The sequence below is a fragment of the Nerophis lumbriciformis genome, linkage group LG10 (genome assembly GCF_033978685.3).
Source record: "Nerophis lumbriciformis linkage group LG10, RoL_Nlum_v2.1, whole genome shotgun sequence".
Taxonomy (NCBI): domain Eukaryota; kingdom Metazoa; phylum Chordata; class Actinopteri; order Syngnathiformes; family Syngnathidae; genus Nerophis; species Nerophis lumbriciformis.
Genome location: NC_084557.2, coordinates 21,027,037 through 21,171,215, shown reverse-complemented (window position 1 = coordinate 21,171,215; position 144,179 = coordinate 21,027,037). Strand labels below are relative to the sequence as shown.

Below are 144,179 nucleotides of genomic sequence, written 5' to 3'. Positions count from 1 at the left end.
CACATGTAGACCGGTTGGGCAAACTCCCATGCACCCTCAAGGACCCGGCCGAGAGTATAGAGCTGGTCCACAGTTCCACGACCAGGACGAAAACCACACTGTTCCTCCTGAATCCGAGGTTCGACTATCCGGCGTAGCCTCCTCTCCAGTACACCTGAATAGACCTTACCAGGAAGGCTGAGGAGTGTGATCCCACGATAGTTAGAACACACCCTCCGGTTCCCCTTCTTAAAGAGAGGAACCACCACCCCGGTCTGCCAATCCAGAGGTACCGCCCCCGATGTCCACGCGATGCTGCAGAGTCTTGTCAACCAAGACAGCCCCACAGCATCCAGAGCCTTAAGGAACTCCGGGGCAGATCTCATCCACCCCCGGGGCCTTGCCACCGAGGAGCTTTTTAACTACCTCAGCAACCTCAGCCCCAGAAATAGAAGAGCCCACCACAGATTCCCCAGGCACTGCTTCCTTATAGGAAGACGTGTTGGTGGGATTGAGGAGGTCTTCGAAGTATTCCCTCCACCGATCCACAACATCCGCAGTCGAGGTCAGCAGAACACCATCCTCACCATACACGGTGTTGATAGTGCACTGCTTCCCCTTCCTGAGGCGGCGGATGGTGGTCCAGAATCGCTTCGAAGCCATTCGGAAGTCGTTTTCCATGGCTTCCCCGAACTCCTCCCATGTCCGAGTTTTTGCCTCCGCAACCGCCGAAACCGCACACCGCTTGGCCTGTCGGTACCTGTCCGCTGCCTCAGGAGTCCTATGAGCCAAAAGAACCCGATAGGACTCCTTCTTCAGCTTGACGGCATCCCTCACCGCCGGTGTCCACCAACGGGTTCTAGGATTACCGCCACGACAGGCACCAACTACCTTGCGGCCACAGCTCCAATCAGCTGCCTCGACAATAGAGGCGCGGAACATGGTCCATTCGGACTCAATGTCCAGCACCCCCCTCGTGACATGTTCAAAGTTCTTCCGGAGGTGGGAATTGAAACTCTCTCTGACAGGAGACTCTGCCAGACGTTCCCAGCAAACCCTCACAATGCGTTTGGGCCTGCCAGGTCTGTCCGGCATCCTCCCCCACCATCGCAGCCAACTCACCACCAGGTGGTGATCGGTTGAAAGCTCCGCCCCTCTCTTCACCCGAGTGTCCAAAACATGAGGCCGCAAATCCGATGACACAACTACAAAGTCGATCATGGAACTGCGGCCTAGGGTATCCTGGTGCCAAGTGCACATATGGACACCCTTATGTTTGAACATGGTGTTCATTATGGACAATCTGTGATGGGCACAAAAGTCCAATAACAAAACACCACTCGGGTTCAGATCCGGGCGGCCATTCTTCCCAATCACGCCTCTCCAGGTTTCACTGTCGCTGCCAACATGAGCATTGAAGTCCCCCAGTAGAACGAGGGAATCACCCGGGGGAGCACTCTCAAGTACTCCCTCGAGCGAATCCAAAAAGGGTGGGTACTCTGAGCTGCCGTTTGGCGCGTAAGCGCAAACCACAGTCAGGACCCGTCCCCCCACCCGAAGGCGGAGGGAGGCTACCCTCTCGTCCACCGGGTTGAACTCCAACGTGCAGGCTCTGAGCCGGGGGGCAACAAGAATTGCCACCCCAGCCCGTCGCCTCTCATTGCCGGCAACGCCAGAGTGGAAGAGAGTCCAGCCCCTCTCGAGAGAAATGGTTCCAGAGCCCTTGCTGTGCGTCGAAGTGAGTCCGACTATATCTAGCCGGAACTTCTCAACCTCGCGCACTAGCTCAGGCTCCTTCCCCCCCAGCGAGGTGACGTTCCACGTCCCAAGAGCTAGCTTCTGTAGCCGAGGATCGGACCGCCAAGTGCCCTGCCTTCGGCTGCCGCCCAGCTCACACTGCACCCGACCTCTATGGCCCCTGCTATGGGTGGTGAGCCCATTGGATATACATATATATATATATATATATATATATATATATATATATACATACATACACACACACACACACACAATAACATATACCCCCATTATTTATAATTTACTTTTTAAATTATATCTCAATTCTGTACACTGCTGCTGGAATTTAAATTTTCCTGAGGGAACTCTCCTGAAGGAATCAATAAAGTACTATCTATCTGTCTACCTTATACACACACCATAATAATACACGTATGTTGAAGCACATCAAGTGTTTGCGGCTTCATAGCTAACCAAAGTTGAACTAAAACATTTTGATAGATTTTTGAGCACCGTGTGTAATGTTTTATATTCTCAATGGAACATTTAAAATGTTGGTGTTGTTTACTTGAGACATATTGCCATCATAGTGGCAATATACACTTATCTCTTATGTCTGTCATCTACTGGTCGCACTTGTCATTACACTATGTACCAAATAAAATAGCTTTGAGGTGGGTAAACTCAACCAAACGTATTCCTTACATTAGGCGCACCGGGTTACAAGGCACACTGTCGAGTTTTGAGGGAAAAAAGGATTTTAAGTGCGCCTTATAGTCCAGAAAATATGGTATACTAATTCACAAAGTCTCCGAGCAAAACATCATATTGCAGTAGAATTGGGTGGAAGACAATCATAGGAAAATGAAGACATCCCTTCAATTAAATGATTCTCCTTTTCAGTTATTTTACACCACAACATAAAAATCGAACCACACGTCCACATGCACTGCAGATCCGTTCCGATTTGATGCTCGTATGAGACCTGAACAATTCGGATATGTTTTCAAATCCAACCCAGGCCTTTTCATATGTGCCTAAGCTAGTAGGGACAATGTTTTCCATCGCTGAAACAAAGACAGCAAGAATGTCAGCACATGTGGTTGCAAAATGTGTCATGGGGCTTGTCAGAGTGTGTAGGTGACGAACCCCAAGATGCAGAGGTGGCGGCAGGCATTGAGCAGGAAAACATGATTTAATTTAACACTATAACCAAAAACAAACAAAAGGGTACAAACAAACGGCGCGCACAAGGCGGAGAACAAACTTGGCAATGAACAAAACTAGCACAAAGGCTAACTATGGACAGGAAACAAAAACACTTACTGTGACACGAAGGAACTATGACATGAGCAGAGTGAACAGAAGTAGACACAGCTACAACGACAAGTATTAAAGGGAACATTATCACAATTTCAGAAGGTTTAAAACCATTAAAAATCAGTTCCCAGTGGCTTATTTTATTTTTCGAAGTTTTTTTCAAAATTTTACCCATCACGCAATATCCCTAAAAAAAGCTTCAAAGTGCCTGATTTTAACCATCGTTATATACACCCGTCCATTTTCCTGTGACGTCACACAGTGATGCCAATACAAACAAACGTGGAGGGTAGAACAGCAAGATATAGCGACATTCAGACTCGGATTTCAGCGGCTTAAGCGATTCAACAGATTACGCATGTATTGAAACGGATGGTTGTAGTGTGGAGGCAGGTAGCGAAAACGAAATTGAAGAAGAAACTGAAGCTATTGAGCCATATCGGTTTGAACCGTATGCAAGCGAAACCGACGAAAACGACACGACAGCCAGCGACACGGGAGAAAGCGAGGACGAATTCGGCGATCGCCTTCTAACCAACGATTGGTATGTGTTTGTTTGGCATTAAAGGAAACTAACAACTATGAACTAGGTTTACAGCATATGAAATACATTTGGCAACAACATGCACTTTGAGAGTGCAGACAGCCCATTTCAGGCGCGCTAAGAACATATATTTTTCCACGATTTCAGCACTCAGGTTAACCATACCTAAATAGACACAAAATACTGCATTACACAAGACTACCCGAATGTACTCGAATGATGGAAAAAAAAAATGTTTTTAAGCTAAATTATTGGTAAACACAGTTTATGTATAATAATTTACGTAAAACCGCGAGTAATGAGTAAAGTTTTCATCAATTAATATATTCTGTAGACATACCCTCATCCGCTCTCTTTTCCTGAAAGCTGATCTGTCCAGTTTTGGAGTTGATGTCAGCAGGCCAGGGAAGCTAGGGTCTTTATCGTTGGAAATGCATCTGCTTTGAGTGTCGCAGGATATCCACACATTCTTGCCATCTCTGTCGTAGCATAGCTTTCGTCGGTAAAGTGTGCGGAACAAACGACTGACCATTTCGTCGGCTTTCCCCACACCCTCGTATTTTGCACAAATTTCGTCCAATTTTTTGCCACTTTCGCATCTTTGGGCCACTGGTGCAACTTGAATCCGTCCCTGTTCGTGTTGTTACACCCTCCGACAACACACCGACGAAAGTGAGAAAATGGCGGATTGTAATGATGGGTCCGGCAACACCGATGCATCGGCGCATGCGTCGAGCTCATAGAGCAAAACCCTGTGTCGGTGCGCGTACCGCTTTTAGAAAGTCACGTGACCGATCATGAGCTGTTTTGGTCACGTGACCGATACGCGAACTGTGTCGCACTGACGCCTCATCTGTGCCCTGTGAGCGGGTCTTTTCTACAGCCGGAGAAATAATTAAGAAGAGAAAGCGTCTAAAATTGAATACGTTGGAAAAACTGTTTTTTAAAAAAAATAAAATTGTGTAAAAAAAAATCAATAATCATTTCCCAGTCAACAAGCATCCTCATTCACAACACGTTCTCTTAGATTTCTATGTTATGATACATGTTCACGTTATTTATTGACTGTATCTAAAAAAGATAAAAAATATATTTTTATTTAAATCCATCCATCCATCCATTTTCTACCGCTTATTCCGAAGTTATGAAATAATCCTAAATGAAGTACAATGACTTGGTTTATATTATTGTATATACTAGGTCATAAAATCAGTGTCAGTTGAGTCAGTCCATAGGTTGCCTGTAGGGATTTTTAATGTCCAGCAGATCTCAGTATTTAGTGACACAGTATCGACACAGTATCAATACAGTTTTGCAATGTGTCGAAATGCTTCATGACGCCTCATCAACCCATCACTAGCGGATTGCTTCCCGATGTGACGTCACGTTGTGACGTCATCGCTCCGAGAGCGAATAATAGAAAGGCGTTTAATTCGCCAAAATTCACCCATTTAGAGTTCGGAAATCGGTTAAAAAAATATATGGTCTTTTTTTCTGCAACATCAAGGTATATATTGACGCTTACATAGGTCTGGTGATAATGTTCCCCTTTAATGACAGGTAGTAGCGACAATACTCCAGCGCAGACTGGAGGACAAAGCAGGTCTAAATAGCAGCTGGCTGATTGACACCAGGTGTGGCTCGGTGCCAATCAGCCACAGCTGAGGGGAAAAAGCACTCAGGTAGACAATCAGGAAATAACCAAAATAAGAGTGCTGACAGGAACTAAAGACAGGAAACAAAGACAAACGCCGAGGAAAAACTAAGACATAGCCAGACTGTCAGGGACAAGCCTGACAGGGCTGACACAAGGACACTGCAGTAATATCTCATAGGTAAGATTTTTTTTTTTTCTGCAAAAAAAGTAAACGTGCATCAATAGGACATGTTAATACGCTGTCAGTAAAAGGAACTGCAATATAATCAATTGAGAAAAAAGCAAGTTTTGATTTATTTTGAATATACAGCGCATTGTAACTGCACTTTTTTTTCCACATTCATTTAGTGAGACAAGAACACGTCTTTCCCTTGTCCTTGTATTTTAAATGTTTAAAAAAAACTGCTTGTCAGAGGCAGCTCACAATGCAGGTAATGTGTAAACAGTCTATTCTGCCTGTGAAGCCCGATAATAACTCCAACAAGTATATATGGAATGTAGAAAAGGTGTCCCTCATGAAACAATAAATGAAATATTGAAACAATTAATTGAATGATTAAACGTTTAAATGTACTTTTACATTAGATACATCAATGACACATTTGATTATACATGTAGGTGTTTAACTCCCATTGTTGTGTGTTAAACAAGGCCAAGAAATCTGATTTTAAAAAATTATTTGGAGATTTGTTTATTTAATAAATTATGCTTCATTTGACCCTCTCTGGTCTACAGAGTTGTGGATCTCTGCAGTTTTTTCCAAAAACCCCAAAGTAGTGTTGCTTGCATCTCTGATCAGAGTTCTCTGTGTTCAGTCTGCAAGGAGAAGTTTGTGGACGTGTGTTTGTAGATGTACTCGTGTACTTTCTTCCTATACTTACTTTCCATTCCTGGATGATGGGTTGAACAGAGCTCTGTTTTTTTTTTTTTTTACGACAAAACCCCGCTTGAAACTTCTCCACAACTTAATCCTGACCTTCTCCTTGAGGTTCATGATGCCTGATATTCAGGGCTGGCCCATGGCATAAATACTATGCAGTTGACCATGGGCTTTTGTCAAGATTTTAAGATGTTTTTCTTTCTTTTAAATACATTTATAAAAATGTTGCTGTCAAAGTTCAGTAATAAGGTTGGTTAGTACATGCAATAATAATAATAATAATAATCATAATATTATAATGGAGTATTATTGTTATTTAGTTTTTACCTACAAAATGAAGTGAATTTTATTTTTTATTCCTAATCATTCAAATCAAATCAAACTTAATTCATTAAGCACTTTTTGTACATAAAAGAAATGCAACATATAGTGCTTTATAAATATTGTCCCCGAGTACAGTCGAGTATGAATACAGAGGGGCCAGGTGAAGAAACACTATCACAGGATGTCATCGCAAAGCACCTCCACAGCCATGGCTGATATGATCCCTGATGCAGAGGAACGCTGGAAAGTAAAAAATAATAAAACATATATAAATAAGAACCATGAATGAGTATAAAGGATAAAATATGAGCAAAAATATGATAAAGATACTAATATCCATCCATTTTTATACCACGTGTCCCTCTCGGGACATTCACACATTCTGTCTGTTTAGTAAATACATGAAGTATAAATAGAACTAAATAAACTGTAGCATAAATAATAAGAATAAAAAGTTAAGTATGAATGACTTCAATACAATTTATAAATGTAATTCAATAAAAGCATAAATGGCAAATCATTTTAGCAAACTGGCTAATAAAGTCAAGGAGTTTTGTCATTTCAAGCTGTGACTGCACCACACGGCTAGTGACTGTGTGTGTGTGTGTGTGTGTGTGTGTGTGTGTGTGTGTGTGTGTGTGTGTGTGTGTGTGTGTGTGTGTGTGTGTGTGTGTGTGTGTGTGTGTGTGTGTGTGTGTGTGTGCGTGTGTGTGTGTGTAGTCATATGAGGACACCTCAGCTAGTTGTTGTTTGTTTTGGTTTTGTTATCAAATAAAACATGGACTTTTGTCAAGGCATGGAACCCATTTCTCATATTTACATTGTTTCGTATGGAGAACTTTTGCTTCAATATACAAAACCCAAAACCAGTGAAGTTGGCCCGTTGTGTAAATCGTAAATAAAAACAGAATACAATGATTTGCAAATTATTTTCAACTTATATTCAATCGAATAGACTGCAAAGACAAGATATTTAATGTTCGAACTGAAAACCTTTTTCTTTTCTTTTTTTTGCAAACACTTTTCCACTTTGCATCAGTCCTTCTTAGATGAGCTCAGGCCCAGCGAAGCCGGCGACGTCTCTGGGTGTTGTTGATAAATGGCTTTGGCTTTGCATAGTAGGGTTGTAACTTGGACTTACAGATGTAGCGACAAACTGTAGTTACTGACAGTGGTTTTCTGAAGTGTTTCTGAGCCCATGTGGGGATGTCCTTTACACACTGATGTCGGTTTTTCGATGCAGTACCGCCTGAGGGATCGAAGGTCACGGGCATTCAATGTTGGTTTTCGGCCTTGCCGCTTACGTGCAGTGATTTCTCCAAATTCTCTGAACCTTTTGATGATATTACAGACCATAGATGGTGAAATCCCTGAATTCCTTGCAATAGCTCATTGAGAAATGTTGTTCTTAAACAATTTGGTCACGCATTTGTGCACAAAGTGGTGACCCTCGCCCCATCCTTGTCTGTGAATGACTGAGCATTTCCTGGAAGCGGCTTTTATACCCAATCATGGCACTCACCTGTTCCCAATTAGCCTGCTCACCTGTGGGATGCTCCAAATAAGTGTTTGATGAGCATTCCTCAACTTTATCAGTCTTTTTGAAACATATTGCAGGCATCAATTTCCAAATCAGCTAATATTTGCAAAGAATAACTAAGTTTACCAGTTTAAATGTTAAATATCTTGTCTTTGCAGTCTATTCAATTGAATATAGCTTGAAAAGGATTTGCAAATTATTGTATTCCGTTTTTATTTACGATTTACACAACGTGCCGACTTCACTGGTTTTGGGGTTTGTACAAACGTTTCCATTTATGAACCCTGTTCAAGAACCAATTGAGTTTGTAACTCGGGGTTCCCCTGCACTCTGATGAAGAGGATTAGAAAAGAAGACGAGGAATGGCGACGAACACTGACTCACCATCTTCTTCCTCTTACATTTCACATTTTGGAAGACACCTGACCTTCTTCCTCCTTTACTGCTGACTCAGCGGGAAGTTTTGGTGTTTTCCTCGTGTCATGTGATAGTGCCCCCCCCTTACAGGATGAGACAAAAGGTGTGCCAAAGGGAAGTATTTGTCGGATATGTTGCCACCTTTCAACGAGGGGGTGACAGAAGCAGTTTAGGTTTGATGACGTCATGATGGAACGTCAGCTGACACAATCTAACTTGCAAACAAAGCTTCATGGAGCACAGCAGCTCCTTTACAAAGTTGCTTTCATGACACATTCAGGCGACACGCTGAGGTAATGCATGCTTGTTCCCCCGCAGAGACACACTCTTTATGTGTGTGTGTGCGTGTGTGTGCGTGTGTGTGTGTGTGTGTGTGTGTGTGTGTGTGGGTGGGTGGGTGGGTGTGTGTGTGTGTGTGTGTGTGTGCGTGTGTTTGTGTGTGTGTGTGTGTGTGTGTGTGTGTTGTATTTCTACCCTTCTTGAGACATCAACAAGGAAAAGTACCTTCCATATGAGGACCGGTGAACAAGTTAGGACATAAGTCATGATCCCAATACGGAAAACCATTGCATCTAATAGAGAATGTCTCATAAGCACCCCTGGTGGTGAAATCTATCACAATTAGGGTGGTCCCAAAAAGGAGGGATTTTTCAAATTGACTGCTCCTGATGGCTGCTGGTTAGCGCCTTGCATGGCAGCTCCCGCCATCAGTGTGTGAATGTGTGTGTGAATGGGTGAATGTGGAAGTAGTGTCAAAGTGCTTTGAGTACCTTGAAGGTAGAAAAGCGCTATACAAGTTTAACCCATTTACCATTACTGTGTGTCGATTTTAAAAGTGCTCCCCCTCTGGTCAACATATGAAATAACAAGTATGTGTAAGATGTTGAAATATACCCCCTTTGGCCAAAAATTGATAAAAATAAATATATATATATATATATATATATATATATATATATATATATATATATATATATATATATATATATCCTTGTCACACTATTACACAACCATGCATCACTATAGCTCTTGTCTCAAAGCAGGTGTGCTGTCACGACCTGTCACATCACACCGTGACTTATTTTGAGTTTTTTGCTGTTTTCCTGTGTGTAGTGTTTTAGTCCTTGTCTTGCGCTCCTATTTTGGTGGCTTTTTCTCTTTTTTTTTGTATTTTCCTATAGCAGTTTCATGTCTTCCTTTGTGCGATATTTCCCGCATCTACTTTGTTTTAGCTATCAAGAATATTTTAGTTGTTTTTATCTTCCTTTGTGGGGACATTGTTGATTGTCATGTCATGTTCGGATGTACATTGTGGACACCGTCTTTGCTCCACAGTAAGTCTTTGCTGTCGTCCAGCATTCTGTTTTTGTTGACTTTGTAGCCAGTTCAGTTGTAGTTTCGTTCTGCATAGCCTTTCCCTAAGCTTCAATGCCTTTTCTTAGGGGGCACTCACCTTTTGTTTATTTTTGGTTTAAGCATTAGACACCTTTTTATAGAGTATTACACGGTTACTCTGCCGAGCTCTAGACAGCATTGACACTCAACAACAACACATCATTTGCAGACTATAATTACTGGTTTGCAAAATATATTTTTAACCCAAATAGGTGAAATTAGCTCATCTCCCACGGCACACCAGACTGTATCTCACGCCGCGGCACAGTGGTTGAAAAACACTGTATTAGAGGACATTTATATGTTCACTGGCTCTGCAGATATTTAGATCCCAATGAGTCACGGTAGTGTGCACTAACTCGTTGTGTAACCTTGTTGCACGTGCAATCAACTTGTGTGTAAAGGTCTTCGCTTCCAGCAGCATGCCAGCGTCCATGCAGAGGACAGCTGGTTTCGTGTTCGATTGCCGTGCTCCCGGGCGTGTGCGTGCACGTTTGAATGTCGCCGCTCACATGAGCCGATGATGGCGACCAGACGCGTCCGTGCCGAAGGGGCGGGCCTGACGCCTGATGGCAGCGAGGCCTCCTGGATGGAAACACTTAGCGGGTGTTACGTCAGCAAGGCACCAGCACTTTTCCACTGGCACACATGTGCACTTAGAGGACACGCGCTTCATTCTTTTCACCCACTTTCTCTTCTTCTGGGGCGCGTTCATATATAGGCTCCCAAGTTCCATCAGCACTGCATCACTCGCTCCTTCCCGCGTCACCAAGAAGACTCTCTGTAACCTTTCTGCAGGCCTGTGTCTCTTGTCCTTACATAAACCTGCTGAGTCACGCTGCCTGGAAGTACTTCATGTTTGCCCACCTCACGCGAACCCCCCTTCTCTCCTTTCTCTGTCCCCCCCAGCTTCTCACGCAAAGTGAACACAAAGTTTTATGAAACAAAGCAGAAAGTCCCTGAACTAACTTGCACAAACTATTTTTTTTCCTACTGATCAATCGTGGCTCATTTTTCGTCATTCCTTCTTCTTCTAGGACAGGGGTGTCAAACTCATTTAGCTCAGGGGCCGCATGGAGGAAGATCTGTGCGCACGTGGGCCGGACTATTAAAATCAGGGAGTTAAAACTAAAAAATAAAGACAACTTCAGATTGTTTTCTTTGTCTTACTTTGGCCAAAAATAGAACAAACACATAAAAATATTACAATAAAAATATAGAAAAAAATACCGGCGGCGGTAAAGTTTAGATCCATGAAGGAAAGAAGAAAGTGAATGAATGTTTATAACTGAATGAAGTTATATATGCATAAAAATGTGTTTTCTTTTTTATATATATTTTTAATGTATTAAGTAAAATTTTTGACAACCTTTTTCCAAAACACAATATAGAATGTGAGACATAACAGGATAATGCATACATTCATCATTTGTTTTCAAAACAGTTACAAAAAAGTGGGACCTCAAAAAATGTACTGTGGGACCCCATTTTTATGACTTGATGGGGTCCCTGGTACCCCATTTTGAAAATTCCTTGCGCCAACACTGATGGAGTATTGGTGCGTGCAAAACAGCAGCAGGCGGCTGTGGCCTGCGGGCCGGTTATTATACTAATCAAATATCATCCCTGGGGCCATAGATAATTAATTTGCGGGCCGGATCTGGCCCGCGGGCCTTGACTTTGACACCCCTGTTCTCAGACTTTGAGCAAAAGGCGGGGCACACCCTGCACTGGTCATCAGCCAATCACAGGACAACCTTGCACACTCACATGCACAGCTACAGACAATTTTTAAAGTCTCCAATTAACATGACATGCATCATTTTAGAACGTGGGAGGAAGTTGGAGTACCTGGAGAAAAGTTACACAAGCTCAGGGGTGAACATGCAAATTCCACACATGGAGATCCAAACACTCAATGTGCGTACAGTGAAGCCATCAACTTTTCATTTCATTTTAAATGTAATAATAATGGATTAGATTTATACAGTATAGTATAGTACACATCCTATTTGCTGATGCTGTTCTGTTGTGGTTGTTATTGTTGTGTTCGTTGTTGTTGTTGTTATACCCGCAATTTCCCCCTCTGCCTTCCTTTTTTTCTCTTTCTATCCTCCTCCTGCAAATACAAATACATTTAATAAAGTCAAATACAAATAAGGCAATGGGAGAAGTATCCCACACTTCTCTTTAGTTAAGTAAATCTATACAGCAGATATGGGCATCTACATCAACTATATGCTTTGCCTGAGTAGCTGGACAGGACCATATACACGCACACACACATATATATATATATATATATATATATATATATATATATATATATATATATATATATATATATATATATATATATATATATATATATATATATATATATAAGATTTAGATAGTATTTTTCTTTTTCATGTGACCCCATCATTCAAGGTAGTTGAAGTGTTTAGGAAGCTGCTTTGGTATCAGGAACCCTTAAGTTTCTCGATGGCCACTCTGCCACCTGAGCCATACTGCCAGCAAGTTGTTAACATTTCTTTTCTTTTTTTTAATAGTTGTCATTATTTCTTTTTTATTTATTGTTTTCTTTTTGTCAGTCCATATATTGTATTAATTCATTTTAATCTTAATTCATTAAACAAGCTGTTTACAAACGGCAATCATTTTACTTACTATCTTTATGTTGGTTTTACCATTAAAAATATATTATTATTTATTTTTGTATTTTCATTTGTTGTTTTTTAATCAATCAATCTATTTATTGATTCATTAATTATAATCTTTGTTTACTGAACAATCGGCAATAATTTTACTCATTTTCTTTACGTTTCTTTTACTATAAAAAATATAATTACTGTACTATGTATTTTTCTATATGTATTCCTTGTTTTCTTCTTTCTTTATTAAAAAAACCTATTTACAAAAACCAATAATTTTACACATTTTCTAAACTTTTATTTATTATTTTTTCCTAGTTTTTTTGGTATCTTTTTGCTGAACTATTTTTAAATATGTACTGTATTTCCATTTATCATTACAGTATTGAATTTCAATTTTACTCTTACTTTTTATCCTTTTCATTTACTATTTAAAAAAAGATTGTAAACTGTCATTATTGTTTTTTCTTTTTTGTATTTTTGTCAAAATATACACCATTTGAATTAATATTGTAATTACTGAACAAGCTATCGTCACACTTTAGTTTTTTGTTTTTTTTAAATCCTTGTATTTTGCTATTACAAATTGGTAACCTGTTACAACCCTGAAAACAGAAAGTGAACAAATTATTATCAATTATTGAGATATAGAGAAGGGATAGCCGCTAGTTAGTGTGATTATTTATTTTTGGATATGTTAAATTGTGCAACGTAAGCATGATTTAAGAAGGCATGATCTTTACCAAAGTCACTACATTAGGTACACCTCTGTAAAGAGATCCTACTATACAATCATGATGATTAGGGGAAGCAGCAAATCATGGTATTAATTATAAATAATCATGTAAAAATGTAACAAAACAAGTGTATACAGTACTGTGAGAAGGGAACACTAAAATAGACAATTTTATTTGTGGCCCAGACTGGTTAAAAAAAAAAATAGATACTGTACATTTAATGTGGCGACTTGTCCAGGGTGTACACCGCCTTCCGCCCGATTATAGCTGAGATAGGCTCCAGCGCCCCCCGCGACCCCAAAAGGGAATAAGTGGTAGAAAATGGATGGATGGATGGATGTTTCACAACTGAATCAAACCTACTAAATTAATAAAACAACTGATATTTAAGTGATTTAAATTCTTCATTTTTATGTTTAGGACAGATCCTAGAAATATGTGTAGTTAAAGGGAATTGTCCCTTGTTCAGCAGGCCCCAGGTAAACCATTTTAAGCAGTTAGCGTTGTCATGGCAACCTGTGTGGGTGTGCCCAGCAGACTGGAGGAGGGGTCTAGACTTGCCAATTACAGGAAAACAAAGAAAAGCTCACTCAGGAGTCAAAGAGTTCACAGAACAGCTTTAACCTGACTGAGGGAAATGTAATATGTTTGGATGATGGCACAGGTTTCAATTGTGCTTAGACAAGCACAAAAATATCATTTTGATGAATGGAGGATTTGCATGACTTGCCACTGCTGCCACCTACTGTTGGCTGACAGCAGCAGACAACATACCTGCTTCAAGGTGAAACCGCAACAGATCATCAGGTCATTGTGCACATACACTGCAGCACTATATTAGTCACAGCAGTACATATCCTATATCTCCGCCTGTGCACCTCCAAAACCGCATCCCCGGACCACAGGAGCTCAGTTGAATGCTGATACCGGCCCAGACTGGATAATAATCTGCTTGCTGCATGGTTGCACTTCCAAATACTGTCTACAGTGTTTGCACAGAAACAGGAGATACTGCAGAATCTCCATAAATTCCATCACGCCTCAGCGTGGAACCCATATCCTCTAGTCGAGGTATGTTGTAGAATGACAACATTAAAGAAGTGTGCATTATTACTGTTTTACATGAATTAAACTATGGGTCAAACGTACGGTCCGAGGGCCGGATCAAAGCCGTGAACAGGTTTTATCCCAGTCCATGATGTGGCTATTTATTTTTGCAATGATCTGATATGGCTAGTGTTGTACCAATACCAACATTTTGGTACTGGTAACTGGTACCAAAATTATTTCGATACTTTTCCATACTTTTCTGTACTTTTTTAAATAAAGGGGAACACACAAAATTGCATTATTGGCTTTATTTTAACAAACAAATCTGAGGGTACATTAAACCTCTTAAGGCCCAAACTGTTTGTTTACATGCTTTTTTTTTTTATTTCTGTCTGCTATTTAGGATTATTGGACCCTAATTACAATAAAAACTAAGAATCATTTTTGATATGATGTACTTAGTCCATAAGTACATAAACGTGTACTTCATGTTTAGTGACATGCTAATTCTTATTTTTACACTTTTTTTCCAATTTCCATTGTATGCTATACTCAAGTTAGGACATAAATCATGGTCCCAATACAGAAAAACATTGCATCTAATAGAGAATGTCTCATTAGCACCCCTGGTGGTGAAATCTATCAAAATTAGGGTGGTCCCAAAAAGGAGAGATTTTAAAAGTGCTCCCCTCTGGTCAACATATGAAATAACAAGTATGTGTAAATGTTGAAATATACCCCCTTTGGCCAAAAATTAATAATATATATATATATATATATATATATATATATATATATATATATATATATATATATATATATATATATCCTTGTCACACTATTACACAAACATGCATCACTATAGCTCTTGTCTCAAAGTAGGTGTGCTGTCACGACCTGTCACATCACATCGTGACTTATTTTGAGTTTTTTGCAGTTTTCTTGTGTGTAGTGTTTTAGTCCTTGTCTTGCGCTCCTATTTTGGTGTTTTTTTCTCTTTTTTTTTGTATTTTCCTATAGCAGTTTTATGTCTTCCTTTGTGCGATATTTCCCGCGTCTACTTTGTTTTAGCCATCAAGAATATTTTAATTGTTTTTATCTTTCTTTGTGGGGACATTGTTGATTGTCATGTCATGTTCGGATGTACATTGTGGACACCGTCTTTTCTCCACAGTAGGTCTTTACTGTCGTCCAGCATTCTGTTTTTGTTGATTTTGTAGCCAGTTCAGTTGTTGTTCAGTTGGCCATAAGACCCCAATTCAGTAGTGTACACAATTTTGGAAATATGAGCTAAAAGGTGATGTACACGCATGTGGCCACTAAGCCTTTAGAGGTTTAAACATATGTTTCTTATTGCAAGTTTGTCCTTAAATAAAATAGTTTGTCCTTAAATAAAATAGTGAACATACAAGACAACTTATCTTTTATTAGTAAGTAAGCAAACAAAGCCTCCTAATTTAGCTGCTGACGTATGCAGTAACATATTGTGTCATTTATCATTCTATTATTTTGCCAAAATTATTACGGTAATGACAATTGGTAGAAAATGAATTATAAATCTACTTGTTCATTTACTGTCAATATCTGATTACTTTCTCTTTTAACATGTTCTATCTACACTTCTGTTAAAATGTAATAATCACTTATTCTTCTGTTGTTTGATACTTTACATTAGTTTTGGATGATACCACAAGTTTGGGTATCAATCCGATACCAAGTAGTTACATTGGTCATATTCAAAGTCCTCATGTTTCCAGCGACATATTTCCTGAGTTTATAAACATAATACACATTTAAAAAAGATGAAAGAAGATGTTGTGATGCCAAAAAATATCAACGTAATCATAGTAGGATCGACTAGATACGCTTGTGAACTTGGTATCACTACAGTGGATGTTAGGTGTAGATCCACCAATGGCGTTTGTTTACATTTTGACGCCGGAGAGCTATGGTGTGTAGTGAAGCATGTTTAGCTATTCTTCGTCCTGCAGGGATGATGCTTGTAAGAAACTTACTTTATTTGTCGCCATGGAGACGAGGATTAGTTATTTAGAAGTAGCTAAAACACTGCTGACTGGGGCTGGACTTTTCAGAGGCGGTATAGTACCGAATATGATTCATTACTATCGCGGTACTAAACTAATACCGGTATACCGTACAACCCTAGATATGGCTGATTCAAAGATGTCCTGTTCAGATTTTTCTTTTAGGCTTCTTGTGAATCTTCCATTTGTCTCCTTATCCCATTCTTTCCGATGTTCTTGTTGCTAGGCACACTGAGTGAACACACCTGCTTCCAATCACAGGAATGCCCCTTTTTATACCCGTCTCGCCACATTCAGTATAAGTGTGGGATCAATGTTCGCCTTTGGCGACGGTTAGCATTCTGGTTTGCCTCACGCGACTACTTTATGTTTTTGGTACTTACGCTAAACTAGGTTTTGCCTTGGGCTTCCCGTGTGCCTCTGAACGACATGCTGTTTGTTTTCTATTTTTTGCCCTGCCAATGGAATTAAAAAGTTCTTACCTACATGATGATTGTGCCGCTTCCTGTCCTTCTGCATCCTGGACAACACGACCATCGCAGACATGCGACTCGACTGTGGCAGTTGTTTTCTTTCTTGTGTTGAATATACAGCCTGTTTCTCCGATGTATGTTTTTCTGCATGCCGCGACCCCGAAAGGGACAAGCGGTAGAAAATGGTTGAATGGATTTAACACACACAGGCCGCATGGAGGAAAATCTGTGCACACGTGGGCCGGACTATTAAACTCATGGCATTACAACTAACAAATAAAGACAACTTCAGATTGTTTTCTTTGTCGTACTTTGGCCAAAAATAGAACAAACACATTCTGAAAAAAATTACAATGAAATATAGAAAAAAATACCGGCAGCGGTAAAGTTTAGATCCATGAAGGCAAGAAGAAAGTGGATGAATGTTTATAACTGAATACATTTACATTTGCATAAAAATGTGTTTACTTTTGTATTATTTTTTTAATGAATTAACAACCTTTTTCCAAAACACAATATAGAATGTGAGATATAATAGGATAATGCATACATTTATCATTTGTTTTCAAAACGGTTACAAAAAAGTGGGACCCCAAAAATGTACCGGTACTGTGGGACCCAATATTTATGACTTGATGGGGTCCCTGGGACCCCAGTTTTAAAATCCTAGCGCCAACACTGATGGAGTATTGGTGCGTGCAAAACAGCAGCAGTCGGCTGTGGCCTGCAGGCCGGTTCTAATCCTAATCAAATATCATCCCGGGTGGCCATAGATAATTCATTCGCGGGCCGGATGTACAACTGTCTTGTTTTCGTGTGAGGTTTAACTGCTGTGTTTGTTTTGTGTTTTTTCATGACCTATTCTTTTGGTTCTGTTATTCCCCTCAAGTATGGCAAGGTTATAGCCTCTTTGTTTTTTGTTCAGATGTTTATTGGGATTTTTTCATTGTTCTCGTGTCCTTGTTTTTACTTGTAGTTCCCCTTTCTGGTGGCCCAGATTGGATATTGGCAGTTTTTCAGTGTTTTTGAGGTTTTTCTCTTCTTCAGTGATAATGTTGGCCCGTTCAGTGTCCTCACGAGTAACGACTGATAGTTTGTGTCCAGAGTAGCTATTGGTCGGTGTGTGGTGGTTCTCTGTGTACAGTATTGTTTTGACTGCCGTCATGTTTGCAGTGGATTTTCATGTCCAAAAAAGTATATTTCTTCTTCAGAATATGAATCTGATTTATTGGCCAAGACTGTTGAACACACAAGCAATTTGACTTGGTAGACTGTGCTATTTTTGTTCAATGCAAAAAACTTATTTCAATGTTATTGGATGGGTCTGTAAGATCCTGTGTATGTCCCCTTTTAAATTTTTCCCAGAATGTCTTCCACGTATCTTCTCCAGAAGGTGCGTCTGTAGGTTATGGGTGCTGTGTTGATAACTGTGGTTTCCAGGTCTTCCATGAAGAAACTGCTCATTATTGCTGACAGAGGGTCTCATAGCAAAGCCCTCTTTTTGTTTGTATAGTATTCCTTTGTATTGAATGGATTTTTGAAAATTGAAAATTGAGTAATCTATGTGCAGTTGTGGTCAAAAGTTTACATACACTTGTAAAGAACATAATGTCATGGCTGTCTTGAGTTTCCAATAATTTCTACAACTCTTGTTTTTTGTGATATAGTGATTGGAGCACATGGTGTTCCTGGGATTAAAGGCCTCACCTTTTCTCTTCCAAACATATTGCTGGGTATTGTGGCCAAACAGCTCAATTTTTGTTTCATCTGACATCACATGGACAAAGATAAGACCTTCTAGAGGAAAGTTCTGTGGTCAGATGAAACAAAAATTGAGCTGTTTGGCCACAATACCCAGCAATATGTTTGGAGGAGAAAAGGTGAGGCCTTTAATTCCAGGAACACCATTCTTACCATCAAGCATGGTGGTGGTAGTATTATGCTCTGGGCCTGTTTTGCTGCCAATGGAACTGGTTCTTTCCACTGTGTACTGTATGCTTATGCACACAGCAATGCAAATACAGCTAAATAGTCATTCAGATCTTGGGTTTTGCAGTCAGTTGAGTCCATTTTGGTGTTTTTTTCCTGACTAAAACGTATTTACGTCAAACAGTGTGGAATGTTAAAACAACAGAATCTTGACTGCTAGAGAAGTTCCAATGGCCTGTGAGTGACTTTAGTACAACTCTGCTGGCTCTTCTTCTTCTTCTGCGGCTCCTGCTGTCTTATCGTTGCTGAGCTGCATGCATGCTATTTCTGTACAACTGCTTCTGGCTGGAAGTGACTTCATGTCTAATTTGCTTGGAACACAAACGGAAGCGGGGGGTAGTACCACTGTAGCCAAGGAACACTTACTACATTGAAACAACATGTTTTTACTGTTCCGCTTGTTAGTCGCCATTTGATGCGCTGGCAGATGATTGCCAATTTCTACCCTTCTGAAAAACCCCTAACACTTCCTTCTGCTTTCACATCCTTCTCCCTCTCTGCTTGTCTGTCTGCGTTGCATCAAGCTATTGTCTCTTCCAGCCACCTCTTCATGATTGTGCTGGAGCCAGGTACTGTACAGCATCTGCAGACATGAGTAATGCGGTTGACTCACTCACACACACACACACACAGACATCGGCTGTCAGTGTGGAGCCAGCAATGACACAACAACACAACACTCTGAAAAGAATCGACAAAGTGGTGGACAGACTCGGTGGTGCCGGCGGTGTCAAGCGGAGTCATGCGAAAGACCATTATGATTATCGTGTGTCATGTGATCGTTATTGATAGGCTGTGAACTAATCCATCCCGTATGAGGTCAGGCATGCTGACCGTAAACGACGCACAAAAAGGGATTTTATTTTAACAGAAGAGCATCGGTTTTGTGTTTTAATACATCTTACAAATATAGTATGTTTGCAGACGGACATACTGTACATACATACGTGCAGGGGCGCCGCTCGGGATTTTGGGCCCCATGAAAATAATCTTTACAGGGCCCCCAACACAGTGTCATTATTTTTTCTGTATTATAATTTCATCATCATTAGGGGCCTCTCTGGGCCCCCCTCCATCATGGGCCCCTAGAATCCGTCTCCTTTACCCCCCCTTTTCGGCGCCCCTGCATACATGCATACACACATACTTACAAACGTACATACATACAGAGGTATATTTATACATACATACACATGTACATACCGTACAGGCCAAAAGCTTGGACACAACTTCTCATTCAACACATTTTCTTTATTTTCATGACTATTTACATTGTAGATTGTCACTGAAGGCATCAAAACTATGAATGAACACATGTGGAGTTATGTACTTAACAAAAAAAGGTGAAATAACTGAAAACATGCTTTATATTCTAGTTTCTTCAAAATAGCTACCCATTGCTCTGATTACTGTTTCGCACACTTTTGGCATTCTCTTGATGAGCTTCAAGACCTGAAATGGTTTTCACTTCAAAAGTGTGCTTGAAGCTCATCGAGAGAATGCCAAGAGTGTGCAAAGCAGTAATCAGAGCAAAGGGTGGCACTGTTGGGAGACTGGCCGTGGCAGCAACCTGAGGGTTCCTGGTTTGATCCCCAGCTTCTACCAACCTAGTCACGTCCGTTGTGTCCTTGAGCAAAACACTTCACCCTTGCTCTTGATGGGTCGTGGTTAGCGCCTTGCATGGCAGCTCCCGCCATCAGTGTGTGAATGTGTGTGTGTGTGTGTGAAGGTGTGAGTGAATGGGTGAATGTGGAAATAATGTCAAAGCGCTTTGAGCACCTTGAAGGTAGAAACGCGCCATACAAGTATAACCCATTTAATCCATTTATTTTGAAGAAACTAGAATAGAAAACATGTTTTCAGTTATTTCACCTTTTTTTGTTAAGTACATAACTCTGCATGTGTTCATTCATAGTTTTGATGCCTTCAGTGACAATCTAAAATGTAAATAGTCATGAAAATAAAGAAAACACATTTAATATGGAGAAGGTGTGTCCAAACTTTTGGCCTATACTGTACATACCTACATACTTACATATACTGTATGTAATACATGCGCACGCATATTCACTGTACAACATACATACATAATGTACATACACATGCACCAATTACAATAACAATGTAAAAGGTTATTATAGTCCACTCCTCTTTCTTTCCCCCTTCTTTATCTGCCTTCTTTTGTCATTATGAATTGTTGCATTTGAAGCAATTGTAGTGTTGATAACAGAAGTAATTATTATTATTCACTATCAATATTGTTCTTTCTATTGGTATTTTTGTTATAGTGCAATAATTTGCGTGGTCATTTCTGTGTTATTACTATTGACTTCACTAACTGGTTCTTATTCATATTTTTTTGGTATCATATTTGTATATATCCTATTTGCTGATGTAGTGCAGCTGTTGTTGTTGTTTTTGTTGTTGTCTCTCTGTCTTATCCCCAAATGTCCCCCCCTCTGTCTTCTTTTTTTCCATTTCAATATTTCTATACCCTCCTGCTCCAGTCCGGCTGTGGCAAACATTAAATATATCTAATACATCTAAAATCAAATAAAAATAAGGCAACAAGAGAAGTATCCCACACTTCTCTTCTGTGAAGTGAAAAATGTGAATCTACATCAACAATATGATTTGCCTGAGAGGCTGGACAGGATATGTTAAAATGATAATTAAAAAATATATATACAGTTCACATTACACCAGTGCCTCTCAATTCAATCAATCAATCAATCAATCAATCTTTATTTATATAGCCCTAAATCACAAGTGTCTCAAAGGGCTGCACAAGCCACAACGACATCCTCGGTACAAAGCCCACATACGGGCAAGGAAAAACTCACCCCAGTGGGACGTCGATGTGAATGACTATGAGAAACCTTGGAGAGGACCGCATATGTGGGTATTTTTTCTGTCATGATCTCCCTGGAGGACAACATTCCGCGACCCCCCTCCCTAAATGTAGTTATTTTTGGGAACTTGATCATACTGTATTTCTTCATTTATATAAGGATGTAACAACATGAAATATTATAGCACGATTATTGTGACCAAAATTATCAAAATTATCACGCTATTGTTGAATTTGCTCGAAAAGTACTTATGCACACACAGAAGTATTTCAACCAATTTTTTTTTTTTTTAATACAGCATTAATAATCAAATAAATAAACACTCTCTAAAACAAAATATGTAGATTTTACAGTAAACGCTCAGTTTATTTTACAGTAAAATGTATGTAGGTTTACCCCGAAAGGGACAAGCGGTAGAAAATGGATGGATGGATGACAATTAATACAGTATTCAACTCTGGCAACTTAGGTGTCAATAGCTTACCATAAAATCTACTGACTTTTTAAAAATGTTTACAGCCCACATAGTATACTTTCTTTGGCAGAAGAATAATTTCCCTCTGCGATCAGGCTGATAAATACAAATATGCATGAAAACACTCCCATAGACATCACACATGGGACGGTTTAGAAAGTATGAATTGTTTTAGGTATATTGCAAAACTTACAAACGTTGCTTGGAGTGATGAATGAAGATTTCTTTCCAGCAGAAACGCTATGAACGGTTATACTTCTGGTTCAAGGCACAAAGCGGGAAGGACATTTTCAACCGGCAGCATCTGGAGTTAGCAAACCTGTTCAAAAGATAGCACCATAGCACAAACAATAACACACCTTGTCAGCGTCTCTGGCGTAGTATAAAAACTATTTGTTGAATAATATACATTTTGGCTGTTAGCAAAGAAAAATCCATAAATTAGCCACACTGGGTTCAAAGGGTTCAAAAAGTTGGTACTTATTCTTGTCCATCATATTTTGATGCATTGTATACTCTGTGTTGACTTGTATTTGACAAATGAACTATTATCTGTCCTACCGTTTACTGCAGAACTACGGCTGCGAAGAAACCTGTCATTAAAACAATAAATGTGGAAGTGCACAGTATCATCCGAGCTCACATGCACTTCATCTTTCGAGTCATCCAGCATGCATTATTCATGCAAGGATTATGTTGGTGTCTCCACTTTGAATGCCTGCTGATGGTTTTTTGATTTACTGCTGCCAGCCATTAATAAATCCATTAGTCATGCCACAGTCGATACCTGCAGCTGCACAGCTGATCTCTATCGTTACACGAGCGTGCATGTGGCCGCGTGCATGTGTGCTGTTTATCAGACACAGCCCTCAGGCGGTGTATAATCTATTTTGAAGAAATGATTTTCCTGGCAACAAAACTAAATCCAGAGTGTGTAAATGTGGATTTCACACTGTCCAATTCAGAATGACTAAACACCAAGTTAAATGTCTACAGTTGCTTGCAAAAGTGTTCACTCCACTTTGGACGTTTCAGCCTTTCAAGCGTTTTATAAACTAAATCCTGGTCTATCTGATTTGGCTTTTTTGTTTAAAAAAAAAGTTTTTTCCTGGCAAAAATCTGCAGACAAATTTAGATAAATATAGCAATGCAAATCTTGTTTTAAAATAGCTATCTTCATGAAAGAGAACGATATGTATATATTATGATCAAAATAATAATAAAGCTAAATTAGTTTTGGGGGTTCCTCAGGGTTTTGGGACCCCATTTATTTCTAATCTATATCAATGATTTAAAAAATGTTTGTAAAAATGTACTGCCTCTGATGTTTGCAGATGATACTTTTCTTTTAATATCCCATTCTAACCCTGATTGTTCTGGCAAGAGAAGCAAATAAAGAACTGTCTATTATTTTTGAATGATTTAAAGTTAACAAATTATCACTTAATATTGAAAAAAACTAACTTGATGATTTTTAGTCCGAAAAACAAAAGCTATAATAAAGAAGACGTGGCATCAACATTAGCTTCAAACCTGTCATGTCTGTGTAATCATGTTTTGTTTTAAGTCATGTTTTGTTTAGTTTCTGGCTTTTCACTCCCTTGTCTTGTTTGCATGATTACCCATTAGTTTAACCTGTTCCACGTTTGGACTCATTGTGCACTCTTGATTGTCACCATAGCAACCCATCAGTTTTCACCTGTCACGTCACGCACCTGTTTCACGTCTTGAGTCACGCACCTGTTTTCGTTAATCATGTCTGTAGTATTTAAGTTCAGTGTTTTTCAGTTTGTCTTTCTGACGACCCCCCCACATTTATGCTTGACACATTTCTAACTCCTTTTCATGTCCATCGTTCACGCTGCTCCTTTTTTGTCCATGCCAAGTAAGTTTTCTTTATTCAAGCCATAGTTTGCAAGTTTTGTTTAATTGTTCATAGTTTCTGCCCTTGTGCAAGTTTTGTGTTTATAGTCGAGTTTTGTACTTCCGCCCTTGTGCGCGCTTTTCGTTTATTCCTTTTTTTGATAGTTTAAATAAATCATGTACCTTCATTCCCGTCTCGCCCGTGTCAACTTTCCGTTGCATCCCGGAAAAGCAAACACCCAAGATCAAGTCATGACAGTAGGTCGTCAGCAGACCCGCTTTTCCGCACCTAAGTTGGCCGAGTTGGACATTTTGGACGAGGCTTCTTGGGTGGTCCTGTGCGCGATGGAGGAGGAAACTCTGCGCTACTCCTCCGTGGAGTACAGAGACTCCATTTGGTCCCAGGAATGCGGGGACGCAGCGCAGTGCCGGAAGCGCCGCTCCCGACGAAGGACTTCAGGAAGAACTTCCGCGAGCCAGCAGGACACGCCGCTCCCACAAGCCCCTCCCCCTCCGGGCGGAAGCAAGCAGCAGCCAGCCCGGCTTCGCCCGGATGACGTCAAAGACCAGGATTTATTTTTTCTGAATTCTTTTTCTTTTGTTTCCCCGCTCCCCAGGACTCAAGCCACACCCAAGACACAAAACATTTTTTTTTCACCCACTCAATCCCAGGTACAAAAAAGACAATTTGGACAATTTAATGGGGAGGTTTCTGCCCTCCTCCGCCCACCCCTACAGAGAGTTCCAGACCGCAGGGAGCGCGTCTGGTATCCGCCCCTTGAGGGGGGGCTAGGGCTGGGAATTGTTCAGGTGGGGTGGCTCAGCATCACGATGTCAAGACACAGCCTCCAGCACGGCCGCCACCACCAGTCTTCCGCCATGCCAAGCCGCAACCCCCAGCTAGGCCACCTCCACCTGCACCAGTAGCAGCACCACGGCTAACACCACGGCTAGCTGCTCCAAGGCTAGCACCACGGCTAGCTGCTCCAAGGCTAGCTCCACGGCTAGCACCTGTAGCTGCTCCAAGGCTAGCACCACGGCTAGTTGCTCCAAGGCTAGCACCTGTCGCTGCTCCAAGGCTAGCACCTGTCGCTGCTCCAAGGCTAGCACCTGTCGCTGCTCCAAGGCTAGCACCTGTCGCAGCTCCACGGCTAGCACCTGTCGCCGCACCAAGGCTAGACCAAGACCCTCCACGCCAAGTCCAAGACCAAGACCCTCCACGCCAAGACCAAGACCCTCCACACCAAGTCCAAGACCAAGACCCTCCACGTCAAGACCAAGACCCTCCACGTCAAGACCAAGACCCTCCACGCCAAGACCAAGACTCTCCACGCCAAGTCCAAGACCAAGACCCTCCACGCCAAGTCCCGCCAGTCGCAGCTCAACGACGCCAAGTGCCGCCAGTCGCAGCTCAACGACGCCAAGTGCCGCCAGTCGCAGCTCAACGACGCCAAGTGCCGCCAGTTGCAGCTCAACGACGTCAAGTGCCGCCAGTCGCAGCTCAACGACGCCAAGTGCCGCCAGTCGCAGCTCCACGACGCCAAGTGCCGCCAGTCGCAGCTCCACGACGCCAAGTGCCGCCATGCCAAGACCAAGACCAAGACGCGCCATGCCAAGACCAAGACCAAGACCCGCCATGCCAAGACCAAGACCCGCCATGCCAAGACCAAGACCCGCCATGCCAAGACCAAGACCAAGACCCGCCATGCCAAGACCAAGACCAAGACCCGCCATGCCAAGACCAAGACCCGCCATGCCAAGACCAAGACCCACGCCTAGGCCAAGACCAAGACGCGCCACGCCGAGCTTCGCTGCCTGCATCCTCTGCTGCTTCCACGCCTGCCACGATGACGACGCACCTTCCTCCTCGTCGGCCACGGATATGGCCGCTACCTGGTCGCCCGCCACGCCAAGTTCGCCCACCTCCCAGTCGGCCACGAATGTGGCCATTCCCTGGGCGCCCGCCTCGCCTGCTGCAGCGGCGTTCCACTCGCCGCCGCCACCTAACTCTGCCCCGGTGGATATGGGGACACGTGGTCTGGCGACCCACCGCCATGTCCCCCTCCGGCCCTCCCATGACTCTTGTTAATTTTTTTTTTATGGACATCTGGTATCTGTCCTTAAGGGAGGGGCTCTGTCATGTCTGTGTAATCATGTTTTGTTTTAAGTCATGTTTTGTTTAGTTTCTGGCTTTTCACTCCCTTGTCTTGTTTGCATGATTACCCATTAGTTTAACCTGTTCCACGTTTGGACTCATTGTGCACTCTTGATTGTCACCATAGCAACCCATTAGTTTTCACCTGTCACGTCACGCACCTGTTTCACGTCTTGAGTCACGCACCTGTTTTCATTAATCATGTCTGTAGTATTTAAGTTCAGTGTTTTTCAGTTTGTCTTTCTGACGACCCCCCCACATATATGCTCAACACATTTCTAACTCCTTTTCATGTCCATCGTTCACGCTGCTCCTTTTTTGTCCATGCCAAGTAAGTTTTCTTTATTCAAGCCATAGTTTGCAAGTTTTGTTTAATTGTTCATAGTTTCTTCCCTTGTGCAAGTTTTGTGTTTATAGTCAAGTTTTGTACTTCCGCCCTTGTGCGCGCTTTTCGTTTATTCCTTTTTTTTGATAGTTTAAATAAATCATGTACCTTCATTCCCGTCTCGCCCGTGCCAACTTTCCGTTGCATCCCGGAAAAGCAAACACCCAAGATCAAGTCATGACAAAACCAAATTTTTGGGAGTTATTGTTGATGATAAATAAACTTGGAAGCAACATACTGAACTTTTCTATAGCAAAATGATGAGATTGATGGGTATGTTTAGGAAGGTTTGTTGTTTTATTGAGGATTTTATTGCATGTTGACATTACACTATAGTTTAATATATCCACATAAAATGTATTGCAATAGTATTTGGGGTGCGACTTGTCAATCATACATTTAAAAAAATATTATTATTTCAAAAGAAATTCTTGAGAATAATGTATTTTTCCAATAGGCTGTCTTCACCTGCTCCTCTTTTTTAAAAACACATTTTAACAATATTTAATGTGAACCAATATTGTATATCTATTTTCATACAAATAACAACCACTGATATACCAGTAGTTTTTCATATTTAAAGAAATATGTTCTTCTGATACACATACTCAACAAGACTTTGTGATGACTTGAATGTCTACTCATCAATGTACGCTTGAACACGGAGGACCACATTTTATGATTTAAAAAAAAAATTGAAGATTATGGCGGTCTGGAGGATGTTTCCCATATATGTTGTTTGTATGTGTATTATTGCATCGGACTTGTCTGTTTTTGCTGCTCTGATAATTGGAACGTATTGGAGGAGGTGACTTTACAAGACCCTACAGTCACCCTCAAGGCACGTGTGTGTGTGTGTGTGTGTGTGTGTGCGTGTGTGTGTGTGTGTGTTCTTGTATTTCTACCCTTCTTGAGACATAAACAAGGAAAAATACCTTCCATATGAGGACTGGTGAACATGTTAGGACATAAATCATGGTCCTAATATGGAAAACCATTGCATCTAATAGAGAATGTCTCATTTTCACCCATCCATCCATCCATTTTCTACCGCTTGTCCCTTTCGGGGTCGCAGGGGGTGCTGGAGCCTATCTCAGCTGCATTCGGGCGGAAGGTGGGGTACACCCTGTGGAAGTCGCCACCTCATCACAGCTCATTTGCACCCCTGGTGGTGAAATCTATCAAAATTAGGGTGGTCCCAAAAAGGAGGGATTTTTCAAAGTGTTGGTTTTGTGTTGGTCAACATATGAAATAACAAGTGTGTGTAAACATTTGAAGTGCTCCCCCTCTGGCCAACATATGTAATAACAAGAGTGTGTAAGAAATTGAAATGCGCCCCCTTTGTCAAAATATATTTATATGTATATCGAGACATACTGTAATAACTTGAAGTAAATAATGAAGATTAAAAACCAATTACAAACAAAAAATTCTAAAAAATATAAATTGACAAAAAACAGTCTTTTTCGCACAATGTGTCGACTTTTTTCTTATAAAATTGGGAACAATTTCTCATTTCTCTTTTTGTTTCTGTAATATAGCAATATTTTCTCGTAAAATTGTTACGTTTTATGTAAAATTATTACTTTTTCATGCAAAATATTGACATTTGTCAAGTAAAATTCTGACTTTTATCACAATATTGCCATTTTTTTTGTTGTTCTTGTAAAATGTTGAAATTTTTTGAGTAAAATAGTGACTTTTGTCATCATTTTGCCAAGTAAAAATTCCGCTTATTATTATAATATTGCCAGCATTTTAAAGTTTTCTTTAAAATTGTTGACTTTTGTCGAGAAAAATTATGACCCCTCATAAAATTGCCAACATTTTAAGCTTTTCTTGTAAAATTGCGACTGTTATTGAGTAAAATTCCAACTTGTATCATGATATTGCACACATGCATACTTGCCAACCTTGAGACCTCCGATTTCGGGAGGTGTGGGGGGGGGGGCGTGGTTAAGAGGGGAGGAGTATATTTAAAGCTAGAATTCACTAAGTCAAGTATTTCATATTTATATATATATATATATATATATATATATATAAGAAATACTTGACTTTCAGTGAATTCTAGCTATATATATATATATATATATTTTTTATTATTCATATGTATAAGAGAAATACTTGAATTTCAGTGTTCATTTATTTACACATATACATACACATAACACTCATCTACTCATTGTTGAGTTAAGGGTTGAATTGTCCATCGTTGTTCTATTCTCTGTCACTAATGTTCTAACCATGCTGAACACCCTCTCTGATGATGCATTCTGCTTCGTCTCCTTGTTGGGTGCGCAGTTGTGCACTGCACTCTTTAAAAGCCGTAGATGTTATTGTCACATATCACATATGCATGTACAGTAGATGGCAGTATTGTGCTGTTTAAGAGTGTCACAACATTGCTGTTTATGGCAGACGAACTGCTTTACGGTAGACGAAAACGTGACTGCTGTTGTTGTGTGTTGTTATCGCGCTGGGAGGACGTTAATGAAACTGCCTAACAATAAACCTACATAAGAAACCAAGAACTCGCCCTCGATCATTCTACAGTTATAACGTGATTGGGCAGGCACGCTGTTTATATTGTGGGAAAGCGGACGTTGAAACAGGCTGTCGACACGTCACTCAGGTCCGCCTGAATTTCGGGAGATTTTCGGGAGAAAATTTGTGCCGGAAGGTTTTCTGAATTTCGGGAGTCTCCCGGAAAATCCGGGAGGATTGGCAAGTATGCACACATGTTCAGTTTTTCTTGTAAAATTTTGACTTGTGTTGAGTAAAATTAAGACTTTTATTAAAATACTGCCAAAATTAGTGGCCTAGTGGTTAGAGTGTCCGCCCTGAGATCGGTAGGTTGTGAGTTCAAATCCCGGCCGAGTCATACCAAAGACTATAAAAATGGGACCCATTACCTCCCTGCTTGGCACTCAGCATCAAGGGTTGGAATTGGGGGTTAAATCACCAAAATGATTCCCGGGCGCGGCCACCGCTGCTGCCCACTGCTCCCCTCACCTCCCAGGGGGTGATCAAGGGTGATGGGTCAAATGCAGAGAATAATCTCGCCACACCTAGTGTGTGTGTGACAATCATTGGTACTTTAACTTTAACTTTTTTTAAATTCTAAGATTTTCTTGTGAAATTCCAACTCATTTTTCACAACAAGCTTTTTTATATTTGCGTAGTATGTATATAATATTAATGTTGTAAATACAAATCTTTATATATCTAGAAAAGGTGGACCTAAAGAGGTAGGCATTTTTCAGAGGTCTCAAGAAGGTAACAAATACAAGAGTGTGTGTGTCTGTCTGTCTGTCTGTCTGTCTGTCTGTCTGTCTGTCTGTCTGTGTGTGTGTGTGTGTGTGTGTGTGTGTGTGTGTGTGTGTGTGTGTGTGTGTGCGCGTGCGTGCGTGCGTGCGTGCGTGCGTGCGTGCGTGCGTGCGTGTGTGTGTGTGTGTGTGTGTGTGTGTGCGTGTGTGTGTTAAAATAAATGAATACAAAGTAAATACTTTGGTCTGTAAGTTAAAAATGTATGATATGTCATTGGTTTTCTGTCTTTCATTTGCCATTCTTGTTCATGTCAGAAAGTTCTATATTTAGGGCTTTGGACGGGGAAAAGTCTCAAGAGACTGTAAATCTCAACATGATCTGCGCGACGATGACATCAGCGCAGTCTGCCTGGATGCCTTTTAAGTACTTTGAGGTGATGTCATGACATCATTCCCACATCATTGCTTTCCTGTCCATGAACTCTCAGTGGATCCCATTGCAGGGGAAAGTCCAATATTTCGGCGCCGGTCGAGCCGAACGAGACCCACGTTTCAATCGTAAGAACATTATTAATTTTCTTTTTGTTTTTCTTTAATCGTTTTCTATAGGAGCCCTATTCTCCCATGTGCCTGTGTGAAAAATGATGCATTGATTCTGGCTGCGTGGCATTCCCCCACTCCATGTAAGTCTGTGGAGCAAGCCCAAAATGTTGGTGTCCTCTGTCAAATCTGGTCTTCCGCATATTCTCCCATCAACTTCGGTACTTTTGAGCTTAAGCGCCTTTGAGGCTGGAATAAGTCCAGCAACCCTCGAAGGTGAAACATTATATTGCACTTAAAGTTTGGATGCAGTGTACACCACACCTAATAAAAAATAAAAGTCACTTTCAAAAAACTATCAAATCTATTCTGATCACTTGAAATGAGACACCTGGAAACATCCATTAAGATGAGGATAAAAGGTTTGCAACTCCCTTACAGTTACATTTTTCAAAGCAAAACCTATAACAAGAACACCACCTGCTAGCTTATGTTACCATTAGTGGTTTAACAGAACACATTTATTTGACAATTGTTTATATTTTTCACAATTACAAAGTTTATGTCATACATTTTTTTACACAAAATGATTGGTGTTTACAGCGGTCACTCATTCGGTCTTGTCGAGAAGTATGTAACACACATACAAAAAGCAGTCCAAGAGATGCAACAAACAATTGTTGTTATGATAGAATATACATTCAATAACAGCTAACGCTAGCTATCGAAATTGCTATCATTAGCTAACAACACCTTGAGAGGCATGTGTTACATACATACGTAATTACGGCATTAGCCGTAAGAGCAGAGGTGGGACCAAGTCATTGCTTTGCAAGTCACAAGTAAGTCTCAAGTCTTTGCCCTCAAGTCTCGATTCAAGTCCCGAGTCAAAACAGGGCAAGTCCGAGTCAAGTCCAAAGTCAAGACTGGAAAGTCTCAAGTCAAGTCCCAAGTCCTGCATTTTGAGTTTCGAGTCCTTTCAAGTCGTTTAACCACAGACTAATATATTTACACAGATTGTGTATGCTTTTAATACGCTGTATTTATTTATTAAAACAAGTGCATTTGAAATTGCAGGGAAAAAGATAGTGGTGACATTGCACTTCAAAATAGCACTATTAACCAGTCATTTTAAACATGTAACTCATTCCTTTACAGAATAAACACATTTGAAAAAACAAGTGCAACTGTACTTATTTGCACCAAAGTGTTAACATTGTATTTCCATGGCATATTGCATTGTAACTAGTTCCACAGCAGTTTCTATCCTGTTCTTACCTTATCTCATTGATCTCATCTCATACTGTATGTGTGTTGATGTGTGCGTACACATTAAAAACATAACAAATATATGAACATAACAATGAACAGAGTTGTACTTTTAGATGTCAGGACCCTATGCAATATGTACACATATTCTTAATATAGTATACATTTTTGTAGGTGGCTAAAATACGCGATGCTGCTGACCGCCATCTAACGTTACGTTACTGTGTGTGATACATTGACTAACGTAATGTTACTGTGTGTGATACATTGACTAACGTAATGTTACTGTGTGTGATACATTGACTAACGTAATGTTACTGTGTGTGATACATTGACTAACGTAATGTTACTGTGTGTGATACATTGACTAATGTTACGTTACTGTGTTGGTACCTCATGCAACCCTGCTTAAAAAAAAAATCACTTGACAAAAAGTATGAATAAGGTAGCAAACTGCAGTGGACGCAACAGATTGCCGTGTTTGCAATGACGTTATAACCATTGACATCTTATAAGTAGACGCAGCATTGGTTGCTGTGACGTGAGCAATTTGGCCGCCATCTTGAAGTGCTGATAGGGAGCCGGCGAGCAGCCTAAACTGACAGTTGAAAGGTAGAAAACAAGTTCAGCGTTTTCCTGCTCAAATGAGCGGACTGTTGAAAATAGGAATCGGGGGATTACTTCTCACAAGTAAGATTCAACATTAACGTACTATTGGTTGTATTTTATGAAAATAATATTACCACAGAGTTGAGAAGGAGCAAAGATCTTCAATATTTGTATGTGAAAATCACAAATAAATCTTCTGGGGGAGGATGACGCCCCTACAGGGGTTTGGTTTACAAACTTTCAGCCCCACCTAAAACAAAATTCACCAGCCGCCACTGATTATGATGCATTCTTATTTTAGGCAAAGTATAAGACAATACTTTCTTAACAGTATAATTGTAAACAGGAATAAGTCTTCTAGTAACAATATTCAAACACTAACATTGTTGGGTAAGACAGAATTTGGTTTTGTTCTGAATCCAGTGAAACAGATTGGTGGTTTTAGCTGATATAAAGACTTTCAGGTGTTTATATATGTTTAAGTATTTGGCAGACGCTTTTATCCAAAGCGACTTACATAAAATAATACATATAAAACAATCACTGCAAACATTATCATTTAAGGGAAGAATGTAATAGAAAATATCAATACAAAGTGTCAAGACAGAATAAACTCTCTGCTGCTGCAGCAACAGAGATACAGTCTATAGGTCCTTAAGATATATAGATATCTAATGTATTCATACATTGTTTATGTAGGGTACACGCATATGTATATATAACCTAATCATATTGTTTTTTCAACTTAAAAATAGTTTACCGTTTTTTTCCCCTTCTCTGGGATTATATTCCCAGTTTTGATCTCGGACGTCTGGTCACTTATAGCATATAAGAATATTATATTACTGTTAAGCAAACTATGAATAATAAAACATGTGTCTGTTATCATAGCTACACGTATGACAAAAAAAGGGGGTGAAAATCAGTGGTATTCAGTGTGGTAAAATGAATTAAATGCGCTGACAGTTCATTGCTCCTGCCAAATGAATTGCACTGAGTGGAGCGGATCACCACTCCAAGATGGCGGCCCCGCGCTTCGTCTGCGCCAGTAGGCAGTAGCGCTCCATGCTGCGTCTACTTATAAGATGTCTATGGTTGTAACGTTAGCAGTGAGTTTGCAGCCTCACTGATTTAACTACACAGCAAATAAAAGTCACGTTACTTAGCCAATAAACGTTATCTTACATTCAAAACTTACCCTTCTTTGTGCAACTTCAAATGTCTTCATTGGTTCTCCTGCAATTTGATTGGATGAATGCTGCGTGATGAAAATAACGTAGATCTAATTTGATTGGCTGTTGTACTGACTGCACACCAGCTGACAGGAACAACACGCTGATAGACAGACGAAGAAAATGAAAAATACGGAGCGCTCCCAAATAACTTTTTAAGCTTTGGATTTTGGGGAAAGTGGCAAGTCATGTCAAGTCAAAAGGCTCAAGTCCAAGTGAAGTCACAAGTCATTGATGTTAAAGTCTAAGTCGAGTTGCAAGTCTCTTCACATTTTGTCAAGTCGAGTCTAAAGTCATCAAATTCATGACTCGAGTCTGACTCGAGTCCAAGTCATGTGACTCGAGTCCACACCTCTGCGTAAGAGGGTGGGATATACTGTGTCAAATACTTTGGAATGTTGGCGGCCTCCAGGCATCTGTGTAAATGTTGCAAACAGCCCCTTTAACTATCAAAAATCAAAATGCACACCATTGTCCTCTGAGTGTAACCAAAGCTGAAGAGGACCACGGCTATATCTGCCATGTTTGGACATCCTGGACTGTGATCATTGAACTATGTGACTATGTAACAGCAAATACATATGTAATGTAGTGCCTATTAATTGGATCGATTGATTTTTTTGACAGTTAATATCTTCTGACGCAACACGGCTTCACAAACATTTGTACTAAACAGAACTCTTAACGCCGTAATTAACATCAGGGTGGTTTTAGTAACAAGCAAAAAAAGTTTAATCTACAGATTATTATTCACATCAACCGGGAAGAAGAAGCTGTTCTAGCGTGCATACACACTACATCACCATAACAAGCACTGCCTGCTGGATTGACACGGCCTTTTCAAATTTAAAGTATGATCTTTTTCATTTGTACAGTCCAGGTACAGAACGAGACTCTGTCCCAGGTGAAGGAGTTTAAGCATCTTGGGGTCTTGTTCACAAGTGAGGGAAAAATGGAGAAGGAAATCAGCCGGAGAATCGGAGCAGCTGGGGCAGTATTGCAGTCTCTCTGCCGCACTGTTGTCACGAAATGAGAGCTGAGCCAGAGGGCAAAGCTCTCGGTCTGCCAAGCTATCTACATTCCTACTCTCACCTATTGTCATGAAGTGTGAGTCATGACTGAAAGAATAAGATCGCGGATACAAGCGGCCGAAATGAGTTTCCTCAGAAGGGTGGCTGGCATCTCCCTTAGACATTGGGTGAGAAGTTCAGTCACCCGAGAGAGACTCGAAGTAGAGACGCTGCTCCTTCGCTTGGAAATGAGCCAGCTTAGGTGGTTCGGGCATCTCGTGCAGATGCCTCACGAGCGTCTCCCTAGGGACGTCCTCATTGCACATCCCACTGGGAGGAGACCCCGGGGCAGGCCAAGGACCAGATGGGGGAATTACATGTCTTCTCTGGCCTGGGAACGCTTTGGGGTCCCCCAGGAGGAAGTTGCTAAAGTTGCTCTGGAGAGGGAAGTCTGGGGGTCTCTGCTGGAGCTGTTGTCCCCGCGATCCCAATCCGGATAAGCGGTTGAAGATGGATGGATCTTTTTCATGGATTTCAATGACATTCACAAGTGTTAGTAAAACTCTTAGGTCCACAATTTTCACGCAACTGAAAAAAAAAGTCATGATAGCAAACTCCACCTCATTAGTAATGAGCCCACCTTTATTCCAGACTTAATCAATTTTCTCTGATTTACGCAAGATGGGCGTGTCCACAGGCTGGGCGGGAGAATACGAATAATAGGAACATTGTGACTTCAAGCGCATAAAAACACACTTAGGGGCAAACAGGAGAATATACTGTAGCCCTAACTGAACCCATGGAAAGTTGAATTACACCCACGCACAACTCCACCAGGCAGCATTGGTCCAATCAATACAACAATAGCAGTGAAACAAGAATGAACAACATTTAAATGCAGATTCCCTCATCTTTTTTATGATTATTTTCCATTTGAAAATTGATCTTCAGTTTGCCCCATTGTAAATCAAAATAATTTAGCAAAAAGTGCATCCTTAATGATGAAATAAACAACTCAACTAATTAGTTACTGATCCTCCATTGATCTTGTTTGTAAAAAAATGAAAATTCAAAAGGTCAACTACGAAAATAGAGAAACCTTGTATTAATATTTCTTCTGCTACAGTAGCACGAATCAACAACTTTGATATGCTGATCCTCTCTAACGTCTCTTTTTAGCTACATCAGTGATGTTGTGGAATGGGAAAATATCGACCCCTGGATGGCCCGTTATTGACAAGCGGGTGGATTTCAGGAAGTGACCTTGACTGGCTAAAAGGAGCACCTGACCAACGGCTGGCTCCATTTCCCACAGTCAAGCGTATCTGTGGTGACACCCGTCCCCCTGGAAGCACACTAAAAGACTTGGTAAACATATCTCAGGGGATGCTTCATTTCTTGATACTGCTGCATACATATTTGGGGAGTTGGAGTGGCGTTGATTGTAATTGAAGCAGATAGATGGAATTCATCCGTTACAGACAAGGGACCCTATAAAGACTGGGCACTTTTTTCTCCCAGAAAAAGAATCTGGTCTATGCTTTTCAGTACATAGACGGAAGCACTTATTTATATATTGGAGAAACTAACAGGTGAGCATGCCCATGTCACAGTATACTGATGGGCAAACTCTTCAGGTCAAGACTCGGCTGTCTCCTGGAACCCCAAAGAGAAATAGCACTCTCTTGTGGACAACTATGTAGAGAAGGTTAGAAAGAGAGTGTGGGAGAAGGGAAACCATATCTGAACAGAGGGGTAATATCTCCCAAACCTGTCATTTCAACTCCTCCTAAGCAATTGAATAATTTAGCATCTAACAAATAACATGCAAGTCGTGGGTACTTTTGGTTTCAGGTACGCTCTTGACCATTGATACAACTGAATGGAATACCAACATAGGGAGATCCTAATGACTGTTGTTGTACTGGCAGAGGTCTCTCTTTTTTGTGTCTTAAAAACTATCGTTTTGCAAAACAACAAAGCAAAACGATCATTTTAGAGGATGAATACCATCCTCTCAGACTAAAGCTGTTCTAACTAATAGGGATGTTTTATGTTTTATGCTGCTGATTCCGGTACTGCTCTTCTGTCAGTGAAATTGGCCAATATCGATACCGGTCACATGTATTACTCCAAATGTTTCAATTTATTCATGGCGGGTGCCGATATCAACACAATATTTATACTCGTCCCATATTCCCTTTTATTACATACAATTAGCTATGAGCACATGGACACATTTAATCGGATTAAAAGCCGACTCGGAATAAAAATGCTTCATGTAAGCATGCCACGGTGGACTGCACCCCCCGAGTCGGGAGTGAAGCTCTGCCTCAAGTGGAAGAGATGTAGTTTCTCAGGGTCTCGTTCACGAGTGAGGGAAGAATGGAGCACGATATTGACAGACGAATTGGTGCAGGGTCGGAAGTGATGCAGTCACTCTACCGGTCTGTTGTGGTGAATAACCGGTCAGTCTACGTTCCTACTCTCACCTATGGTCACAAGCTTTGGGTAATGATCAAAGGTCATGAGTACAAGCGGCAGAAATTAGTTTTCTCCGCAAGATGTCTGGGATCACCCTCAGAGACAGGGTGAGAAGCTCCGTCATCCGGGAAAGACTCAGAGTAGAGTTGCTTCTCAACAGAGTGGATCCAATGTTAGACACTAATGTCTCAATTTACAAATACAACTATTTTTCAATTTTGTTTAGAAGTCAGTTTTTTTGTTTTTTTGAAACATCTATTGAAATTAATGTCTTGCGCCTGCTGCGATGAAGGAAAATGTTCACAAATATTTTGTCTTCAGTGGTGACATACAATGTTCTTTCATATTCAAGTACCGGTATACTGTAATGCATGACATAAAATGTACAATAAACACATGTCAACATCATGTACATGTAGGACAGGGGTAGCCAGCTTTATCAACTAGCGCAAACTAAAAAACTCATAGATATGGGCGGCCATTTTAATATTTTTTGTAAACAGCGGCTAAAACCGATTAAATGTTCTAATAAGTTAAGTATATATTTAAAGAAATACAACTACCTGGTTGTCACCTTTGCGTTGTGTAACCTCAACAGTTCAACGCTAGCTTTTTAAATGTTTTTATTTACAATCTGTGTTTTTTAAAACGAGCTGCGAACTGCAAATGGTCTCGGGTCGGAACATTGGACAACCCATTCATCCATTTTCTACCGCTTGTCCTTTTCGCTGGAGCCTATCTCAGCTGCATTCGGGCGGAAGGCGGGGTACACCCTGGACAAGTCGCCACGTCATTGCAGGGCCAAGACAGATAGACAGACAACATTCACACTCACATTCACACACCAGGGCCAATTTGCCAATCAGCCTATCCCCAGGTGCATGTCTTTGGAGGAGGGAGAAAGCCGGAGTACCTGGAGGGAACATGCAAACTTTACACAGAAAGACCCAGAGCCTGGGGATCGAACCTAGGACCTTCGTATTGTGAGGCACATGCACAAACTCCGTGCTGCCTCATTGGACAACCCGAATCTATGAATCTTTCAATACAATACAGAGAACCCAACAAGTGTTTGAACGTAGATTAGATCAAAAGCAAGAATATTGTACTAGCAAAAAAAATACATTCAAACGTTAATTAACAGCACATCATGTTTAGAATATAACTATTGGTTCTCTCATCAAATAGTCTAATAATAATTTGTAACTAAAAGCAGTATTTTGCACAGGTCACCTATTACCGCACACTGTCACCATGCGGCCATACAGCGAACTACTCCAAACTGCAGTCATATCTGTAACCGCGCCTTCTTTTGGAGCTGATTGGACAATACCGGGCGCTAAATAGCCAATCATTAGGCTCTGCCTCCTGTTAACAGGGCTTCCATTCTCAGTGGCCTTTGTGCAGTTGATATTTATAGAAACGCTAGGATGAAGAGGGCACAAGAAGAGCAGGAACAAAAGAAATAAAAAGTGTGAGGAAAGAGAATGACACTTACCTCCATCTTGTTGTTCCAGTTTTTTTCGTCAGTGAAGAATGACACCCAACTATGCACCTAACTACTGTACATTAAGTGTACTTCCTGCACATGCACCCTTGTACTGATGAAAGGAATGAAGTGGCTCAATGTTTTCAAAACTAATTATACACAGGAAACTAGATACCGTATGCAGTTTATTACATCCAATACAGGAAGTGCATGAAAAAATATATAATGCCTAGTTTTTAGAGGCGATAATAATTTCAGTTATTTAGCATTATTTATACAATATATACAGCCTAAAACAGACATTAGACCAGAGGTGTCAAACGTAAGGCCCGCGGGCCGGATCAGACCCGCAAACAGGTTTTATCCGGCCCGCGGGATGAGTTTGCTGAGTATAAAAATGAGCCAAAATTTTGAATGAAAGCAACTGCTGTGCTAAATGTGTCCACTAAATGTCACAGTAGCAAATCTTTGTATCTTTGTAGATTATGCTACATGTGTAAAAAAAATAAAAAAAATAAACCATATGATGTTAGTACACCAGTCAAGGAAAATGAGCAAACTACATAAAAAAACATCCTGTAATTTGACGTTAATATTATTTTTTTATCTTGATAGATTGAAAATTAACATCAATGAGTTGACTGATGAACATTATCACATAATTTATTCAGGAAGTATATATAACGACAAATAAAGATAGGATACTGTTAACTGCAACATGTAAGTGTAAAAAAAAAACAACAACATTATGATTTGTACATTTTCAGAATGTGCTTGTCCTATTTTTAGGCAAAGAAAACAATCTGAAGTTGTCTTTATTTTTAAGTTATCGTGATTTTTCTCCATGTGGCCCCCGATCTAAAGTGAGTTTGACGCCCCTGCATTAGACCAACATCATATCTAAAATACTACTGAATAAAAGTTAAAAAAGGCAACCAAATTAAAAGAAATTATACTCTCAGTAGGCCTATGACGATGAGTAACTGCACACCCGAGGCCAGTGATTCTCAAACTGTGGTAAGCGTACCACAAGTGGTAAGCGGGCGCCATCTAGTGGTACGCCAAGGAAGTCTGCAAATATGTACTATATAAGGAGTATCATTGTTGATGATGTTTGCGCATTGTGTATAATGTTACAGTGGCCGAAAATAATACTCTGGCTTCTTCTTAATGAATACTCAGGCCTACTACACTACTGTATAATAATGTTGGTCATTAAGGTGGTACTTGGAGAGCCAAGTGTTTTTTATTCTTAGGTGGTACTTGGTGAAAAAAGTTAGAGAAAAAAGCTAGAATAACAGGCAGGTTGTTAAATTACATCCAACTTGTGTTGATTCTTCGTTAAATTGTGCACATTGAAAAATAGTGGACAACATGTATTTTGAATGTTCTTACACTGGTACCTTCCTAAAATTGTGAATTCTATGGGAATAGTGTTGAGGATTCCCTGTAAGTGATGCTGTAGGGCGGTTTTAGAGAGGTGTAGCAGGTGCATGCACTGTATTACTTATATGACAAGACATAAAACAGTTTGTTCTTCTTTTGGAGGCCTGCCTGCCTGTATGTGTGCTCATTTATGATCATTTAGCTATACGTTACTGTACAGTAAGTGCCTGCCACCTGCACCGCTGCACAGCGAGAGGTCAGTGCACATGAATGCCTTCCGAATGAAAAATATGGACATTACTGACATTTCACTGCATGGGTCTGCTTTAAATCATGATGAATACCACAGGAGGCTCACTGTCGACACCTGTTGGGTACACTCAGTATAGTTTTACCGTTGTTTAGTTTTTAACTGTTAACACATCCATAAATAACCATGTGAATACTATTTCTATAAACATATGCTCATATTCCCAACTTTGTCATTAAAATTCATTTTTTTATTGTCATATTCAATACTGCAACTAATTCTGCAAACTGATTTTGATTGTTTCTATAACAGCGACAATAAATTTATATTCTATTCTAGCATGAGCTTACTTACCAATGCACCCTTGTACGGTTACATCTCTGCCAATAGTTCTCAAATATGTGTCACCAAGTACCACATCAGAAAACCCTTTGCTTTCCAAGTACCACCATAATGACCAACATTAAAATATAGTAGCTTAGTAGGCCTTAAGGTTTATTAAAAACAAGGCAGAGGTATAATTTAACACATATATTTTAATATAATATTACACATAGTTTGAACAGTAACACTGTGTTTGAATATAGGAAAATAAAACACATATTTTATTCAAAAGACTATTTGGCGTATCAATAGATGAAGCCCACGTGCCACAGGTTGAGAGTCACTGATCTATGCCATTCCCAGCCACTACAGGGCCTTTTTGCATGGTCCCCCCTCATGTGCTCATGTGCAGTGTTATTATAATCCATCAAGCACATATAATTTGATATTACAGTTAAATATATTGTTATTTCTTTACACGCACGTCATTTCACATATCTTAAAAGGTATTTCTTGATTAAGGGGAGTAGTTTTCCGATTTGACAATGCTTTTTTTGTGAACTTTCGTATCTGCCTCGAGGAGCCTTTTGGCCATGGCCATGTTTGCACCGGAGACCAGCTGCTGGCTCTCTATCACACCGGAGTCCGCGTGGAGGTACCGGAGGATATACGGAGCGTTGAGCGTCGAGATAGACGAGCATCACGGACCTGAATGAGCATGTATCGGACACTTCTGTCTCCCTAGACCAGTGGTTCTTAAACTTTTTTCCATCAAATACCACCTCAGAAACACTTGGCTCTCCAAGTACCACCATAATTACACTTAGACTTCCTTTATTGTCATTCAAATTTGAACTTTACAGTACAGATAAGAACGAAATTTTGTTGCAATAGCTTGTTGTAGTGCAGGATAAAAGAGCAATAAGGTGCAGATATATCTGTATATAGATTTACTGTACAGATAAATATATTGCACTTTTGCATATGCATATGTTATATTGTCTTTATATTCCTGCAAATTAATCCGTTTTTGGGGAGAATTGAGGGGATTATTATGATGCGTTCAAGAGTCTTATGGCCTGAAGGAAGAAGCTGTTACAGAACCTGGAGGTTCTGCTACGGAGGCTGCGGAACCTCTTTCCAGAGTCCAACATTAAAATAAAGTAGCATAGTAGGCCCAAGTGTTAATTAAAAACAAGGAGGTTTTATTCAACAAGTACATTTAATATTTTGGCCACTGTAACATTACACATAATTTGAACCGTAACACTGTGTTTGAATATTTAATTAAGTGATACTTTGGCGTACCACTAGACACAGCCCAGTTTGAGAATCAGTAGCTCATCCCCACGGACTGGGCGAGCTGGCAGCCTCAGATGGAGTCGGCTCACTTGGTTGCTTTGTTGGGTCTGCTCCTGTCTCCCCAGCAGAAGATAGCGTGGAGCACTGCAGAGATCACCGCAGTATACCGTATGTGGGTGTTAAAATAATGTTTTTATTTGTGTCTATGCATGGTGCAATAACATGTGCCATTATTTATGTTTATTGGTAAAAACACTATTTCCACATTCACCCATTCACACACACTGATGGCGGGATCTGCCATGCAAGGCCCTCACCACAACCCATCAGGTGCAAGGTTGAAGTGTCTTGCTCAAGGACACAACGGATTTGACTAGGTTGGTAGAAGCTGGGGATCGAACCAGGAACCCTCAGGTTGCTGGCACAGCCACTCCCCCAACCGTGCCACGCCGGCATTGCTAATGTTTTGTTTTTTGTTGCGTTTTACTTTGTAGCTGTATGTAGGAATTGCGCCGCTGAAGTGGTTGCATCAGCTTTGTGCTCTTTTAATGGCTTTAATGTCATTTGATGTTTTCCTCTTCTACCTGCACTGCAACAACCATAATGTTCCCATTGTGGGATGAATAAAGTTTATTCTATCCTATTAGCATTGCGGTGATGACGCCTATAGTGCATGCACGCACTTATAACGTATTTAGTTAGAATACAATAGAATAGAATAGAAAGTACTTTATTGATCCCTGGGGTAAATTCAGCACCACAGTTCGCTCACAATAAACAACAAACACTTTGGTATTTTTTACATGTGAATAATATAAACACAGTCTATTATACAACATTATTAAAAAAGTTAAAGTACCAATGATTGTCACACACACATTGGGTGTGGTGAAATTTGTCCTCTGCATTTGACCCATCCCTTTGATCACCCCCTGGGATGTGAGGGGAGCAGTGGGCAGCAGCGGTGCCGCGCCCGGGAATCATTTTTGGTGATTTAACCCCTAATTCCAACCCTTGATGCTGAGTGCCAAGCAGGGAGGTAATGGGTCCCATTTTATAGTCTTTGGTATGACTCGGCCGGGGTTTGAACTCACAACCTATCGATCTCAGGGCGGACACTCTAACCACTAGGTTCACATGTGAATAATATAAATACAGTCTATTGTACAGCATTATTCACACGTGAATAATATAAATACAGTCGATTATACAGCATTATTGACATGTGAATAATATACAACAGTCTATTATACAGCATTATTGACATGTGAATAATATACAGTCTATTATACAGCAGTATTCACATGTGAATAATATAAATACAGTCTATCATACATTCAAGTACAGTCAAAAAGGAACATATGCATTATACAGTCTGATGGCTGTCGGTATGAAGGACTTCCTGTGTCGTTCCGCGTTAGTTAGTTAGTTACTTAGTGGCCTAGTGGTTAGAGTACTCCGCCCTGTGATCGGTTGGTCGTGAGTTCAAACCCCATTCCCCATACCATCCATCCATCCATTTTCTACCGCTTATTCCCTTCGGGGTCGCGGGGGGCGCTGGAGCCTATCTCAGCTACATTCGGGCGGAAGGCGGTGTACACCCTGGACAAGTCGCCACGTCATCACAGGGCCAACACAGATAGACAGACAACATTCACACTCACATTCACACACTAGGGCCAATTTAGTGTTGCCAATCAACCTATCCCCATACCAAAGACTATAAAATGGGACCCATTGCCTCCCTGCTTGACACTCAGCATCAAGGGTTGGAATTGGGGGTTAAATCACAAAAAGGGATTCCCGGGCGTGGCCACCACTGCTGCTCACTGCTCCCCTCACCTCCCAGGGGGTGATCAAGGGTGATGGGTCAAATGCAGAGAATAATTTCGCCACACCTAGTGTGTGTGTGTGTGTGTGTGTGTGTGTGACAATCATTGGTACTTTTACTTTTTAAAAACATGCATAATAGGCCAAAAATAGAATGTCATCATTTCGTGCTATTGAATGCATCAAAGCATCAAAGGCGTTTACGTTCCAGAGCGGCACGCACAGGAGCGGCAGAGTGGAGCTTGTGTTTACTTCCGGACATCGACGCGAGAGTGCTTGTCTGAGCAGCGGCGGCGGCAGCCTCACTGGAGCTTTCAGGCTGTAGCTGCAAGGTTTCATGACAGAGCTGACCGGCGTCGATCAGCAGCATCCACAGCCGGACCCCCGTGCGCCTCTGCCCGGCTCAAAGACCTTTCACCGTCCCTGTCTTCCAGGCTGCTGCTTCTTCATTCCCCGCGCTAGCCGAGGATCACAACAAGGACAATCACCCCCGAGTGTGTGAGCGCCGTTTGTGCGTGCGTGTGTGGAGGCAACGGACCCCAGGAGCGGGTGCGACGGGGCCCGGGAGAGAAGGCAGCCCCGGCAGCGAAGGGAGTCGACCGGGTTAAAGTAGAGGGGTCGCCTCCGACTCCTGGCGTTATCCCCCCTGCTAGCTAGCATTAGCCCAGCTAGCTCCAGGCGGCACCATGGACTGGTTAATGGGGTGAGTACACACACACACAGCCTCCTCTCATTTGACAGCTCACCTGCGCAGTCATTGTTTTCATACCGCCATGAGCTTGTCACCGCCGTTATTGACATTTCCCCCAGTCCACTGTCGGGTTGAAAGCCCACACGTTCCCCACTTTTAAGTCATTATGTTGCTGTAAGCGGCTAGCGCGTTGCTTAGCTTAGCCTAGCCCGGCGAGGCTAGCTAGCTCGATAGCTAAGCTGGCAGCGGGCTTAACCTGCACTGATAAACGGACTTAATTTTAGCAAGGACCCGCAGTCTTGTTTTTGACATATTCCAGGCGTGTTATTCTCCACCCGAGAATGGCAACACCCACATTGGATTCGGAGAGTGTCATTCTCGGTGACAGTTCTCTGTAAGGGGATGCTTATTTATAGCAATGAATAACCCAGCAAAGTGGCTAACATTAGCTGGCTCCCTGGTTGAGTTTATACCCCAGCGCAAGGTGCTCCTTACCGGGTTGCCTCTTTCTGCTGGCCCAGCTATGAATGGGAGATGTAAAACATCACAGTAATGGATGCTTGTATTGACAGTTTCAAGTAAATCATTGTAAATCCTGCAATTGGAGAGTACTTTGTGCTTCTAAAAGCTGGAGAAAGCTATTATGTTGATGTCAATCAGAAGTTAGAGGCCACCATTTAAGCACCTTCCTGTGAATAATGTCTATTAAGATGTGCCGGAAATAAGTAAGATAGAATGTGGTAGGCACTGTCTGGGCTGTATTTGCTACAGTAGTGTTTTTCAACCTTTTTTGAGCCAAGGCACATTTTTTTAGGCACACCACTATGGAAGTAGAATTGTCTCACATCAACTTATATATGTCAATATGATATTAATACATATGCATGTATTAATAAATATACAAATACAAATGTACTATACAAATAAATAAATCATTTGTATAAGTGTACAGCTCCACTAATGGACATTGGAGTGCTACTTTCAAAGGCAAAATTAAAGTATTGCTGGAAACATAATTTTATATGGGACTTTATTTTGTTATATGTATAGTACATGTTCCAATAAGAAAAAAGCATAAAGCACCACCAGAATTAGATAATACAAGTCAGAGTGATGAAGCTTAGTGTTACGCTCATGACTTGGTGTAACTAAACATTACCCTATAAGATGAAGGCAATTGCATTTTATTGATATGTGAAATGTATTCAATGTTTATAAATGAATATTTAAATATATAAATGTAAAAAAGGGAATAAATATTCAAAAGAAGATCATTAAATGAAATCTAGTTTGGTTACGCCATCATGAGCGCAACACAAGGTTGTAAAAGTTTCAACTACAATTCTAAATAAGATGTCAAAAGCAAACTGAAATCAAATACACACAGCTTAAAGATTGATCAATACCTATTTAAATTTAGTAATACATAAATATGATGATTTATCAAAATATAAAAGAAATATACCTGAACAGAACGCTCATGATGGTTACACCAAAAAGTAACGCTATGAATTGCGTTTTTCCAAGTTTTTGGGGCATTTTTATGCTATTTCCAAGCATCTCCTTTTTATTATCGTTGATTTTAAATGGTCAAACTAATGCATATTATATATGCATGCCCTAGTAAACAAAAAAAAAGTCATATTTATTTTGATTGTTACATTTTGAAGAACATTTGTGCAGGTGGGCGCGAATGTACCCATTACCAGAGCTGTACACATAAATAAACGCGTATTTGTAAATATATTTTTGAGATTTGAAAATATATACAAATAAAATGCATAAATATAAAAATGTGACATACAAATAAATCAATAATTTGTATAAATGAACGTGTATTTGTAAATATATGTTTTAGATTTGAATATACATATGCTTGATTTTGTATTTGTATTTGTATTGAATTTGCATATGTGGATCGCTTTTTTTGCGTTTGTGTCGATGAGACATTCCTACCACAAACCAGATGCACAAATAAATGTGGAGTTACACACTCCCCTGAGCAATCAGCAGAGGGCACTGCAGCCAGAGCGGTCTCGGTCATAGACATGGTCAGATACTGGCGAGCCAATCAGAGGCACACTAAGAAGGGTTATATGATGATTTGACACACATTGCACTGATAAGAGATCAGTATCTACATCAGGACAAGGTCATTAAACGGCATTGATACAATAAAATAAGCAGCTAGCACGTTCTTTCAGATTAACTGGATACATTAGCATTAGCTAATACAACGCTAACGTTAGCAAGCTCAGGCCCGTTGTGCGTTCTCTCTGTAAAGATGTGGATTGTTTTTGTGCATTTTTGCATATAATGCATATAATGCTCTGTGACCAAGACCGCTCTGGCTGCAGTGTCCAATGCTCGTTGTTCAGGGGAGTGTGTAGGTCACATTTAATTGTGCATGTGGTTTGTGGGAGGAATGTCTCATCAACACAAAAGCCAAAAAGTGATCCACATATGCAAATTCAATACAAATACAAATACAAAAGCAAGCATATTTATATTCAAATCTCAAAAATATATTTACAAATACACGTTTATTTATACAAATTCTTGTCGCAGTCCCATAACATCTACGGCTTTTGGAACTCAGTGCACACACAACAACCTATCTGGATTCGATAAGAAATTCGATAAGGAATCGGTTCGATAAGAGGATTCGATAATGGCATCGACATCGATAATTTCTTAACAAACATCATCCCTAGTTTCATGTCTTCCTTTGAGCGCTATTCCCCGCACTTGCTTTGTTTTAGCAATCAAAAACATTTAAGTTGTTGCTACATTTTTTTGTGTGGACATTGTTGATTGTCATGTACTTTGTGGACGCCGTCTCTGCTCAACACGCTGTAAGTCTTTGCTGTCGTCCAGCATTCAGTTTTTGTTTACTTTGTAGCCAGTTCAGTTTTAGTTTCGTTCTGCATAGCCCAGGGCTGCAACTAACGATTAATTTGATAATCGATTAATCTGTCGATTATTACTTCGATTAATCAATTAATAATCGGATAAAAGAGACAAACTACATTTCTATCCTTCCCAGTATTTTATTGAAAAAAAAACAGCATACTGGCACCATACTTAGTTTGATTATTGTTTCTCAGCTGTTTGTACATGTTGCAGTTTATAAATAAAGGTTTATAAAAAAAATAAAAATTGCCTCTGCGCATAGCATAGATCCAATGAATCGATGACTAAATTAATCGCCAACTATTTTTATAATCGATTTAATCGATTAGTTGTTGCAGCCCTAGCATAGCCATCCCTAAGCTTCAATGCCTTTTCTTAGGGGCACTCACCTTTTGTTTATTTTTGGTTTAAACATTAGATACCTTTTTACCTGCACGCTGCCTCCCGCTGTCGTCTGCATATTGTGATCACGACAAACCATCGTCGTCTCACACGACCTGTTGTTCCCGACATCTACAAAGCAATTAGCTACCGGCTGCCACCTACATATACAGAAGAGAATAACATGGTTACTCTGCCGAGCTCTAGACAGCACCGACACTCAACAACGACACATTATTTGCGGATTATAATTGCTGATTTTTTGCAAAAAATATTTTTAACCCAAATAGGTGAAACTACATAATCTCCCACGGCACACCAGACTGTATCTCACAGCACACAAGTGTGCTGTGGCACAGTGGTTGAAAAACACTGTGCTACAGTAACACAATATTGTAGATAACACAGTTAGTAAATGTGTTAGGTTCAAAAACCTTATGTAACAACAATCAAACAAATACTGCACACTTCTTTTGTTGCACTGTGTGGTTCTGCAAGGTAAGTGTTTTTTTCTTTCATTCTTGTTGGCTTACTGTGTGCACCACAGAGCAGGCAGGGTAGGGCAGAGCAGGGGTGGAGGACTGCTGTCTGAGCTGCTTCTTCACCATGTGACATTTTTGGCTGAGAGATAACATTCAGCATAAAAAAAACCCACACACACCACCACGATATCATCTTTTTCACACTTGTGGCATTCGTATTCATACTCCTCAGCAGTTTAGGCTTACGTAAAGTCTGAAGTAAAGTTTGCTTTGTATTGGTATTCTAACTTTTGCAGTAGATACTTTTTTATTGACAGGACTGCAGTCTATTTGTGGTTTGCTGTGGCAGGGGTCTAAATGACATAAATGAAAAAACATTTGTGTATTCAAAGACAAATGTTTAGTATTTATTGATATCAACGTATCCGCTTGTTGTCATTACAGTCTGCCTTTTTGCCGTTTTTGTATTTTATTTCTACAACAAGTCCATAAAAAAGAGCTGAAGTCTGTGAATGGCCCCGCATCTGTTTTACGTATTTCACCAGGAAGGCAAAGTGTTGTCAAAAACGGAAAAGAGTGTTCTTAGCACTATCACTAGTCATGACTCCCGATTAGGGCGGTGCCAAAAAAACGACATCAATATATATCGTGATAGACATGTAATCGATAGCAATAAAAAATGCGTCCGAGAAAACGTTCTGTGTGTGTGTGTGTGTGTGTGTGTGTGTGTGTGTGTGTGTGTGTGTGTGTGTGTGTGTGTGTGTGTGTGTGTGTGTGTGTGTGTGTGTGTGTGTGTGTGTGTGTGTGTGTGTGTGTGTGGATAACATCGGCCTGCCGATAAAGGTCTCAAGGTTAGCAAGTATGCTCTAGTATACTTTGGACTGAAGCTGTGTGCCTTCATTGTTTTTGTTGCTGTTGTTTTGAGGCATGTTTAAAAAAATAATGCACTTTGTGAAAGTCAAAGTATAGTATTTCCCATAGTTGTAGTGGGTATCAGGATTATCTCAGGGAGAGCATGTCCCAAATTCCAAGCTGCTGTTTTGAGGCATGTAAAAAAAAAAAATTCACTTTGTGACTTCATGCAATTATGGTGGAAAGAAAGCTAGCAAGGCAGATGAGGATAATTCAAAACGTTTATGATGGAGTAGTTGATCATGTATAAGCATTGGAGACATTAGCAGCTACTGGGAAGGGGTGGAGTAGTTTACGGAAAGGATACCGCTCCATTGGGGAATCAAATGGACTTCAGGAGCTCGTAACAACGCATCTCTGGGCCATGCTTTAAAACACTGACAGTATTTTGATTAAAAGAGTAAACGTTTTAAAATGTGTTTCAACATGGAAGTAAAAAAAAAAAAAAGCAAAAAAAAAAGCCAATTAATTCAATTGTAAAGCGTGCAAAGAGGAAAGGAAATGGTTATGTTGGAGCTCAGAGCGTGTGACAAATCTGCAGGCGACTCTAAGGTATTTCTGTGCTCAGATAATCTTTGTTGTTATTTTATCCACGTGCCATAATTTGTTTGTGAGCCAGACACAGCCCAGACAGCGAGTGGCTGCATTATTTCCATGCTGAATGACCTCATTTGTCCAATTTCAGACTGAGACAGGACGTTGAATCACAGGGGACATGTTCTATGCCTGAATGTCTCTTTTCCTGCTTGGTGAAATGGGCACTGGGTAGGCTTTGACAGATGTTTAATCCTCTTGATTTTGAGTGATTGCTTGGTAATGCTGAACTAAAAGGGAGAGAATGGAAACAGAAGCTAAGGCCCTGTTCACACTGCAGGTCAATTTCGATTTTTTGCTCATATGCCATCTGTTCCGAAATTTTTCACGTCATTGTTAACAGTGCAATTCCGAATTTTTCAAATCTGACCTAGGCCTCTTTCCTATTTGGATATAAGTCAGATATGTATTCGATGGGACTGCAGTCTGAGCGATCGAGTGGCATTCATTGGACCAATACTTCATCAAAAAGCGATAAGCGTTATAATTCTTAGCCAATATAGACGGTTGCAAAATAAATAGTTGACAAATGAGCAGAAAACAGGCAGAAATAATGTTTGAGGAACTCATGTCAATGTTTCACCACTCCTGTTTCCGATTGCTCGCCCACAAACTCTTCAGATCAGACGTCAAAAACACCACAAACTGCAAGAGCCAGAATGCTTGCCCTCTCCCTTCTTAATTCTCTATGTGAAGTAATTCATTTCAGAAAATGTTGACTTTGATTGTACAAAATCCTTGAAATTGCCACAAATGCGCCAGTACTGAGACCTACTAGAATTGGAGCCATGTGGTCCATATGGGCAGCAACGGTACTCAGTTGTAACACTTTTCCACCCCTTGTGGCAGTAATGACTATCTCAAACAGAAGAAGTCTGGAGCTAAAGGCAGAGAGAGGTTTCTTAAGTGCAAAAATTATGACTTAAGTGGTGACGCTGTATTTTCATTTGCACTCTAATTTTATTGACAGTTTAGTTAAGTAATACATTTATTATTAATTTAGCAAACATTTTTTAGCACAACATAATTGTATGTAAATGTATTTTTTGTCAGTTATTTGAGTCTCTTCTTATGCAGTATATTTGGTTAGTACTTATTTTTGTAATCAGCCTGGCCTAACCCTAAGGTTTATGTAATAAACAAGTAATCTTTCTGATTAACACATGGTTTCATATAACAGGACAAGGTTGTAAAGTGTAAGTGGATTTTATATATATATATATATATATATATATATATATATAAGTGTGTGTGTGTGTGTGTGTATATATATATAATATGTGTGTATATATATGTCTATATATATATGTGTATATACATATATATACACATATATATGTATTAGGGGTGTAACGATACACAAAAATTTCGGTTCGGTACGTACCTCGGTTTAGAGGTCACAATTCGGTTCATTTTCGGTACAGTAAGAAAACAACAAAATATAAATTTTTGGGTTATTTATTTACCAAATTTGTAAACAATGGCATAGCATATATATACACACAAGGTCCATTGCCAGGGTTAATATGGTCAACATATATAAAATAAAAGGCTCAGAATGGTTTCTTAACAAAACCTTTCTACATATAAAGTGCTTTTTTTGATTGATTGATTGATTGAGACTTTTATTAGAAGATTGCACAGTACAGTACATATTTCGTACAATTGACCACTAAATGGTAACACCCCAATAAATGTTTAAACTTGTTTAAGTCGGGGTCCACGTTAATCAACATTAAACTGCCTCTAGTTGTTGCTCAGATTAAATAAAATGACAAAACTTTTCTTCTACATATAAAAAGTGCAACATTAAACAGTTTCAAGTCAACTCAGCCTCAGATTAATTCCCCCCCAACACCCCTACCTGGCTAACTTGGCAGTAAGAGGATATATGGGTCCATTGTTCATCCACCATAGAAGAGGGTCAAAATCTAGTTTTTAATGCAATATGGACTTATATCTGCTGCTATAAAAACATTTGTTATTGCTTTAGCCGTGCCTGACTCGCCGAGGAGAGGCTGCTTGAATGCGGTGGTGACGCTTCAAATGGGTTAGCATGTGTTATGAGAGTAGCGTATGTGTGTGTGTGGCCCTTTAATATGTTACAGCATGTGAGGTTAGTGTGTGAGCGAGCTAGGTGAGGGAGCGGTAGCGTGAGTGCGAGGAGTGGCTAATGTTTTGTTGGATTGGCTGTGTGCAAGACCTCAATAAAGCCACGATTTGCAACTAATAGCCGGACTCGTCATTTACCCTGAAGTCCGGAGCTGTGGAGACCCACTGCCTGGTAGAGTGAAGGGTGAAACCTCCGTCCTCCATTGTTGTATCACATAGCTAAAGTGTTCCCAAACGGGAGATCTTAACGAGGCAGGAGGGTCTTTCAGTTCTGGCTTTTACATGTTGTCCTAGCCCGGTCGCTGCTAGCATGTGTACTCGTTCGGTACACCTTCAAACCGAACCGAAACCCCCGTACCGAAACGGTTCAATACAAATACACGTACCGTTACACCCCTAATATGTTTTTATAAACACACACACACACACACACACACACACACACACACACACACACACACACACACACACACACACACACACACACACACCTCGCGACCCCAAAAGGGACAAGCAGTAGAAAATAGATGGATGGATATAATTTGTGTGTATATATATATGTATATATCTATTTTAGGGATGTTAAGGTAAACGGTATAATGATAAACCGCGGTAAAATTCCCGACGGTTAGTAATACCGTCTAAATTTTGAATTACTGAAAAAACTTCATTTGTTAATGCATTTTAGGCAACATTACTTACTTCCTGAAAACGGAGTCAGCAGCGCTGGCGATGCGCACTAGGGTCGTTTGGCTTGAAAATCATGGCGGACAATCTACACCGGACATTTCCCTTTGGAGAAAACGGAGCCAACTGCTTGGTTTTACTTCATTTTCCCTCGCTTCTCGGCATGCGTTTATGAGCGCACTGCAACAAAAAAATTTATGTGTTTTACTTCAGACTTTATTTTTTCCTTTTTCCAAAATGTTGTGAAAAAACTACAGATCTACCTTGCCGGATGTGTGCGCTGTAAATAGTGTTTCATTTTTGGTAAAGGAATTAATTTACTGGTAGAGGCTGTTGCTGTTTTTCACAGTAATGTGTAAATTAATGACCAAGGGAAAACTAAATTAAAATATAGATATATTTTGAAGAGAGAAATCAGTTTTTACAAGAGCTACCTTTTGAGACTGTATTTTCTTTACCCGAGGAACAATCTGTCATCTTGGATTTCCACTGGATGCGTAACGGCTAAGGAACAGCACCGCGATAGCGGTGCACTCTTTCCAATTCCATTCTAGTCAATGTGTCAGTTTCCATTGCCAGCGGAACCTATTTGCACAGCGCCGACATGCCAGTGCCATATTGCATCTCTGCACTAAATATACACCGAGCTTCTATTTTTGCCGGGCTGATCAATTCAGCTAAAACATGCTTGTGTGAGACAGGAAGTCATGCACAAACACAAAATAAATAATGTAGTTTACTTTCAAAGTACAAGCGGTAGAAAATGGATGGATGGATGGACGTCTATGTATAATGTAGTAACAAACACGTTCGTAACAATATGTAATATGTTCAATATTTACTGTATTTTGGTAATTTTAGGCATTACTGGAACTTCTTTCCTCAGCGCATTTATTTTCGTTTTCATAGCAGCGCACTTCCGACTCCCGACAACAAATGTGTCTCATCTTGGTTACAGTGAAGCCAAGTGCTACATATGTTTCATCATATTCTGGTATGGCAAAAAAAAAAAAGCATCTTCCCTGAAGCCACACGCGCCCCTCCTGGCATAGCACCAAGCCCCCCCGGGGTGGTCCGCCCCACTATTTGAGAAAGACTGACTTAAATGAATAGATGTGATCTATATAAGGTTCTGAGCTTATGAGAGAACTGGTTATCGAAAGTCATGTTTTTTTTATTCAATTATATTTTAGTTGAATTTCATTTTCACTTTCATTTTTCTTTTATTGTATGCCACTACATTTTTTTCAACCCTTATCCAGAGCACTTTTGTGTTTCTGTCCCACTACTGTTTTGTGTTTTTTTGGTCTGACTTATTTGTGGTGTACCATTTGTCTGGAGTTGTACAAAATACCGGCACTAATAAATTACCGTGGTACTAATTAATAAAAAAAAGTACTATACCGCCTTTGAAAAATATGGGTATTTTTATTTTCCTATGCTTGACTGCAGGCCGTAGTGACAATATGAGCCGAGCCACATGGGAGTCAATACACACAGAGAGCACTTACAAGCAGAAACATTGTGAAGACAGAAGATGGGAAAATTAACATATTTTAGCTTAAAAACTCTCTGCAAGCGGTGCTTTAAAACGTGTTGACTTGGGCGATATAAACAATATAAATTTGTCTGACGATAGTTTTAATACTATCGTTAGACCGTGATGAAGCATGTTGCTGCCCAGCTTATTTGATAGTAAAAAGAGAACGAAAGCTTCAATACATTAGAAAGACCTCGGTATCGAGCCGCTAACATCCCTCCAGTGTTTTAGCTACTTGTATATTACTAATCCTCTCCTCCATGACGACAAACAAACTGTATTTCTTACAAGTATAATCCCTACAGGATGAGGAATAACAACATGATTTACTACACACCATAGGAGGATATAATAGCTAACAGCAAACAGTGCTCCTGAATGTAAACAAATGGGTGGATCTATACAAATGTCGATTGTAACGATATCAAATACAAGAGCCGTATATAGTAAATACTACAATGATTACGTCAATATTTTTTATCATCACCAAATGTTTTGTCATTTTCATTGTTTATAAACTCAGGAAATATGCCCCTGGAAACAGGAGGACTTTATGACCAATGTATGACGCTGTAAGTAATTGGTGTTGGATTGACACCCAAATGTGTAGTATCACTCAAAACTTATGTAAAGTATCCAAAAACAGGAGAATAAGTGCTTATTACATTTTAAGCAGAAGTGTAGATAGAACATGTTAATACCTAAAGTAACCAGATATTAACAGTAAATAAACAAGTCGATTTTTCATTCAGCCATCCATCCATTTATCCATTTTCTGCCACTTGTCCCTCATAATTTTGACAAAATAATGGTTTTGACTAAATAATACAATAGGAAATATTCCATCATCTTACTGTCTATGTCAGCAGCCAAATTAGGAGCCTTTGTAACCTACGACCAAATAAGAATGTAAATAATGGGTTGTACTTGTATAGCGCTTTTCTACCTTCAAGGTACTCAAAGCGCTTTGACACTACTTCCACATTCACCCATTCACACACACATTCACACACTGATGGAGGGAGCTGCCATGCAAGGCGCTAACCAGCACCCATCAGGAGCAAGGGTGAAGTGTCTTGCTCAGGACACAACGGACATGACGAGGTTGGTACTAGGTGGGGATTGAACCAGGGACCCTCGGGTCGCGCACGGCCATTCTTCCACTGCGCCACGCCGTCCCCAAGAAGCTGTCCAGTAATGTTTTTTAAATGCAATAAGAAACTTATTTTTATGTATCATAAGATTTCTGTAAAAATAAAGCCAATAATGACACTTTTTTTGAAGTCCCCTTTGTTTTATTACATGTTAAGTATTAAGTGTCAGAAAGTATCGAAATACATGTTGCCACCGGTAACAATACCAAAATATTGGTATTGGACAAAACTACATTTGTCTTATCAGAGGGTCTTGACGTCAACTGCCTTTTACTCTAAACAGTGTGTCACAACCTAGACCAAGAGTCAAGTTTATGTTTTAGATCTATTCAGTCAGCTATTAAAGAGGTTCTGCAACCCTTTCCATGCAAGGTCACATATTTTAAGGGCCAACCCAGTCTGGAAAACCTTTAAGAACTACTGTTTAATGTGGTGTGGTTTTAGAACTCTACTATGTGTTGTGATTCAACCCACAAGCCCCACTTGGTACACTACCAAAATGTGCTATTACAACATATTGGCTGGATGAGAAGAGGACTGTCTGCCTTGTTTATCCCTTCAAAAAAAACTTGCACACAGCTCTGTTATACACTGGTTTAGCTTGTCTCTCTCCGCCTTTTAATTCTGTCCCGTCGATCTCAGAACACTGATGTGCAGAGACAAGTGCGTGCTTGGCTGCAGCTTGAGCTCCTCCCAGGGTTGCCCAAGTCCTCTGTGATGTTTGACCAACATAGCTATGGCTGGCTGGCAGTTTGCTGTTAGTTGAGCATGTACCACCATACCGCCATAATGACCAACATTAAGATACAGTGGCGTAGTAGGCTTAAGTATTCATTAAAAACAAGCAGAGGTTGCATTTAACAATTATATTTATATTGTAGGCCACTGCAACATTTCAGACAGTTTGAACAGTAACACTATGTTTGAAAATAAGAAAATAAAAAACACTACTTTAATCAAGTGATTCTTGTGCGTACCACTAGATAGAGCCTGCGTACCACACATACCACAGTTTGAGAATCACAGAGGTAAACTATGGAATATGAAGAGCCATTTTGCATGAGCACCCACTCTGCTGTGCCTCATGTATCTGTCAATGAATGACAGCAAATGTGGGCAGCAAAACAAAGCTGGAGGGAGAATGTAGCATGGCATGTCTGACATCAACCTCTCTCCCTTTTTGGTATTTGGTGGTATTCCTCATCCACCACTCATCCACACTTCAGTTATTTTGAGACCAGAGGGAAGTATTTAATCCGTCCCCCACGTGTCAAAAGTCAGCAGTCACCAGAGATGTACACCTATCAAATAACACCCCCTACCAGCAACGCCTGCTGAGCAGAAAAAAGTGTTACTACACACTAATGCATTGCATGGCTCTATGTTGTAAATGTAGCACTATGTAAGTAAAACAAGGAAATTTTGATTTGCTTATACAGTTATCGTACCTTCATATTTCATATCTTTATCATACCTACATTATGTAGCAGAATTGTACCACTGATCATTCACCAAAATATCAAGGTTCTATTAAAGGGGACCTTTTATGCTAAACCATTTTTTCTTACCTATTGGTACCTGCTTATGTGTATTTGGAATCTGCATAAGTACTGAAAATTTGAAATCAAACCATGGAGGCATTGCATAGATATAAAACAATCTTGCCCTCATTACTACTTTCTCCAAACGGTCCATCTGGAATTTTGTTCAAGTGTGACGTCAGCGGATTATCCATACATGGTAGACATTCACTCAAACATCCTTCTGTGAGTCAGCCAATTTGAATTTATGTAAAACCGGCTGTGCTACAACATGTTGACAATGAAACTCCATGAAGGAAAATGCTGTGTTTGTTTGCTTTAACCAGCACAAGTCACTACACTAACTTTCAGCCTTATCTGAATTCAAAAGTGCCTTACTTTGAACTTTTATGATTTGTGACAATGTGCTTTCATTTGTGAAGAAGTCGCTTCGAGTGTTTGCAAAGATTAGCCATGCTTCAACAGATAATCTTCACAAAAAGATGTATTTTTCCCAAAAAAATACTTTTAATGGTGGACTCGGTGACTACTCTTTATGGCAGTGGAGGAGACAGTAAAGTGGTAAGTAATAACTAGAGGTGGGGGAAATAATGGATTTTTAGATTAATTGCAAATCGGAAATGGACGATTATAAAATTGATTAGTAAACGTAAATCGATTTATTTATTGCTAATAATGTAATGCAGACCGTTTCTAAAATTTGGCTGCTTGCAGCGAGCCACCTTACTGAGAGATCCGACCAGCTCATTTATTATAGGGCACTCATGTTCCAGTTTTGCACACATTTAACATACGATAACAAATGTAATGGGAATTAACTGCGTAATGTTGCGAGTGATAAACACTTATTTAGTGAAATGAAAAGAAATGTAAAACTGCATCAATATGCATAAATTAATGATGCATCAATAGGCGATTTTTAATCAAATCGTAGCTCCTGAATCGTAATCAATTCGTGAGGTGCCTAAAGATTCCTACCTTTCGTAATAACAGTAGGTTAGAAATGTGTGAATGATATGTTGTACGCAATGTTAGCTTGAGTTGTTGTATAGCTAGCTTGGCCTTGTACTGTGACAATAGCATCACCAACCACCGTCAAAATAAAGAATGATTTTCCTAAAAACTATTTTTAATTGGATCAGTGCCTACTGTGTTTGGCAATGGACCAGTTAATAATATATTCTGTTATTACGTTCGCAATGTCGCTCATAGCGTGGTTACTGCAGCCGGCTTGAGCCTCTATTTATAAGTGTTTAAAGCAGCAGCAGTAACTAACATGAATTAGAATAGAAAATCATTTTACTGACAATATACACTTGGATATGTCCAGGGTTTAGCATTGGAGAGATACAGATTTAGTAGAAATTTAACTTTAGTGTATAGTTACAGATCTGCAGCCTGGCATCTAATTCCTTTTTCTCGTCCACCTGCATATTCTCCTTATGGCGTCGTTAATAGAACACTGTGATCCCGTTGATCTTGCTACATCCTCTTGGGTGTTGTGTTTTGGTCAAAGTCACTCAAAACAGATGGCTGCTAGATGTCCAAAGTGTACAATAAACGCAAGAAAACTAAAAAACTACAAAACATTTCTGCCGGTCGGGGGCGAATGCTGACTCAACGTGAAGGGGCGTAATGAGGGGGATTCATTTGCATCTAACAACTCTGCCTCTCAAAGCGGCTTACTTTCAAAGGGAACAAACATAGCTTAGAAATATGTAAAATAAAATATATGAAACTTTTTCACCAAAGATCCATCATTACATGTTATGTAGACCAGAATGAAGTGTTTTAAAAATAAAAAATGTAAAAAACATATGACCCCTTTAGGCAGCACGGTGGAAGGGGGGTGAGTGCGTCTGCCTCACAATACGAAGGTCCTGGGTTCGATCCTGCGCTCGGGATCTTTCTGTGTGGAGTTTGCAAGTCCTCCCCGTGACTGCGTGGGTTCCCTCCGGGTACTTCGGCTTCCTCCCACCGCCAAAGACATGCACCTGGGGATAGGTTGATTGGCAACACTAAATTGGCCCTAGTGTGTGAATGTGAGTGTGAATGTTGTCTGTGTTGGCCCTGTGATGAGGTGGCGACTTGTCCAGGGTGTACCCCGCCTTCCGCCCGATTGTAGCTGGGATAGGCTCCAGCGCCCCTCGTGACCCCGAAGGGGATAAGCGGTAGTAAATGGATGGATGAATGGATGACCCCTTTAAAGCCTTTTTTGAGAAGCCAAATTGTCTCAAGCACAGTTTTTCTCTGTTACTTGAGGCACATCCACCTCCTTGTCCTCTTTCAGATGAAGCCAAGACAAGGCGAGGCCCAGAAATAAACATGATACCAGAATGACAAGGCAGTATTTCTTACTCTGACGTCGCAAGTCTGAGTAGTTGGAGAATCTTAAAAGTATGGAAGTTTCAAAACGTTTTTTTTTTTCAAAGTTAATAATTGGCAACACTAAATTGGCCCTAGTGCAGGGGTGTCAAACTCAAATACAGAGTGGGCCAAAATTTAAAACTGAACAAAGCTGCGGGCCAAGGTTGAACAAATTAACCTTTTAATAGGGACCCAAACAAGTTTTGCATTGAATATTGAACAAGCAAGGCTTGTATAACTTTATAGTGACATGCAAAATCGAGTTTCAAATAATAATAATAATAATTAAAAAATATCAATGGCATATCAAATACAATTTAAATAAAAATGTAATGCCTCTTTTCTATTTGCAGCCTTATGAAGTAAATATCAACATTAACTTTTTCCACGGGCTAATACATTTGAAAATAAAATAACAATGAATAAATCAACCATTCAGGACTTTAAACTGCTCAGTTTGCAACACACTGATCTAATCTGATGTGCCCAATCCAGATACCTGGCATCTTTTCTTGGATGCTAGTTCATTAATGTCGGGGCTCAGGCTTTGAGCTGAGGCATCTTTCATTATCGAACGAAGGTGTTCATCAGTCATTATACCTCGTAGTCCAACCGGACCACAGTCTTAGGGGCGTGCTTTAAAGGCACTGCGTTTATCGTCCTCCACGAGCAGTCGTCGCGTCTGCTTTTCATCCATTCCAACAACGTGCCGGCCCGATCACAAAATATGTGCAACTTCAGCACACACACACGTAAATGCAATGCATACTTGGCCAACAGCGATACAGGTTACACTGACGGTGCCCGTATAAATAACTTTAACACTGTTAAAAATATACGTCACACTGTGAATCCACACCAAACAAGAATGACAAACACATTTTGGGAGAACATCCGGACAGTAACACAACATAAACACAACAAAACAAATACCCAGAATCCCATGCAGCCCTAACTCTTCCGGGCTGAAATATACACCCCCCCCCCCCTGTCAGTGTAACCTGTATCGCTGTTGGCCAAGTATGCACATGTGTGTGCGTGCTGAAGCCGCACATTTTATGTGACTGGGTGAAAAGCGGACATGATGATTTTTGGGAGGGGCACTGAAATTTGAGAGTCTCCCAGGAGGGTTGGCAAGTATGAGAATTAACGGTGAATGCGGTGTTACCGCAGCACCGCCGCTGAATATAATCGGCGGGCCAGCTCTAGTGTTAATTTGATATCGCCTCAAGGGCCAAGTGAAATTACACGGCGGGCCAAATTTGGCCCGTGGGCCAGAGTTTGACACCATGCCCTAGTGTGTGAATATTAGTGTGAATGTTGTCTGTCTATCCGAGTTGGCCCTATGATGAGTTGGCGACTTGTCCAGGGTGCCTTCCGCCCGAATGCAGCTGAGATAGGCTCCAGCGCCCCCCCGCGACTCCAAAAGGGACAAGCGGTAGAAAATGGATGGATGTAAATTAGGCAGACAAAGTTCTAGTTTGCAGTGCATCACATCACACATGATAATGGTGCTATTTAATTCTGCATATGATGCTGCTGGAGTATGTAAACCAAAAAACCTGAAACTCTACACTACCTGTATGTTAGAATTATATGTGGGAGCCATGAAAATAAAGGAATATATTCGTGCTTACACCTTCTTTTTAATTTTTGTTGTTTTACACATTTAAGCCCCATTTTAGTGCAGCTCTTGGCATTGGTCAAATGTTTGTGTATGTGTTTTCTCTATTTTGGTTGGCAGGGCAAAGGCACCATGTTGTGACTGTTTTATTAATTAATGTTTGTAACACTCCAGCAAGTCCAGCCTCTGGCACACAACTGGTGCTGCCAGTGTTGGAGTCATACAAGAAAAGAAAGACCTGACGGGAAGCGTCATTACTTGTCAGCTTCTCTCTCTTCCGGTGTGGCCCTGCAGCTTTCTTTTGAATCTAGTGTCTTTCTTGGTTAATGGTCACAACCTTTTTTCTTTTCTTTTTTAAAAACCTCATGCTTCTATTGGTTGGAGGGTAGAAAACTATTGCAAGAGAACAACATAAAATAAAGTAGAATGAAGAAGAAGAGAGAGTAACTGATAAGGTGGAGCATAGAAAATGGAAACCATATAGGTAAAGAGTCGAGGGGATGGGGGGAAATACAGTGGTGCTCAGGCGATAGGTGAGATATAGAGATAGATGAGGACGCGGCAGCATGGGTCAAAGAGTTAGATTAGAAGTAGCAGAAGTCTGCAATATAGGACACAGGAGGAGATTTAACTGCTGAGGGCCAGGCTGCTGGACACAGAAATGAGCCGTAGGCAGGGCAGGAAGAGAACAAGATTCTTATCGGATTAACTGTGAATTCAAAATGAGCCATAGAAATTAGGGCTGGAAAATTAATCACATTTTTTATTCGATCAGGGCTTCTCACGATCACGAAAATATTGTAATCGAAAAAAATACGTTTTAGTGAGCGTTACAGGGAAAAAAGAACACGTCTACTAGAATTTGGGATCACACCATGATTGCTACTTTTTATTTGACACTGCCTAGTATGCCTAACCAATAATCACTAAACTCAACAAAAAAGTAAGGCTTATGATTTCCGCGTTAAAGTAACCACGGACGGAGTCACAGAATTGGCAAATAAAACGGAATCCGCTGTTAAACGCAGAATATCATGGAAATTGACATAAATGTGAACTAAATGCTGTTATTGTGAGGAGAAGAAACATCCATTCATCCATCCATTTTCTACTGCTTGTCCCTTTTGGGGTTGCGGGGGGTTGCTGGAGCCTATCTCAGCTGCATTTGGGCGGAAGGCGGGCTGCACCCTGGACAAGTCGCCACTTCATCACATGAGAACAAACATTTGTTTGGGAAAATAATGTGTTCGGTATCGCTCATTCATCCCTGAAACACTCAACCACCCCGTCCTAAATTAAACAATGAATAAATGAAATTAAAAATTAAAAAATTAAAATGAGACCGCCACTTGGAAAAGCGGCTAAACCACGAAGCTAAAGGAAGCAAGAACAATCCATATGCCAACACATCTCATCTGCTTGTGTTGTTGTGAACGACCTCAGCGATGTAAAATCAATGAATGTACAACCAAGACCGCAGTTTTTTAACTGCCTCAAGTCGTCTTCACACGTCAAGCTGAGAACAACCACACTCCCCCAGCCGCCCCTGACCCCCTTCACAATAACAGCGCGGTGCGCCACATCCGGTCTGACTGTGCAAACAAAATAAGGGTTTAAAAAAAGTACCTTACACAAGGATAATGTGCTTAAACAACATATTGATACATTTACAAAATGATTATGCTTTGACCTAAAATATTGGTCAAAATTGTGCAAAGATGTATTATTACACCAATACATGCAAGAATGGTTTCATTTAATTAACAAACATTTTATAAAGTTTTATTTGACACATGCACACACTATATGGTGGTAAAATATGTGTTAAAGGTATACAACGGAATTAAAAACAATTAAAACGGTAAAACTAATTTGTATAGTTATTTTATGTTGCTATTATTTTTATTTCATTGCTGTTACTATTAAAATTATTATTTCACTTGTTTATTCTTTACTAATTTACATCAGTTGTTGATTGAAATTCTATTTAAAGTTGAATTTTGGTGGTACAATTAATACTCGTGTTCTTGAATAATCGTGTAATTAATTGTGATTTCAATATTAACCAAAATATTCCGCCCGAGTGCAGCTGGGATAGGCTCCAGCACCCCCCGTGACCTCGAGAGGGACAAGCGGTAGAAAATGGATGGATGAATGGAATCTGTAACCGTCCAGTCCTAAAAGAAATAGATGATTTTTGATAAATTTGTATCCATTTTAGACTGGGTTGTCCTCTGATGACTGATGACTGAGCTGCTGGATCTGTTCAGAGCCAGGAGGCTGTTAGCACAGGTGTAAGCTCACGATAGATTTGCCCTTGACGACTGGGACTAGGCCACAAGGCTGGTCTGAAGTGTAATTAGATTAAAGATCTCTGTGTTGCATCAGGCCAGGCGAGCAGAAGATACACACACACACACACACGCATATGGAGCACTCAGTCCTGTCGAAGTTCATCTCAAATTCTTGGAGCTGTACAACCTTTCTTTTGTGTGTGTGTTTTCCCCCCAGTTTTGCTCTGCATGCCACAACTTTACTTATGTGACGCCTCTTTAATCATTAGTCCACCCGCTCTATTGGTTGTTACTTTTCAGTTTCAGTACACTTTTTTGAATATCTGTGGTAAGGTGTGCACATAATCAGCCCCGCTACCCACTCTTTATGGGATTACGTGGAGTCAGACCAGCAGAAAAGGCATAACAAAAGTGAAAGAAAAGATGTGAGTGCAGTTAATGATCCGACGACGCTTACTTAAGGCTTGCTGCTGTGAGGGGAGTACTCTTGACCTGTTTCCGATTGTGTTTTTCCTGCTTAGAAGCTTTGAAACAGGAAGTACAAGGTTATTAAGGGCATTATTCAGACCCCAGTCACAGGTTTAATGTGCAAACATACAAGGTATGATCTGTGTCATTTGAGGACAAAATCAAGTAAGCAAATTGGATGTATTTTTTTTGGTAGGTGGGGTTGCTGCAGCAAGCGTGTAACGATAAGAGCCCACGGCACGATCTATTCAGTCAAGCTTGCCATTATGGCTCTGTTCTTTTCATATTGCCTCAGTTTCCTGCCTCTATGACACCAAGGTAGCGAAACAAACAAGCTATCAATGTTCGACTAGTTTTAAAATGGTCATTTGCAAACTTACCATGGGGTGTCATGGACAAACTTCATACTTTGCCCTAGATCTAAAATGGGATGCAGAGGAGGAGCATGGGCATGTTTTAAGGATGTTGAGAGTACGCTGAGAAGGTCAGCTGATTTTTGCTGCTAGGATTGGGCCATCGTACGCTGACTTTACTGTTCAGCATTGAGGGAGAGAAGCTTAAAGGTAGACTTGACTTGACACAAAAAACAACTATTTGAACCTTATAAAGCCTCTGATATCACCTTAAGGACTGATAAGTCTGACTGATACAATGTTTATATATTGTAAAACATCAAACATGGATGTTGTGGTAGTCGTATATCTGGTAACTATTTATAACATGTCGTACAAATTTGAGCATTGTTTTCCTGTCCCTTCCCAAATATTAACTTTCTGAGCACTGGTGGCTTCTGAGCTTGGTGGTTAATGATAATTGCTATAATCATCTCAAGTTATTTCAGCTATTCACGCAGAGATTGGCATCATGAATCTATTACCAATTTTGGTACCTTTGTGTTCATGTGTTAATAAATGTTAATTGTTTATTACTAAAAACACTTTTTTTAATTTAACATTTAACAGCAGATAATTGTCTTGATCAGTTTTCATATCTTGGTTTCTTACACTTCTGAGTTTCTAAATGCAAGTACAAGTACTGTATTATAGACTTTGCATGCAGTTGCAATTCCAAGGCGATAGATGGCAGTAGTGTACACTGTAAGCTACGGTGTGTTGTGCACCAGCTGATTGATTGGAACGTGCATCTTAGACCTTGTTCACACTGCAGGTCTATTCCGATTTTTTTGCCCACATCTTGGATTATTTTCATGTCAATGTGAACAGTGCAATATCGTATTTTTCAAGTCCGATTCAAATGTGACTCTTTTAAATTGGGATATAAATCAGATTTGTATTTGATGCGACTGCAGTCTCCTGCAGTCTTAAGGATTGAGTCACATTCATCCAACCAGTATGTCGTCAAAAAGCTATAAGAGTCATAATTATTTGCCATAATAGATGATTACAAAATAAATAAATGACAACTAAGCAGAAAACAGGCTAAACTAATGTTTTAGGAACTCAGGTAAATGTCCCACTGCCCCTGTCGCAGACTGCTCGCCCACACGCTCTTTGGAGCAGACGTCGAAATGCCCCACAAACTGCGAGAGCCAAATTGCTTCTATGCACAATAATTATGTTCAGAAAATGTTGACTTTGATTGCACAAAATCCTTGAAATTGCCACAAATGTGCCAGGTCTGAGACACACTAGAATTGGAGCCATGTTTATTTCCGCAAACACTGCAGCACATGTGACGATTGCGTTCACATTGGACATTGCATTTTATTTGGTAATGTGAACAACTACCGTAATTTCCGGATTATAAGACACTATTTTTTTCCTATGCTTTAAAGCCTGTGCCATATAAAACAGTGCGGGTATTTTATGGATTTTTGTTCGCTAACTGCCATAATGTTGTGTGTTTAAGGTTTTCATTAAACACAAGCACCAAAACTGTGTGTTATTGTTTGTGCTATGGTGCCACTAGTATCACTGCAAGTGTTGCGGGTTGAACATGTACCGTATTTTCCGCACTATAAGGCGCACCTAAAAACCACAAATTTTCTCAAAAGCTGACAGTGCGCCTTATAACCCGGTGCGCTTTATATATGGATAAATATTAAGATTCATTTTCATAAAGTTTCGGTCTCGCAACTTCGGTAAACAGCCGCCATCTTTTTTCCCGGTAGAACAGGAAGCGCTTCTTCTTCTACGCAAGCAACCGCCAAGGTAAGCACCCGCCCCCATAGAACAGGAAGCGCTTCTTCTTCTACTGTAAGCAACCACCCGCCCGCGTAGAAGAAGAAAAAGCGTGCGGATATTACCGTACGTTTCATTTCCTGTTTACATCTGTAAAGACCACAAAATGGCTCCTACTAAGCGACAGGTATCCGGTTCATGAAAAGACGCAATCTCTCCATCCGCACACGGATTACTATTTCACAGCAACTGATATTCCTGTGAACCGCACTGTGGATACAACGGGAGCACGTACGGTGAATATTCGCACCACAGGGAATGAGAAGTCATCCTTCACTGTGGTTCTAGCTTGCCATGCTAATGGCCAGAAACTTTCACACATGGTGATATTCAAAAGGAAGACCTTGCCAAAAGAGACCTTTCCAGCCGGCGTCATCATAAAAGCTAACTCGAAGGGATGGATGAAGAAAAGATGAGCGAGTGGTTAAGGTAAGTTTAAGTTTATGCGAAGAGGCCGGGTGGCTTTTTTCACGCAGCTCTGTCCATGTTAATATACGTATGTTTGTGATTGCACATTTGCGTACATTTTGGGAGTGAACAGAGTTGTTAGAACGCTGGTTTTTAATATATTATTAAAGTTTGACTGACCTATCTGACTGTTTTTTTGACATTCCTTTAGCGCAGTTAGATGCGGCTTACAACACGGGGCGGCTTATAGGTGGACAAAGTTTTGAAATATGCCGTTCATTGAAGGCGCGGCTTATAACCCAGGGCGCCTCATGGTGCGGAAAATACGGTACTTCCTGTTTTAATGCCTTGTAAAGCTTACAAACAAGCAACGTTTGTATGTTTTACAATTTGACTAAAACAGTTCATACTTACTAAACCGTCCCATGTATGATGTCTGTAGGAGTTTTTTCAGGCAGATTTGGATGTGCTATCATAATGTAATGAAGCTAGCATTGTTAGCATTAGGTAATATGCTAACGCGTTTACGATTATTAGTACACAATGACATTCTTTTTATGTTATTTCAGTTTCACAAATTCATCAGTAAATTCACCAAAACGTCACTGTGGAGGTATTGAGTCTGCTTAGCAGATTGGAGATCTAGCTTCCGCAACTAGTGGGTCCATGATGATGACTTCTCTTTTGTTTGATCAGCAGTTTTATTGCTGTGAACAGACACCGTTTCAAAACAATTAAATAACTTTTACAAAATATTTGTGTAAATAACTAATTTCACAACGCATATATCTGCGGCTTATACTCAGTCCAGCGCGGCTGTAGTGTGGCAAAATATTTTTTTCTTCTAGAATTTAGTAAGTGCAGCTTATATACCGTTAGTAGTCCATAAAATACAGTACATAAAAGATCGGATTTGACCAAAAAATCCAACTTGAACGTAGCCTAAGTTGTAGTTTTCATTACCACATTTGGAGGTGTTGAAATCGCCATGTAAAATTGCAATTGCAAATCAGTAGCATAAATTAACATCAAGCTAGTGCCTTTTGAAATATTGGAGCCTTACTGTTTGTTCAAGCATTTTCTATTAGGTATACATGCTTTGTTGGCATGGGAAATTGTAATGCTCTGAATGTTACTTGAGTGATTATTTACCCGCCAAATGTTAAGACCTACTCAGTGGTCTAGTGGTTAGAGTGTCCGCCCTAAGATTGGTAGGTCGTGAGTTCAAACCCCGGCCGAGTCAGACCAAAGACTATAAAAATGGGACCCGTTACCTCCCTGCTTGGCACTCAGCATCAAGGGTTGGAATTGGGGGTTAAATCACCAAAAATTATTCCCGGCCACCGCTGCTGCTCACTGCTCCCCTCACCTCCCAGTGGGTGATCAAGGGTGATGGGTCAAATGCAGAGAATAATTTTGCCACACCTCGTGTGTGTGTGACAATCATTGGTACTTTAACTTTAAATTGGTACCCAGTCTGCAATTGGACGGGACGTCATAAAAGTATTGAAATATAGTTAGATTTTACTTGAATCGATACCCGGTGGTACTGATAAAATTCGGTCGGTACCAATAAAAGTACCAAATTTGGTTCCCATCCCTATCCATTGTTGCTACATGTTGAAACAATAGGGCCAATTTTAAATTTTACAATTTGGAAGCAACCAGCAGAGGCCTTACGAGATTACTGCCAAAAGGGATAGCAGAAAAACCCAGGTTGTAAGTAAAAGCACATGTTGTGTAGTTGTACCAACAATGTTTTCTGCTAAAACATCAATTGTAAATATTGTATACTTTATGTACCCAATTTGCATTAAGTGAATGGCAGCTTCAGTACAGCACAGAATGCATTTTTACTAGCCTTGCACGACTGTATTGAAGTAAACTCACAGATATTATAAATAGAACACGTTTTGAACACAGAACTGACACACTGGGTGTTGTTTGCTCACTGATCACTTCAGTGGATGTGAGCGTGCAGGGCAGGCTACAACACATAGGGAGTGTGCTTCTGATTTATTACCGCCTGTTAGCTGCTTAAATGAGGCCAAGTGAGATGGAAGAGATTAGCTTACATAAAGAGCGATGGAGGGAGAAGTTCTCGGAAGCAAGCAATGGCTCTTGACCTCCTACTTTTTTACGTTGTGATTCACTGTCCTGGCTTAAGCGTCCCTTCCGTTCATCGTTCCTTTTGAGGTTCCTCATTCCACAAATACCACTAGTCTTTTTAGCTTCTTTCTCTGCAGCATACTTCTAATATTATGCAGGAAACAGGAAGTACTGAGTGTGGCATTACTGTGTTAAGCTTAACCTTGTCCAGCTAATCTATTGAAAAGACTTCCTCTCTTCTCTGACTTGTTGTGAAATGTTATTAAAACATAACCATTAATATAGGTTCACTAGAAAATTACAGGAATTAAAAGTTGATGTGTTCTTGTGATTCAAGATGACAAATTATGTTGCATTTCCAGTTTGATGAGTTGTGACAGATGGTTTAAAGCAGGGGTCACCAACCTTTTTGAAACCAAGAGCTACTTCTTGGGTACTGATTAATGCGAAGGGCTACCAGTTTCCAGCCATCCACTTTCTACCGCTTATTCCCTTTGGGGTCGCGGGGGGCGTTGGAGCCTATCTCAGCTACAATCGGGCGGAAGGTGGCGTACACCCTGGACAAGTCGCCACCTCATCGCAGGGGCTACCAGGTTGATACAGACTTAAATAAATTGCCAGAAATAACCAATTTGCTCAATTTACCTTTAACTCTGTTATTATTAATAATTAATTATATTTATCTTTGTGGAAACACTGATCATCTTAATGATTTCTCACAATAAATATATATAGAAACAGATGAATATCAATATGCAACAAATTTATTTTTATATTTTCTCTAAGTGCACATTTTTCAAATTGAACATTTTCAAATGATCACTTCTAAAACAGTCTTGTGAAATCACAATATCCCATTTTAACTAGCTAACCACTAACATTTTCTAACAAATCATGAATTACTTTGCACCATGTTTGTACAAATAATAACTCATGTAAAATACAAAAGTCAACTCTCAATTTTTTAAATAAATCATGTCACACTTTGAACTGGACACCAAATTTGTTATCTGTTTCTTTGTCAGTTAGTGAAGACCAAGTCTTTAAAATATTTTGTTGGATTTTCAAATTCTATTTGAGTTGTGTCTCTCTTAGAATTAAAAATGTCGAGCAAAGCGAGACCAGCTTGCTAGTAAATAAATACAATTTAAAAAATAGAGGCAGCTCACTGGTAAGTGCTGCTATTTGAGCTATTTTTAGAACAGGCCAGCGGCCTACTCATTTGGTCCTTACGGGCTACCTGGTGCCCGCGGGCACCGCGTTGGTGACCCCTGGTTTAAAGAATGGTAACAATGTCAGATTTATTTTTAGACACCTCCAAAAAGGTGCTACAGTATGTATTCCACTGTTGGCGTTAACGTACTTTGTGTGCATTTCCGAAAGTCCGTGCGTCCCTGGGACGCAGATTTTTATTTTATTTTTTACCATCCAACTGACAGGACAACATGTATTTAGTACAACTAAAAGCTAAGTGGATATGTGTAGTGTCAGAGCCTATTTCCTTCTCAATATGCTGAGGAAATGGTTCCAACATTAGCATGGCAATGTGAAAGGTATGGAGACATGATCAAATAATTCCTGGTTGGTGTAGCCTATAGGCATACCTTGGTCAAATGTCTCCTCTTTAGTTACATTAGGCAGCTAAGCATGCTCGACTTATTTTCACCAGTATAACCATTGCTTGTAGTCTTTGTTTTCTGCCTTCTCCGGGTCAAAACTCCAGATTGCCTGTTTTTTTTAATCGATTATCCTTTTCCACCAGTATTTTGTTTTGTTTATTGTGACGGTGCGCTCTTATCACGCCGTCACCTGAGGACCAGCACGTCTCTCTCTCTCTCTGGCCAGGAGGGCGAGGACGCCCCTGCGCGCTGTCACAAAGACAATGTCAGTGTCGTGACTTGGAGAAGATAACCGGGTCAAATTTCAGTCCCCGTTTATTGCGTTTTTATTGGTCGTCTTCAAAGTAATGAACTTTCAGGTTCAAATTTGATCAATCACAAATACTGCCTCAGTTTGTGTTCGAGGATGGAGACAGGCTAGCTGTAAGTTTCAAGCTAACCAGCACTCGACCAGACTCCACCCCAAAAACATACTTTGCAGGTCAACAAACAGGGCAAATGTGTGCCTTTTGAAGTGTTAATGTGCGAGGAGTGTTCAAAAGGAGTCTCTTGGAGAAGTGGCTGACAAGTTGGCAAGTGTCGCTCGCATCGCTGACAGTGACGTAATCACTGTCATTGTTTACTGAAGCAGAGATGCTGACGGAGACTCTGCTTTTTAACGAGACTTATCAGAATAAATTTTTTATTATCTATAGCAGGTGTGTCAAAAGTGTGGCCCGTGGGCCATTTGCGGCCCGCAGCTAATGTTTCAAAGGCCCACGGCACATTCTACAAATGCTATTAAAATAAACAAAAACATAAAAGTGGAATAAAAAAGCTTACCGGTGAAATGTACTTTAGAAAAAGTTGCAATGTTGACTAATTAAACAAAGCTGTTTTTTTCTTTAAAACTGTCATTGCTCAAAACATAATATTGAATCAAAATGTTTGTATGAATTATTGACCTATCCAAGGCTCTGATAACTTCACATCAAATATTCCATTTTGAAAATTATTTTTTGTGGAAGATTTTGCATGTTTTGTGTGTTTGCCATAAAAAAAACATAGTTTAAATAATTTTAAATAATGCATGTATGCCCTGGGACACAATTATCATAATTTCATGACCGAAGCAACAAACTTTTTACACTTTTATACTGAAATAAATACACCTACAACTAATTAAATAAAAATATAGAAAAAAGTACCGACAGCAGTAAAGTTTAGATCCATGAAGGAAAGAAGAAAGTGAATGAATGCTTGACTGAATACATTTATGGATAAAAATGTGTTTTCTTTTGTATTATTTTTTTAATGAATTAATAAGTAACATTTATGACAACCTTTTTCAAAAACACAATATAGAATGAGAGATATAACAGAATAATGCATACATTTATCATTTGTTTTCAAAACGGTTACAATGTGGGACCCCAAAAATGGACTGCGGGACCCCATTTTTATGACTTGATGGGGTCCCTGGCACCCCATTTTTAAAATTCCTAGTGCCAATCTTTCGTACTCCTTTTAGGTGTATTGTGGCAAACACCAAATCTTCGCCTCTGTTTCCTTCCCAGGCTTCATGTTATGTTAATAGTAGAACTGTTAAGTGGAAGAGCATACCCAAACTAAAAATGAACCAACTCAAGTTAACTGTACTTTAGACTTGATTGACCTCCAGAACTGGTTACAACGAGTGAGTTTACATTTGAGCCTGTTAGACATCCACTTTAACGTTTAAAATTGTGGTTTCGCAGTTGTTTTTGTTCCTCATTCCAGCCCAGCGTAAGAGAGAACACATTGTATTTCCCACATCCGTCTCATGTCAGTGAAGAAACAGTGGGTCATTGGTTTGGTGCGCATCAAGAGATCGACCTGTGGTGGGGGGCAAAACTGCCGAGCACGTAATCACTCTGAGTTGCTTGTAATAAGTCACGTGTACATTTTAAACAAAGTTTGTAGTGCATAAGGTTGGCAGTAAATTCTATAGCCTATGATGATTCGATTACTGAAGTTTTGTATAATTGAGATATGTTGTCTCCCTTTCAGCCTCTACCTGGGATTGTTACAGTTGAATCAACGTTTATCTGCAAACAGTTTTTGTTTGTTTGTTCCGGTTGGGTTCTTCATGCACACCTGCATCCTCTCTTTGCATATGACTTCATGTTTGACTGCATGTGAGCCCCTCTTTCATCACACCTCATTGTTCTGCCTCGCCGCCAGAACGGGTCGTCTGGAGCGGGAGCTCACAGGAAGTCTTCGTCACTCACTGAAAGCACCGCAAACAGAGGAAGTGCTGCCGATAGCCTAGCTGGCTGTTTGTCACTGCTGACTTTATCAGAGTGTAGCAGCGTTAACTTTTTTTCCCCCCAACGAACGTCTTGGTATGTTTGTTGCGTGCTTCGCTCAGACTATGTCTTGGATCTCTGTGGATGCCGTGATATCACTGAAGCCAGACAGTATGTGCAGCTATACTGGCTGCTGTTCTTTAACTCTCCAAATATGTAAATACATGGAACCCGCCCAGGTCGGTCTGACTCGTTCGCGCTAACGTCAACAACCTCTGTGTTATTCTTATTACTAAAAAGTCCACGTTGAAATCGATGTCGACCTGCACGCCTAGCTGTTTTTCCCGACATAAAATTTGAGACAACGTCCCCGTTATTGCTAGACAGTGTGAAAGGACAACATAGTTACCGTATTTTCCGGACTATACAGTTCACCGTTTTAAAAGCCGCACCCACTAAATTTTAGAAGACATTTTTCCCCATATATTAGCCGCACCGGACTATAAGCCGCAGATATATATGTGGTGAAAAAAGTTACTTACACAAAAGGATTTTGTAAACATACCTTAATTGTTTCCAAAAGGTGCCTGTAACGCGGCAGTAAAACAGCTGATCAAACAAAACAGAAGTTATCGTCATGGACCCACTAGCTACAGAAGCTTGCTCTCCAAGCAGGTAAACATACTCAATAACTCCACAGTGACATTTTAGTGAATTTACTGAGGAATTTGAAACTGAACAAATACAAAAATAATGCTATTGTAAGTTAATAATACTAACACAGACACTTGAAAACGTGTTCACATTTTAGTTAATGCTAACTTGATTACATTACGATAGAATGTACAAATATGCATGAAATCACTTACAAAAAACACACTCACTGTTTAGTAAGTATGAATAGTTTTAGTTATATTGTAAAACTTACAAACTTGGAGTGATGCATGAAGAATCCATACGAGTAGAAATGCTACTGACAACTAGACGGAACAGCACTTGTACTTCCGACACTCGAAGCACTAAACAGAAGGAAATACTGCAGATGTTCACCCTGCAGCACCTGCAGTGAGCAAACTTGTCCAAAAGGTGGCGCCATAGCACATACAATAACGCACCTTTTCAGTGTCTTTGTTTGTGTTTTATGAAAACGATTTGCATTATGGTCGTTAGCGAAGAACAATCCATAAATAAGCCCCACAGTTTTATAGGCCGAAAAGTTCAAAGCATAGGAAAAAAGTAGCGGCTTATAGTCAGGAATTTACGGTGCATAGCATTGAAACGTGCACACAGTGACTTCTTTTCAGTGCTTTTTTTTTGTATATGTATAGAAGATTTATTGTAATTGTAGTCAAGACACAACGATATAACTGCAGCAGCTCTGTTAGGATTTAAACATATACAAAGACAAAGAATGAAAATAAAAATGCGGACAATTGATGGACAACAATGTCAAAGAATGGCAGTAAATCCATCCATTTTCTATCACTTGCCCCTTTCGGGGGCGCTGGAGCCTATCCCAGCCGAATTCGGGCGGAAGGCGGGGCACACCCTGGACAAGTCGCCACCTCATTGCAGGGCCAACACAGATAGACAGACAACCTTCACACTCCCATTCACACACTACAGCCAATTTTAGTGTTGCCAATCAACCTATCCCCAGGTGCATGTCTTTGGCGGGTGGGAGGAAGCCCGAGTACCCGTAGGGAACCCACGCAGTCACGGGGAGAACATGCAAACCCCACATAGAAAGACCCTGAGCCCGGGGATCCAACCCAGGACCGTGCTGCCCTAAGTTTTAAAATATCCTAAAAGTAAATCTGCAAGCAATGGCTTTTTTCTAGAGATGTTCTAATCAGGGGTTTATTCTCCCGATTCTGATACAGATCATCGATGAGTGAGATCAACCAATACTAATACCAATCTCATGTATCAACTGTAAATGTTTAAATGTGTTTATGGTGAGTGCTTGTTGACAGTTTAACCATATCAGCACAATATTTGAACTACTTCCTTGTACCCTTTTATTGCATACAATTGTTTGAGCAAAACAAAGTCAATAGTACACAATAACTAAACAAAAGTAAAAACTACTATCTACTACTCATTTAAACCCTTTGGGTTTTGCCCTCAAAGTTATCCTGTGTCCATGGAATTATTCCCAGAAGTTGTAAACATAAAAAAAAAAAGATTTTGTGAAAATAAAAATACAACCAAATCACTCTTGTGCCGATCATACACTGAAGCTATCTTGGTTGTCGAAACCACCAATTTGTGGATTAATCTCCCCTGCCCTTATATGTTGTGTACTGTCTGCGACAATGCTGACACCAACAGTTTTTGTTATATTATCCTCTCTCTAGACTCTTATTATAAATCTACTTGTTAATTTCCTGTTAATATATGTTTACTTTCTGCTGTGACATGCTTCCATCTACACTTCTTATGCTCTACTCTAAGCGCCAAGTGTTGGTTAAAGCTAGTTTAGCGGTTTGCTTAGTTACTAGCATGCCTGCTCTTGGCTTGCTCTGTTTTGTCTAACCCGTTGGTGATAATGTTGCTTGATAATGATGCTTAAGATACTAAGGAATGCAGTTTTTTTTCCGTAATGGTGGTGATTATTATTGGCTTAGGGGAGCAAGAGGGTATCAGCGTTTGTGATCAGCATTAATAAGCATAAATCCGCAATAGCAATCACATACTTTTTCAAGGAATTCGGCCAACACTGATCTGTGACCGATCGATCAGCACATCCCTGCTTATTTTGGTTTAGTTTATGTCAGCAATCGCTTACGCTGTTGTTATTCAGCCATTCCTGAGGAGCGTCCACCAAACAACCAAACAGCAGTGTGGTAGCCATTGGTATGATATGAAATGCCTACTACAGGATAGAAATTGATGTCTTCAGAGAATTACGTCCTCTTTCTCTTTTAAAATCATGAACACATTGGTTCTTCTAATATTGCTCCAAGTTAGTAACCTTTCAATTAATTAACATTATATTGCAGCTTATAATTGTTTGTGTGGAACTGTGGATAACATCGCTATCAGCTGAATGGAGGAAAGCTGGGGTCAGTGTTGCTCACTGCTCATTGCTTCTCAGCTTCAGATGCACACACAACTGTTACAGAACCAATGGAGTTAACAGTTCCGCCATCTGTGTGCTTGTAAATGCCTGTGTGAGTATACGACAATACTGTGACAACACAGTAAGCCTGGATGTTAAAAATTAGCTCAATGTGTGTTTTCTATATATTCACCTACAATTTGTGTCTGAAAATGTATATATTGTTGCTAATTATTATAATACAGTTGACGCATTTGTTATATCAGCGATTCACTGATGCAGTTACCGGTACATTGCACAATTGGTCATCACTTCCTTGTAGAGCTCAACCAGGTGCTGCTGGATGTCTTGCCCAATAGCACTCCAACCTCCGTATTTGTATCTGATTATATCTTTCATATTATTCTTTGTAGAAAGTCTACTAATTTAAAGTTTTATGGGAAAATACACATTTTCAAAGGAAGAATCCTAAAATACAAAATTGTCTTTCTTTTCAAGTTAAGGTACTTTCAAATTGAACATAAAAAAAACAAATAAGATTTCGGATTTTTGACATTTTTACTTGTTTTAGGTTCTAATCATTCTCTAACTATTTACCACGTAATGTTTTAATGCTGAAAATTCACAGACAAAAGAATGTAGACCGAACAGAAATATAATGTAGTGCCTCATTTTACCACAAGAGGGCCACCCATTTCCAGTTAACTTGACTGTAGTGTGCTAAAATACACTGACTGCTACACAAGTCAGCAGTTGAACAAACTGATCTTTTTACAGTATATATGTCATACTCGTGCTTCTGTTCTGCATGCTCTCTTTCATGACATTTCATAAAGTGATGCAAGATACCATGGTAGTGGCAGAAGAACACAAGATACAAGCATGAAGGAACATAGATGGAGAAAAAGTGATAGAGAGGAATGGAGAGAAAGCAATCAGTGAGCATGAGATGAGATTTTATTGTTGCATAATGATGTCTCGCAGGCCTTCCTATCCACTATGCTCTTATCTTTCCGGTAATGGATCACATGACCATATCAAGAGTCTGCAGTATTGAGCTGGTAATACCAGTACTCCACTAAATAGAGACAGACACAGTGATCGATAATACAGTTTGTCTCATTTTCTTTACTCTCAAGTGAATTCTAGTGTGTGATGTGTTAAAATATCAAGCAATTCCCATTTTAAAACAATAACCTTCTGGATTTCCATTCACTCATCACTAAGCTATTCACAGCTTTCCAGTCCTTCATTTAGTTAAAAATAACAGCGGGCTCCTATTGTCATAAAGAGGATAGTTTACTAACATTTTTGCTACAGTTCTATAAACACAGTATTGCTACTCCTGTCATTGTTTTTTAATTATTGTATTGTTGTCCTGATAGCAAGTCAACACTAGATGGCATTAGAGTCTGTCTGTGGTATTCGGGAGAATGGTTGCCCCAGCTGAGTGTGAAGCGACTGGGATGAGAATCAGCACCTCCAAGTCCGAGTCCATGGTTCTCGCCCGGAAAAGGGTGGAGTGCCATTTCCGGGTTGGGGAGGAGATCTTGCCCCAAGTGGAGGAGTTCAAGTACCTCGGAGTCTTGTTCACGAGTGAGGGAAGAGTGGATCGTGAGATCGACAGGCGGATCGGTGCGGCGTCTTCAGTAATGCGGACGCTGTATCGATCCGTTGTGGTGAAGAAGGAGCTGAGCCGGAAGGCAAAGCTCTCAATTTACCGGTCGATCTACGTTCCCATCCTCACCTATGGTCATGAGCTTTGGGTTATGACCGAAAGGACAAGATCACGGGTACAAGCAGCCGAAATGAGTTTCCTCCGCCGGGTGGCGGGGCTCTCCCTTAGAGATAGGGTGAGAAGCTCTGCCATCCGGGAGGAGCTCAAAGTAAAGCCGCTGCTCCTCCACATTGAGAGGAGCCAGATGAGGTGGTTCGGGCATCTGGTCAGGATGCCACCCGAACGCCTCCCTAGGGAGGTATTTAGGGCACGTCCGACCGGTAGGAGGCCGCGGGGAAGACCCAGGACACGTTGGGAAGACTATGTCTCCCGGCTGGCCTGGGAACGCCTCGGGGTCCCACAGGAAGAGCTGGACGAAGTGGCTGGGGAGAGGGAAGTCTGGGCTTCCCTGCTTAGGCTGCTGCCCCCGCGACCCGACCTCGGATAAGCGGAAGAAGATGGATGGATGGATGGTTGCCCCAGGAGATTTTCGGGAGGGGCACTGAAATTCGGGAGGGGCACTGAAATTCGGGAGTCTCCCGGGAAAATCGGAAGGGTTGACAAGTATGCGTGTTAGTAGACAGTCTATTGAGGGTTCTTTCTGATTAGGGACAGACAGACAGCTTAAAACACACGTGCATGGATCTAAAACACACATTCGCGGAGCTGAATACACATTCAGATTGGTATAAAGACACAACAATTGGTACACACGCACGCATATTGGATTACACGCGCACAGATTGAGACACATGTTTGCAAATAATTTTGCTTCAATAATACTTCCATACATGTAAAAGCTTTCCACAATTCACGCAGTGACGCAACCCCATGCTGCACAACAGGGCACTTTTACACTTAAAACAACTAACGAGGAAGCGCCACAGACACATAGCATCAGCTCAAAGTTGATAGCAGTTATGGCGCCTTGTGCCTTTTGACCAACCATTAAGGAGTGCATTTGAAACCAGGTTGGCCATGCTCTTTCTATACACGACTCTGTTTGTGGTGGCCATTCTTTAATGATATTCACACGAAAAGAAAGACAAGGGAGAAATAGACATAATTAGTTGATTTACGGGAAGAGGCACCGGTACATATTGGACAGATTGCCAGTCTGTCACACTGTACACAATACAATGAATACATACCTACAACTGTATTGTCAGACAACTCAAAAAACATTTTTTTAGATCTCAATCAATGAATGCCAGACAAGTTATCTGTTATTAGCAAGCTCACATGTTGTTCTCTCAATCACATGGAATTGGGAAAAAAACTAAACCAAGTTGGATAAAAAAAAAGAAAGCCTTGATTGGTGGCCAAGTTCAGAAATACTCAGACATAACATGTGCCTCTGATGGCACCATAAGATGTTGCTGATTATTTTTTACATAACTGTACTATTTAGATCTTGCGTGCAAGACTGGATACATTGTGACAAACATAAGCAATAGAAGATATCTAATGAAGCTTTAAAACTTAAGAATATGCCTCAATCTGTTAAGGTTAAAGTCACAGTCTAAAGGATAGAAGTAATAGTTTTAAATGTCATCAAGACAACTACTATTGATACAGTATGAATATTCTTTATAATGATGAGTTCCAAAAACAGTGGTAAGACGTGTAGTAATTACTAACAAGCTTTATTTCAGTCTGACTTCCAGTGGCATCCTCTCTGAATGTAAAAGGTGGGCATAGTCAGACTAAACCACTCATGGCATACCCCAGCCCGGCCATACACTACATACATAGTAGATCCTTTCACATCGTTCCACATACAGTATACTGTACCTCTAACTGTCCTGTGTGTGTGTGTGCATGCACACTCCAGCATATTTATGGTGTAGCCACTGGGTGTGCTTGTGCAATCCGAACAGTGGGTTCTTGGTTCTTGGCAGTGGCCCCTTGTGTACATTGAATTGCGTATGCAACAAATCGTGGCGGTTTCAAATATATATTTTTCTGGCGACAGAGCGAGGTGATGAATGTGGCACAGAGAGAACGTGTGTTCTATCAGTACAGTATGAGCACTGGAGAAGTCGGCTCACTCGGGAACATGGTCTCTGTCAACTCTTCTCATGCATGCACTTAAGTTTCTGTGACCACAGTAAAGCATGTGCGCTTGTGCAGAGTATTCCTGGAAACCCTGTGTGGGAGTTGAGGGGCCAGGGTACAGCAGTCTACCATAATTTGTGTGTGGTAAGCAGAAAAAGAGAGAGGTGTATTGGTATTTATTTTTAGCAACAATATAATACTTTTAGACCAAAGAGCTTCTATCTTACAGGATTATGTATAACTTTTAAACCGTTAACCCAATTAGTATGCAGCACAAGTGCATATCACTCTTGCACAACATGTACTGGAAAGAGGACCGTTGGAAGCCATTGAGCTTAGAAGAACTAGAGTAGAGGAAAGGGGTGAGAAGGGATGGATACAAAGGCTCACAAAATAAGGAAGAAAGCTTAAAGTAGCTTGAGGAAGGGGCTGCAAAAGGAGCAATAAAATTAAAGTGGAAAGAGGGATGGTTTAAAGCTGAATGGCAGCTGGAAAGCGGGGATTGTATGGAGGGGCATCAATTAAAAACAAGCCTCCGTGGTCTGAAGCTTCCACTCTCTTCATTAGAATCCAAGCCACATTCAAGTGTGTTCCATAACCTTGCCCACAGTATTGTCATTTCTCCTTTGCACATTCGGCTTCTTGCCTCCTCCTCTTTTCTGTGGTTGCAGTGTAATTGCAGTAACTGACGGTGGAGGAGCAGCAAGAAAATCATCAGCAGTTCTTCTGCCAGAGTGATCTTATGGTAATAAAGCTGAACTTGGAGACATTAAACCCGAAACTAAATGCTGTGCGGAAGTAGGGGATTTGGGTTTGCACAGACAGACACGCGCACACACAAACACACACAGAACCAGACACACCACACCGCAATCGGATGATGTCATGCTGAATAACACAGACGGCTCTTAAGCAGACTGCTCGCCTGGATTCATAATTTTTGTTCTCCTTGCTTCAATTCAACACTGACAGCTCTTTAAATATTTTTTTAACTAAAACAGTTAAGACATTGAACTAAAGACTGGTGTATACTCTAACTTCCTTAAGCGACGCCGTCTCCCACCCTCGCCTGCGCAGCCTCTCGCAAGGCTTATGTTTACCTCCCAAAAATCCAAGGTTTGCGTTGCCAGCGACGGGGAATACAGAGTTGTGATTGGTCAGTTTTTGCCGAGGAGGGTCCCTGAACTCAGGCAAGCAGACATTGTGCTTGATATGCACAAATGATTGCCTGAAATAAAACAACAGTGATTAAACGTTTGCATGAAAACTGATTTTGTGTGCTAAATATCTCGGCGCGCTCTAAAAATAACTGAATGTGCCATTTTTCAGCTTATTGTGTTTTTGTTGCGTCCAGAAAAAGTCACAAAGAACGACACTCTTTTTAACTTTTATTGTCAGTCTTGTGCTAACAACAGGTTCAATTCTGACAAAAATTATTTCTCGTGCACACATGTCGTTTTCTCTCACACACAACACTTCTCATTCTCCGTCAATAATCTTAAACGGTAGATTTACAAACATTTGAGAGAGCAGACTGCCTCTGTAATTCACCAAGTTGTTTTTTGATTATTTATTTTTCTTTCTTGGCACTATTCGACCTACACACTCACTTTCTCCATTCCAATGGTGGGAAAACAACATTATGTCGATGTTTAGGTAAAAGCTAATGCTAGCGAGTAAGACCGGATGTTTTGGGCGGCTCTTGCGCGGTTAATTCTGACAATCGCTATGCCACCTTTCTTTGGGGAGACATATATATCAGATGTTTGCTTGCAACTTAAAGCATAACCACTAACCAAGAAACAACTCATATCTTAAAAGACTCATAGGTTGTGGTACTCGTAAATTAAGGTACCACTGTATTTTCTGCGTTAAACCCACAAACTCTTATATTGTCCTCCTTAATTGATAGTTTTGCCAGTGGCTACATGCCTTAGAAATGCATGTCTGTGCATTGGGTTTGAGTGTGTAAAAGATTAAGCAAAGTCATACGTACAGTATAGATTAAATAAGGATAGTCTGTGTGTCCTTATGCCTTTCGCATTTTGACAATAATCTGCTCTTGCGATCTATTCAGCTTTCTCCTCTCAACTGCATCCCACTGGCTTATTTCCTTGCTAGGCACCAATAATTCAATCAATCAAAGTTTACTTATATAGCCCTTAATCACAAATGTCTCAAAGGGCTGCACAAGCCACAACGACATCCTCAGATCCCACATCAGGACAAGAAAAAACTCGATTAAACAACGAAAAACCATGGAAGGGACCGCAGATGTGGTGACCCCCCCCCCCCCCCCCCCCGGATGACCGGTGCAATGGATGCTGAGTGGATACAGTTAATAACGTGAGAGTCCACTTCATAGTGAGGCCAGCAGTGGATCCTCTTGTATGTAGACAAGTCAGCAGTGCAGAGACGCCACCAACTGACGCATAGAGCAGTGGAAACGGCTCCGTGGTCACCTGATAACCTCTCCACGCAGGAGAGGGGGGCAGAACAGAAAAGAGAGACGGTAGATCAACTCGCCTAAAAAGTGGCCTATATAAAGGCTGCTAGGGTGTGTAAATGAGTTTTAAGATGGGACTTAAATGCTTCTACTAAGGTAGCATCTCTAACTGTTACCGGTAGGGCATTCCAGAGTACTGGAGCCTGAATAGAAAACGCTCTATAGCCCGCAGACTTTTTTGGGGCTCTGGGAATCACTAATAAGTCGAAGTTCTTAGAACGGCCATTTCTGGCTGGCACATATAGTACAATACAATCAGCAAGCTAGATCGTTAAGTATTTTATACGTAAGTAGTAAAACCTGAAAGTAGAATATCGGTATTATTTTCGCCCCAACTCTCTCATTTGAGTCACACATTGAGTGTTACTAAAACAGTCTTCTTTCATCTCCGTAATATCGCTAAAATGTGTCCCATTTTGTCCACCACCAATCCTGAGATCATTATTCATGCGTTCGTTGCGTCTGTAACGTATTATTTTCTGGTCTCCCTATGACTAGTATTAAAAGATTACAGTTTTTACACCGTACAATTACAAATTACAATTTTTTTGTTGTCAAATGTTAAGGTAGTATTATTACGTAAATACAGTACTAATTACTGTAGTAGTAATTACTTTACTGTACGCTGAGTATACAGCTGTGAGAAAAAGTTTAGTTTTTTGAAGGCGGAAATCACACTTTATCATTAAAGCCATTATGATGTCACGTCTTTGTCTGGTCGAAGTCACTTAACATTATTCTGCCTTGTGTTTCCAGAACCATTCAGCATTCTTGCACCTCCATCAGTGTCACACTTTTGTGTGTGCATGTGAGCGGGTACTGAGAAAGCAATAAAACATGGATGTTAGTCTCTATACAGACAGTTTTCACCGTTGATGTAATAAGAAAACAGATCACATTGTGCTACACCAGATCGTTTGAGTTCTGTCCATTGATGTGGCAGATCGACACACCTACTATAGTGGACGCATTGAATTTGAATTCTCCTGAAGTTGTACAACTCCGAATTTCACCAAGGTTTTGGGAGAAAATAGGCCTTTAAAGTCGCACAAAACCTGAGTTTGAATCGCCCTCAAGCACGGCACCAAATAGGAATAAGAAACTTTGTCAATGTAGTGAAACAAAAAAAATCATTAGACACTTGAACCAGCAGCAGTAGTGTTACATTGCAGTAAAATAGAATACGTAATAGGATAGTATAGACTTTTATTTATCCCTCATTGGGGAAATTACATTGTTGCAGTGCAGGTTTTTACATCAAGTAACGGAAATAAAACGTAATGGAAGAACAATAGCACAAAAAAGCCGTAAGATCTTAGCTTGGCAGGTTAGATTTTTTATTTTTTATTTTTATTTTGATGGGACATACTTTGTGTGTGTGTGTGTGTGTGTGTGTATGGCTTTTTTGCAAAATGTATCGAGAAAAGTACATGGGCTGCAATGTTAGCATGTTTCACAAAAATTCAGTTTACTGAGCATCAAATGATTGTTGGTTTTGCTTTTTTTGTGGCTGCTTTTTATTGTGTTCTTTAGTCCAAACATGGACCAGCCTTGAAACCTGAAATCATGTGACAGGGTAAGACAACAGCATTCCAATACTTTCCCCCTCTGGTTCACCATCTGTGTTTAGTTTTTTTTTGTGTGTTTTACACTTGTAAAAGTGTGAGGCACATCCAATACGCAGGTTGGTTAATGCTTCATTGCGGACTGTAACAGTTGTGACTGGTCAGCTTTCAGTAGATTATATCCTGTGTTTATTTGGCTTGTTCAGAGAGCGTACACAGTCCAGCTTTGCAAACACCTCCTACCTACATTTTCGGTTTAACATTAAATCAATTAATAAATACAAAATGATTTATATAGCCCTTAATCACAGGTGTCTCGAAGTTCCAAAAAGTTATAGATTTGCAGCGTGACCAAATCGCACCGACTTCACTCTCTGGTCTTCCGTCTGCTACAACGTTTCACCCTCTTCTTTGTGCTTGCTTCTTTAATCAGCAGTTCATCTTCCGTTCGTATATTCAGCTTCAAAAAGATAAGGATGTGAATCCTCATTTGTTCAAAATTAGTCGTCTTTGTTGTCTGTTACCAAGTCTGCCATGATTCCAACACACTCGCATATTTGTTTGCGGAAGTAGGAACACACAGTAGATGCCGGAAGCTGCTATGGAAATGTAAACAAATGCGCCAGAGAAGGAAGTCCCGCTATTGATTAAAATTACTAAAATACGGTAAATATTGTATATATTACATATTGTTATGAACGTGTATGCTACTACATTATATAGAGACTTACAATGTGTATGTAAAATGTTGGAGGGTTTTGAAATTGTTTAGAGAGGGCTTTGAAGGCTACAACAGTGGCTCCCATTAGCCGCATCTTGAAAGCATTTATCATCTTTAAAACCCCCCACCCAAAAAAAGACACGTGATCTGGTCTCTCATAATGGTTGTGAAGGTGCAGTTCCGCTTTAAAAGAAAAAACAGGAATATAGGAAACTTCACTTGCAGTGTCCAGTATCCAGTATTTATTTCACAGTCACACTGGTTGATTTCCATCCATCCATCCATCTTCTTCCGCTTATCCGAGGTCGGGTCACGGGGGAAGCAGCCTAAGCAGGGAAGCCCAGACTTCCCTTTCCCCAGCCACTTCGTCGAGCTCTTCCCGGGGGATACCGAGACGTTCCCAGGCCAGCCGGAAGACTCCACATTGAAGTGAAGTGAAGTGAATTATATTTATATAGCGCTTTTCTCTAGTGACTCAAAGCGCTTTACATAGTGAAAACCCAATATCTAAGTTACATTTAAACCAGTGTGTGTGGCACTGGGAGCAGGTGGGTAAAGTGTCTTGCCCAAGGACACAACGGCAGTGACTAGGATGGCGGAAGCGGGGATCGAACCTGCAACCCTCAAGTTGATGGCACGGCCACTCTACCAACCGAGCTATACCTATATATATGAGAGGAGCCAGATGAGGTGGTTCGGGCATCTGGTCAGGATGCCACCCGAACTGGTTGATTTTTTGTTGCTAAAAAGTTACTGAATCGATTTCAACTCACTGAATCGTTTCGTATCGAAACGTTGTTTAAAAAAAAATTTAAAAAAAAAAGATTGTTACTGAATCGTATCAGCAACCACAAATATGTAATTGAGTCGTTGTTAAAACAAATCGTTAAACCCTTACTAGTAAGTGTGGCTATTGGGATGAGGGTGGGGTGGCTGATTAATGGATTTTGTCACTTGTTTTAGTAATCGAGTAAACAAATTGATTAGTTTGTTCGATTAATCAAGTAATCGGGTAACAGACTTTATAGCCTTTATGTGTATTTCAGGGGAAACAGTTGAAATAACATTTTTTTCTGCTTGCCGAAACATAATTTTTTTGTAATAAATGCACAACATCAACACTTTCAACATGTGTACAATTATAGGCGCCGATCTACATGTCTGCCAGTGGGTGTTTGGTGTGTGTAAATTAACCAAAAAAAAAAAAAAAGTTCAGCGATAAAGCCATATGATTTGTGGCTTTATTATTTTGTAAAACGGACCAAACTCCCCACAAAATTAACTACAACAAGAACAACAATTATTTTAAAGATTGAAAGTTGCCATCAATCCCACGTGGGTGCTCGGCATTATCCGTGGGTGCTCGGGCCCCGAAGCACCCACGGGATCAGCGCCTATGTGTACAATAACAACTCCGCTGTTTGCCGCCACACGGATCACGGAACCCACACACCACGGTGTTCTTTTGCAGCCTCCCTGCGTAAACAATATCCACGTGTTTAAAGTTCCAAGATTTTATACATTTTTTATTGGTTCCACTCTAACGATTAACCGAAACAACTGAATATAAATTGAAACTTTACGAAATAATCGTTGCAGCCCTAGAAGTCCTAAATATCGGTCCGTAATCGCTTATTTTACACAACTCTGCTCGACACGACTCACCTTCTCATTACTTAAAAAAAAAAATCCCTGTAAAATTATTTGCAAAAGGTCATGCCTATGTATTTATAAATAGTTGATTTATATAGGCTAGCAGAGGTGGGACCAAGTCATTGTTTTGCAAGTCACAAGTAAGTCTCAAGTCTTTGCCCTCAAGTCCGAGTCAAGTCCCGAGTCAAGACAGGCAAGCCCCGAGTCAAGTCCAAAGTCAAGACTGGAAAGTCTCAAGTCAAGTCCTAAGTCCTGCATTTTGAGTTTCGAGTCCTTTCAAGTCCTTTTAACCACAGACTAATATATTAACACAGATTGTGTATGCTTTTCAAACGCTGTATTTATTTATTAAAACAAGTGCATTTTAAATTGCAGGAAAGAAAATTGTGCTGACATTGCACTTTATAATAGCACTATTAACCAGTCATTTTAAACATTAACTCATTCCTTTACAGAACAAACACATTGAAAAATAAAGTGCAAATGTACTTATTTGTACAAAAGTGTTAACATTGAAAAAACATGACATATACGTGAACATAACAAAAAAGTTGTACTTTTTATATGTCAGGGCCCTATGCTGCATTGCATTTGCAAAAGACCAAATTAGCCAAGAGTCTGTCAGTCATTTGTGCACGATGGGGCCGTAGTATGATGCCACCATGGCTGAAAACTCGCTCCACTGGAGCACTGGAGGCAGGCACTGCCAAGACTCTCATGGCCACTCGGAACAGTGAAGGAAGAGTCTTCATGTTCAATGCCCAGAACAAAAGGGGGGAGAGAGTTGTTTTGGGTTGGTGCACTACTTGTAAGTGTATCTTGTGTTTTTTATGTTGATTTAATTAAAAAAAGAAAAAAGAAAAAAATTATTTCTTGTGCGGCCCGATACCAATCGATCCACGGACCAGTACCGGGCCGCGGCCCAGTGGTTGGGGACCACTGAGGTAAACAACCAACAGTATGTCAGAAAGCTAGCTAAAACGGTACACATATTCATAATATAGTATACATTTTAACTGACCTTTATTTGACTATTTTTGTCTTTTTTTAGGTGGCTAAAATACGCGGTGCTGCTGACCGCCGTCTAGCGTTACGTGTGATATATTGACTAACGTAACCCTGCTTAAAAAAAATCACTGAACAAAAAGTATGAATAAGGTAGTGAACTGCAACAGATTCCCGTGTTTGCAATAACGTTATAACGTTAGCAGTGAGTTTACAGCCTCACTGATTTAACTACACAGCAAATAAAAATCACGTTACTTAGCCAATAAACGTTATCTTACATTCAAAACTTACCGTTCTTTGTGCAACTTCAAATGCCGGACGAAGTTGGAAGTTGTTGCCTCACCATCAGTAATTTTCGAACCGCATGTGTTGCATACTGCAAACCGTTTTGTGTTGACCACCTCGTAATTTTTATACCCAAACGAAATTATTTTAGGTATCATTTTTTGTTTACTGGCGTGTGGTTTGGACATGTCTTCTTCGTTGGTTGTCCTGCAATTTGATTGGATGAATGCTGTGTGATGAAAACAAAGTAGATCTAATTTGATTGGCTGTTGTACTGAGCGCACACCAGCTGACACACGCAACGCTGATAGACAAGTACACAATGAAAAATACGGAGCGCTCCCGAATAACTTTTTCATCTTTGGGTTTTGGGGAAAGTAGCAAGTCATGTCAAGTCATGTCAATTCAAAAGGCTCAAGTCCAAGTGAAGTCACAAGTCATCGATGTTAAAGTCTAAGTCGAGTTGCAAGTCTTTTTACATTTTGTCAAGTCGAGTCTAAAGTCATCAAATTCATGACTCGAGTCTGACTCGAGTCCAAGTCATGTGACTCGAGTCCACACCTCTGTAGGCTAGTAAGATAAAGTTTTGTCCCTGATAGTCATGCCTATGTATCCGTGGATTGCTATATGTAGATTGTTGTCACAATTTTAATTTTTTTGCCCATTTTTCATCTCATTGATAATTACATTTTCTCTCGTAAGTATAACAAAGTTAGCACTTTGTTAGTTTATGTTATGTTAGTTTGTAGAGAGAAATAGGTTGCCAATTGGAGAGACTACTTTCGACTTAAATGGTATTAATGGATCCTTGCTCTATTCTTAGCCTCAGCTCTGCCTCCACCGGGCGTGGACAATTAAGTGCTCTCTTGTTTCCATGGATGTACATACTACACATGTGACAGCCCAGGAACAATAGTAACAGGGGAAGGGAAAACGCTGTCTCTGGTCGAAAGACATGGCGGTGGTGTAGTTTTCACATTGTCGAGAGTTTATGTTTTCTATGGCGGGCTGACGTGATGCACATGTGACTGTTGACAAACCCAACACCGCCTCCAGCATTCTCCCGCTCAACATGTCTACAACTGCGGAACTTGTCACGGATAGGGACTCTTGTTGTTCGGGATCGAGACTGCGTGTGTGGAAGGGAAGGGGGCGGGGGAGCAGCCGCAGATTGTCGGGAAGGTGTTGAGCAGCGAGCCGCTTGCATTGTTCCTTCCGCGTCTGTGCGACCTGCAGCCGCCAGCCCCGCACTGCCACACCGCCACACTCGCTTCGAGGCGCCGCCTAAACGCTCCCAGCATCCCACCATACTGGATTTGTTGATCCGCTTCCTGTCGTCCAGGATGAGGTTTAAAAGAAACGGCTCGTACACTTTGAATCGGTGAGTAAGATGCTGATGACTTCGTGTGTGGAGATCATAACTGACTTTTCTGTGGAGCGTCGTTCCTTCGCATCATAGGGACACAGCATTTGAGCAAAGCAGCGGCTTATTTCATCCCGATAAAACATGTTCTTTTTTTCGTTTTTTTATTGGCAAATGATGTGCTTAAATCAGTTTCCTCATTTGGTGACCATGTGTGCTTCAGTTTGCAAGAAACCTGTTGGTCTTGTTTGAAAGCCGGTGGGCTCTTTTGTTGAGTGTAATCTCCCTGCTCACTTAACTTCCATCTTCATCATTTTCTTTGTTAGTTGCTCCCTTCCTTTTTTCCTACAGCTACAATTATTCTTGTTGGTCCAACTTCACATGTGCTCAGTGTGATTATGGGCGCCCCCTTCACACTCATCTCATTAAATACTCCATGCATATCTTGCAGTTCCTGCAAGGGACAATATTCTGTTCATTTGTTCATTATTTGTATCTCTACGTTATAAGTTATTGAATGGAAAACGGTGTTGGTTTGCAGGTGTCATGCTCTCATTGTTTTGAATTATAAGAAAGGATCCAAAGTTAGGAAGCACACACACACACACACACACACACACACACACACACACACACACACACACACACACACACACACACACACACACACACACTCACAAACAGAAACTTGGGGGTTTTTTGTGTGAAAGTGAGTTTTGGCGGTGTTGGTCTTTGTACTAATGGCACTCAATTTCCTCTTTTTCCTTGTCTTTGGCACATGGCATTCCGCTGGGCTTTACACACGGGTACACACAAAAACCACATCCTGCTTTTTAGACCTCCCCCTCAAACTAAATTCCAAGCATCCCCCTATAACACCCTCCTACCTATCTATCTATCTATCTATCTATCTATATCAGATAGCTAGATAGATTATCTATCTATCTATCTATCTATCTATCTATCTATCTATCTATCTATCTATCTATCTATCTTATCTATCTCTATTTGTATCTATCTCTATTTTTAGCTATCTATCAGCTCTATATCTATTTGTATCTATCTCTATTTTTATCTATCCATCTATCTATATATTTGTATCTATCTCTATTTTTTAGCTATCTATCAGCTCTATATCTATCTATCTATTTGTATCCATCTCTATTTTTGTCTATCTATCCATCTATCTATCTATCTATCTATCTATCTATCTATCTATCTATCTATCTATCTATCTGTCTATCTCTATTTGTATCTATCTCTATTTTTTAGCTATCAGCTCTATATCTATCTATTTGTATCAATCTCTATTTTTATTTATCTATCTATCTATCTATCTATCTATTTATTTTTCTCTATATCTATCTATCTATATTTCTCTGCATATCTATTTATCTATCTCTATTTTTCTCCATATCTGTCTATCTATCAATCATCTATCTCTATCTATCTCTATTTCTATCTATCTATCTATCTATCTATCTATATCTATTTATCCATCTATCTATCTATTTTCATCTATCTTTCTATCTCTATTTTTCTCCATATCTATTTATCAATCATCTATCTCTATTTTTCTCCCTATCTATCTATCTATCTATCTATCTATCTATCTATCTATCTATCTATCTATCTATCTATCTATCTATCTATCTATCTATCTATCTATCTATCTATCTATCTATTTTTCTCTATATCTATCTATCTATATTTCTCTGCATATCTATTTATCTATCTCTATTTCTCTCCATATCTGTCTATCTCTGGCTTGTTATGGCATGCTCTTGCACGTACAGCTTCACATCTTTGTTTGTGTGCAGGTGTAATCACGCCACTAAAGAGAAGGTCTCTTTCACTGCAGCTCCTGGCGACAAGCCTCCAAGGAGGAGGCGGAGGAGTGATGATGTCATTGGAAGTAAAGGTGCTTTGCTGAGCTGCTGCAGTTTTTGATGGCAAAACAGAAGTGGGTTTCATGCATCCACGCTATAAATCAGCATCTATAAACTGCAGTCTTCCCTATAGTATAGTCTGAAGGTGACCTGCTTTATTCAGTGATTGTTGTCTTTTTCTGGTATGAGGCATTGATTTGTTTCCATGACAAGGGTGGACTTGGTTGGTTCTGACATTGAGCATCATCAGCATTTAGCCACGTCAGCCACCTTCGTCACTCAGTGTTCATCCTGTGTTAGCGCCAGCCTTTTCATTACATCAACACGTGCAGATTCAAACACGTTTTGTTTTTATCTGACCACTGCAAAGTTTGTAGTGTTTGGTTATTCAGATTGTGTGTTTTGTTGTGTAACAACAGTAGCAAGTGAATACAAGAGACTGATTTTGCTCTCTGTCCTTCACCTTACTTGTCTCAAGAGTACTCTGCAGTGATTGGCTCGCTTCCTGGAGGCTTGTCATAGAGCTCGCCCCTCCCAATCTGTTCCACTGCATCATTTTTTAAGAATGAAGAGTCATCCTTATTGTATATGTGCGTCAAACTTTCATATAACCCATAGACCTTGGTTGCTTCATAGTTTAGCCAATAAAGCATATGCTTAGGCGATATATTTAAGATTGTTTTGGGTGTGTATACATTGCATGTTTATAAACAGATGGCTGAGATTGCTGCCTCCTGAGGTTTGTTTCCCCTCTCTCTCTTGTTCTCTTTTTCCTCCTCCTATCCATCTCTCTCTTGCAGTCCAGCCAGCACTGCCCAGCAGTCTGCACTTTGTTTATGGGACTATGTTTGCCACGCTAATCTTCCCGCTTTTTAGGTAGGAGCCAGCAAGTGAGAGAGAGGGGGGAGAGAGAGTTCATCGCTAAGGAAAGAGAGCAAGAGAGCGCAAAAGTGTGAAAGAGAGGCAGGCAGTGGCAGAAGGTGGACGGCAGAGAGAATGACTATCCTGCTCAAAGAAATTTGTCAGATTGTTGTGAATGGAATTTGCTTTTGCGTACACGCTGATCAGTCCTGCATGCATCTGTCCTGTGGGGCAGTCAAAGGTTGTTGGTGTGCAGCCATATGATTACACAAGGTGCTAGGCTGGAAGCCGTCATCCTGCTGCACCTGTAGCCACGTGCGACAGAAGAGGGCAGACGGAAGGGTGAGAACGACGAAGCGGCCAGTTCTGCTCCACTTCTGCCTGGATGGGTGTTCTGGTGTGCTGTGACTGCTTCTTCTATAGGTAGCTAACCAAGTTTCCTCTCTTTTCTTGTTACTTAAGTCGCTGGCAGTAGAGTTGGCTTTTCAGGATTGTTCATGTTTAAATTACAGGCAGTTTGTATCTGATTCACTTGCCTCCCTTCCTTTCTTTTATTTACTGATTTTGTTATTGTGCTGCGGTTTGGAGAAGACATTTGGGGTCAGTGCAAGTAAGGTATTATTCTGGAATCAGATCCATGTTAGTTCTTGATGTTTGAGGATCAACAGTGCACACAGGCAGCCTCCTTTTAGATGACCACACAATATTACGATTTAGAACTATTTCTAATGTATATGTGCACAAGCTAGTTTGCTAATGGTGTGCTTGTCCTGTAAGGCTTGCCAAACTTTTCCTCTCTGTGTGCCTCTTGGCCGTCTACCAGTGTTTGTTTGGACACAGTGTTCCCTCGCAAGGGGCAAGGATGTGTTTCCCGTTTGTCTGTTTGTTGTTTGCGCAGCATTGAACTCATCAGACTTTGCTCTTTTCGCCCTCCCAGCAATTGGCTGTACTTTGAAATCACTCTGATAAAGATACTTGGCTCTTTCTTCGTGTTTGGGAGGCAGTCCTTGTTCTTTTCAAAATCGCCTGACATGTTGGTACTTTCATAGCACACCACTGGTCCAGGTTGATGGGGTAGATAGTTTAGGTTAGGCTCGTTGGCAGTCAGAGCATCTGGTTCTCCTCTCTTGTGGTTGTAGGATGAACCAGTCACAAGCCGTAACTGCTGTAAGAAGTCTAAATATAACGTGCTAGTTCTCTGAGGAGTTTTTTGGCGGTGGTTAAATTGTAGCGCACTTGCACACCACAGCTGGATTAGATTAGGTTTAACTGGGATTCGCAACTTTGTTTACACTTTACATAGTGCTACTCACAGTATAAATGTGTGTCCACACGTTACATACTGTAGGCCTGAATGAAAGAAACACACACAGAAGTCTTATAAAGGGAGGGTTTGTTCCTAAAGTGTGTTTTCCCTCCTTGGTGACGTATGTGAGGGAGGAACCTGGGCTGTGTGCTGATGCGTCAGAACCTCATTAAGGCGAAATGGGCCGTCAGGTCTAATATTAGCATTTTCTCCACCTCCTCCACGTCCATTAGCCAATCAAACTAAGCAGCTGTGATATGATGTGGCATGATTTGTGTGCGTTTTTGCTAAAAACAAGTCCTTGTTGACCTCCGCACCAGCCAGACCAGTCGCCGATGTTTTAGTTTTCAACACTAGAATTGTGTGGAATAGAGCTTGCCTGCCAGCGCTCCGCCAAACAGTCTGCACTAATGTTGACCATCCTGTTTAGAACAGAGTGATTGAGCAGTCTGTCATTGTGTGACGTCAATTAGAATGAAAACAGCACTTAACCTTCATTTTCAGTTCCAAGTCTGGACAGCAGTGTAAACCTAGTGCTAAGACAACATACTGTATTCAACAGCTGGCTAAACATTTACCATGAAGTTCACTTAAGAAGCCACATAGCCACTGAATACACATCAGTTCACCTTGCCAAGACAGTTTGGAACAGTAAACTCTGTCCTGGCTTGCATTTCTACTGCGGGATGTGTATGCAGATTGCCGTGTCAGCTACCAACATAGTGTGACATCATGATATTGTGGTACAGTGTAGCCCACCAATACATTTAATAAAGACCATCACATGGTTGGGTACATCACACTTACGTTGTCTGTAAGAGTGAAACAACTTCAACTGGCATTGAGTCGTTTCTTTGTTGAACCTGCAGTTTTCTACTGACATAATTTTGCATCGTTCCCATTTCCTTCCATATGGAAGTGATGATGATGCTCTGTCAACTAGTCAGTGCACTGCTGTTTGTTGAACACTGCAAGAAAGAGTGCAAGAAAGTTACTTGTTGCAGCTTTTTTCGTGTCCTTCACCACTTTGGAGAATTAGAAGAAAGACATGTAACTTCTTGAGAACTAGCGTCTTCTGTTATGTTATGTTATGTATTGTGTATATTTACAAGACTTGAAGAAATCAAAATAAAATTTGGTTTGTTATTTAGTATCAACCAACAGCATCTGGTACTGTATGTCAGTCACAACTAATTTGTTGGTTGAAGAAGATGAGATTGCCTTCATCTAGAACTATAGCAACCATGTTGCTTATGCTCTTTTCTTCGGGAATTACGATTCGCACACAGTCTAGAACTTTCTGTAGAAGCCTCCTGAATTCTCAACTGCAATCCCGTAGACTGGTGTAAAGTGAATAGACAATAATGCGCTAAATCCGGATAGATGGCATGTTTATTGTGCTTAGAAAGAACCAGTAAACTGTATTTAATTTGTTTGTTGGACTGGTATGTTAAATCTGAAACCATTTAGTCATGGAAACATCTATATACTAGTTCCTTCTGACTGTTAATTTACCATTTCCTTTTTTTTTGGTTCAAACAAAGCGTTTCTTACCAAATATGATTACATTAGTTCTATCCCTAACTGAGTTCGATGTTATAATCATGTATCATTTATTGAAGTAGTTGAATAAAAAGTGTACCATGACTTTAAACGTAAAAAACAACATGAAGTGCGCTTTCTATATTGGCGCATATAAAGACTGTGACACGAAATTGCAGACACTTGACTGGTTAACCATTGGCAGTTAGTATTTTGATTGATTATACTGTCTGTTAGGTTTGGCTTCCAGTTCCAGCGCACATCTTAAAAGCAAGAGGTAGTTTTTGCTCTTTGCTAAATAGTTCTGCATTAAAAGAAATGAAGTGTAATTAAAGTGTACTAGTCAGTGTAGTTTGACCTTAGTTATAACAGTGCCAGCCGCGCTCGTCATAGGATTCATTCTTTGTATTCTTTTGTCACTCTCACAGGATTCTTTATCAAGGTTCTTGTCTACAAAATAACCTTATTTTTAGGAAAAGTCAATACAGTACATTTAGAAATTTTTGTTTCAAGTGAAGATTGAAAGCTTTATTCCATTATGAGCCTTCCTGTCATACACAATAACATTCATCAGATAGTAGGACCCTATTTTCCTGCTAAGCTATACAAAACATTATAATAACAATGGTATAATACACGATACATCATAATTGTGAAGTTCAGTGTGTTTGTGATGTACTGTGAGACAGGCTTTATTCCATAACAGCACTAGTTTGTGGGTATGTTCTCAATCGATCAGTTTTTCGATTTGGTTATGCCCAGCTTGGAATTGGTTTGAGTAAGTAGGCCTGAATACACTCGAGCAAATCCACATTTGGTCAAATTGTGTCAAACTTGATCAGGGATACGAATACATAAATGCCTTGAAAGTGTTTCTTTGAAGGACTTTTCACCCTGTGACCTATAAATTGAATAGTTGCTATCCTCAGAAAAATGCTCATTGTCAGAATAAGCAGATTGAACCTTTTGATTTCAAAGAAAGAAACAATCCTTTGGAAGTTCTTGTGTCTGTTTCCCCTAATTGAATTTCCGCTTATCATGCGTCACCCGACTAAATCAGGCATGCAGTCCATAATCAACAGTTGGAGCTTTTTGCACTCATATTGAGATGGTTCTACTTACTGTAACTTGGGTTAGACAAGACAGTATAGTAGTAAGGAGCTGACAATGTAACAAAAACCTGGTGGTCTAGTTACATGATTTGTGGAGTGTGTCAGCTGGAGATCAGACTCAAGTTCTTTATGACTGAACTCATCATACCACAATTTTTAGGACTTTAGTTTTTAGACGTGAAATTTGTGGGAAAAATCCAAGTTTTTAAACATTAATTTTCGCGTCAAAATATCACTTAAGCGTTTTGTAATAAAATCTCAATAAGACCGCGAAAGGGACAAGCGGTAGGAAATGGATGGATGGATAAAAATACGAATTAGACATTTGTTGAACACTCTCCTCAGCCGCAGGTACTCGCTGTTTCTGTTGAATAAAAACACTGCATTGAGTTGCAGGACAAACAATATGATAAGCAGCAAAGTAGACAGCCGTCAGCTGTATCTGTAGCCACACCCCCTCGGGTAATATACTTCCGGTGTCGTGACCTCTGTTTACAATCTGTCACCTCAAAAATATGCTCTAGAACTACAACTGGCTCTGAACTAACAGTGTTCGGATTGTAATTAGCCAAACATGATTAGCAGCGAAGTGGACAACCATCAACGTTATGGCTCTGATCGCGATAATGGTTAGCTAACTAGCAAACTTGTTTAGGTACTCCAAAATAAATAGAAGAAAGAAAGAAGAAAGTTAGGTTGCTAGTTTGCTAGCCATCTAGCTGGCTTACTCCGTTCGCTCTACGAGCTACAACGTTGACGGCTGTCCACTTTGCTGCTAATTATATTTGGATAAATACAATCCAAACACTTAGTTCAGAACCAGTTGTAGTTCTAAGTATTTATTAGTAGCCAGCAGGTATATTTTTTGATGTGACAGATTGTAAACAGAGATTTGGTTTCCAAATTTGAAATGTTTTCTGAGTTCTTTGCATGCATGTTATAGAATTTTACATGACATTTTAATGATAATTATGTTAGTAAATGATCTACTAATGAAACTAAAAATGATGTTGTACATTGCATGGGAGCCCAGAGAGTTTGGTAGATGAGAATAAATCCAAAGTTAAAAAATAGTATAGAGATGCACCAAATTGCAGAAAATGTAGTCTTGATTTTAAAAAAAATACTTTCAGTGGCAGCACTTTGTGCTATTAAAAATGTTCCTCTTTTTTTCCCCCTATGTTTTCCTAAAAGGGTGGTCACATCCCCAAACCCAGTTTTCCATGGATTCTATAAATTATGAGGAGGTATTGTGCTTGCAGTATTTTGTCTATTTAAGTCATACACTGCACTTACCTCAAATGGAAGGACACTTGTTCTCTGACTGTCCACAACTTTAACCTGGTGTCCTGCCACTGCAGACCTGATCTAACACAAGGACAGTTGCATAACCCAGTCATTATGTTTTCTTGCATTCAGGTGCAACTTCATCTTGCTGGCTCATGAGAAGCAGAAAGTGATGACTAACCTCCCATCTGTCCATTTTGTTACATGCACACAATGTGATACATTTTTTTCGGTCCAGCAAGATTGTATTTAATTAAAAGGAATAATGCACCTTATGAATAAGTGGTTTGCGATTGTTATGTATTTGTTTGCTATTTGGGCTTACCAGATAAATTGTGTGCAGAGTAAATGTGTGCATGAAACCTGAAAAATAAAGTGTGCTTCAGAATTGTTGCAGCAGCCAACAGCCCCGCTGCTGCCCCTTGGAAAAAGAAAGGGGCAGCAGCAAAAAGAAAGTCATTTCAAGGGAGACAGGAAGCGCTTAGGCGTTTCACCTCGTGTTTATCGAGTTTGTCCCAGGAGAGAAGGCAAAAAACGGGTGTTGTAATGCAGTCTACAGACTCGAGAATGTGGCGTTGACCGTGTGTGTCTGCCACACAATTTCTTGCACAACAGTCAAATATTTCTTGTTCTGCAGTGCCTCTGGCAGTAATGTCGCCACCATTGATTTGTTTTCATGATAATCTGCTCTGGAACTATTACCGCATAAATTAAAGAGAACAACAAGCAAAGGATGGTCATATATCACCCTTGTAACTCCATTTAGTAAGACTTGGCTGCGATCATCCTGTATAAGGTGATGCTGTGTAATGTTAAAGTATAAATTTTGCCTATCTTTCACAATCATTTTTTTTTTTTTTGCATTGTAAATACTAAATAAATATGATCAACAGTTTGATTACAAAGGAGCCAATGGCAGCTGCGGAATTTTGCCTATAAAGCTCTTAAAAACATCCAAACACCTCCCATTGAGGTTTTATGTACATGATGTAAGCATATATGTAATGTAGTAATGGGCACATTTATAATAACATTTAATATTTACGTATTTTGATACATTTTAAGCATACGTGGCGCATTCATTTAAAAAATACATCACTTTTGCTTTTTTTATTCTTCATCACTGATTATTATTCACTGCAAACTTCACGAGAGTCAACACACCTAATAAAACACTACTTACTGGATAAGGTCTGCTGTCATTGGGATGCCGACTGCTAGGATGTGCATATATTCCCATTAAGGTGAAGAATGTCTCATAATCCTCACAAAGAAATGTGAGGAACAAGGGGGGGACAAGCGTCTTTTCGTGTCATCCTCGCCAGTTTTGGGTCCTAAATGGCTGTCAAAGTGTACCAACTTGTCGGAATGCCTACTCAGACATCTAATGTCCAGGTGAGATGCTTAATTTATGATCTATGATCTAAACTTACAGGGAGCAAGTGAGTGAGAGAGCAGCAGACCACTCAATGATGTAAACACAGGGACACACACAGAAGTGATCATGGCAACGCTATAAATAGTTCATCTTCGTCAATAGTTATTTATTGGATTTTATCGGCGAAATAGAGGAGATCCCATTGGCTCCGCTGTAAGCGGACTTTTATTTACAAGTTAGAATTTTTTTTTTTTAAATCCAGCTGTCATGTCTTTTATAATGATTGTGAACGATAAGCAAAGTTCCCAAAAAAGTGCAGTTCCCTTTTTGTAGTAATGTTTTTAACCCAAATGTATTCATAATTGCAAGCAGAATAGTGTCTTAACTGTACACAATCTAACACTATTATTTTCCCAATGTATTACACCTTATATCATGCTGGTGAGGATTTTCAAACTCAGCCAGTTTGAAGTTCCAGTAACACGCTAATCATTTTTTTCAATATAACTCCTAAATAGTATTGTCCCAACTATCAATACTTACAAGTCAACACCAACACGCAAAAACATCGATACCTGCTTTTTTCAGTATCGTTAATCGTTCCTACCGAAGACTGTACAACACGTGTGACCACAGAGCAGTCAGCGCCGAAGGAGAAGGCATGCTGTCTTAAAAAAACGAGCCAGTGTTTTTCATATATTTATTTAATCCTGTCAGATTTTGCACTTCTATTTTGCTCTTCCTCACCAACCAAATAATGGAATTGTGGCGGTATGCATTGTAACTTTGCGTCCTAACACGGCAACTGCTTTGCCCAAGAATACAAGACGTAGTAGAAGGGATCAGTAGCGACATTTTTTTCTCCATTTCATCTTATGTGTTTGTGCAGGGATGCAAGACCCAAAATAGACAAAATGCCCGGTCGGGGAAAATGGCACTGGGCATTTTAAAATGTAAATGTTACCATTTTCAAATTATGAAGGTACATACGCTGTCAACATCATTGCTTCTTGCAAAACTAGTTTGTAGTTAAAATATTGGTCCGGTTGTTACATTGCTAGTAGCGGCTTAACTGCTGATATGCTAGTAGGTGTGCTGGCAGCAGTAGCTAGTTTTGCAGAGTCTGTTCGAGGTCTGGCCGATTGTATAATCGTGATGAATTTGTGGTCGATCACACTAATCTGTTGTTAGCATTTATTAACCTGATAAATTAAGCATTGGTCAGAAATGTCCGTGACAAGAGCCAGAGTCGACATTTTCCCGCTACAGTTCCGGTTGTACGGTACCGCAGATGTTAACAACTAATTTTCGTTTTTCACCTTATTTAATTTGATTTACTTACTCAGTTTTTTAATGAAAATTGTCTTTAATCTCTAGTTCAATTAATTTTTAGTACAGTGTTTTGGGTTGTCCCTATACCAAAATGTATTTTGATACTTTTCGATACTTTTTAAAATAAAGGCATCACAAAATGTTTTATTGTGTTAATTTTAACAGAAATTGTTATGGTACATTAAACATACCTTTCTTATTGCAATTAAACAACAATGTTGTCTTTAAATAAGATAGTGAACATATGAGACAACTTCTCTTTTAGTAGTAAGTAAGCCAACGGGTTACAAAGGCTCCTAATTTGGCTGCTTATGTATGCAGTAAAATATTGTCATTTCCCATTCTATTATTTTGTCAAAATTATGAGGGACAAGCGGTAGTAGAAAATGGATGAATTATTCTACTTGTTCATTCACTGTTATTTTTCTGCTTACTTTCTGTTTTACCATGTTCTATCTACAAACCCCGTTTCCATACGAGTTGGGAAATTGTGTTAGATGTAAATATAAACAGAATACAATGATTTGCAAATCCTTTTCAACCCATATTCAATTGTATGCACTACAAAGACAAGATATTTGATGTTCAAACTCATAAACTTTTTTTTTTTTTACAAATAATAATTAACTTAGAATTTCATGGCTGCAATACGTGCCAAAGTAGTTGGGAAAGGGCATGTTCACCACTGTGTTACATGGCCTTTCCTTTTAACAACACTCAGTAAATGTTTGGGAACTGAGGAGACACATTTTTTAAGCTTCTCAGGTGGAATGCTTTCCCATTCTTGCTTGATGTACAGCTTAAGTTGTTCAACAGTCCGGGGGTCTCCGTTGTGGTATTTTAGGCTTCATAATGCGCCACACATTTTCAATGGGAGACAGGTCTGGACTACAGGCAGGCCAGTCTAGTACCCACACTCTTTTACTATGAAGCTACGTTGATGTAACACGTGGCTTGGCATTGTCATGCTGAAATAAGCAGGGGCGTCCATGGTAACGTTGCTTGGATGGCAACATATGTTGCTCCAAAACCTGTATGTACCTTTTAACATTAATGGTGCCTTCACAGATGTGTAAGTTACCCATGTCTTTGGCACTAATACACCCCCATACCATCACAGATGCTGGCTTTTCAACTTTGCGCCTATAACAATCCGGATGGTTCTTTTCCTCTTTGGTTCGACATCCACAGTTTCCAAAAACAATTTGAAATGTGGACTCGTCAGACCACAGAATACTTTTCCACTTTGTATCAGTCCATCTTAGATGAGCTCAGGCCCAGCGAAGCTGACGGCGTTTCTGGGTGTTGTTAATAAACGGTTTTTGCCTTGCATAGGAGAGTTTTAACTTGCACTTACAGATGTAGCGACCAACTGTAGTTACTGACAGTGGGTTTCTGAAGTGTTCCAGAGCCCATGTGGTGATATCCTTTACACACCGATGTTGCTTGTTGATGCAGTACAGCCTGAGGGATCGAAGGTCACAGGCTTAGCTGCTTACGTGCAGTGATTTCTCCAGATTCTCTGAACCCTTTGATGGTATTACGGACCGTAGATGGTGAAATCCCTAAATTCCTTGCAATAGCTGGTTGAGAAATGTTTTTCTTAAACTGTTCAACAATTTGCTCACGCATTTGTTGACAAAGTGGTGACCCTCGCTCCATCCTTGTTTGTGAATGACTGAGCATTTCATGGAATCTACTTTTATACCCAATCATGGCACCCACCTGTTCCCAATTTGCCTGTTCACCTGTGGGATGTTCCAAATAAGTGTTTGATGAGCATTCCTCAACTTTATCAGTATTTATTGCCACCTTTCCCAACTTCTTTGTCACGTGTTGCTGGCATCAAATTCTAAAGTTAATGATTATTTGCACAAAAAAAAAAGTTTATCAGTTTCAACATCCAATATGTTGTCTTTGTAGCATATTCAACTGAATATGGGTTGAAAATTATTTGCAAATCATTGTATTCCGTTTATATTTACATCTAACACAATTTCCCAACTCATATGGAAATGGGGTTTGTACACTTTTGTTAAAATTTAATCAGCACTTATTGTTCTGTTGTTTAGCTAATTTACGTAAATTTTGGCTGATACTACAAATGTTTCTATTAATCCAAAACCAAGCAGCTACAGGGTCATACATTGGTGATAATTAAAGTTCTCCTAAGTTCATGGACATATTTCCTGACTTTTAACAATAAAAAAGAAAAAATATTTTGTGATGATAAAAAAATATTGGCTCTTGTACTTGGTATTGTTACAGTCGATGTCTGTGTAGATCCACCCACAGCATTTTTTTTTTACATTCAGGAGTGCTAGTTTGCTGTTAGCAGTTAGCTATTGTATCTTCATAAGATTTGTAGTGAAGCAAGTTTAACTATTCCTCGTCCTGCTGGAATGATACTTGTAAGAAACTTTTTGCCATGGAGGCAAGGATTAGTGATTTAGAAGTAGTTAAAACAATGCAGACTGTGGATGGACGTTAGCCGCTAATTAGCTTGCCATGTTTTAAAGCACCTCTTGCAGAGAACGGCTTCAGTAATTAAAGCTTCACTTTTATTTTTAGTTATTAAGCCAACATGCGTCCATTCTGTCTCTTCAGTTTTCACACTGTTTCTGCTTGTAAGTACTGCGTGTATGCCTAGCATGCGCCTCTGCTCGTTTTACCAGCATGACTTGATGACGGCGTGCTGTAATGTTTGTTTAAATTAAAAAAAGAAGTAACTATTATTCAGAGGCAGCATAGTACTGATTTTGATTAGTACCGCAGTACTTTATTAGTACCAGTATATCATACAACCCTAACAGCGAGTGGTATTTTGTCATCCAATCACAGATGTGTTTACAACCAAATCATTTGGGGAGAGATACACAAAAGCACATGCACTTTTTGAGTTATGAGTTGGCAATCTTCTCAAAAATATATCTTTAATTGTTCTTGATATAAAAGTAATGTGTTGATGGTAAATTAAATCAATGAATAGATATTGCTCCATGTGCTGTTCAAGGGCATTCATCTATTGACTGGTGTCTCCTTTGCATCCATCTCCCTGTGTCCCATTATGACTACAGCAGCATCTGCTTGCACCACTTCCGTCCCTCATGCATTGATGTGCCATATGTAGATGGAAGCCATGCTTTTTGTCTCCCCTGCCTTTTGTCAGGTGCCAAATGAGTTTGCATGCATGGTGATTTGATTCTTTCTCTTTGTTACACATTTTTCTATCGCAGAAAAGAGACAGCATTTGACAGGTGTCACGTCACGTTCATTGTCCTAACAGCTATGTCTCTAAGCAGTAAAACATGAGAAGAGTTTATCCAGGAAATTTAATTTAAAAAACTGACTTTTCTTTTCTTTGTTTTCAAGTATTTCCCCTCCCCAGTCCAACCCTTTCCTTTTCTTTGTCGCAGCCTCAACACAGGAACATGTGCTGTTGCTTTGTCTCATCACAACACTAGTTGTGTTTCTACCTCTGCCAAACACGTACGCACTGTTTTGTCGTCTGATTAACCACAAAATACCCCTGATCCATGCAGACTGTATGACGTGATTTTCAGTCATTACTTATATGTTGCCAAAAAATAAGAAATCTGTCCCACACTGGGGAAAAACAGTTGTAGCCTGAAAGTTACAGGGAGAAATGTTATAGGTGCACTCATGAATCTATTTGGTGGTAAATAAAGTCCCATGCCTTTGTGTCAAGTACCTGGACACAGAGGCCCATATACATTAGCTTCACTCTGGGCTCAATCTCTCATTTTTTCCACCCGCTTGGTTTTTGGATTGCTAATCTTTTGGCCACCTTAGTCCCATACCTTCTCTTCACTTCTTTGACCAAGCCTCCTTGGGTTTGACCACTTCCTATCCCTCACATCATGTCCAGTCTCAGTGAAACCTAGACAATGAACCAGAGTTTCCTCTGCATTCAGTAGGCGGTTAGATCTCGTCTAGTCATCTTGGGCCTGGCGGACCCTTTCAACTCTTTCTTTTTTTAACCCCATACTCACATCGGTGAGACAAAAGCACTTGAAAACACTTGAACAGAATATGGAGAAAAAAAATCAAATACACGTCAAGTTGTTTTATTAGTTTTCATGTAGCACATTGTGTACTCGGCTGAGGTTGTACAGCCTGTACTCTGGTTTGAACTACTATGGGTTGTTGTGATAAGCACAGCAGCAGATGTGTGATGAGATGTTCAGAGAGGCAGACTCTGAGACCTTCAGCTGCTATGACCATTGCAGTACCGGTAATACTCTTCAAGATACTATTGTATAGTATGCAAATTATTCTAAATAACTGCTTTAGAAACTATCAGTGTAGTGGCACAAAGGCTTACTTGATATGTTTATATCATCTGCATTTTCCCCAGGGATCAATAAAGTACTTTCTATTCTATTCTATTCTATTATATGTTTATATAAGGCTGTAGGAGTGTAATGGTACATGTATTCATATCGGAATTAGCAAGAACCTTCGTTTCGGTACACCTTCCTAATCAGCACACATTAAAGTGTGCTTTGCATTCGGCGGGGCGCATCTTCTTTGATATACAAATGCAGTGTAACCCACTGCTCAGCCTTTGGATAGCAGAAATAAGTATTCAAGGAAGTATATTGTTATACCAGCACAAATGAGACACGTGAGATGGCACGGACTTGAGGTAGGAAGTAAACTAGAACTAAATTTGGCTTTGACGTAGCTGTAAAAGGGCTATTCAACTGACGGCTCATGAGTTCAGTTAAAAAAAACCTTGGAAGCTTAACATTTTTGCAGCAGATTACTAAAAACCTGTGAGCACTGTCATATAGATGATCTTTGACTTATTTTGCTGTGGGTCCTTAAAAATAGCAGTGTTTCTATAGACAGGGCTACTTTTTTCTGAATTTCGTAACTGACAGAATAGACCGGCAAAAATCTTTGCGTATGATGCTGGTTCTTAGGCTTATACAAAATTAGAATAACAGCGAAGGAAAGAAGTCTGGCCCCAAGGTTCATAGCTTTCTGGAAATGTGTCCCCCAAAACAATTTACTGTAGATGAATAGCCTCGCTTTAGAATTTCTCCCGCCTTCTGTTTGGAAAAACTTTGCCTTTCAGTGAGATACGTAAACGAACAAATAAAAGTGGATAAGAAGAAAGCAGTGTTATGTCATTGTTAAGTCGACAACAGGAACAGCGCTACAAACTATTAATGCTGCTGCTGCACATCAGCCTGCGAAGGACTTTAATCAACTAAAGAGAAAATAACCTTTCACACTGCTCAAACTTTACTGTTGCACTTTCATTGCATTTTCCTATAAAGAATAGCTGAAAACAAGGGGTGTCCAAATTGTGGCTCAGGGCCAATTTTCCAGCCCCATTATTTATCATTAACTATTTAACCAAAATATTAGAAACAGTGTCATTATCAGTGTAAAGGAAGTGTGTTTGATCCAGCTCTGACCTCATTAACATATGTAGGTTTACACTGTTGCTGTTAAGTGTGTTTTGTCAAACTAATGGACATTTTGTCTAAGAATTTGGCATTGTTTGACTCAATCATTGTCATATACGGCCAAATACTGAACAACTTATTTACACATGCAGTTAGTTTATAAAATATCCCTTAATACTAAATAATTGCAAACATTCAATTGTGTCTCTAAAAGCAAATTTAGTTCAGTTCCCCTCACTGTTATTTAATGTGTGTGTTACTAAAATAAACAACAAAAGTAACAAAACTAAAGTGTTTTAAACGATCAACAACTACCTTCACATTCTTAATAAGTGAGGCTATACTTTCATGTTGTGTGGGTGAGCAAGCAGGTTGTAAGTCTGAAAGAAGAAATATTTTAAAACGGATTCTGTCAGGTGATATCTGGTCATGCCAAGTGTTTCCCTACTTTCGATCTGTAACCACCATTGTGTTATTACTGTTAGTGTCTGAGCATGGCCTCAGAGAGTGCAGGCTTCTAGTTATATAATATCCCGAGAAAGACAACAAGCCCACTAATTTAATTGGGACTTACAGGTAAAAGCCAGTAAATTAGAATATTTTGAAAAACTTGATTTATTTCAGTAATTGCATTCAAAAGGTGTAACTTGTACATTATATTTACCGGTATTCATTGCACACAGACTGATGCATTCAAATGTTTATTTCATTTAATTTTGATGATTTGAAGTGGCAACAAATGAAAATCCAAAATTCCGTGTGTCACAAAATTAGAATATTACTTAAGGCTAATACAAAAAAGGGATTTTTAGAAATGTTGGCCAACTGAAAAGTATGAAAATGAAAAATATGAGCATGTACAATACTCAATACTTGGTTGGAGCTCCTTTTGCCTCAATTACTGCGTTAATGCGGCGTGGCATGGAGTCGATGAGTTTCTGGCACTGCTCAGGTGTTATGAGAGCCCAGGTTGCTCTGATAGTGGCCTTCAACTCTTCTGCGTTTTTGGGTCTGGCATTCTGCATCTTCCTTTTCACAATACCCCACAGATTTTCTATGGGGCTAAGGTCAGGGGAGTTGGCGGGCCAATTTAGAACAGAAATACCATGGTCCGTAAACCAGGCACGGGTAGATTTTGCGCTGTGTGCAGGCGCCAAGTCCTGTTGGAACTTGAAATCTCCATCTCCATAGAGCAGGTCAGCAGCAGGAAGCATGAAGTGCTCTAAAACTTGCTGGTAGACGGCTGCGTTGACCCTGGATCTCAGGAAACAGAGTGGACCGACACCAGCAGATGACATGGCACCCCAAACCATCACTGATGGTGGAAACTTTACACTAGACTTCAGGCAACGTGGATCCTGTGCCTCTCCTGTCTTCCTCCAGACTCTGGGACCTCGATTTCCAAAGAAAATGCAAAATTTGCATGGTTGGGTGATGGTTTGGGGTGCCATGTCATCTGCTGGTGTCGGTCCACTCTGTTTCCTGAGATCCAGGGTCAACGCAGCCGTCTACCAGCAAGTTTTAGAGCACTTCATGTTTCCTGCTGCTGACCTGCTCTATGGAGATGGAGATTTCAAGTTCCAACAGGACTTGGCGCCTGCACACAGCGCAAAATCTACCCGTGCCTGGTTTACGGACCATGGTATTTCTGTTCTAAATTGGCCCGCCAACTCCCCTGACCTTAGCCCCATAGAAAATCTGTGGGGTATTGTGAAAAGGAAGATGCAGAATGCCAGACCCAAAAACGCAGAAGAGTTGAAGGCCACTATCAGAGCAACCTGGGCTCTCATAACACCTGAGCAGTGCCAGAAACTCATCGACTCCATGCCACGCCGCATTAACGCAGTAATTGAGGCAAAAGGAGCTCCAACCAAGTATTGAGTATTGTACATGCTCATATTTTTCATTTTCATACTTTTCAGTTGGCCAACATTTCTAAAAATCCCTTTTTTGTATTAGCCTTAAGTAATATTCTAATTTTGTGACACACGGAATTTTGGATTTTCATTTGTTGCCACTTCAAATCATCAAAATTAAATGAAATAAACATTTGAATGCATCAGTCTGTGTGCAATGAATAAATATAATGTACAAGTTACACCTTTTGAATGCAATTACTGAAATAAATCAAGTTTTTCAAAATATTCTAATTTACTGGCTTTTACCTGTATATACCTAAGCCAGGGGTTTCCAAAGTGCTTTCCGGTGTTCATTTGTGGGCCGCAGCTTGTTTTTTATTGGTTCACAAAAAATCCTAAAGACAAAATAAACATGTCCAAGATTAGAACATCACACTAAAAATTAAAAAAATAAATGGCTCTTGCTCTAATTCCTCCCAAAATTGGGATCTAAAAAACCAAAATGTACTACAATCTGTGTGCCTTACCGTACTGTATATGGTCTTTGATGGTTTCTGTGTGTCCTGTTATGATAAACGTGTACAAATTTCTAAAAAGATATGGCAAGTTTTGAAGTATGTGAAAGTCCTCAAAAAGGTTTCAGTTGGCGCAATAATATTAGTAAAGAAGAAGAATACATTAATAAATAAAACTAAATATTACACTAATTTACTTTGTTAGCTCCAACAAAAAACTAAGATGTAGATGTTTTGTTCAGATAGTTTAGCATATTTTCATTAGTATTAATATCTTTAATATACAAAATGTATCAAAGTGATCCCCGCATCCTTCAATTTTTATGTATGTGGCTTTGCTTGAACAGGTTTGGACAACCCTGACCTAAGGCACAGACTAATCTTTTTAACTTTCATCATGCTCTTAAATAAAAAATAATAATATTGCTTTCCATTGTAAAAGGAAATATCTCTACATTTTAGTCGCATCCTCCATGATCATGTCTGTGTGGTGCAAGTTGTATCTAGGAATAAACTACAAACATTAGCAGTCGGAAAATGGTGCCAAAATGCTTTAACTTGGGAGTTATTGAGCTGCGTCAGGGCTCCCATGCACAGCCATAAATAGTAAACGCAACTTCATGCAAACCTGTTAGCTTAACTGTTAGCAGATAAGTGACCTGTATGTTTCCTCAAATCAAACTGGCATTGCTTTATGGTTTTGGGCAGTGAAAAGAGAGCTCTGTTAATGCTAAGGTTAACGCCATCATGCCCCACCTCATACATGCATACACTTCCTGTGTAAACATGGGCGCTACCCCAAACATTTTTCTTGCCACCCCTTCTTTGCTTCCTGCGTATTCCATGATGAGCTTTCTCCAGCTTTTTCCTCAACACACACCAATACAAGCATGTTTTCTTGCAGCCCATACCTTATTTTTATACTTGCACCTCTCATTGATGTCATAAATTACGAAACAGAATCTCAAATCACCTCCTTTTTGGCATGATAATTAAATATAATTATTTATACAGAGAACATTTAAGCTGTGAGAAACTGTCAAATTTGGATATGTGGCTTTAAAAGACCCGAGAAAGTGCCCTATTCTGGAAATGTGTCTTAAAGGAGTCATGTTATGATTTTTTTGTACATTTAAAACACCACTTTGTAGTAGTCTACATAACATGTTCTTTGGTCAGAATTTTGCATTGATTATGTGGGCGTTTTGTAGGCTGCCTATTTACGTGCGTCCCTTTTGACAGCGTCTTCTCCCCGTTAAGCCTTGTTGTAGTTTTTAGCGCTTCCATATTGAGTCTGCTGACGGATGTAGATTAGAACTATACGCTGCTTTGTATTAGAAATGGTAACAGCTGAGGATGCATGTGCATGTACAAGCCGCCCCACAACAAGAAGATAAGAGAAAAAGAATTGAACCTGTAGACTACAATGGCGGGCTCGCGATAAGCTCCTCGGGTAAAACTTTACCATGTATGTAGATATCTGCTGACGTGAAGGAAGAAAGGCAAGATTGTTTTTTAAATAACTCCGCCATTTCTCCATGGTTTGATTTCAAATTTACAGGACTTATGCATATTTCAAATACACAATAGGCAAGACAAGTTTTTTTTTTTCACAATAGGTACACTTTAAGGATGCTGACGTATATAAGTGCCAATGTGCGTGTCTCAAAACAAGACCCATCCACCCCCTAGTAATAAAACATGGAATGGAAAAGCACAATGGAACATTGTTAGTAGTTATGTGCATCTTAGACGTTACCTTTACTCCGATGCCTTGGAAGGGTCCATGCTAATGTGTCTTGTTTTCCTCACATGACTCAGGTTTATCCTTGTTTAGTCATCTGAATAAATGATTTGGACACTCCCATTTTATGCCAGCAGGTGACAGCATTGATCTCACACTTGATAGTTGCTAGTCACTGTGGATCAGTGTGTGAAAATTGCACTATCCAAGCCACAGTGCACACTGTTGTGATCCAGTAGATGTCGTAATCTCAAGGTAATGCTTTGGTTTGGTTTGTTTGGTTTGTTTGGTTCAGATATGTTCTGAACTTTTTGCGGTAGCTGGAATGAAAACAGATCAGCATTTTTTCTTGTGTGCTTGCATCAGCGCCAAGGTCATTGTAACCGTGCTATGGAAAGCTATGTTCTTTCCCCTTTTTTGAGGGATTATTTGAGTTCTGGGAAACGTTTCCATTTGGTAAAGCATAATGCCATGCTTGAGTCATGCACACATTTAAATTACAGACAGTATTGATGTTGAAATGCACCTACAATTTGTATTGATTAGAGAGTGGTGAGGTCTTTTACTTTCAAACCTCAAAACTCCTCACAACTAATAACCCTAATACTTTGACCCTACTGCAATTAGCAGGACAGAAAGCCTCATTATTACTTCTTTTGTATCTGCAAAGCCACATTCTGTTTGCCCTCTAAACACCTGGGAACCAAGAGCATGACACTTCTTATTCCAGAGTTCACAACCTCTCCTGCCTCTTCTCTAACTTGACCGTTAACCCATGTCTGTTTCGTGACAAACGTTATAGCTGACCCTGCACCTGAACTCTCACAAACATGCTTGTGTGTGTATGCTCTAAAACTTGACAGACAAGTGTTAGGCTGCCCGAGTGGTGAATAATGGGATGCGCTGAGACTCTCCCCGGTTAAGGAATGTAGCAAGGAGGAGTGCAGTGTGTGTCCGGGGCATGCTGTGACAAGCTCCCACACTGAGCCAAACTCTGATTGCTTCTCCTCGCCACTCTTCTGTCAATACACTCATTTACTGTCACTGTTTTTCAATGTCATTTTTCACTTTGCTGTCTTATTTTTAGTTGTATTTCTTTCCCCTCTCTTGATATGGCCTCTCTCCACTGAGGCCCATTCCTGTAGCTATCATGGTGTTTATTCTATGCAGTATCCATAGTGATGCTGAGTTATGAACTTGCGGACATAAGTCTGGTATTTCTCATATCCTGTCTAATCATTTTGATAAATCTCTTTCTCCAGAACATTGCCTGATGTAGTGCTGCGCTACTTTTCTGACTTTTTGGCAGACTTTATCTGGAGCTAATGCCAGCAACTGTTATTGACTCAAGAAAGAGCCAAACTAATTGTAATTTTCCGATTTAATTCGGATTGCTTTTTTGAGATTAGTGTTTATTTCTACTGTTCAGGCAGTCGTTGCACACAGCTACTTGTCAAACAAGATAAAACACATCTGCTCTTCAACTGTATTTCATGTTGTTGTTAGTTCTCCCTGTTTCCTCTTTATTTCGGCTGTATGATCAGGTTTTTTTGGCATGTCTCAGCATGAAGCCCTTCCCCTACAGGAATGTAGTGCAAAGATTTGAAGCCAGAGAGACAGAGAGAGAAGAGTGCAAGACCGACCAATGCTAAAACCTAAAAAGTAGGAGGAGTTCCTCTTTAAAAAAAAAAAAAAAAAGCCTAGTGCTGGTTGGTGCACTGTTCAGTGTCTAAGCACAAGTGTGAGTGTTTTTAGTAATAGTTTGTTAATAGTTTGGTGATTAAGATATAGACTTTGACTCACCTGTGCCTTGTTGTCACCTCATCAGAACTGAGCTGTACAGAATGCTTCATAAAGATGTTCTATACAATTCACATACATCTTTTTCAAGTGGTGATTTTTACTTTTTTCGTTCACAACCATTATGCAAGACAAGAAGACAGATGCATTTTTTTAATGCATTTTAACTCGTAAATAAAAGTCCACCTATAATGGAGTCAATGGGAGGTCCTATAGTTTGCCCATAAAGCCCTCTAAATAACCATCCAAAAAACACCAACAATACTCCATTTACATCTCGTGACTTCAATGTTACCCAAATATTAGTGATATTCTTATAAGCGCTAACGCAGACAAACTATTATAGCAGCATCGTGATCACAGAGAGCTAACTAACTTTTGTGGCTATGTTGACATCATCAGCTGGTGAGCTGCTTCCTCGCCTCGGTGCTCATGAAAGTTTATTCTAGATAGTAAATCATGCCTCTCACCTTGATAGAAGAGGGTTGAGGACATAATCCCACAAGTTTGTCAACTTTGGCATCCAATTTAGACCTGGGAATGGTGAGAAAGACACGAAAAGACGCTAGGTTCTACCCTCCTTTTTTCTCATCTAAACGGTAATATATGAACAACCCATCTGATCCCAGTGACAGCAGACATTGTACAGTTAGTGATGTATAATTAATTGTGTTGGCTCTAATGAACTCTGCAGTGAGTAGTAATCAGTGATGTTAAAGCTCCACTTAAGATCGTTCAGTTGTTTTAAATTTTGACAGCACCAGTGGACCAAAGCAGTAGTGTTTTGCCTGAAGGAAGACCACATTTCCCATGACGACCAGCGCATAGTGTTGCAAATTGTCAGAAACTACTGTCATGTTCATACAAACTGACACGATACTACAACAATGATTCAATATGACTGATCTTTGCACAGTACCTACCTACATATTTTACTCAAACTTTATATTTGCGATTTGCAGTCATCGCATTGTTTTGTCTTTATACAGTACTTCTGAGTTTGTTGCTTAGCTGGTCGTGTTAATGTGGAACTGCGAACTATCAAGCTGGTGGCTGTTTTTTGATGCCACGCAAATTTCAGATAGCTAACATTAGCATTATCATTTTGGTTTGAGCATCGACAATTACTTACTAGTCCAGCAGGAACAGAGCCAAGTTAGCATCGGTCTGAAATCCCTCCTCGTCTTTGAGCTCACGCCAGCGAGTAAAAGCCGGGCCAATGTTTTTCCTTGACTGTTCTTCTATGCAGGTTGCCTCCCTTTTGTTTTTTGTCTCCTCAGACAAAACTTTTTGTTTCTTTGGTTGTTTTGCAGCTTCTGCCATAATAGCAGTAATTGCACGTAGGCATTTGCATCAACTTCGGTCTTCGCAACGAAAGGGGGAAAGGTGTAGTGACGTATGCCGTAAAGCAAGTCAGCACTTTTGTAGTTTTTTGTGTTGCAGGGTTCCTGCCACCTTCCTCAAAGTTCCTAAGTACCAGTGAAAGCGATACAGACGTTTATAAAAATGAATGCGGCCCTGCATGCTTAAAATGATCAAAATACATAAATATTACATGGTATTATGAATGTGCCTCTTACTAGATTACATATAAACTTAGAGCGTGTTTATAAAACGTTGATGGAAATGTTTGGATATTTTACAAAGCGCTTTTTAGGCAGAATAGAGCGAATCCTATTAGCTACATTGTAAAAAGACTTTTGCTCACATTTATTTACTAGTTAGAATGCATGAAAAAACAAAAACAAATGTGTGCTTGTCTTACATAAGGATTGTGAATGATAGGCAACATTTTAAAAAAAAAACTGAAGTTCCTCTTTAAATATTACAAAATCTGCACTTTAAAGGGGAACTGCAATTTTTTGAGAATTTTGCCTATTCACAATCATCATGAAATACATGATTTTTTTTATTTTTATGCATTCTTAGTATTAAATAAATGCTATCAAAAGTCTGCTAACAATGAAACCTATGAGAGCCGTTCAATTCTGCCTATAAAGCCCCTAAAAAAACATCAAAACACCTTCTACATGATGTAAGTATATATGTAATGTAGTAATGGGCCCATTTTTAATAACATTTAATATTTACGTATTTTGATCATTCATACACTGCGCATTCATTCCAAAAACGCATCACGACTATTTCTTTTTTTTTTTTCTTCCTCACTGATTTATGCTCACTGCAGACTAAGGGAGCAGACAAACATAATAAAACATCACTTACTGTGCAAGGTCTGCTGTGCCGAGTGCTAGGATGGTGATATATTCCAAAATAGATAAAAAATGTCTCATAATCCTCTCGAAGAAACGGTGGTGGGCAGGCGGGGGGGTAACAAGCGCTTTTCGTGTCGCCCTTGCCAGTTCCAGGTCCTAAATGTCTGTCATAGTGTCCCAACTTGTCGGATTATATGCTTAGCCATCTACTTTTCATGTGAGAGGTATGATTTATGATCAATCTACAATAAACTTATAGGGAGCAGGGAAGTGAGGAAACAACAGACAACTTGATGATGTAAACAGGGAGAGACATGGAAGTGATCACGTTGCCGCTAAAAATAATTTGTCTGTGTTAGCGCTTATAATAACATCATTAATATTTGGTTAATATTAAAAACACAAAATGTTAATTGAGTATTATTGGTGCTTTTTGAATGGTTATTTATCGGATTTTATGAGCGGAATTGGTGCCGCTGTAAACGGACTTGTATTTACAATTATTTCATATTTAGAATGCATTAAAAAAAAATCCATCTGTCGTCATGTCTTTCATAATGATTGTGCACGATAGGAAAAATTCCCCAAAAAACTGCAGTTCCCCTTTAAATTTTAATAAATCTATCTCTTGAAAAGTAGATGGTTTTGCTTGGGGTATGTTTTTTTTCCTTTTCTTGTTATTAGAGTTTAGGTCGTTGGGTTCAGTAGCAAAACTAGTTTCCTGGCCTCGTTGACCTTTTATTCAGGCCCATAGAAAACTCAGGGGCTCTAAAGGCCTTCAGTGTGCACTGTTTTTTCTGGCTAAGACCTTGCCTAAACACTGCACACACCCAGAATGCTGGCCCAAGGGATACCATGGGGGGAGTATTCCGGGGCTACATGTTTGCAGCTGAATTAACGAGTTTATTTATGTACTTGTATTTTTGTAGTCTGCACTTTGATTCTTATTGGTGTGTCAGTTGCTGATATATATTGATTGGTGCTATTTTTTGTCACCTAGGCCACAAATAATTTATTACTGTGCAAATAATAATATTAATGGATTAGATTTTATATAGCGCTTTTCTAGACATTCAAAGCGCTTCACAGAGACCCTTCATGTAGTTATGTTGTTTGTGTTGATTATAAGCACTATTACATAATAACAACCAATTTCCAATGAAACTTATCTCAGGGAAAATTTTGGGACATTTTTGAAAATTCCATCAAAATTTGTCCTTAACTGTTATGTTGCTAACAAACACACAAACAAACCCTGGTGTAAACAAAACCTCTTTTGCAGAAGTAAGAAAGTATGCATCTTTCGTCTCGATTGTTTCCAAGCCGACACAGAGCCAAGAGCCAGCGGGTTATGTCACACCGCACAGAAGGAAATCACATACAAAAAAAACTGCGCCCCAGTAAATCCGCGTAAACTGAAAAGCTACTTGATATATTCTCTATCCATCCATCCATCCATTTTCTACCGCTTGTCCCTTTCGTTGTCGCGGAGGACCTGGAGCTTATCCCACCTGCCCTCAGGTCGCCACCTCATAAACCATCACTCTGAAAATATATTTGAAGCTAGCAAAGCTAAACACCAGTTTGTGGGCTATTTTAAATTATTAAAAGTTAAATTGTTAATTAACTTTTCTGAGTAACAGCATTTTCCAAATTTATATAAAAATGTCCGCTGTTGAAAGAGACTACACAGAACATTGTTTTACAGTTTTTACACTAGATAAGGGGTGTCCAAACTATGGAGCGTGGGCTAAGTGCTGCCCGACAGCCTCATAAGTGTGGCCCGCGAGACGTCATGCATTCACAAAGCATCGCAAAGTGTTTTCAAACTGATCTTTAATACCAGGCGGTCTCTGAATGCTACATATTTTCTGCCATCTTGTGGACAATTTGAATAAATCAGATCAATGACCCTTGAAAGTACTTTGAAACATTAGCACAACATTCACTTATATGACACAATCTAAACAACCTTCCCTTGTCAGGGTGCAAAAAATAATAAAATGCAACTAACATAAAGGTCAACACAAATGGTCATACATAACATAACCCGTTTACTGACCAATCTGGATATTATGAAAAACGTCCAAATACCACAAAAACCGTACACCCATTTAAAGCCATTAAAGTGCATGATGGGAAAAATGTAAAATACTGTCTCCACACTTTTCCATGTTTGGCGCATTTTAGCTGCTTTATCATTTTGATTGATTACAAAACTTTAAGACGGTCGTTACGGAAGTAAACAGGTATGAGTCAAACTTTCACATACTCTTAATATCCAATTACATTAATTATCCAGTATATGAATTATATATCCATCATATCAATATAAAATATAAATACAATATTTATTTTTATTTTTTTTTATATTTTTTTTTGCGGTAAGTTTGGACACCCCTGCACTAAATGTTTACATGATCACTTCAAAGATACTCAACTGTGAGTTTAATTTTAATATTTGCTTGAAACTAGGGATGTTCCAGCACAATTATATGCACTTTGTTGTAATAAATATGATTACAAGATTTGAGCATTATGTTAGTGTTCAATTACACTAAGTGTTTATCAAAAAATTCCTGCCCCTTCATTTCATACACTATGGCATTATTAAGTCTTTTTTTTATTTTTTATTTTATTTGTATTTTTGTTTATACATATACCGCAATAATATTGTACTGTGGCCTTATTCTGTACCTTGAGATTTTGATACGGTTGCATCCCTATTCAATGGTTTTGTTTATTTACATTTACGTATTTACAATTACACACTTGCCAAATGTCCCGAACAGCCGAATAGCTTTGTAAATTTGCCAGTCCTCTGCCGCGACTCGCGACACAGTCCATCTTTACGAATGTCTTTTCCACCTCCAAAGACATGCACCTGGGGATAAGTTGATTGACAACACTAAATTGGCCCTAGTGTGTGGATGTGAGTGTGAATGTTGTCTGTCTATCTGTGTTGGCCCTGCGATGAGGTGGCGACTTGTCCAGGGTGTACCCCGCCTTCCGCCCGATTGTAGCTGAGATAGGCTCCAGCGCCCCCCGCGACCCCAAAGGGAATAAGCGGTAGAAAATGGATGGATGGATTAAAAGGTAAACCAATGTTTCTATATTATTAGTTGCAAAGATGTCGATGTTTTGGTTGTCACCACTCTTCACAAGAAGGTTTATCTAGTCAAAGACAACTGTAGTTGCTCCTTCTGGATAGGTAATTGCAATTCACAAGTCAGCCCCAACAGAAGAACTATAAATCAACCGAAACACCTACAGAGGAGATGCAAGCTATGTAGCGTGAGAGTTTATACCAGCCATTTTCCCCAAGACTGTTGTTGTGTGAAACAAACGCCAAAGCAAGATTATTTGTATCCAGTATAAGTTGAATGCCCCATAAGTGGAATGTGAGGAAGTTCTCGAATTTGTAATATTAAAGTGTATGTCATTGTGTTTCAAGCTATGACTAGCAAGTTGTAGTAGTAACTTCTCCGCTGCTACATCCATCTGCATCTGCTCTGGTTATGACTCATTAGCTCCTGACCTGAAATCAGTGTTTTCTTTTTCTCTTTTATGTGGAATTACCACTTTTGAACCTAACCTGTCAGGTCAGCCAGTCATTTCTCTCACAGCAGAATAGGGAATAGAAGCTAGCAACAAAAAAATTATCATTTTAATTTATTTATGATACGATTGCTCATCGCTTTAGCTTTTCGTGTGTTTTAAATATTTGGTGTCAAGTATTTCCTCACTGGATAAGAAAAAGGTTTTTTACCATGGGTTTTTGACATTCCACCACAGCGTATTCATTTCAACACATGCCTCTTAACTGTGGCGTTCTGACGTCAACGCAGTAATGATTTGAATTGCTAGCATTTCTTTTTCCACTCCTGTCTTTGTTTTCATTGTGCTATCTGTTTGGCTGAGCAGTTATTACTGCTGCTTTTGCGTGCATCAGCATTTGCATAAACCTGAGGCAAATTCGGACTTGATAAAAATAGCATCTCATCATTTGACAGCACTAACATTAAGTGAATGTACTATGAATAATGGCAGCAAATATACTTGCGTATTGTCAGTGTCGAACTATAGTCTTAACTCAGCATATTCAGGTTGGCCTTAACTGCACATTTTTTAGCATATTTACTGAATAAACACAGCTGTAATTCTGACTATATTGGTATCACAGGATAAATAAAACATCACACACACACTGAGAAGAAGCCATTAAACCTTTAAATATGTATCTTAAAGCGTTAGAAAGCTAACATCGGCAATGACTTCTCCACCGATAGAAAGCGGCGATCGTAACATAAGCTAGAGAGGAAGCGCATGACACTATCAGTATAAAAGCATCTGTATAATCATAGAGAATTCTTAATAGGTAGTCTAACTTATTTGTGGCGGTCCAAATGTACCTGTGGCAGGCCGCCACAAATAGAAAACTGTATGAGGTAAACACTGCATGCTTTTCTTTTTGAAGATGCATATACATGCAATATAACGTCTGGCTATAGTAGGTGGCCAAGTTGTGTGGTGTCATGTATTGGCTGCACTGGGGGAAAAAGGTAACTATGTAACATTGGCAGAGAAAGAAGAAGTGTCTCACAATGGAATGTGGCTGTTACTTTCCATCCACGTCAGATGTTGCATAAGCCTTTGCCCAGGGGTCCAAGTTGTGGAGCTCAATAGCACCATTCATGTCGCCACCTCTTCTTTTAGCCTGAACCTGACAATGTACAGGTTAGGGGATATATTACCTTTTTATGTTACCTTTTTAAACAAAAACAAAACTCTCCTTGAAATAAGAAGAAACAAATGACAAACCTTCGTCAAAGGGAAAAATGTAAAATGAGAAAGACACAACATATGAAGTGGCATTGAGGGTTAACAGTAAAACTACCCATTATAAAACATCTGATGTAGATACAGATTGTTCATCAACAAACCCTGACGCCAATGCCAGCATCCTTATAGGCGGGTAGCGCAAGAGTAAAATACAAACACTTGCTTCATGTAATTAAACACAATTTGACATACCGGTAATATAGGACATGTGCAGTTTCAAATAGTCTAATTTGCGTAACTGGCCATGACACGTGTGCATCCACACATCCCTTTCAAGCAGAAGGCAGGGTTCACCCTGGACAAGTCGTCACTTCATCACAGGGGCCGACGCGTGTGCAGACATTTTTTTAAGCCTAAAAAATGTTCATGTAAAAGGACATCTTTCTATTATTATTAGTATTGACATTTTCGCATTTTTTGTCACACTATGCCTTTTTGCTCCCATTTTTCCAAGATGATCTACGGTCTGCAAATATATTTGGGCACCCCTGCTTTACGTATTTTGACATTAAGCCAAAGTATAGCCAAACCACAAAAGTTTTTTTCCTCTGTCTTGTTAGCACTACAGCGAGCCATGACTCTTGCTAACCAAAGGCTTGTCTACACACTCTCACCACTTTCAAAGCAGTGGTAACGCACACATTTACTGGGCTTTTGCAGATGTCATGTCATGTTTAATCACAGCTTGTATTTGATTACCTAGTAAATGCATGACACAAGAAACAATTCTTGCCAACAATTTTCCCCTCTGTCCTACCGTGTAGGAATTTGAAGAAGAATTACAATGCATAAGTGCAAAACCCAAAATCAGTGAAGTTGGCACGTTGTGTAAATCGTAAATAAAAACAAAATACAATGATTTGCAAATCCTTTTATATTCAATTGAATACACTGCAAAGACAAGATATTTAATATTCGAACTGAGAAACTTAATTTTTTTTGCAAATAATCATTAACTTAGAATTTGATGGTAGCAACAAAAAAGTTGCCAGAGGGGCATTCTTACCACTGTGTTGCATCATCTTTCCTTTTAACAACACTCAGTAAACGTTTGGGAACTGAAGACACCAATTTTTGAAGCTTTTCAGGTGGAATTATTTCCCATTCTTGCTTGATGTACAGCTTAAGTTGTTCAACAGTCCGGGGTCTCCGTTGTCGTATTTTACTCTTCATAATGCGCCACACATTTTCAATGGGAGACAGATTTGGACTACAGGCAGGCCAGTCTGGTACCCGCACTCTTTTACTACAAAGCCACGCTGTTGTAACACTCAGTAAACGTTTGGGAACTGAAGACACCAATTTTTGAAGCGTTTCAGGTGAAATTCTGTCCCATTCTTGCTTGATGTACAGCTGAAGTTGTTCAACAGTCCGGGGTCTCAATTGTCGTATTTTATGCTTCATAATGCACCACACATTTTCAAAGGGAGACAGGTTTGGACTACAGGCAGTCCAGTCTAGTACCCGCAATCTTTTACTACAAAGCCACGCTGTTGTAACACGTGCAGAATGTGGCTTGGCATTGTCTTGCTGAAATAAGCAGGGGCGTCCATGAAAAAGATGTTGCTTTGATGGCAACATATGTTGTGGGGATATCCTTTACATACTGATGTCAGTTTTTGATGCAGTAACTGAGGGATCGACGGTCACAGGCATTCAATGTTGGTTTTCGGCCTTGCCGCTTACGTGCAGTGATTTCTCCAGATTCTCTGAACCTTTTGATGATAATATGGACCGTAGATGGTGAAATCCCTTAATTCCTTGCAATAGTTCGTTGAGAAATGTTGTTCTTAAACTGTTCAACAATTTGCTCACGCATTTGTTCACAAAGTGGTGACCCTCGCCCCATCCTTGTTTGTGAATGACTGAGCATTTCGTGGAAGCTGCTTTTATACCCAATCATGGCACCCACCTGTTCCAATTAGCCTGTTCACCTGTGGTATGTTCCAAATAAGTGTTTGATGAGCATTCCTCAACTTTCTCAGTCTTTTTTGCCACCTGTGCAAGCTTTTTGGAAACATGTTGCAGGCATCAAATACCAAATGAGCTAGAATTTGCAAAAAATAACAAAGTTTACCAGTTTGAATGTTAAGTATCTTGTTTTTGCAGTGTTTTCAATTGAATAAAGGTTGAAAAGGATTTGCAAATAATTGTATTCTGTTTATTTACGATTTACACAACGTGCCGACTTCACTGGTTTTGGGTTTTGTATTTGTTGTGGTCCAAATGTATTTGTGGCGGTCTGCCACAAACAATTTAATCTATTGGAAACACTGATGTAACACTTATGAGACGTGCTTCCATAAATTATCTAAAAACACATTTTTGACATTTGCAGTGTGGTTTGTAAATTCGACACTCACTAAGAAGAATAAGTAATCGCGCGTAGCTACACTGAGGAAGTACGTCACTTTTCTCTAACTTTATGCAGGGATAAAGGTAATAAACTGTTCTCTATTTTATATTATGTTTTTAATTTTTAAAGGCCAAACAGCTGTTTTTGTTAGTTTTTCCAGTAGCCCCATTTAGTCAAAGGACAAAAACCTGCATGTTCAGTTAACTGGAGACTCTGAATTGTTCATAAATGTGAGTGTGAATAGTTGTTGGTCTAGTTGTGCCTTGCATGGCCACTGATTGACTGGCGACCAGTCCAAAGTGTACCCATCCAACTCAAAGGAGAAGTGGTAGAAAATAAATACATATTCTAATTTAGTCATATTTCCATACAAATTTGAAAATCACCCATTCAGTACACACTCTCCTTTTCTCCCTCTCTCTCACTGTGCTGTTTTCTGTATTCTTTATGGGTTAGACCATGTGGGCGGATGCTATATTTAGCACCAAGGGAAAAGTCAGTACCCTGCCCTGGTGTACGCCATTCCCTCCCACCAATGAGCCCTCCACCCTTTCCCAATCTGGTAAGCAGGAAGGGAGTCACTTATGCAGCCTGACTGTGCCACAAGGCGCCTGTCAGTCCCACTGTCCCTTTGATTATTTCAGATAGTTTAATTGGATCACATAGGGGCTTTTAAACACAAACAAGCAGTGCCTCAGAGGGTCCAAAAGTAATTATTCTCAACTGGCATGTCTGCAAACACACACTTTAAATTGCAATATTGCATGCACATACAAGCATCCCTGCTCCTCAAGATCTTATCTTCCTCTCAACTTGTTGTACCACCCACATACATTATATGCACATAGCTCGCGTGATCCCAAAGATTTGTGCGTCTATGTGCTGGTCCGCTTTTCCTTTTACTTTTGCAGCTGTGCCATTTCACAAGTTTGTTTAAAGGGGTAGTCAGACAAAAACACTGTTGAAAAGAAAGGAAGGCAAGGAGATTGTATAAAAAGTAATATAACATTGAAGACAGTGAGGGAAATGTGAGGGAATACACTACATTAGTCAAGTAAAGAAGAACTAATACTAATTTTAAAAGCGTGTAAGCCTGGACTATTGCAGTCTGAAATGATTTGTATACATAGGTTCTGGTTATGTATGTTCATATAATTCCTAGTGGTGTCAATAGTTTTTTTAATCAGATTAATCACACTTTTAAAATTTGATTAATGGCAATTAACTTAAATAATTTAAAAAGACTCCAATATTTTGACCCAAATTCCATTTTATTGTCCGAATGTCATACAGGAACTTTTTTTTTTAATGTTTAACTTGCTTACAACTAGTCATTTATTTGCTCAAAACGGCTCATTGAAGTGTATTTTCAAGTGAAACCTGCCACCAAGCACACCAGTCAGCGTCTCATCACTCATTTTTGCATTGGAGTATATGCATTGACCTGAAAACTGACCATAGAGCAACTTCTCAGGTAACCATACTGTACGTGTTTAAAGTAAAGCAGCGCAGATTTGCGGTCAAAATAAATTGTGTGATTAATCTGCTTTTAAACAAAATGCTAAATTTTTTGTGATTAATCGCATGTGTTAAATACAGTTTTTTGTATACTTGGTAATAAAAAGTTGTGAATGTCTTTATTGATATACATTTCTGTTACATGAGAAGCAGTAAAATTTTAATAAAAATTTTGGTTTTCCCACTTAAAAAATTACATTAAGTTAGTGTAGTGCAGGGGTGTCAAACGTACGGCCCGGCCCACGAACAGGTTTTATCTGGCCCGCGTGATGAGTTTGCCAAGTAAAAAAATACATTTTAATATAAAAACTTGCACACAAAACACAGCAAACAAATGTAAAATGCACAGCAAACGATTTACAATGTAGCTCTTTTAAATAACAACTTCACAGTGAAGTAAAGTCCTCTACTGGAGACATAGGCGCCGATCTACATTTCTGCCAGTGGGTGCTCTGTGTGTGTGTGTGTATTAAAAAAAAATAGACGTTAGGCGAAGTTAATATCCCATATGATTTGTGGCTTAAAATTTTGTAAAACGGACAAAACTCGCCACAAAGTTAACTACAACAACATTGATTTTTCAAAAATTATTTTAAAGATTGAAAGCTGCCATTAATCCCACGTTGGTGCTCGGTAATGGATCGGCGCATATAACTGGAGAGCTTGGAGCAGATGGACGCTCAGGTGGATTTAATTATTATTATTATTTGTATTTTTATTTTATTTTTTTCCGCGCATGCGTACTAGGTCGTGTTCCGCTGGTGGATGGAGGGGAGCGGGGGTTTTAAACGGTGGCATTGTTGTGTGTGGACACGGATAAGGTTAGGTGTGATTTACCCTGGATAACCTTAGTATCCTAAACTTGTGTAAACGGGGCTTAAATGATCGGAGTAAAACCTGTGGGCCGTGTTCAGTCCGGTCCCAAGAAAGCCCAAATGTGCAATGGACTCAGCTATTTATCTTTATTGCTAAATGCATTAAGAAAAACAAAGATGGATTATGGACTGGTCTATCTATCTTTTGAGAACATCAAAAACACAAGTAGAGGTGACACAGAAAAAATAAGTCTGTACCCCAAAATCAATTTTCTGTCTCGAAAAGTCTTTTAAAATTACTCTTAAAGGGGACTATTGCACAAAACTGCCTTTTTTTTTTTTTTACCTATTGGTGCCTGTTTTTGTGTATTTTGGATCCCGTAAGTCCCACAAATTTGAAATCAAACAATGGTGGCATGGCAGATATTCATTAAACAATCTTGCCTTCTTTCAAACCAATTTGTTCATTCATTTAAACATTGTTAGGTGTTTTTTATGTTTGTAGCGTTAACGTGCTTGAACACGCCTGACTGCTCACAGCGTGGGCGGGAATGTCACTGCACAGTGACAATTATGTACCTTTTATTACCATCAGGTGCAATAGTGACACCGAATACATTTTATTAGCAGCAATGCTTTCAAATATGTTGCATGGATGTCTTATGCTTTACAATGTTGGCAGGGCATTCGCGGTTATCGGCGCATTAAAAAACAGGCGTGTTAATGTAACCGCACTCAATGCGTGAACGACTTCCACGTGGGCAGGCATTGACGTCACCACTGCCCGCCCAACTCGTACTTCGCCCTTCTGTGATTGGACAAAAAGTCACCAGGGGCGGGGTTTGTCGCGTAGGTCTTCTGAGAAGTTGTCTTGGTAGATTCCACTGACTTTCAACGGAATATAGACGGAGAGGAGCTGGCTATCTTTTGATATGAGCAATGGTCGGCGATTATTCCTCTTTTTCTGTGGATAAAACGGACATGAGAAACTCTAAAAACGGACTAAGTTGCAAAATGGTGCTTCAAGCGGTCGGCAAAGTTCTAAGGTAAAAAAAAAGCCTGCTTATAATGTCTCAGTACACGCTGCTGCGTTCACTGGACTTAAGACGTGTCGGACATTAGAGGTATTTTCCTACTGCGTCGTCTTCAATTTAGGGCTGAACGTTATAATGTAAATGTTAGAGCATGAAAAGCAACACAGGGGTGTGCAATTCCACAAGTATTCATCTCGCAGCTGCTCCATCCGGATTTGTAGTCTTCAATTCGCTGCCTTAATTTGATATAGACAATACTTTGTTATAAATGTTTAACTGTGTGCACGTTTCAATGCAGATACTCAACGTGACAAAAATCACTGTTTTATGGCATGAAACATATGCACATCTAATATGTAAGATGCAGCAGTGGGTTTCTATAAAGTTGTTGATGTAAATACATGTAATTGTATGGAAGCCTGTGTGCTGCATATTCTGGTATTAGTGACCATGTTACATTTAATTGGTTACATTTCTCCACTTGACCTACATGTTATGTGTAAAAATTGATGGATTAATGAATGATTTCATAGACCAAAGTCTGACTTCCTTGGAATGTATAACCAGATAGGTGTGCCAATAGTGGCTTTGTGTCTCATCCTAGTGACACAAACAAAATACTCCCATTAATCCCCACATGTGCAAATTAAGCCAATAGCAAGTTTGCACATGTGTATTTATTAGCCTGGTTGTGTCATGTAAAGAAGACATGCATAGTCATGTGTTCCTCTGGACACCAGCTTTGCTTGTTAATGATTTGGTAAAGTTTCCTCCTACCTATTATGCACAGGTGGCTATGCAAACAGCAGGCTGGAGGCTACAGACCTCCAAACCTGTTGTGAGAAGCAATACAGTGGGAGACTACACACGCTCTTATCGAACTCATAACAGATGTCTGCTGCTTCCCACACCTATATTTATTTTCCCCTTTTTTATTGGTCCTAATAATTTGCAATCTCCCGCAAAGACTGGACACAAACACTTCATCAAAGTTAACAAGGATGCATAGTTTGGGATTTCACGAGGCGTATGTAGTGCCGTTAACAGCTCCTCTATTAACCCGTTTCTTCTTTTGCTGAGAGGTTTTTGGCATTGAGTTATTAATTTTTAAAACACTACTTAATTCACTCAAGAAGCAATGGGAACTGCTGGAACTGTTTTAGAATGTTTTGATACTTGGCTACGAGATTCATCTTTACTTTCACTGTTCGATTCAGCAACAAGAAGCAATGGGAATTGCTGGAACTGTTTTAGAATGTTTTTATACTTGGCTATGAGATTCATCTTTACTTTCACTGTTCGATTCAGCAACATTTCTGTTTGACAGATCTCATTTCACTTGTATCAGTAACCTACTGTATTGTCAAGTTAATGTCCAAGCTAACCTTCCTCCAACTTTGCCGGACAATCTCAGTCTTATCTCTCAGTGCACCCCCCTTCCTGTCACACGTTGTGATGTTGATGAGGCTCCATTATAGTAATGTCAGGGGTATTCTGCAAGCCTGTGAGCTTCTGAATTGGATTTAGCACAGGATGACAAGGGGAAGAGGCATTAGGCAGTGTGCTGCTGGGACAGTAGTCGTTGAATTACAACAGTGTGTGCACATGTTTCGGCCTGCTCCTTGGCTACAATTCTCATGTACTGATTTACAGTGCTGCTGATGCCCCGGTGATGCTGCTGCTGATTAAGTGGAGACAGCTGTGCCTTCTAGGTTTGCTGCTTATCTTGTACCAGCAGAACAAAAAGGGATGAGGTATTCATAAAAAAGTCATTTTGGGACTGCGGAAGCAACTTTGGCAGACCTACAGAACCTTGCACAGGCATTAAACGTACTTGCTCGATCTCATTGTATCCCCGTAATGGCTGCTGTGGTTTGGCTTTTTAGCTCTAACGCTGTTCTCATCTGCTTGCGTATGTTTCAGGAAAGATAACAGTCTTGTCTTTTTAATTTGTATTCCAAAATAGATCTGGAGGATTGGCATGTAGTAAATGGATCCTCCTGACTGACATCACTCACATATACTCTTATAGGAAAATATTTGAGTGATGTCCTGTAAATATCAGCCTGAATTCTGTGAAGTTGGTAGTGTAGTAGGGATGGGTGCCTTTTACAATTAAACTAATAGGGTAACAATTCCAATTACCTGCGTCTATAAGTATTTTTTTCATTCAACATTGAGCTGATAATGATAACTCTGTTGCCCAGTTGTTTTATCTTTGCTTTTTGTGTGTCTCATTTGCAAGTATGCACTCATTTCAGTTTGTCCTCAGTGTTACGCTATAGCCAGGAATTAGTCTTTGCCATTAAGTTGAATGTGCCAATCTTGTCCTTTGTTGAGCCCTAAAACGTTTTTGCTTGTAAGTATTGTATTTATTACGCACCAGTTGTTTGATTTGATTGCCAAATTTGGAGGTGTTGAAATAATCAGTAACATGTACTGTATATGGCAAAACGAGTATACATTTGCATTAAGCTTGCTTTAAAAGTGGAGCCTTGCTTTTTGAGCGCTTTTCTGTTGCTGCATGGAAAATTGCAAAATTATCTACAGTAGAGGTAGTCCATGCAGTTTGATTTAACGTGAATCGGTTCTCAGTCGCACAGATGGAATTTGGTCGTTATCTAAATAAAACAACCAAATTCAGTACCCATCCTTGTCGGAGAAGACAAAGCAACTACTTCTGATTGGCTCATTCTTGGAACTTATTAGAAGATTGTCCTAAGGTTATATAATTATTTTAGCAACTAGTGTGTAAGAGGATGATTTAATTGTCAGTTTTTTATTGTCAGTTATAGTGTTTTAGAGGAGGTACCTAAAGTAATTTTCTACTGATGGCCTGTAATGTGGATTCATTACCAACCACTGTCCCCTAATTGGTTTGGTTTGTGCCGTACCGTCCATAGGTCATGTATTGCGCATGGGTCAAAACCCAGATAACACCAAATAGACAAAAGTATTGGGATGTGTGTAGAAGCTGTGCAACAACACTATATCTGCTTCAAGTTTTGTTTTGTTTTGTTTGTGAAAGGTGTGTCCTGTGCACAGTGGGCTACTTTTGTGCACAAACTCCTTAACATTTAGGACTCTTTCATTTCTCGAGGTCTCTTGTAATGCTACTTGTTTGTAACGTATGCACCACAGCTGTTGTGGCCAGCTGGGTTGGTCGTGAAAAGTAAGAGGGCAGGCGATAGTGAAGCAATTGTGGTTTGCTTGTTGGAACATGTATGCAAAGTGGCACAAGTGTATATTTGTGTGACAGAGTCCGTGCATATACATGTAACAGTTTAGGCGGGCTACTGCTTTTTTAGTTTTAACTACTTGTGTTGTATAGTATCAGGAGCGGTTTTAAACAGAAGCTGGAGAATGTGCATGAAAGTAGACCTCATAACATTTCCATCATCTGTAAAACAGTTTGTGTTGAAGAACACATATATGTTACACAGGATCACTATTTTAAATTTGTTTTAAGTAGCCATTGTTTGAAGGTTTGCCTTAGTTGTGTTTGTGCTTTTAATGTTTGTCCAGCAACGTGTTCATCTACAAGTATTACTGAGGCCACGTTTTCGGAAAGCTAAGGACCGGGGTTGGCGGACTTCTACCTTCATTATTATTTTTACTTTGTGTTCAATGTCAACGTAACATATTTATATGTTTACCTCACTAAATGAATAACACAGTTCTAAATAAAGCCATAAAGTCACATACAGTACGTGTCAAAGATTTTCTGGATCAACTTCAAAAGCTCTAATCATCCATCCATCCATCCATTTTCTACCACTTATTCCCTTCGGGGTCGCGGGGGGCGCTGGAGCCTATCTCAGCTACAATCGGGCAGAAGGCGGTGTACACCCTGGACAAGTCGCCACCTCATCGTAGGGCCAACACAGATAGACAATATTCACACTCACATTCACACACTAGGGCCAATTTAGTGTTGCCAATCAATCTATCCCCAGGTGCATGTCTTTGGAGGTGGGAGGAAGCCGGAGTACCCGGAGGGAACCCACGCAGTCAATCAAGGATTTTCTATATGAGGGGAAGTGGTCTGATGTTTTTTTAAGAATCGAATCTGCTGCAAAAAGGTGTTTGTCAAAGTTGCATTGTTTTCCAAAAGTTTTAATTTACCAATCTCATTAGACTGTTCTCATCCAGTAGGACAAGCAATTTGTGTGCATGCGTTTTGGTGCCTAGCATGCACCAAAACAATACATCAGTATGCCTAGCATACTGATGTATTGTTTCAAGTCAGTTTAACGGCATGAAGAAATGTTCACTTTTCAACATGTAAACATACTGTAAGTGCGTGTGGGGGTGTGCAAGTGTGTGAAGATGGCTGGGGGGTAGGGTGTACCGGTGGTCTTGCTGCTTCTGGGGAAAGTGAAAAAGGAGGCAAAAAGACAGTGGTTAACAGATGGAGTTGAACAGCTGCCAGGTCAGTCATTCCACAGCTCTGCAGCGATGACCTCCATGTCACCCGACTATACAACCCTATTTCCTTATTATGTTTATTACAGATAAACACCAGCATGCCTGCTTCCTCTTCTCCACTGTTTTAGAAAAAATACAATCATTTTTGCACATGTGATTTTCACACGGCTCTAAGTGGGCTTGTAAGGGGTCGGACCAGGTTTTCTTTACTTGAGAGCCTGTATATGTTTCTATTGCCAGACAGTCTGTGGCAGCTTGTCCCACATGTGCCCAGCGCTGGTCTCGGCCCTGTGGCCTGCCCTGATCTGGTTCGGCGAATGAAGCATCTGCTGCCTTTTATGGCAAAGAGTTGACTTACCAAGAACAAATGAGCTATGTGTGTTCAACGAAGATAGACATGCACGTATGAGGAGCGGAATTCTGGCATTGAGGAAGTTTTATTTATCCTAAAATAAACTAGTAGCTCCATAAATGCACCTTCCCTCACCACACAAAAATATGCTAGTCGAGTAGAAGGTGTTGAAAATGATGAAATTACAGAAGCAGGAAATAGCTTTGTGAAACTGAATGTTTTCTGAAGGAAAGAAGGAGTGGGGGGGTATGTAATAGGACCAACAGAAGCTAAGGACCTTATTAGCAAAGTCTGTAAAAAGTTGTGAGAGTTATGGTATCTATGGATGAAGCTCTTTGCTCTGCTGAAGCCCTTTCACATGACAGAACATAAAGCCACAAGAATCATATGAAACTGTCCGTATCCCCGTTTTAGTATTCTTTTTTTTTTTTTACGCAGTGGTAAGAAAGACGCAAAAACAGAAAAAGTAGGAATGTCTGAAGAGGCAATTGCAATTATTCAAAACAAGGTGAGCGAGATTACAGGTCAAAGAGTGACATTAATGTCAGTTAACAGCTAAAAGATGAAGGCAAAGGGCAAGCACAGATGAAAAGAAAGGGCAGGAATGAGGCCCAAGGCCGTGACTCTGAACAATGGGCTGTTTAGTCAGGTGACGAGAGAAGAAGGGGGAGACCTTCAAATAAGAAATTTAAAGGGCATGACATAAATAGTAAAGTTGCTTGTCATTAACATAGCCTGCAATGTCACCTGCCTTGGATTTTTGCCAGTGTCCTCTGTAGACCCCAAAATGATTATCACCCAACCAGCAGTTTGTGTCTTTGTAGAAAATAGGTAAATGTTTGTAATTTGATTCAAAGTAAAGTAATACAAAGAGGTGAAATCCAAAACATTAGCAAGTGCACCTTCCCTCACCACACAAAAATATGCTAGACGAGTAGAAGGTGTTGAAAATGATGAAATTACAGAGGCAGGAGATAGCTTTGTGAAACTGAATGTTTTCTGAAGGAAAGGAGTGGGCGGTAGGCAATAGGACCAACAGAAGTTAAGGACCTTAGCAAAGTCTTTAAAAAGTTGTGAGAGTTATGGTATCTATGGATGAAGCTCTGGCATCTGAGTAAATGTCCTCCTGTTGACATGCTTTTCCTTATTTGCTGTGGTGCAATGGAGGGAAAACGCTTCCTGGTGAGGAGCCCTGAACTACATTTTGCCAAGAGACCTCGTGTTCTGCAGTCATGTCATGTTTTCCAAGTGTTTATTAGTTCCCATGGATATCAGCCTTGCTTGTGTCGATTATTAGTTTCACTCCATCTGCTCTCATTCCTTCACTGTATCCATCCTGAATATCTCTCTTTTGGTTGTAATGCCCCCTTTACTAGTTTTTGTCAACACAGGGGCCTTCCAGGGCAGAGCTTGAGTGAAAGAGAGGGGCAGAAAAAAGGTTTAGTGCTAGAAATGTCTCTCATGTGTCCCATAGTTGAATCTGCAAACAGGAGAGAAACAGGTGATCTGAGCATGTGACAAAGTAATCATCAGGGTGTTGGTTCAAAAGCACAGGCAAGCCCAAATTATGATATGCATTGGTAACTTCATTGAGAAAACTGAAAAACATTTCTCCTTTTTAAAGAAACCTTGACTGACTAAGCCGGCAGTATGATGAATGAGTAAAACATCGATCCCTATTATTTAACCATTATGCAAGCTGTTAAGGTACTTCTCAGTATGATGCAGTGTGGTTCTAAAAGACTGATATTCAACTGGTGGGTCACAGGTCTTTGCCTGGTAGAGATGTGACATTGGCGGATGAATCAAGTCTTTTGAATGACTCTTAAGTAAACAATGACAACAGATTTGCAGTTGCAATTTGTACATTATCAAGCCGTTCTTACTCGTGCATCTCAATAAGTTTGAATATTGTGCAAGTTATTTCATTTCAGGAGTTTAAGACAAAGATACAAATTAAAGGTTCAGGAAATGTTTCTTATTTTTGATATAATAAATACATTCTTGAAATATTCAATTTTTCGGGGTGATGGTAGGTTCCGCAGCCAAACGGAGAACCACTGTTCTATGTCTTACTGCAACCTAATGATAAATGTAATATTAAGCTAATACTTCAGACATTGTCAATCAAAATTGAGCCTTTTTATGTTTGCATTGGCCTTTGGAGTTGCAGATGTACCAAATAGTGTACGGATGGGATATATTTTGTAGGCATTACTACCCCAGACGAATTGGCTTCTGTTTATTTGTCTCACTCCAGTATCAAGTCTTTTAACCTTTGACCCAAGATTGCACTGTCTGCAGCGCTACAGAGTGGGTTGTGGATCCGGGGGAGGTTCTAGCCCAAGAAGTGAAGCAAGTGTGATGTGACATCCCTGTGCTAAAACTAGCGATGAAAGTACAAGAGCTTCAGATCTGACTTTGGGTTAGAGGTCAGACTAAAAGGTCTACACAGGGCTCTTTGTTTAGTCTCTGTAAATTGGTGTGAATCCACTGTTGCAAAATGTTGATGTGTTTGGGATGATCTGTCTGTCAACTGCTATATTTATTTAACAAGATTATTTATGATTTTCCAGAATCTAAATATGGTTTTATGAACCTGTAAACTTGCAAAATGTTCATCTTTCTTGCTGTAATTTGCTGCATTAAAGCTACTGTACAAATGTATTTCTTATATTCTTGTCTTTTTAGTACTGTATCTGTCATGATCGTTCATGACCTGTGTATTTGTCAAGCGCTTTCCTGTCTTCCTATATTCTCAACAACTTCACCTCTGACTTGAGGACTGTTTCTTCTCACTTGCTCTTGATTAGTGATTAGGTAACCTACCAGTCCCTAATCACTAATCAGGGGGATTGTCGAGTACTGTTAATAGTAATGATGTCTTTAGATTTTTGCCTGCCTCGTCCAGAGTAAAAAAAAAAAAATTCTGCACTTCTCTTATCGTCTCTGCCTTTTTGTGTCACGCCGTCAACATTCAAGCACAACTGAAACAATATCGTGACATTTCCTTTTGTTCTGTTTGACAGGAAGTCAAAGACAAAACCAAATGGAAAAAAGCCTCCAGCAGAAGAGAAGAAGCAGTACTTGGAGCCAGAGTTCACAAAGATCCGAGTGGTGGACTTCGACCTCAAGGAGCTGGTGGTACTGCCCCGAGAGATAGACCTCAATGAATGGCTAGCCAGCAACAGTAAGTTTGAAGTCATTTGATATCGGAATACACGCGTGTACACTAAATGAACAAAAGTAAAATTAGTTAATCAGTCACATGTTGGACTTGACCCATTAGTTGCTATTCAAAATGGGACCAGCGGGCCAATTTAGGCCCGTTGTGTTATTTGGATTGGCCCGCCAAAGGGTTCCTACCAAGTTTAAAACATCATTCTGACCTCTGTTAGGCTGGCAAATCATTGCATGTCTGTAAAAATGTCAGTAGATTTTACAGTAAAAAGGTAGCAGGTCAGTCGCCAGAATTTTGCAGCAAAAATAACGATGGTACCATTTTTCAATATACAGTACAGTGTAATACACTGTAAATAAAAAAGGCCATAGATTTAACGATATGAAATTGGCAGCTCAGTCACCAGAATTTAACAGAAGATTGGTAGTGGTACAGTTTTCCTATTTACAGTAATATTGAGTAAAAAACACTGCAAGTTTTACACTAAAATTCTGGTGAATGAGCTGCCAGTTTTTTTTTTTTACTGTAAAATATACAGGGTTTTTTTACAGGCTAATTAGTTGCATTTCAATTTGAGACCCCTCCTCTACGGTAAAGTTGTGACTTTTTGACGCTCTATGGAGAAGGATATTCTTGGTCGCTATGCTTTGCCCACGTCCTATAATGAAAACCTAAACACTTAAAAATGTTGCATCCTCCATATTTCTAATCTGTCCTAATAAAGTTTAAAAACAATCAGAGGAAATATCTAGGAGGAACTGGTTACAGAACAACACCTAGAAATGGTAAAAATCTGCAGAAAATGATCTTTTTTGAATGTTTTGAGGTTAAAAATTAACATAAATGACGCAGAGTTGTATGCTAACTGAATTAGGCACACAACTGTGACAATCTCTATACCTTATAATTAATTAATGTCGGTATTAGGCTAAATTCCTCACTCATGGTGTTGCATTGTAAAAATCACTGTTTGACCCGTGGAAAAAAGGCACATTTTCACTTTGGCCCTTGGAGGCAAAATATTTGGGCACCCCTGTTCTAAAATCTCAGCATACCAAGACAAAATAGACAATTATATGCTTTCCACTTTGTCAAAGTCCACAAAGACATGGTTTGATGGGTTTTCTGTCTTAAGAACCCCACTAAGCTACACAGAGCCCTGACCTCAACCCCATCAAACACCTTTGGGATGAAGGCTAATAGAAAGCTATGCCAACTTCATTAACCCTCTCAAGTGCTCTCATGGATAGACGGGATAACAGTCCCACATTCCCGAAATGTTGTGAAAAGCCTTTCTATAATACTAGACTCTACAATGGTGGGGATCAAATCTATATTTTAATCATTTTTCAGTTCCCGTGGGAGTGACAACCAAGTGCCCCGATACTGTCCATATAGAGTAGTTTAATGAGGCCAGGTAAAAAAAAACAAGGCAATGGATTATCTGGAAATGTAAAACAATGGAAAGTGAGACCGTCAGCCAACAGAAGCCGTTAGAGGTGCAGCAGCAGTTACAGAGTCCAACTTTAACACGATCCAGACATGGCACAGTATTTTCCTGTTCCTAACAACACCACACTGTTCTCTCAAACACCATCTCTTACTGTCGGTCTTGTTTACACTTTTTTTGCCGCCTTTAAATTTTTCAGTTGTTATATGAGCATCATTTGGAAAGTTATATAAACCCACTTGGCCCAAACTACTTGATTGATAAACTGATAGACTTTATTTTGTCTTTCTCCCTGACTCTGTTTTAAATATATATGTTTGAACATGTTTACATTCTTTTTATAGGACGTTAGAAGTTATATAATAGGCTACCGTATTTGGACTTGTGACTACTGATATGTTTTAACATCAAGTCAAACGATGTGCTTTACCTCTTAGTTTGCTTCTTAACCAGTCCCATAGTGTCTTGTGATAGTTTGCAAACAATCTAAATTAACATAATATTTTCCAATATTTCCTTGGTCTGGAACAATATTTACACTATTCGCCATGTGTGAGCAACCCACGCTTATTGTAGCAAGATAAGAGTGAGTCACATTGCACGGTCGCATGAGTAGTTTTCTTACACTGCAGTGGACCACCAACTAATGCGAGAGTCAAGCAGGTACATATTCTCATGAAACCATTTAGTAGTTGCAGTAACAAAACAGCACGTAAAACGCAAGTGGGTTGGCTGTGTGGAGATCATTATTTTCACAAACATAATTTTTTTGCAACACATGAGCATCGGCAACCTGCTGCTTGAGAAGTGGGGTCAGATTTTACATGAAAACATCAGATGAACGTCTGTGACATTTTTAGATGCTCTAACAAGTTAAATGCCAAAACTACAGTCACTTTTTTGGGTGTTTGATGTGCTGGTTTACTGAGTACCATTGCCGCTTGTCACTGATGTCGGTGACACATGCCTGACAGTTCAGTGGAGGACATGTCATGCACAAACGTGCTTCTTCCATGACCTCACCTTTAATAAATCAGTTGCTCAAAGAAAACATGATCATGTGCAGCAGATGATGTAGCATGACTAACGATGACCTCTTTTTTTCCCGTAGCGACTACATTCTTCAATCTTGTCAACTTGCAGTACAGCACCATCTCAGAGTTCTGCACTGGGGACAGCTGCCAAGCCATGACGGCATGCAACACGTGAGTTATAGCTTCTACTTTGAGCCTAAGAGTACTGTGCAACTTTCCGTTCCAGTTTCAAAACATGTGGACCTGTGCGATAAATAGATTTTATCGATAACTTCTTGGGCTTTTTTTCCAGACTGTTTAAAGAAAATAAATAAATAAATTATCTCCTCTTGCTCATATTTTTTACCCCCAGGAGCTTACGTAGCCTTCACTGTTAACTTTTGTTCACTTCCTGTTCTCAATCTGTTCACAACATACTCCATATATTATATTATTCTAAAAAATAAATAACAAATAGTGAAATAAGTTGTATTTCATATAGTGAGATTAATAAGATTATTAATAAATTCATGGTTCTTCCTCTTGGTACTTTGTAAACACTGAGTTTGAACAGTTTCTTAAACTGGATCATATTAGTACATTGTTTGATTTCTTTACTTAATCCATTCAAAAAAAAAATCCACATACTGATATACTAAAGGTTTTAGGTGTTGTATGTGCATACAAATGCATTAGTAAAGAGAAATTTGTTGCACATTCTTGGGTAATAGGTTATAATTTGCATAATTTAAACAGTTTGCAAATTCACTATATCGTAGAATTTCAATATTTTTGATTTAATAAATAAAGGGTGTGAATGTTCTCTATATCTTACATTATGTATCATTTTAACTGATCTTTTCTGTAACACATTTAGTGACTGAAACATACTTTTGTAGTTATTTCCCCATATTTCTGCACAATAACTCAGATATGGTAACACTAGCGAGCAGCAGTACATATTTTGCCTCCTTATGTTGTATATTTTTTATGAGATTTCCAGTTCATTTTATCATCAATTGTTACACACAGAAATGGGATTTAATTTACTCTTTCAATGGGGGGGGGGGGGGGGTGTAATGTAGCTCGGAAGAGTTAGGGATGCATGGGATTCTGGGTATTGGTTCTGTTGTGTTTATGTTGTGTTATGGTGCGGATGTTCTCCCGAAATGTGTTTGTCATTCTTGTTTGGTGTGGGTTCACAGTGTGGCGTATATTAGTAAGAGTGTTAAAGTTGTTTATACGGCCACCCTCAGTGTGACCTGTATGGCTGTTGACCAAGTATGCCTTGCAGTCACTCATGTGTGTCTGCAGAAGCCTCATATAACATGTAACTGGGCTGGCACGCTGTATGTACAGGTTGTAGAGGGCGCTGAAGGCAGTGCCATCATGGCACGCCCTTATTATTGTTGTTTGGGTGAAAATCAGCAGACATTCAAGGAAATAGTTGCCCTGAAGTTCGGGAGTCTCCCGGAAAAATTGGGAGGGTTGGCAAGTATGACGCTGTGAAGCGCCATTCATATAAAACTCGCGGGCCGCACTAACATTACATTTTCATATTAAGGTGCGGGCTGTGTGTCTGAGACCCCTGGTTTATACGTAGCACAAAGCAAAAAAAAACTTTATATGCAGTGTTATTTCATTTTAAATTTCAAAAGAGTTTTGTGGCTCCCATTGTTTTCTTTAATTTGTGAAATGGGTCAAAATGGCTCTTTGAGTGGTAAAGGTTGCCGACCCCTGCACTAGCTTTATGTATTGCTTCCTGTTGGTTAAGTATCTTCTTACCCAGTTCAAGAACAACTCTCTAAAGCCATACTCTTCAAATTTTTTGATTAAAATGTTATGATTATTTGGTCAAATGCTTTCATTAAATTCATAAATACTGCCACTGCACACTGTTAACCATCTATTGCATTGGTAATTTATTTCGTTATTTTGGTTAAAGCCATCAATGTTGAAATAGTAGCTGTGTATTCATATTGGTTTTCTGTCTTTTTTCCTTTGTTTATTAAATTGTCCAATCTGTTATTGAACATTTTTTTAATAACTTTAGAAAATTGTGGAAGGAAATAAACAGGTCTGTAATTTGTAAATTGGTGTTTGTCTCTAGTTTTATAACTCGCTACAAATGTAGCTATTTTAATTTTCGTTGTGAATTTGCCTGTTTGAAATGATAGATTACTGATATACATTAATGGTCCTGAAATCTCTTCAATAACCTTTTTTTATTGTTTTCATATCAATTCCATTACAATCAATTGAGGTTTTGGATTTGCAATTATTCACAATTTTAACTATTCCCTCTTGTGTCACGTCCGTGAGGAACATTGAGTTGGGATTTCTATCTATGGTGTCATTGAAGTCCTTAACTGAAACTAGGTCTGGAACCCTTTCCTCCAAATTTGGTCCAATATTTAAGAAGTAATTATTAAAGCTTTCAATTACTTCCTTCTTGTTGTTTTTGTTTACGTTTCCATTTGAGAAGTATTGAGGGTACTCCCATTTTGAATAATGCTATTGAGAACGCCCCATATGGCATTAATCATGTATATACGCAGATTAATTACACAACTTATTTTCATACTACATGCTCCTTTACCTTAACTGTGGTTGCTGGTTGGTGGGCTTGCTGGCTAATTTCACTCCATTTGGAAAACTGTATTAATTTGTTTTTTTAAAGAAATAATTGCTGTGCACTTAAAATATGTTCCAATGGGACATTCTGACAATAAAATTGCATTTTTGTCCAAATATCAGGTTCTTTTTTTAAGTTAATTTATATTATGCAAGCGAGTAATAACCTGGGATTCTTAATGATTCAAATTCAGAAGTGTGATTAATGTGATCAAACAATTGAATTATTTGACAGCTTTAGTTTAAAGCAACATTTAAAGGCAGTGCAAGTGTACAATAGGTTAACAAATAATGTCAATGCAGTAGTTGATGTAGTTTTTGTCAATAGTGTGTTCCAAAATGTCAGGCAGAGACTGATTTGTATGTAAATCACTTCAAATTTGCCACAAGAATCCTGCAATTCCAGACACCCAGAAATAATAACACACAATGTGTTTGTATGTTGTATGTAATTAATAAGTTATGTGTCTAATACTAAGTTGTTAATGTACCTTCTGTCATCTAGTGGGAGAAAATGTATTTGTTCTGCCTGTCACTATATGGCTTGCAAAGACATATAAACAAATATACCTTATTTGTAGTAAACACATAATTTAGTCAATATAATCAAGTGAAAGTGGATAATTTTCTGCACCTGATGGATGATCTATCACAACACACAATTATTGCCACAATTATTGTTGTCTGCATTATGGTCAAAACAGACCCCACAGTCTAGCTTTAGATTTGCAGCATGCAGCTTCAGTACATTGCAATCAGCCATCTATTAACATAAGAGGTGCTTTTTTAACTCTTTGAGAAGGTGCAAAATTATTTATCAGGCTTCCTATGGTTAAACATTGCTAAATGAATCACCCATTCTGCTGTAGTATTGATAGAAATAAGCATAGATTTTCCAACACGGAGGAAAAAATTGTGTTTCCGTTAAAACAGTTGTGCTAATTTACGCCTTTCTGAAAGCCTATTCATCCCGTGTTAACAGGGGGGATGTGGCGAAACATAAGTATTTAACTTGTTTACCCTGTCAGGGTGGGGCACCGTCTTTATGTGTGCCTTTGTCTAAAAGAGGAGGCCTTCAGTTAAGTGTGTACTCTGCACGCTGGAAAAACCAGATTACCCCTCAAGAAGACGTCAGTGACAAACAACCTGACTGAGCCGTTCTCTCGTGACTTAACTTTTCAGTCAACAGTCATTTTGCTGCTGCTGTCACCTTAAGCTGCTACTACTAACCCACTGCTCTCCCACACCCTGACAAACGCGCTGTGACTTTATGAAGAGGGCAACATGTGCACCCTCACCACAGAACAAAAAATAGGTATTGTGTAAATGTAACAATAATTTTTCAAGTCATTGTGGGAGTAATCACTCTCGATCTGGCTTAATTGTGCACAACACACCAGTAGGTTGACAATACCTAGAAAAACTACAGTGTGGGGTGACATACTAAAAATAGACATCAATAGATAACATGGTGTGTGTTATTTCTTTATTTCTAGTTGTGTGATGACTTATTTGGAAAACATGGTTTAGCAGACAAAATTACCTATTCCATCTGTCTCATTCCATTCTTTTTGTCATATGAAACTGACTGAATGGGATTTAAAAAAAAACAAAAAAAATACTGCTTACTTTTTGCCTAAAGAGATTTCACACAATTAAAGCTTACAAACCATGACCACCATTAAGATTGCAACCTTCCTCCATTTACCCAGCACCCTGGCCCTTTCCTGCTTGCACAGCTTCTGGCCGCAGTCACAGCAGTGTCAGACTGTCAGTGCCCCTGCCCAAAGACACAGCTCAACACTATTTTAGGAAGAAAACATTTCCATGAGCTATGAGTCTGCACAACCATTTGGGAGTTATTTAAACCCATTATGTGTCTGTGAGAGAGAGTGGGGTGTGTACTTTCAAGCGTGTATTAAAATTATGTTTATTATTTATTCATACAGACTCCCGTAAAAGTCATACTTTTTCATTTTGAAAAAAAAAAAAAAATCCCAATAGGAAATAATAGATCATGGGGCTATGATAAAACCTTTATTAACCTTTAATACGCTATCGGCGATTTTAAGTAGCATTTTAGCATTCTTAACTGACACAAGTGTAAAAAAATAAATCAACCACTGTTAACTGCTCGGTAAATTATTTGATGAATGAAAGAGGCACAATACCTTTATAAAATTGTTACTTCATACACAAGTATCAAAATAAGTTTGCCATCATTAATAGTGAAACAATATCATCTTAACTTTGACGAGTGACAGTTCTTGTAATGACGCCAGGTTGCTTTGAATACAAGTCTGCATACTTACTCTTTTGGATTTGTTGTTAAAGCACCTAAGAAAAAGCAAAACGCCCCAAGTCGCTCAGGCAATCTTTACCGCAGCTCTGTCCCAGTGTTTACATTGCTAAAGATTGTACTCGTGAACGATTCCTTCAAAGGTGATGCACACGCTGGATTTTTGTGACACACATGTAGGAGTTACATGAATTTCAGGATGCATGTCTTGCCAGAACACCGCCTCAAATTTGAGAGAAAAGGAATGGCTAATGATGCTACACACACACACACACACACACACACACACACACACACACACACACACACACACACACACACACACACCGAGCAGAACGACACAAAAAGCTTAACTGCTAAATTTTCGATGTAAAGTGGGCGTGTACGATCCAGATTTCGATGCGATCGATAACTAGTATATAAATGTTAAGTTAAGTTAAAGTACCAATGATTGTCACACACACACACACACACTAGGTGTGGTGAAATTTGTCCTCTGCATTTGACCCATCCCCTTGTTCCACCCCCTGGGAGGTGAGGGGAGCAGTGGGCAGCAGCGGTGCCGCGCTCGGGAGTCATTTTTGGTGATTTAACCCCCAATTCCAACCCTTGATGCTGAGTACCAAGCAGGGATGTAATGGGTCCCATTTTTATAATCTTTGGTATGACTTGGCCGGGGTTTGAACTCACAACCTACCGATCTCAGTTTACAAAGTCGAGGAATAAGTGTCTGGATACAGGAAGGCTTTGAGGGCAAAACCCAAATGATTGAAATGGGAGCCTACAGTTGTTTTTGCTTTTGTTTAGGTATTATGCACTAGTCACTTTTTTTTTTGTTTAAAATAAATACATAAAAATGTGCATTCAATACCACACATCAATACATCATCTGATTTACAATAATACTAGCAAATTTTAAATTTATTAAAAAGAATTTGGTTTAGTAGACAAGTTCTGGAACTTGATAGTATCAAATGTACACCATTGGCTTCACCTGAGTTTGTCTTCACCAGCGTATTTGGGTTTTCCCCAAATGGGGTAATGGAGCGCATTGATGTCTCAAGATCACCTGCCTCATGTTTGTGTCAGCTGCTCCTTCCACAAACATTCTTGTGCAAACACTCACAATGACTCATTTAGACCTCATACGCACGTTGTTGTTCCTCATATTGTTACTTGGCAATGTGCATATGATAATGCTGTGAAAAATGTTTTCCATTTCGGTTTGTCTTCCAGAATATACTACTGGAATGACGAGAAGGGGAAGAAGACAAAGTGCACTGCGCCACAATATGTTGACTTTGTAATGAGTCTTTGTCAAAAACTGGTCACAGATGAGGAAAACTTTCCGACAAAATATGGTAAGGAATTTTTATTTTCAAAAAAGCTGTGACAAAAAACTCTTCCTTTCAATACTTAAAACCCTGTTACATTTCTTACAGTTGGTAAACTTTAGTACAAGTCATTTTTAAGTGTTTTCTTCAGGACTTCATTCTGGAGGTTGGCTACGTTATGATGTAATCGTCAAATTAGCATAATTCGCAAAAGTTAGTAAAAGACACGAAAAGCTAAACAAATATGTTCAAAAACGCAAGCAAACTTTCTTCTACTGCTTCTTCTGAACCGCCTGCCTGTATAGTACAGATTCATATGTCCCCTTTCGTCGCGGTTTACTTGACACATGAAACGTGACAAATTAGGGATACACTATTGTGTTGAATATTTAAAAATGTGTTTTGCGGTAATCTCAACATTGATCACACCGTCAGTTGCTATGTATAATGGTTAATTCCATAAATTTTAGCAGACTTTATTGCTAAATGATTATCCCCCTTCTTCCTCTCACACGAGATCCACCCAGGAATGAGGTCATATGAATCCCTTCCCCACTGTACTGTAAGAGTTCTGTGATTTCCGACACCTGATGTGGTTGCGGCCGACAGCAAGCCACAAACGAAGAGATTGTTAATTGACCACCTCCTCGCCATCCTTACAAAGTCCGGGTAGATATGACAATGATTTTAGATCGGGCAGGGCCAACAGTAGCACCTGGTGCTCGTTGAGAAGAGCGATATGTGCTTTCATTTTAACGTCTCCACCAGATTTGTCGCTAGTTGATGTTCTGGTGGTCTAAGATTTGTCGCTAGTTGATGTTCTGGTAGTCTCAGGAGGGTTTTTATAATTTACTAAATATAGCAACAATGCCACTAAATTGGCAACACTTATAATCCCTTATGCTCTATCTTCTGATTATCTGACAAACCAGGTGCGTTGTAATGTCAATCTATTTGTGGCGGTCCAAATGTGTCTGTGGTGGGCCGCCACATATAAACAAATATATGATCAACACTGGTTTTACACAACTACAGGCAATGCTTGGCAAAGGTGAATTTGTTAGACAGCACCCTCTGCTGGATTCATAGCTGCAGTACTTGTTCCCCCCTGCAATGAGCGCCATCAGACCACTTTCTATTTGTTTCCGTAAAAAAAGTATTAACAATTTCAAAGATGAGCAAATAAACCAATATAGCTGACCCGCAAATAGGTGGTAATCTCCACCTAGGTGTGATAAATCTTGTGTTACCGTGTGTGCTTTTGTGGAGGTTGAAAGTGTGCTCGAATCCTGATTCCTTGTGATCTCTTCCCTCAGGCAGAGAATTTCCCAACTCCTTTGAGTTGCTGGTGAAGAAGATCTGCCGGTACCTGTTCCACGTGCTGGCTCACCTCTACTGGGCGCACTTTAAGGAGACGGTGGCTCTGGACCTGCAGGGCCACTTGAACACTCTGTATGCACATTTCATCGTTTTCGTAAGGGAATTCAACCTGGTGGACCCCAAGGAGACCTGCATCATGGACGACCTGTCTGAAGTCCTGTGCACGCCCCTCCCGCCGCCCTCGACCGCCCCCTCCGCCTCCGCCTCCCCTTCCTCACAAAACCACGTGACGGAGAGATGAGCTGGGGGCGCCGCTGAGACGCCAGCACGTGAGTGATGGAAGATAAGATAGAGAGAAGGAAAGACGGTCTGGTCGCCTTTGTTGGTGCGCCAGCAGGACTTTAGACGCCTTCAACCAAACTTTGTGTATTTCGCTGCAACACCAACCAACCAGTCGGAAGATAAAGGGGGGAGGTTTTTTTTTGCGGGTGTTAGTTTGGGGCGACGGGTTTGTAACGCCAGCAGGAATTGGCGTCAACGTTCCTCACAGGGTCAATTTTCCTTCCATCTTCTCTGCAGCATAAACTAGGAACAAAAAATGTTGGCTATGTTTTATTTGTTTGGTTTTATTTCACTTTTGTTGGAGTTGTTTGCTTTCATTTAGTTGTTTGGTTGGGTTGGCAGCGTGGTTACTGACCCTCCTCATCCTGTACACTTCCTTGGACAGTGTCTGCGCGCCGTGGACCCCTAGCGTTCCTCCGATGGCGTGAGTCACCACCCTGGGCGATATTAGCCAATCCCTGTCTGGGTTGTTTTTGTGGGGGTCAATTTAAGCTCCTCCTACTCAGGACCTGTAAAAGTTTGTCACTGCTGCCAGAGGGGCTTTTCTCTCCCTTCGTGATCCTTTTCAACTCCTCCACTTGTCCTCCATATTGATGCGGTGGAGCCTACTAACCCCTAGAGGGCAGCAAAGACGACGAGCAAGGAGACAAGAGAACATATAAAGATTGTATATTAGATATTTAACCCTATGATCAGAGGAAAGGTGATACTTTATGTCTAGTGGCCGAATAATCTCAGCAGTTTGCCTCCTTTAAGACACACACCTATCCCAGCTGCACAGGAGGACAAAGACATGATGTCATGTCTGCTGGCCCACCCAAGCCAACATGAAGGGGGGAGGAGAGAGAGGTGTTGCATGAAGGCCATGCAAAGTGCACCTTTTTTTTGTTGTTGTTTTTTTTAGTTTTCCACATGTCCCTTTTTAATTGTACTTTTTAAAAAGATCATCAGACAAGTGAGAGAGGAAAACACCTTCTGCTTGGACGGGTTATGTCAGATAGTCTCTATGTGGAGGAGGAATGAGTTTATATATGTCCCTTTTTTAATTTATTTTTAAGTTGGTTTTTTTTGTTTTTTTGCAGGGTTCTTTAGTTCTGGCTCTTGTTTTTATGTATTTTAATTATTAACTAAGTTAAAAGCAATTTAATATTTCAAACTCTGCAGATTATAATCTAATAAAAGAGATAAATGCCAATCTGTCCCATTGTTGTTTTTTTCATGAATGCATTTTTTTAAATTTTTTTTTAATCTAGCCATTCATTTCACACTACTTTTACTGTGCAGGTGAGCTGGAGCCTATCCCAACTGACTCTGGGCAAGTACACTATGGTCAACATGTCACATAAATACATAAAGTAGTCACCGCGCTTCGCTTTTTTATGAAATCCAGCCTTATTCCAAAATGGAATTAATTTATTTTTGTCCTCGAAATTCAACACAAATACCCCATAATGACAATGTGAAAAGGTTATTTAAAATGTGTTTGCAAATGTATTTAAAAAGAAACAACTAAACAATCACATGTACATAAATATTCAGACCCTTTGCTCAATACTTTGTTGATGCACCTTTGGCAGCAATTACAGCCTCAAATCTTTTTGGATACGATGCCACAAGCTTGGCACAACTATCTTTGGGCAGTTTCACCCATTCCTCTTTGCAGCAGCTCTCAAGCTCCATCGGGTTGGATGGGAAGCATTGGTTTTCATCCAGGATGTCTCTGTACATTGTCATTATGGGGTATTGTGTGTAGAATTTTATTTGATCTCTCTCTCTCTCACACTGCTCAAACGCGCTGACACGCACTGCTGAAACACTTTCTCACACTACTGAAACACTCACACAATGTTTTTCTCTCAGACACACGACTGAAACGCTCTTACACACACTACTGAAACTCATACAAACTACTGAAACGCTCCTACATACACACAAATGAAATGGTCTGATACACACTACTGAAAGAGTTTCCAAAAGTTTGTGAGTGTTTCAGTAGTGTGTATGAGAGTGTTTCACGTGTGTGTGTGTGTGTGTGTGTGTGTGTGTGTGTGTGTGTGTGTGTGTGTGTGTGTGTGTGTGTGTGTGTGTGAGAGAGAGAGTTTCACTTGTGTGTGTGTGTGTTTCACATGTGTGTATGATAGCATTTTCACATGTGTGTATGAGAGCTTTTCACTTGTGTGTGTATAAGTGTTTCACTCGTGTTTATGAGAGCGTTTGTCGTGTGTGTGTGAGAAGCATGCGTAAACATTAAATATTGTTCTGGTTTCTTAAGAGCCATATTACTTTACATGTGTGTGTTTAAGTATATGTATATTCTGTTTAACAGCCCCTTTGCAAAAATCCAATATTGTTCATTCCTTCATGTAGCAGCATGGAACTCTTCACTGTTCACTTAACAAAGTCGTCATAACATCTTCTAAGGTCACCTTTAAGCATTCATACACAGCACCAACGTTTGGGAACTTAGAAGAAAGATCAAAGATAATAAATCTTATCTCACAAAGTTATGTTTGAGTTTCACTTTTAAATCTCATAGCACATAATTGTGGTACATTCAAGGAACATTGATTAAAGTTTGAAACAGGCCGCATCACTAGTTTATAAAGACAGGGGAGGCTTAACCTTTCACCCGGTAGATGCACTAGCTGCATGCCAAGCCACCAAATTTTATGAAATAAAGTGACAGCTCGTACTGAAAGACTATTATTGATCTCATTGGAACTAAGAAAATGGATGAATGGAACTAAAAACAATTTAAAATTCCAGAGTGTGGCATCGTTTAAATGTTATAAAGTAATAAATAGGTAGGTACAAGGTCAATGTTCTCTTCTCCTTCACTATTTGGCTCATTGACCAGGGTTGTGCAGGTAATATATCCATCCATCCATTTTCTACCGCTTATTCCCTTTGGGGTCGCGGGGGGCGCTGGAGCCTATCTCAGCTACAATCGGGCGGAAGGCGGGGTACACCCTGGACAAGTCGCCACCTCACCGCAGGGCCAACACAGATAATATATACAGGTAAAAGCCAGTAAATTAGAATATTTTGAAAAACTTGATTTATTTCAGTAATTGCATTCAAAAGGTGTAACTTGTACATTATATTTATTCATTGCACACAGACTGATGCATTCAAATGTTTATTTCATTTAATTTTGATGATTTGAAGTGGCAACAAATGAAAATCCAAAATTCCGTGTGTCACAAA

At 39.8% G+C, this 144,179-nt stretch overlaps 1 protein-coding gene across 4 annotated transcripts; it reads left to right on the top strand.

Moving 5' to 3' along the window:
* Window positions 1-43,709: 43,709 nt before the first annotated feature.
* Window positions 43,710-142,187, top strand: mob2a (MOB kinase activator 2a). 4 transcript variants are annotated; one of them, XM_061970035.2, is made up of 5 exons: window positions 43,710-44,171; window positions 130,429-130,589; window positions 133,142-133,235; window positions 139,213-139,337; window positions 140,627-142,186. In XM_061970035.2, exons 1-5 carry the CDS (start codon window positions 44,155-44,157, stop codon window positions 140,929-140,931), a joined length of 702 nt encoding a protein of 233 aa, XP_061826019.1. In that variant the 5' UTR covers window positions 43,710-44,154; the 3' UTR covers window positions 140,932-142,186. The 4 variants fall into 4 exon arrangements, with proteins under 4 accessions (XP_061826019.1, XP_061826020.1, XP_061826018.1 ...); XM_061970036.2 differs by lacking the exon at window positions 43,710-44,171 and adding an exon at window positions 87,442-87,790 and having other exon boundaries at window positions 140,627-142,187; XM_061970034.2 differs by lacking the exon at window positions 43,710-44,171 and adding an exon at window positions 90,463-90,945.
* Window positions 142,188-144,179: the final 1,992 nt, after the last annotated feature.

Coding starts and splice junctions, on each gene's coding strand:
- mob2a (XM_061970033.2), top strand. CDS start 122,525: ATGGTCGGCGATTATTCCTCTTTTTCTGTGGATAAAACGGACATGAGA. Junction 122,632..130,428: donor GCGGTCGGCAAAGTTCTAAG/GTAAAAAAAAAG, acceptor TCTGTTTGACAG/GAAGTCAAAGACAAAACCAA. Junction 133,236..139,212: donor GCCATGACGGCATGCAACAC/GTGAGTTATAGC, acceptor TTTGTCTTCCAG/AATATACTACTGGAATGACG.